The sequence below is a fragment of the Enoplosus armatus genome, chromosome 16, assembly GCF_043641665.1.
Source record: "Enoplosus armatus isolate fEnoArm2 chromosome 16, fEnoArm2.hap1, whole genome shotgun sequence".
Lineage (NCBI taxonomy): Eukaryota > Metazoa > Chordata > Actinopteri > Centrarchiformes > Enoplosidae > Enoplosus > Enoplosus armatus.
The window spans coordinates 9487246-9617098 of NC_092195.1; the positions used below are offsets into that span (position 1 = coordinate 9487246).

At 41.2% G+C, this 129853-nt stretch overlaps 9 protein-coding genes across 13 annotated transcripts; 5 read left to right on the top strand and 4 right to left on the bottom strand.

Annotated features, from left to right (window-relative positions):
• Positions 1 to 8309: 8309 nt before the first annotated feature.
• mrpl3 (mitochondrial ribosomal protein L3) lies at positions 8310 to 17373 on the bottom strand. 2 transcript variants are annotated; one of them, XM_070921848.1, is made up of 10 exons: positions 17207 to 17373; positions 15837 to 16018; positions 15657 to 15748; positions 14152 to 14250; positions 11861 to 11960; positions 11665 to 11725; positions 11313 to 11424; positions 11090 to 11167; positions 10842 to 10919; positions 8310 to 8594 (listed from the first exon to the last, which is right to left on the bottom strand). In XM_070921848.1, exons 1-10 carry the CDS (start codon positions 17278 to 17280, stop codon positions 8445 to 8447), a joined length of 1026 nt encoding a protein of 341 aa, XP_070777949.1. In that variant the 5' UTR covers positions 17281 to 17373; the 3' UTR covers positions 8310 to 8444. The 2 variants fall into 2 exon arrangements, with proteins under 2 accessions (XP_070777949.1, XP_070777948.1); XM_070921847.1 differs by having other exon boundaries at positions 15657 to 15744; positions 15833 to 16018; positions 17207 to 17371.
• A 2277-nt stretch (positions 17374 to 19650) lies between these two features.
• cpne4b (copine IVb) lies at positions 19651 to 35961 on the bottom strand. The gene is made up of 15 exons (XM_070922085.1): positions 35791 to 35961; positions 32709 to 32888; positions 29736 to 29807; positions 29446 to 29520; positions 28802 to 28885; positions 28611 to 28700; positions 26634 to 26732; positions 26271 to 26357; positions 25417 to 25476; positions 25171 to 25304; positions 24972 to 25026; positions 24691 to 24742; positions 23964 to 24097; positions 23314 to 23550; positions 19651 to 19782 (listed from the first exon to the last, which is right to left on the bottom strand). Exons 1-15 carry the CDS (start codon positions 35959 to 35961, stop codon positions 19651 to 19653), a joined length of 1662 nt encoding a protein of 553 aa, XP_070778186.1.
• A 5236-nt stretch (positions 35962 to 41197) lies between these two features.
• On the top strand, positions 41198 to 49228 carry dync1li1 (dynein, cytoplasmic 1, light intermediate chain 1). The gene is made up of 13 exons (XM_070921577.1): positions 41198 to 41301; positions 41553 to 41626; positions 43164 to 43280; positions 43417 to 43647; positions 43903 to 44057; positions 44292 to 44385; positions 44976 to 45111; positions 45232 to 45343; positions 45621 to 45680; positions 45814 to 45858; positions 45953 to 46040; positions 46150 to 46272; positions 47810 to 49228. The coding sequence occupies exons 1-13, from the start codon at positions 41198 to 41200 to the stop codon at positions 47926 to 47928; spliced, it is 1458 nt and encodes a 485-aa protein (XP_070777678.1). The 3' UTR covers positions 47929 to 49228.
• Positions 49229 to 51792: 2564 nt separating this feature from the next.
• LOC139298515 (catenin beta-1-like) lies at positions 51793 to 60705 on the top strand. The gene is made up of 17 exons (XM_070921158.1): positions 51793 to 51914; positions 52924 to 52973; positions 53556 to 53765; positions 53867 to 54117; positions 54272 to 54510; positions 56326 to 56527; positions 56637 to 56781; positions 56989 to 57092; positions 57287 to 57421; positions 57602 to 57805; positions 57937 to 58095; positions 58172 to 58291; positions 58461 to 58611; positions 58719 to 58840; positions 59094 to 59154; positions 59448 to 59643; positions 59752 to 60705. The coding sequence occupies exons 2-16, from the start codon at positions 52961 to 52963 to the stop codon at positions 59636 to 59638; spliced, it is 2307 nt and encodes a 768-aa protein (XP_070777259.1). The 5' UTR covers positions 51793 to 51914; positions 52924 to 52960; the 3' UTR covers positions 59639 to 59643; positions 59752 to 60705.
• Positions 60706 to 64325: 3620 nt separating this feature from the next.
• On the bottom strand, positions 64326 to 65436 carry LOC139298511 (forkhead box protein I1-ema-like). Its single transcript, XM_070921150.1, has 3 exons — positions 65281 to 65436; positions 65075 to 65170; positions 64326 to 64973 (listed from the first exon to the last, which is right to left on the bottom strand). Exons 1-3 carry the CDS (start codon positions 65434 to 65436, stop codon positions 64326 to 64328), a joined length of 900 nt encoding a protein of 299 aa, XP_070777251.1.
• A 3136-nt stretch (positions 65437 to 68572) lies between these two features.
• On the top strand, positions 68573 to 69688 carry LOC139298556 (forkhead box protein I1-ema). Its single transcript, XM_070921204.1, has 3 exons — positions 68573 to 68728; positions 68844 to 68939; positions 69041 to 69688. The coding sequence occupies exons 1-3, from the start codon at positions 68573 to 68575 to the stop codon at positions 69686 to 69688; spliced, it is 900 nt and encodes a 299-aa protein (XP_070777305.1).
• Positions 69689 to 79810: 10122 nt separating this feature from the next.
• On the top strand, positions 79811 to 93425 carry ndrg1a (N-myc downstream regulated 1a). Of its 3 annotated transcripts, XM_070921955.1 has the most exons (16): positions 79811 to 79946; positions 83920 to 83994; positions 84786 to 84821; positions 87060 to 87165; positions 87503 to 87623; positions 87955 to 88017; positions 88116 to 88176; positions 88805 to 88891; positions 89013 to 89069; positions 89198 to 89301; positions 89493 to 89549; positions 89661 to 89712; positions 90113 to 90160; positions 90660 to 90695; positions 91025 to 91076; positions 91855 to 93425. In XM_070921955.1, the coding sequence occupies exons 2-16, from the start codon at positions 83938 to 83940 to the stop codon at positions 92112 to 92114; spliced, it is 1197 nt and encodes a 398-aa protein (XP_070778056.1). In that variant the 5' UTR covers positions 79811 to 79946; positions 83920 to 83937; the 3' UTR covers positions 92115 to 93425. The 3 variants fall into 3 exon arrangements, with proteins under 3 accessions (XP_070778056.1, XP_070778059.1, XP_070778057.1); XM_070921958.1 differs by lacking the exons at positions 79811 to 79946; positions 83920 to 83994; positions 84786 to 84821 and adding an exon at positions 86547 to 86600 and having other exon boundaries at positions 91855 to 91910; positions 91986 to 93425; XM_070921956.1 differs by lacking the exons at positions 79811 to 79946; positions 83920 to 83994; positions 84786 to 84821 and adding an exon at positions 86547 to 86600.
• On the bottom strand, positions 93035 to 100400 carry ccn4a (cellular communication network factor 4a). 2 transcript variants are annotated; one of them, XM_070921960.1, is made up of 6 exons: positions 100161 to 100400; positions 96981 to 97269; positions 95698 to 95952; positions 95617 to 95624; positions 94352 to 94531; positions 93035 to 94247 (listed from the first exon to the last, which is right to left on the bottom strand). In XM_070921960.1, exons 1-6 carry the CDS (start codon positions 100206 to 100208, stop codon positions 93948 to 93950), a joined length of 1080 nt encoding a protein of 359 aa, XP_070778061.1. In that variant the 5' UTR covers positions 100209 to 100400; the 3' UTR covers positions 93035 to 93947. The 2 variants fall into 2 exon arrangements, with proteins under 2 accessions (XP_070778061.1, XP_070778060.1); XM_070921959.1 differs by lacking the exon at positions 95617 to 95624 and having other exon boundaries at positions 94352 to 94545.
• Positions 100401 to 116066: 15666 nt separating this feature from the next.
• On the top strand, positions 116067 to 120537 carry sla1a (Src like adaptor 1a). The gene is made up of 8 exons (XM_070921806.1): positions 116067 to 116173; positions 116669 to 116749; positions 117139 to 117238; positions 117442 to 117528; positions 117797 to 117900; positions 118558 to 118689; positions 119167 to 119296; positions 119895 to 120537. Exons 2-8 carry the CDS (start codon positions 116677 to 116679, stop codon positions 120097 to 120099), a joined length of 831 nt encoding a protein of 276 aa, XP_070777907.1. The 5' UTR covers positions 116067 to 116173; positions 116669 to 116676; the 3' UTR covers positions 120100 to 120537.
• Positions 120538 to 129853: the final 9316 nt, after the last annotated feature.

A 129853-nucleotide genomic window follows, 5' to 3' on the forward strand; every position in this document is an offset into this window, starting at 1 on the left:
GTTTGGATTGTGAAAAAGAGGCACTACTTGTTTAAAATCTTTTTTATAGTGCAACAGACAGAATATCTTTTCATCCAGGCAAGTCTTTGAAGATTTTGAAAATACCTTCAGAACAGCAGAAAGTGTTGTTAAATGACCTTAAAAACCCATAAAATATAGATTTTTACCTTTTATGTTGTGATTTCTTTTCTCAAAGGAGAGCACAAGTGATTTACAGAGCAGACATGTATGCTGCAGCAGAAAAAACAAATGCAATTCAATTCAGTTGGACTTTGAAACATGACAGATAAAACACACTCACCAACTGATACTGACTAAACAAGACTGAATTTATTCGGTCAGTATTCATGCGATTCAGACAGAGAAACTGGAGAACGTGTTATTCCCTTTGAACTCCTTTATATGCTTGTGTTGTTACTGTATAATTCATAATGTGAGGGGCAGTGCTTCTATCCTCTTTGGTGTTCAGGACGTGGATCTGCTCTTCTCTATCAGCAGGCACTTCTGTTTCTTTGGGCAATTCAAATTAAACATCCAACATATTTCCCACAATGTAACCTCCTCCTCCGCGATGGTTAACAGCTATAGGCTGCAGTGGCTCTGCTCTTTTGTTCTGGGACTTTTTCTTGAATAAAAAGCACCTTGTCGTTCCAGAATGATCAGGTGAAGGTGAAGTTATCCTTCCTGCAGTTCTCATTCATCAGAAATAGGCCATGTTGACATGAAAAGAGTAATTGACAGGTTTTAAAGTGGCGTGTCTGTATCTCTCTGTGACACTCAGTGGCTCTGAAGAGCTTTCCTGTCCTGCTCCACCTACAAGTGCTTACAGTGTGTCCTCTGTGTGTCCTCAGTATGTCCTCAATTGTCAGGGGTTTTTAGCTGTTGAAGATTCGGGAAATGCCCCAGCATTTTTTCTACAAGGACATGGAAAAGGTCAGTGGTCTTCATAAAGTTTGATTTTGGAGTGACCCTGAAACTAAAATAGTTTAACTTGGAAATATAATAATTATTATTAATAATAATAATATAATAATAATAATAATAATTAAAGAAGAAAAAGTGAACCTACAAAATGAACCTACACATATTAAAAGAATCACAAAAACACACTTAAAAGAGTATGAAATTAGTTGCGATACATGAGAAATAAAATACTGCTTCTACTGCCCTGATCTCCACAGGTTCAGCAGATCATTACAAAAGATGAATGGTTTGAAATACAGCAAAAGTATAGAAGGTACCACATTCTTGCTGCCAGTAATATATGCAGTCCCTACAAATCCAGCGCCACATTTAAGTGTCTGTCTGCAAACCCAGGCCCTATTATCTTAGCAGGGTGTACGTTAGGGGGTCAGTCTAGTGGTGATTTCTCTGCATGACGTGATTAGAGTGCACGTCAAAGGATTAATCAGAGATCTTTGTTCACTATCGAGGTTTTGTCCTATGAGGAGGTCACTTGTCACAGATCACAGCCAGATAGTACAGTACAGCAGTACAGTCTTCTCGGACTTGGTCTGACCGATAAAATATTTAGAACAAAGGTGAGATCATCAACAAAAATGTCCATGAAAAACACATTTAATGCCTTAAACTTTGCTTACCTTTATTATTAATGTGCAGGGTTTCATGGGTCATGTTCACATGCCCTTTTGTGATCAACTGAGCTGAGGGATTTGTTATAGATCTTTTCTGTCCTCATACTGTTTTCCTCTGTGTGTGTGTGTGTGTGTGTGTGTGTGTGTGTGTGTGTGTGTGTGTGTGTATGTGCAGCTCCTGTATGAACCACTGAGCGGCAGCGTTGCCCCACAGGTCCGGCGTGCACTGCTACAGTAGATACAGATACTGTAAGACCCGCTGGCACTTTTAAACTGCTGATCTGCATCTTCATTAGTATTCACTCTGTCGACTGAGGGAATGTGTGCTGATTCAACATGATGCTGTGATAATTGATATTGTTATCATGTAGATATCTGGATGATATCTGATGATCTCAGGCGTATTTAAAGCTTTGCAGGGGAGGAGACGAGGGCTGGGATAGAGTGCACAGGTGTGTGTGTGTGTGTGTGTGTGTGTGTGTGTGTGTGTGTGTGCGGGATGGATAATATGTGATCTATGGTTAATGCTGTGCTGGATTGATGCGATGATATGTCTGCATATTGTATATATAGATTGTATGTGTGTGTGAACTACTTGAGTGCATTGCCTCTTGGCAGCTTCATTACTGCCTCTTTAAGTGAGGCTATAAAGTATTCTTGCTGACCCAAAACAGATGTAATTTTCTCTCACTTGCTCCCACTCTGCCCTCCCTTCTGTCTGTAATATACCCCCCCCCCCCCCCCCCCCCCCCCCCCCACACACACACACACACACACACACACACACACACTCATATCTCCTGAGATGCCTTCATAGCAGATGAAGGTTTTTATAATTAGCTGAATACCCACACAGTGCAGTGAATTCACTTGCATTTTCACACAAAAACCCAATTCGACTTTTAATCATTTTTGACAAAGCTTTGATTCATCAGTTTGTTTACTTTCAGCAGCAAAGAAAAGGTGTTGCCTAATGTGAAATACAGACTATAATAAGAATCTTGATAGTCAGAGTTAATCTGTTGTTCACCCTCAATAGATACTTTAACTCTATACTTGTTTATATTTGGTTTTCAAGTTTTAAAACGATGCTTTTTAACGTATTTTACTCTCCACTATATTAAGAGACCCCCCCTTCTCACTGTCTGTCTCCATCACTCTTTGTGTTGTTGCTTTTGTGTCCGCTCCTCTCCGTGAGGCTAAATGGCTTTCTATTCAGGAGTGAGAAATGTCATCACTTTAAGGTGCGTGCGTGGGTGTGTTCAAGAGACGAGCGTGTGCTTTTTGAGAAACGACATTGTAAAGGGTCACGTCAGCCACATCACAAAAAAAGATATCTTCCCACTTACAAACTGATATCTTGTCAAGCAAATGGTTTTTATCTGTCTGGATTTGGTCAAATGTTATTTTTTGACGCTTTGAGCAACACCTGTTCATCTCCTTTGTATCAGAGTTGTGACAGAAGTCTGGGCAGCACATACTTCTGGATCTGCATACCTAGACACCACTATGTTTTGTATATTTGTGGGATTTAGGTGAACTGTCCACACACATTCAGATAATGTCACAAATGAACCTGGTCAAAGGTCAGACAGGAGGATGAGTTAACTCCTCTCGAAATCAACCCTCACTTCTTCCTTCGGTCTCGTCTTCCTCGTTCTCTCTCCTGCGTCTCTACCTTTTTGCTGATGTCATTTTGTTTTTCACCTGCGGTAACGTCCCTCTCTCTTTACCCCCCTCCGTCCGCCTCCTCCCTTGGGTTCCATATTGATTCACTTGACATCCCGTGGTCACATTCTTGTGGCGAAGGTTTCCGGCTGAAAACCGCTGACATTTACCTCCCAGTCACAACACGGCTCATTTAAACCCCACAAAATAGTGTGCACTTTTACAGGACATGCTGATGCTGTGAACATTAAAGGGTGATTGCAGACATTTTGAACTTCTAATGGTGTAATGACCCACTCGGCTATATCTGAGAAGTGTGAGTCAAAGATTGCATTTAGCAAACATCTAAATATAACTGTGAACATGTTGGTTGACCTTTGATCCTAAACTTTCCCTTCTTGTTTTTTTCTACTATTCTCATGCCAACTCTACTTTTTCTTTCAATCCATTGGTCCTTGTTACCATGGAGATGTCTGTGATCCAAGGTGGGCTTCAATTGAGGGGAAAGAGTGAACCACAGAAAGAGACAATGAAAGGACTGCTTTTGTAAGGTCAAATAAGTAGAGGCACACACACACACGCACGCACGCACGCACGCACGCACACACACACTCATGAGACGCAGGTGTGCACAATTGGGAGGAACATATCTGAGGGCAGGATAGGAACACATGTGGAGAGGAAGGTGGGGACCCAAAGGCTGCACCCTGCTCTCACCCGGTGGTGCTGGAAGGAAGGAACCCAAATTTACCAACAAGGGTGGGAGGCATCACACACACACACACACACACACACACACACACACACACACACACTCATGAGACGCAGGTGTGCACAATTGGGAGGGGCTGGCCACAGCAGGACCACCAGCAGTGAGGCTTAGAGGGATGCGCAGCGATAGCCGTGCATTTGGAATTACTAGGAGGGCTCTTCTCTCTCTTTCCCCGTTTAGTGCTGAAAATGCCTCTTACTAGAATTAAATTACAACAAACATAAATACAAATATCTATATTTAGGACTCACTTACTCTCCGTCAAGCTGTGAAGAAATGTATGTACATAATTTAAGGATTTGAGTCACTTTTCTCTCCGAAAAAAATGTGCCATGACAGAAACAAAACATTATGCAAATGCAGTGCAAGGGCTTGAGTCAGAACAATCAATTCACAAGTTGCTCTATTATAAACTTCAAATGTCATTCAGGCGCATCTGTTTGCAGACTGTGATTGTGTTCAGTCTAATAGAAATAACTTAATGTTCTCTTTCTGGTGAAAAGATTAATATGTTTTATTCCTCATGTTAATTGACTCAAGAGCTTATATAAACACTTTTTAATATCATTGCCTACTGATACTGAAGTCAGTGTGAAATTGCATTAACATCCTCTCATTTCCCTCTTCTCTCGTTTAGTGACTCGCTCCCGTCACTGTTCAACTGGCTGTCTGACTGAGGGAGTTAATGTGCTCAAGAGCCAGCTGTCCCTCAAATAACACACTCAATAATTCATATTGCAAGGAACACACAAACACACACATGCTGATCTGTGTGTGTGTGTGTGTTGAGACGCAGGTCAGTACAACACTTTTTGTGTTAACTCGGCAAGGAAGTAGCAACATAAGTGCTGACGAGTCTTCGCTGCAGAATCTTTGCTTGCTTAAGAGGCAATAAAATAATGTGTGTGTGTGAGAGAGACATAGAGGCAGTCACAGCAGGTGTGTGTGGAAAGCAATAGGAGAGAGGCTGTGTATATGTGTGTATATATGTGTGTGTGTGTGCATGTGTGTATGTCCTCTTTACTAATGGAAATCAGATCTCTCATGTGTTGAGCCAGCAGAAGCAGAGCAGTAGATCCATCATGTCAGACTGGGGTCAAACTCGCAGGCCGACCTTCACTCAGAGACTCCAAGTAATTTCCCCAAAACATTTAGATTCAGCCAAAACTTGGCCGGCTCTTTAATCAGCGAATGCAAATGCATTTAGGGATCACCTATCAGACAGTTTGACAGACTCGAAAAAGGGGGTTGGTGAGAGCACTTCAAGTGTGCCGCCATACGGAGGCTTGCTGGCTTTAAATTGTTTCTTGCTCCCAATGCTCAACGATTCCTTTGCTGCTTTTCAGGTGTTTTGGGTCATGTTGATTCTCAAGTCAAGTCCTAGTCATGACAAAAGTCGTTGCAAGTCAACACTATTTGGCGATGTTTTTCTTTAAAAGCTGTGTTGTTTTTTTTTACATTTGTCCTTGTGAAAAACACTCGATCAGTTGATCATCTGAAAATTAATTTGCAAATATTTTGAATTTTGATCAAAATTATCAAATTAAGTAATTATTTTTTGAGAAAAATAGTCACAATTCTCTGGATCCAACCTCTCACGCGTGAAACAACAAACCCCACAGTTGAGCCCCGCCCACTTCAGACCAATGGGGCTGTCGCTCTGTCATGAGCTTAGCTGCGGTTTAAGGTTTAAGTTGGGTTTAAACCTGTGCTGTCTGGATCAAAGTCACACTATCACTTAAACCACATGGCTGTGTCCTCAGTAGCTGCGGTTTAAACTGCACCTGTGGGTTAGTCTGAACCAGCTGCACATAAACTCCTGTAGAGGTCACTGTATCTGAGGTTTAACTTAAACCTGCTGCAGACAAGGTTTAACTGAGGTTTAAGGTCATAAAGTTCAGTATGAGGACAGATTTATACAACTCATTTCATTAATTTCTAAAATTGCAAATATTTTACCATGTTCTTTTGAAGGGAACACTATGATCAAGTGTCAAACTTATATCATTATGCGAAGGTTTCGTTTTGTCTTCAATTCATTTTGGATACCCGAAACAGGATCACTGATTATCTGACAAACATAACAACCAGTTGTTAATTAATGCAAGACCAGTTCCTGCAAGGAGGACGTACAAGTATATATGTTCCATCAAGATGAGGTTTTCAGATAGGGTAAGACTTCAGGGAGATAGCTTCTCACTGAATGTGATTCATTCACTTTAAGTGCTCCCACCAATCCCCTTCATCAAGTCTTCAGATCAGCATCAAGGGTGAGAATCGTGCACACAGCTTCACTTGTGGTGTAATCGCATCACTCGTATTAATGTGAACAACAGTGGAGACATTGCAGAACACAATACAGATCATGATAACACCAGTAAGAGCACAGCAGCACAGACAAAATGGTAATGATATTTCCATTGCCTCAGTGCCGGCTGGGAGCCATCACACATGACCACTCCCAATGTGCTACATGATGTTGAGGCTCTCTAACACACCTGCGACGGGCGACTCAGACATCCAGTTTAGCTGCAGTGCAGCTGCACCTGTGTTCGTTCTGACAGAGAAAAATGTTGCCGTTTAAAAAAACACAACTAAGGTAGTCGGATGCTAAGTGACCCCAGTGAGAGCAGGAAGAAAACAGAAAATCTCTCGTGTGAAATAATCAAAACTTTGGCAGAACATTCTTAAGACTCCAAGAAGCTAATTGCAAAAACAGGTTTTCAGGGTCTTTAAGTGATCTCCAGTCTACATCTCTCCTGTGTACAGTTTGCTCAGCTGAAGTCTGGAAGTGAGATTCATGCAGGTAAATGTGAAGGTCAGGTAAAATGTTTTGGCCTTATTAGTGTTTGAAAGCACTGTAGTGGGCTGAACCAGTGGTTCCAGTCTAGCAATTGATATCAAAGCACATTTATTGATCCCTCTAAATACATTGAATTCATTCACATTTTCAGACGCAGGTCATTAGTTCATCGGGTGGATTACTATGTTGAAAACTGACTAACCTACTGGTCTTTTAACACACACACACACCAGGCTGGACTTCATCGTCTACTCTTTCTGCTCTGCTGCTTTAACAGGCAGCCCCCCCCCCCCCATGCTCTGCTCTCCTCTCGTCCACCCCCACAAGAGCCTGATGATGTGCAGGCTCCACAGAGCAGGACTTTCAAACGATATCATTACCATTTCAAAGAACCTGCTGCTGCCTTATGGACCTACAAGCTGTGGCATGTTATATGGAGCAGGACGTTGTTTGCCACAAACTGAATCATCACCTTACATCTTATTTTTATCTAAACGACAGCCAAATACTGCTATGCATTTCTGAGTCTGCCGCTTGTGTGTTGCTTCAATTAGGAAAATGGCATCAATGCTGTGTGTGTGAGTGTGTATCCACAGTTGTTGCAGGGTATCCTGTGAGGCATCACTGCTTGTCGGTGTTTCAAACAAAGGCCTGTTTTCTCTGCTGTCAATTACATGGCAGATATAGAGCAGAAACCAACAGAGAGGGGGGTCTGAATCACACGCAGGCCTCTGAGGATACATTTCCACTAAACAAGAGTTGAACACTTTGGAGAACATGATTATCATTTGATTATTTATTGCCCAAGAAGGCGAGGAGGGGTCCACGCATGGCAGGAGGGGATCTGTCAGGCCCCCAGCTTGAGGTTTTCTCATTTAAATACTGCTAAACACACACACACACACACACACAGACAGACTTAAGCGCCCAGCAGTTCCTTCTGCAACATTAATGTCCTCATTTATCCTCTTATGCACAAATGTCAGCCTTTGTCAGCCTCCATCCCTGCCTTTCTGCCCCTTCAGTCGCCCTCCACACCTTCAGCAACTCATCTCTCCCACCCGCTTGTTTCTACTCTTTTGTTTGCTTCCTTGCCTTCTACCCCATTCATTCCTCCATCCCTACCTATATACTCTTTCCCTCCTCTGTCTGTATTCCCCTCACTCTTTCTCCCTGCTTTCTGCAACTCATTGTATGCAGCCCCCCCCCCCCCCCCCTCCTCCTCCTTGCTCCTATCCTGTGTCCTGCATAGATATTGCACATTTCTCGACAATATCTGCCTCTCTTGTTTGGTTTCATTGTCTTTTTTTGTTCCTCTCTCTCTCTTACTGCTTGGGGATCCTCTGGTGACATCATCACTCCTACAGTTACCATGGTTTCGGGGGAAAGGGGCTGTAATAACTGTTTGGATCAAACAGACAAGCTCGGTGCTGTTGTACCGTACACAAAATAACGACAGGGGCTCAAGACATTCAAAGGAATTACTCTTTATTACAGGATCCAGACATAGTTTGTGGGTTTAGGTGAAAACGTGACACGTATGTGTGTGTGTGTGTGTGTGTGTGTGTGTGTGTGTGTGTGTGTGTGTGTGTGTGTGTGTGTGTGGTCAGGTCAGCGTTAATGATGGCTCTGTGTGAATGAACAAGTTGTCGTCATACAGGTCTTCATCCAGGTCGCCTTCCTCTTCGGTGAAGTAGGTAGGAAAAGGAGGGTTGAGCAGGGTGGAGCTCCGGGTTGGCAGTATGGAATCTCTTAGCTGAACACACAAACATACACACTGTGAGGACACTGTTGTCTTACTTAGATCTGAAAAAATTAAGTGACAGAAAATGTGTTCCTAGTTACTAACAGCTCTGACAATTTCCAGTTTGTCAAATATGAGGATTTATTGCTTTTCTGTGTTTGATTTCATTCTAATTAGAATATATTTGGGTTTTGGACTGTTGGCAGAACAAAACAAATGCTTTGGAAATGTCACCTTGAGCACTGGAAAATGTGTTAAAGGCATTTGCTACTATTTTCTTAAGGCTTAAATAAGCAGTTCTCAACCTTTTTCTCTCATGTCGCCCTTTAGAGGGAGAAAAACGTTAGAATCCTTAAGATTTTCATGAGACAAACCCCTATCTCTGCTTGGCATTAGGCATTCAATGTTTTTACATTGAGCAATTACCTCTCCATACAGGAGTTTTTATTGGTAGTGGCGGACTCTGCCATTCCTTCGCTGAATTCAGATAAACACAAAGGATTCACAGGAAAACAAGGGATCCATGTAATTCAGCACACTTTTGTCTCATTGATATCAGCCTCACTAATTTACTGTTCACTCTCTTCACATCGTAAATGAAACTGCTGCTGCTGCTGCTGCTGCTTCACATTAAAAGTGTTAAACTGGCAAAACATGGGGTGGCTTTAATTGTGAAGCAGCCACAGGAAACAGAATGTATTTGTATTTGAGTTTAGCGCAGACCACGATCGTTCATCAAAAATGTGTCTGCAAAATAATTCATTTTCAGCATTTTTGGTCAACGGATCATCTTTGGTATTTGCAAATGAGTTCTGGAACAAGAAGGAGCAGCCACAGTGAGCTGTAAATTGACAGTCTGCACATTGGGTTATCAAAAAATAAAATGCACTGTCCCTTACTGAATCAATACAGGGCGTGATGTGCATGGCACGAAATGCTTCCAGCAGACAGACGTGTTTATTATCTGATGTTTTAATCCTTAATACAACTGATGCAACTGTGCTTTACTCTTACTGACTCTTTATTTCCTTTACATTCATGTTGAGAGTAGCAGAGGACTTTGAAATTGATGCATAAAAAGCACAAATTGGTGCATAAAAATTCAACAGGATGCAGGAAATTAAGTGTCTGACACTCATAATCTCATTGGGGAGGACCCCAAGACCCCCCGCTTGATTTGTGGTCTGTGCCCTTCAGCCGTGTGCAGCATGAAATCAGATCGTGTTTGCAATTATTATTGACTGACTCTTTATTCGAACAACCCTGAGCTGCTCTTCTGTTGTATTTCTGACAAAGTAGCTGCTCCAGGAGTGTTTGCAGCAAACCGCACTTGACGTTACCGTAACCACAGGTGTCACCAATCAACCAAGATTAAAATCTTAAGGATTACAACTTTAATTTTATCAATCATTAACAATATTGGGGAAACTACTAATAAAACAAGCCAAATGAAATGTTATTAAAACAAACAAAAGATATTTAGGATAGCAAGATCAGTGTTTGTATGGTGTTCCATATGAACCTCAGGAGCCCTCGACCCCATGTGTGAGAACCACTGGTCTAAATCATTAGTCAGTCAACCGGGAAAAAACAAACAAAAAAAACAAACAGATTAATCAATAATGAAAATTACTGTTAGTTGCATCTGTAGTCTTAATTATAATCAATAAAAGCTGTTACTAATTTCCATGGGGACATTTGGGATACACAGAATAATAAAAACAAACGATGCCCGGCAAATGAACAAACATTATTAACCTACATGTGTACCCTTTAGGGTAATATAATCTGAAGTGAATTCAGGTGTGTGTGTGTAAAACGGCTGAGCTGGGTGAAATGCAATGCACATTTGTATTCATTATCACTTGTCTGCAAAACAAATAAGAGGCTGTGTGTGTGTGTGTCTGCGCGCGCGCGCACACACACACACGGCGAACACAACATGCTGAGTATGGAGATGGATGCTGTGGATATTACTAACATCATTGAGGTGCACGCTCCCATTCCTCCACAAAATACACACAAACACACACACACACACACACACACACACACACACACACACACACACACACACACACACACACACACACACACAGCTGAACCAGCGCAGTGTCAATGAAGATAGATCACACTGTCTTGCAGGTGTGACAGCGTTTTACAGGTGCAAGGTCACTTGTCTTTGTCAGAACACTAAGCATGCTGGGGTTGACCTTAGACTTCACTCTTCACTCTGAGTGTGTGTATGATTATTTTTACCTTCAGTAAGCAGTTCCTGTGGCCGGGGACAGAGCCGTTAACATACAGCACATTATACTTGGTATTGACCCTCCATATCTGGAAGAGAGAGAGACGGAGAGGAGGCAGATGAGAGAATATTGAACTGAAATTGCAGTCAAGGACAAACAAGTTCAAAACCACACCTGTATGTGTGTGTGTGTGTGTGTGTGTGTGTGTGTGTGTGTGTGTGTGTGTGTGTGTGTGTCTGTTCTTGTGAGTGTGTGTACCTTCAGTCCATAGGCTGTGACGTAGATGTTGCCCATCTTGCCGGGCATCTTTTTCCCTTTGAAAACTTTGGCTGGATCCTAGACGCAGATGAGAAACGACACACACGCTCACATTATTATGTGGATTATAGGAAGCCAACTGTTCATGTCTGGCTTGCATGAGAATCTAACACAGTACGTGTGTGTGTGTGTGTGTGTGTGTGTGTGTGTTTGTGTGTCCTACCCCTCCAGGTCCAGAAGCTCCTGGTCTGCGATGAGTTTTGGTTTGGCCGTGGGTGGCGGGCTGACCTTTGAACCCATATCGCTTCATTACGCCTTGAAAACCCTTACCGATGCTACACACAAACACAAGAAAATGAATGTTTGCACACTCATATTTTCAGATTACATTTATTGTTGACTTGCTGCCTCAGAGGATAATGATATAGACAGATAGGTTTGCACTTTCTTGCAAAGTCAACAGCTGGTCCATCTTCAAAACATGCTGCTGGAGTTGAGAGAGGGCAAGAAGTAGGAAGGGAATCCAAGAGGGGAGAACGCTAGCGAGGAGGGAAAGCTGGCAGAGCAGAACTTACGATTTGGCTGTGACGTCCACATATTGGCCTGGACGGAAATGTGCTGCATACAGAGGAGTGCCTGAACACACCACAAACACGATTACGTTACAAAATGTTAAGAAAACTTGCTCTGCTGGCCACCATAAGATGAGTGACATGGACAGTGTTGTGAATGAAAATCGCTTTAATTGTAAGCTAATAGATGTGTGTATACCTGGCTTGATGAGGGCGTTGTCTGTGATTTTAAATGTGGTGACTTTCTGTTTGGGAGGCACTCCTGCATTCCTGAACATCTCCATTTCCGTTTCAGACCTCTGTCAGTCAGAGTGATGGAAAGAGAGAAAAATATGACGATGAAAGGAGGGAAATAAAGCGGTGAAACAAGTACGAGCAGTGAGCAGCAGTTGGACTTTGGCATTTTAAAATTAACCGTGGGCCTGTTATGACTGTATGGGAGCCAAACACACACACACACACACACACACTTGGCAGTGAGCGTCTCTGACATTTGCTTTCACTCAGCTCGCTCTCATCTCAGCCCCTCCAGTCACTCTAAACACTCTCTCTCCCCTTCTGTTGACTGAAAATCAGTCTGCCAAAGCTTCACACTCCGACAAACTCTGCCTTAGACTGGAGAGTAATGTGGCTGTGTGAGAGGGATTCAAAAACAGCTCCACATTCGACAAGTGAAACCCTGACACCGGCCCATCAAGTGTCTATCAAGACCCAATGAATAAATTACACCTTGATTTATTCTTTCTTGCTCTTTTGTTTCTTAGCTTAAAAAGATGGCTGTCACATTTAAAAGGTACAACCCCCCCCCCCCCCCATACATACTAACAGGTGATTTTCTTAAAAATAACTTCTTTAAAGCTGTCGACCCTTTTTGAGAATGTAGTATAGGTTCAGAGTGAGCTGAAGAGGCAGTGTTGCTGTCTGTCCCCTCAGGTTTCAGTGTTTGTGTTATAGAGTTCTGATATGCAGTCTGAGGCAGTGATGGGACCTTAAAGTTTATTACAAGCATGAAAGACACTTTTCAAATGTGTATGTGCCTGTCAATGTTAGACAGGGACATAGCAACAATGAAATCTATTGGATCCCATTTATTTAGACACCTAAGATGAAATATTGTCACTAATGGTTAGTGGGTGAGTATAATTTCCTGACTATGCGTCTGTATTCATAAAAGGTCTTAGAACTGGGAGGCCTGATATGAGCTCAATGCGACAGGGAAATGACAAAATTCAGTTATGTCTCTATAAAGCTGCCACAATGATTTGATTTTTTTGCATGATTATGAAATGTGGCGATGGCTACAGCTGAAATGAGCTAAAATGTGTTATGGCTGACGAGATGTGGCGGCTCTGCAGGTATTAAAAGCATATTGACTGGTATGATGAGATATTATATTCCCAAACATTATAATTTAGTACAAATTCAACAGTTCAACAAGTGATCAGTTTCAGCCTCATTTATGATTCATGTAACTACTATTAAATGTTAAGTAATAGTCTAAAATGTTGAGATTCTTTATCAGATGGCCTATTTAATACATCATTTATTTTTCAACTAAAAGGTACATTGCATTTTTTTGTAAAAATGTTGCCATCGCTCAGCCCTTATGTAAACACACAACACAGCTTTGCAGAAGCAAATAAAAAGTCTTTGCGAAAGTTGAAAAAAACTATGTGAATTATTGTTTTTAAAGTCGAGTAATGTTGGCAATTCCTCAAGCAATTGAAAGGCAAAAATGCATAATTATATTACATTTTCTGTGGCGGGACAGCTGCTGATTATAAACACTGCTGAAATATAACTGAACACAAAAATGTTTTTTCATTACATTTAATATTTTCAGAGAAACCTTTCCACCTCATTTAAAAACATTTTGTTTGGCTTAAAGCAAGACTATGTAACTTTTGAGAGAAATAATAAAACTTTTTTGAAAAGGTGAATTCAGAAGCAATTACATTGAATTCTCTCAGGGGTTTCTTGCTCCAGCTGTAGTTGGTCTGGTAGGACCACTATGACCAGCTTATGGTGGCTAATGTTAGTGGATATAAAAACAGTAGTTCAGCATTTACCATTTATCCTATAACTATCACCAGAAGCCGTAGTGGCTGCTGTTCAGCAAAAGTTACAGTCTCACTTAAAGTCCAAATTTGCTATTTGCGCTCCACCTAATTACACGGGTACTTAGATGAAGACCAAGCTTCTTTTTTTTTTAGGTGCAGATTCAGTTGATAATTGTCGGTAAGTTCATAACTACTAGCGACCCCTTTCACATTGTCATTTGATACATTGTTCTTCTAAAAAAAATTTATTATAGCAGCTTTAATGAAAATTGAGCCTGAAAAACTGGATCATCTGTTGACAGCACATAACAGCACTTAACAGACATTTTCTAGGTGATATCATAAAACGTCAACACATCCAATTTCACAGCTACAGTAAAAACCTTACTCGTGTATTTTTTATGATACTGGTTTAATAGCTATTTCTTACGTGGAATGGTGATACGTTTTTCCCTCCTACCAGAAGGGCGGCGCTGTGTCCATCATATTCTTCCTTGGACAGGTACTTTATAACATGGCAGTCTTGCACCTGAAAAACCAAAACAGAGGCTGGATTAACAATAGTCAGATCAATAGTCTGATTGACTGATCCCTAACCCCTGACTGTGCCACCTGTTTCCTCCTGACCTACAACATAAACAAATGTGAAATTAGATGAAAGTCCCAGGTAAAACATTTTCATATGGGGCCATTGGGTAACTCGCACAATCTGACACTTTCTAAATTTTAGCCAAATACAATAGGAGGCAGTCTTTCCGTTATATACATTTTGCAGCCTGCCGCTGCTTCAGAATTTTGCAATTACACGACTCTGCTCCACTGAACAAAAACAAACGGCCGTCCGCTCTCTCTTCACTTTGAGGATGAGCAACTGGAACAGTGTCAATCACTCACAAAGTCATGACAACCAAATAAACAACAGTGTGAGTACAGCATTTTCTCCTCAGGCAGAGACAAACAGGGCAGAGTGTAGTCAGACTGGCCATCGGTAGCATGCTACAGTAAAGTTTAGAAATGTTAAGCATGAATGGTTATGATTAATGACAAGTTAGAACTTAGCATTAACACATTTGAGACTAACCACCCAGGCATTGTGCAATACATGATACATTCACAAAATCAGAAGAGGAGGAAAGAAGAGGAAAATATAGTCAAAAGTCAAAATGTCTTTTTACAAAGCAACAATAAAACCTGTACTGTATTTATTCACTGCATCATGACGTACTTTCAGTTTCAGATAAAACAAGTACCAGAATGCCAAAGTGGTGGGAGTACTTTCACCCTGAGTAAGTAAATTTAAATGTTCTGGTTTTCTTCTACCGCAGGCCGTGCCTGTATCAGCAGAAAAAAAAATTCTAAATGTAACAAAAGTGAATCAGCAGATGAGGAGAGACATTTCTGTATGGCCTTGAATCTGATATTAAGTGGAGGTGATGACAAAATTTTAAAATTGTCTGACTGTTAACATTGACATCTTACTGAAAACAAAATAGGAGTTTGTTATGCTACCCACTACAGTATGCCATTATCAACAAAGAGCAACACACAGTATGCGAGTGAACACACACGGCCACAGTTTGCTTTCAATTTACTTCACTGACAGATTAGTCAATGAGATTAAAACGTGAGCTGAATAAACCTGACATCAACTATCTCCTATTTACACCTTGCTGGAGGGGAGGAATAGCTTCCTAAGGAACACTGAGGCTTTTTCAATGCACGATCAAGGCCTGCAAGTGTTCGATATTTGCTGTTCTTCCCCCACACTCTACAGAACAATCCAATTTATTTGACTTCTTTTCTGACCTGCTGGTCATTTCGTTATGGACGACAATCATAAACACACGTTATCATTCCTGACTGCCTGCAGTGGTTTTGATGCCAAGCTGAGGCACAACAGAAAACGCACCAGGTGTGTGTGTGTCTGTGTGGTACCTGTAACATGGTGACGACATGTCTTTCTCCTGTTTTTGTCCAGATAGGAGCCATCCCCAACTTCATGGCTACTAACCCAACTCTTCGACTACCTGGGTAGAGATGAAAAGACGGTTTAAGTGTGAGCTAACGGGAAAAGAATTAATGATGTACACAGCTCTCACTAGTCATGACACCTACCCTCTTTCCACTCATGTTGCTGCCAGGGCTCATCCTTGAGTGGGTTGAGCTTTTCAGCTGTTTGACTCCTGTATTCCTCTGCCATGCTTTTCTTCATGTACTCCTGGCTCTCCTCTGTGAGGTGTTCCTCAAACCACGTTGTGGTCTTTACTGTCCTAACACAACCTACCAAATGGGCAGGACTGCAAGGACAAAAAATCAGGGAATCAGGTGCAGTTATTTACCAGGAAGATCATCACTTACGTCCAGAGTTAGATTAATAATGGGCAGATACATACTCATAACTGTGTCCAATCAATACAAGAGTACCATGTAGAACACACGCATATGTACTTATTTATTTTAACTAACTAGCCCTGTCAATTCATGTTCCAAAATATTTTCCAATTGACTTTTTTTGTAAATAAAATGCCAGAAAATAATAAATATGCCACTTGCTAGTTATGAGGATAGCTTATTTTGTCAGATAAACAGCCCCAAACTCAAACATATTCAGTTTACAATAATACCAAACAGAGCTAAGCAGCAAATTTTCACATTTGAGAAGTTGACTTGAATTAAATGACTAATTAATTTTGATAAATTAATTAAACAACTAATTATCCAAATTGCAGGTCCTTAACTTTCTGAGGATCATCATTCCAGCGCTAATTTATGTATTCACTGAATAACACATGACATTTGCTTTGCTGCTTCCGATCTGTGTCATTTCAAGTTTGCTAAGTTGAACATGTGTCATTACTTATCAGTCACTGCAGTGTCCTTACTGATGAGCAACAAGCAGGTCCACACATTCACACGGACAGTTTGGGCATTTTAAGTGTATAAATGTCACAGCTGAATGACGAGTCAAGAGAAATAAAAAGTTACACAGGACTGAATGAACCCTGGTGGCAAAGTCTGCCCACGACTCTGCTTGCAGATGGCTGTAAACACATTACTCATTTGTTACTGTGCTGATTGGGACTGTGGAGTGGCTCATCAGTTTTGTTTTGTCCATAAGTATTTTGTGTGGAAAATACTTGGTGTTTCCTTAACCTTTAAGCTATGCCAAATAATAAAACCAAAAATCTAGAGAAACCATAGGAAATATTTGCAATTAAATGGTAAGATAAGTTAGCTATTAACTCACTACATCACTAAGAAGCATTGGCAGTTCAGCTAGCTTTGACGTTACTGTCTAATAAGAAAATAATAATAATAACATTCCCAAATGTATTTGCAAATAACAGGCGTGGCTGAAAACAGCACGAACAGTTATTAATCTGCAACACTGTATCGCCATTTTAACACAGTTTAGATAAGCTAACGTTACATGCTAAAGTAAACTTCGGTTACATTAGTACAAATAGCCAGTTAGCATTAGCCACCTTTCAGCTGCTGCTCGGAGAGAAATGAGTCGAGTTCCCCGCTGTAGAAGAATCCGACAGCTCCACGCTGCCATTGTGCTCTTTAATATGTACACTTGAACATAAATATAAAAAACTACACATAAACTAGAAGGTCATATGGTCTCACAACATATGCGCAACCATGCCTTCGGTTTCGTCCTGTTCTAAATGTCACCCTGGCTACTTCCGGTACGGGACCAAAACAGTTCCGCAACACTGAGGCTCATGCCAACGGTTCCGCACAACCACTAGTTATAATTTTTAGCAATTAAATTCAGTATTATGTTTGCATATTTATATAAAACGTAATGTTGTTGACGGCTTAATACAAATAACCAAACAAAAACGACAATTCATGTTGAGTTTCAAAGTTCATTATTGACCTTGGAAAAAGCAATTGACAAAATGTAGTAGTTCTGGAGCTTTTCAATCATATTAGCTTTTAATGGAGATTTCAATCATATTAGAATCAGAAATAGGTTTATTCTTTGTCAACAGATGGAGTTTCCGCAGTTGTCATGGAAATGTTAATGTTTAAATTCCAATTTCTGAGCAAGACAGCACGATAAATGTATTTTAATTTCGCATCCCATCGATTCGGGGCTTTCTGGCTTTCTGATGGCCTCCCGAATTATATACTGTCTAACGTCTGAAACTGTTTTTCTATTATTATCATTATTGCCTCATTGTCGCATTTATTTGTATTAAACATAACAATTATAGCTTGAGAGAATGATGTTTTTATAATACAACAGAGTACAATAGAATAGGATAGAAAGTATCGTACAGTTTGCTCATTTTAAGTGGTGCCTCCCAGCCTTTATGCAGCTTTATACAGCTGATCCTCTCAGTCTCTGTCAGTATAACTCTTCTGATGTGGATGGTCTCTGAAACAGATATCAGGACGCTCATGTGTTGAATACTGATCTAACAGTCAGAGACTGAGGCACGTATGGAGTGTACTCTCAGGACAGCACAACTTTGGTTCACCCTAATTAACAATATGGAGATAAGTGAAATAATGTATTCTTGCATTTTAATGTCGGCCTGGGAGACGTGGAAAGAGTGACAGCGAGATGTTGTGGATGGAGGTGTCTGTGAGCCGACAGTGTCGTTTGTGTTGTGTGGCAGTTTGAAGTATCGTGGAGTGCTGCTTCATTCAGCACCGAGGCAGGGCTGTCCGTGAGAGAGAGAGAGAGAAGCGTGATATCTAACCTCAGTGGAGGTCTGCATATACAAATTGTCTGCATATTTAGTGGCAAACAGAAAGACAGAAGCTCACAGGGCCGAGAAAAATAAATCAACAAACAGGCAGCCACCTGCTCTGTCTTTGTTATTCTAGATTATACCGCCACACAGCACACACACAAAGTTGTTTTCGACACTGAGGGTATTACATTGTTTTACATTAATTCCTTGGAGACTTGACCTTCGTTTGGCCATAATCACGACATGCCAAACCCCAATTCTAACCTTTACTAAAAACGAAGTCTTAATCTAAAATGTAATGGTTTACAGTGCAAACATCTTCATGTCCCCACAGTGTGATTAACACAAGCACACATTCACACAAAGATCAGATCACACTATATTGATAAAAACAAAATGTCTTTATTATAATCAACATGCAGAATACAGAAAAAAAACAGTTTTCAGCTCACAGATGAGTGTCTACCACAGACGCTTTGCTATCCTTCCAAAACTCTTTACAATGTAAGAAGGTTATTAAGAAATTATTACAATTATTGTGTTGTTCATTTCCTTTTTAGCAAAATCTCAAACAAATCTGTAGAAAAGAACCCAAAACGCCCAAGACAACCCCAAATGTCACTCAAATGACAGAGATACTTTATTTCATAACTAGCAAGAGGCTAGTGGAGATTGGATATTAGCAGGAGCTGAATTATGCATGCATTTATGCAGTACACTAACAGGGATGCTACCATTCCCATAAATAACATTTGCAATGCTAATTCTAATCATTTCTGGCTATGCAATCACATGTTTTGACTTTTCTACGCTCAGATCTTTTGGTCTTTACTTGCTAGTTATCTAAATAAGGTAGGAGTGTCATTTCTTTGGGTGGGCTATAGTCTGAGTCTGCATGCTGGTTCAGAAGACTGTTCTTATTTCTATAAACATCTTTCAGATATACAGTAGATAGTAATAATTTCCCAGGTGACGCCATTGTGGCCAAAACATGCAATAGTCATCAATGGAGTAGTTCAAATTATTTCACCAGAACAAGCTAATTCTCTGAGCTAGACTACAGTATGTAGTATGTGTACATGTTTGTTTGTGTGTGTATATTTGATTGTGCTTTTGCATGTGTATATGTATTATACAGTACATAAAGTATATATATATGATATATATATGTGTGTGTATGTGTATTTGGGTGTATGTTTGCATGTATTCCATTGTCAGGGGCTGAAGGTTCTTGTGGACTCGTAGTCTGACATACACTTGGGTTTGATGCCTTTAGCGTTGTAGTAATCCACCACCTGGTTAGGGACTTCAGCCAAAACACTCTTAGCCAGTGCGGCTGGGGAGGCCTGGACACACAGAGACAGATAGAGAGAGGGAGGAGGAGAGAGGTCACAAATACACACACATCACCAGCCATGCGTGATTCTAGGATGCCAGAATTTACTGTTGAGCCTGATGCTGTCAAAGGTCCAGACCAGTAAGACTGATGTGATCAGACAAGCTTATTTGACAATCCCAAAACATCCCTGCTTTCACCTTTTTGTCCTCTAGTACCATAGGCAGGTTGGTTTCTATGTATGTGCTCAAGCAGAAAAATGCATCAGAGCCTGTCTATTCATGAAAGAAAACAATGCATGAAAGCACACTCTTTAAAGGTAAAAGATCACGTACATTAAATCATGGTTCAGTTTATACTGTATGACTTAACAATGGAAAGTAGTCCAGTTGAGTTTGTTCCAATTTGCTCTATGGATTTTGCTGTTATTTGAAAAATTCCAACACCAATTAAGGGTTGGTTGACAAAGGCATATTTTCCTAGCGGGAACTATTGCAGCCAAAAGAAATGTCATTTTCTGTTGGAAACCTCCAGACTGAATTACAAAAACCCACTTTTTTTTTACATTATTGATCGGAGCTATTAGTAGCCAGGATGCATATTGTACAACTGAGACCATTCTAGATTTGTCGTAATCATCTCAGTTGAGCATTTATTATTATTTATTATATTCTGATCTATTAAGTTCTCTAGATTTCAGCAAAAACTCAGATGGGTTTTGGGGTTATGGGAGGGGAGTTGGTGGTTCAGCACTGGGACAATTATTTTTGTACTCCTATGTGTCTGTATAAAACTTTTCTCCTGTTAGCTTTTTTGTCATACACATGCAAAAAATATATAAAATACAGCTGGTCACAAGAAAACCTTTAAAAATTGCTTTCAAAATTGCATTGTTTTCAAGTTAAAAAAGACAGAATTTTTTTCATTAGTTCATAAAAGGTTCAATGTTTTGTTCCATCAAAGGACTTGAGGAGTGATGATGAATGTACTGAATAAATTATGCTCCTTTTAAATGTACAGTAAATGTTTAAAATATTCAGAAATGCGGAAAAACTAAAATAAACTAAAATATTCAGTACTGAAAAAAGGAAAATGCATACATTAACACACACACACACACACACACACATAATTACGCACACACAGGCTCAGCCACTTGTCTGCATGGACACACATGCTCCCACACCGCACACACTTCCGAATCCTCAAAGTCAGAGTGTCTGTCGTACTCCGTCTCACATAATTCCCAGAGACAATGCATCATCAAAGTGCACCCACCCCAACCCCCCCTCCTCTCATTTCCACCCTCCCTCCTGCTCTCTCTCCTCTGCTCCTATCTACCTGTTATCCCCCACTCTGCCTGTCACACAGCAGCTCCGTCCTGCTAATCCCTTCTGAAAAGAAACGACAGAGCAGAAAATCACCTCTCCACCTCTGTCACACACTCCCTCGCTCCCTTTTGTCTTTAGCTCCGGTCTCCTGTTGACTCCCCTCCAACACCACCACCGGGCGCTGTCTCTCTCCCTCCACCTTCCTCTTCGGTTTCTTCCAGATGTATTCTTCACTTCTCTCTCACTGTCTCTCTATCTCTATCTACTTTTGGATAAACCATATCTTCTTTCGTCTCCCTCCTACATTTGCTGAGCCCCCCCCCCCCCTCTTTCCCTTTGGCTGGGATGTAATTGGTTGATTTCTCAACCTGTCACAGACCAAACTCACCATAACAGACCCAGCCAAACAGACCCTGTCAAAGCCGGGCAAAATGAATGCCACCAGTGCCATACACACACACACACACACACACACACACACACACAAGCACACACACACACACACACACACACACACACACACAGTGAGCAGATAGCTGATGTGTTTTGACGAGCACACCAAGCATATTACGCCCACACGCTCACACTCGTAACTCCCTGAATACAGCACTTCTTACCACCCACCCATCACACACACACACACACACACACACACACACACACAGATAGATAGAGCCACTGTTGAAGTAGAACTTTTTAAATGCAGTTGCACTTGGAGCAGACCAAACGACGGGGTTGTCAGTGTTCTTATCTTATAACTCGGCCTGAACCTCTTCAGGTTTTGAGTAACGGCAAAAAATAAGTATAAAACAGCGAGTACTGAAATCTGTCAGCGTTTGAAAATTGGAATCAGATGCTTGGTCTGATTTCTTAGTCTTGTTTATTTTGGACACATATTTCCACATATTTCCTCTAAATCATGGGTCAGCAATTAATTTCAATTTCTTTCACCGTGTTCACTGGGGAGCCAATGTTTTACAGGCATGGTGGAAACACAATATGTTTTGTTTTCTTTATTTCTTATACAGTAGTTAATTTAAGACTAAAATTGATGCATTGATTTGTTTTAGGATTGTGTCCAACGGCAGATGTCATTTTTCCCATTAGTAAGTAGGGACTAACAGAGTCACAGCAGCTTAAATTGATACTCATTTGGCAAAAAAATGACTCATATATGTGATATGTATGTTCTGTGTTGCAATAGAGACTAAAGAAAACAGTGAGCTGCTTGATTTATGGTTGAATAAAAATGCTGCTGTTGTCTTAAAAATAAGCACTTCAGCATGCCATTTCTGTTCAAGTGCCACCTAATTGTGTTTGTGAGACACAAAGCTGTTATGGTCAAATAGGGCCTATAGGCTACAGCCATGGGATTAAAAAAAAGCAGAGTAGAGAAGGTCATAAAGTCAGCAAACTGACTCAGTAATAGCAACATCTATCAAAAGTTTACTAACATTGGCTAACATTAGCTACCATAAGCTACTGGTCATACCAGACCAAGTAGGGCAGATCTGGTTGGTTTATAAGATGTAATTTTAGCGATTCTTCTGCTTGTCTTCATGTGGGGGCATTGATTATTATTGGAGGTTATGACACCATATTTATTGGTATTTACATGACCCTTGTGTTTACGTTGTTATCTGCAGTAGATTTGCAAAAACCCATGTGTAAGTTTTGATGTGAATTATAAAAGTGAAAACTTAAGCTTTTGATATGGGGCCAAATATTTTTGCAAGCAGGTTTGTAGAAAAGTGAAGATAGCATCGATTGTACAGTACAGAACCTCAGATGTTGTTCTGGGAACAGTGTTGAAAGCTCTACAGCGATACTTAGTCTGATTTTTTGCGGCCCTGATGTGAAATTTCTTAATGTTTCATGACAAGATACTCTTTTATGACCTCACATTTCGTATGCCCTTTAATGTGGTAACTCAGCTTGAGAAAGCTCTACGGTTTTGGTATCCACACTGGCTGTGAAGAAGTAGCAACACAAGGTACAAAAATAGCTGAAAAACTGCATCTCGTGCAAAAATCCATTCTGCTGCTTTCTTATATAGTGCCTCATTTGTGTATGTCTTGATGTTGCCTGACCTCCCTGGAGAATTAGTCACATTTTCTGCCTGGAATGTACTTCTCAAAGCTCTATGACTTTTTCATATATTCAAGACTTCTATCCCTCGCCCTTTTCCCCTCCTCCCAACTGCAACCCACGTGTTTGAAGTCCTTGAAGGGGACGAACTGGACGATGTCGCGGAGGACGGGCTCGCCCTTTGGTGAACGCAGGATCCCGTCGTCCCCGTCCAATATCTGCATGTCTGTGAAGTCTGCGTTGCCCACGCCGACAATAATGACGGACATGGGCAGGTGGGAGGCGTGCACGATGGCCTCCCGCGTGTCCGCCATGTCAGTGATGACGCCGTCTGTCAGGATCAGCAGGATGAAGTATTCCTGGTGGGAGGGGAGACATTTGTGGGTGGATGGGAGAAGGATGTGGGGAGGGAGGAATAGATGTTCGATGAATTTTATGTTTTAAAAGTGGCTTCTTGTCAGGGGCTCATTTGAATAAAACTCATTCTAATCCACTAGAGAACCAGAGAGAAGCGAGGGGGGGGGGGGGCATTAAGGCAGAGAGGAATTTGTGCTCTAAAATTTATGACTAGAATTAAATTAAAATCAATCACTTCTCCACTCTTTTCTCTTTTAGCTCTTCTGTTTCCCATCTTTTACCTCCTCTGATGTCCCACTTTTTTGTCTTTTCATTGCTGTTTGTCTTCCCCTTATCTCCCCGTGTGCCAGTGCAAACACCAATAGTCACAACAACAGGAACAAAATGGTCCAGACTTTCTCATTCTCTCTCTCACCATGGCCTCTTTGGTGTGCATCTCCTCGGAGGCAGACGAAGCCACTTTCTGGATGATTGGGGCGATGTTGGTGGGCCCGTACAGCTGGATCTTGGGGAGGCAATTCTGGTAAGCCTCCACCACACCTTGGATCCCTGCAACACACACACAAATACAGGTTATTTTGCTGCTTGTTTATTTGTCTGCACTGACCTCGCCTAGTCAAAGTTCTTGTACTTGTAAAAGTATCTACTAAAATAAATGTGATTTCACTCCAAGGTGACTGTGCATTTTTCAAAAAGCATTCCCATATAGTCCATACAAACACAAGCTGACACACACACACACACACACACACACACACACACACACACACACCTTCACGGCAGGAATGCAGCTATGTGGGGAGAAGAGCGCAAAAGCCCATTTCACACATACAGATTAGTGTTGTTTTTCTCTGTATCTTAGAGCCTGAAATACTTCCTGCAGCATAGTGACAAATCTCCCAGCTGCATGTCTTTAAGTGTGTGTGCATGCCTGTGTGTATTTGTGTGTGTGTGAGAGAGGAAGAAACAGAGGGTGGGGACAGATATAGAGGGAGAAATATGGGACTGACAGCGAGGGAGAGATGAGAGGCGTGCAGCAGTGATACTACAGGACTGTTTTGGTCCTGTGATGTATGAATGTGAAAGTCTCCGTGAGTTAACAAGTCAAGTGTGTGTGTGTGTGTCTTTGTTTGATAGCTCACCAGCACATTCAGGATTGTCCTCATCAAAATTCACGGCAAAATCATGGGAAACCTACATGTGGGGCCGAGAACACAAAGCCTTTTACCGTCACATTAAACCATACCTTCGTACCGCACAACATGTTCAATCTAATTTACAGGTTGACAGATGCATTCTCTTTTCATGTTGATCAAAAGCAAGCTGTGCCTCCTGAAAGAGATCTACACAAGTAGCCAGAACTCCCCCTGCTACTGCAAACACACACACACACACACACACAGATACACATCGAACGTCCTACCTTGAAGTCAGGTGGTATCAGTGCTCCAAAACCAAACGCAGGGAACATTTTATCACTGGAGAAAGAGAGAGACATGCAATTCATTGAAAAAGATGGAGACAGGGACAGAGGGAAGGGCAAATAAGGGACAAAAGCTTTATATGATAAACATCATACATGTCAACATTAGCTAAATGATGATTGATGCAGTGGCGCCCACCTGTCATAGTCTTGGCAGATCTCCCCTACAGCCACCAGCGCTTTGAGGTACTCGTTGGGCTGGTAGGGGTGGATATAGTGGAGGGAGCAACTGTTTCTGGGATCCCCATTGGACGCTGTGAAGTCTATGGCCACCTGGCACAGAAACAGACACACACACATACGCTCACACAGCATGAGTGGGAGCACGGACAGATAATGACATAATGCTATTAACCCTGAGGAGATTATATGTGATAAAACTTACTGTGAACTGAATTTGGCAGCCTCCCATGATGTAATCCAGGAAGGAATACATTTTGATGATCTGTCAGGGGAAATGTTGAAATTTAGGCCATGACATGGATTCAAGATCAGATATGATAAAAGCTGAATGAGGTGGATGTAGCTGTGGTGAGGTTAGTTAACACAATATTAACAATCAATTGTTTTTGTCACGTCAACATTTACTGGTTCCAGCTTTTCAAATATGCGCATTTGCTGCTTGTTTTATTTCACTGTATTTAAAACATTTGGTTTTGGATTGTAGGTTGGACAAAACAGGCAAATTGAATACGTCATCTTGGGCTCTGGGAAATGTGAGATGGGTATCACTGTTATCTGTCATTTAAACAGTAAACAAAGAAGTGAGAGATTAAAGGCACCCTGTGGAGTCTTTTGACCACTGGTAGCGCTATGGAGCAATGATTTTTTAATGAGTGGGCTGCGCCTAAGGATGCACACGCATGCAAACTTGCGGGTGATGCGACACACATGCCTTCCACTGGTTTCACACTATCCCATTAACTAACAGGCAGTGGTGGAAAATGCACTAAGAAGCGTAGAAATGTGCCAATAAAGGCAGGGAAGAGACTGCTAGCAGGCAAACATGGATGTCATCAAGGCATTTTTAAACACATTTTAAAAAGATAGACTTTGATAGACTTCAATTAAACACTGAATATAAACATACCTTTGGTTTGTATATAAGAAAGCTCCACAGGGCAACTTTAATCACTAATGAATAAATCATTATTTGCAACCCTACTTAACCTGTGAGACTCAAACATTACAGGCTTGCAGGAAATAGAAGGATATGAGACTTATATTAAGTTACTTCACCTTACAGTGGTTGAGAATGACAACACCAGAGTTTCTGTAATTCTTCTTCTTGACCTGGTATTTAGGGTTGATGCACTCCCATTGAATCTAAGCAAACACACACACATTACGAGGAGGGTAATCAAACGTACAGAACAACCACAAATTTATTGATTTGGACGTTTTGTTGGTCCTCCTATGTTAGTGCATGTTTACAGAAGCATATGTGTGGTGATGTTTCCAGTAAAATATGTCTTTACAGCTTTTTGTAATGTATAATATTGGAATCTTTCTACGCATATACATTTTGGGGCAGTATTTAAGATATAAAAGTACATTTGTGGTGAGTTAGTGTGCAGTTGTTCTCCATTTGTGTGTGCTTACCTGTTTGCCCTCCTGCTCTGCTCTCACCTCCTTAAAGGTGGTCTGAAACTCTCCAATGAAGTCGTGTTTTCCATTAGAGTCCCAGTCCCAGACTGTGCACTGAAACAGACACAAAGAGACACACATTCATTCAGTCAGAGCGCAGCTGCAACACCTAAACACACGCACACACACACGCACACACTTGCACTCATGGCATGCAGGGAAATGCCATGCTGAATGATTGATAAGGTGGTGTTGGTGGGGGGGCAATGGAGCGGTGAAATATTAATCTGAGGATGCTGAGAGGGACGTGGCTTAAGAGACAGTTTTATTTGTGTGTGTGTGTGTGTGTGTGTGTGTGTTTAGGCATAATAGCTTGTTTCTCTCAAAGGAGCTACTAGACAAGAAAAATGTCCCCAATCACCAGTGAAAAGTGCGGGTCAGTGGGCCAAGGCTGAGCACATCATAAAGAAACAATCCTGTCATTTACAAAGATGACAAAAGGCACCAATATCGGCACTGTCCCGCCAAGTTTGTACAATCAATAACATTCAATAAAGTTGGTCAATAGAGACACACGTTGACACCTAGAGAGACCTTTTGCAAAAGTTTAATGGCTGTGAATGAGTCATTTTTCTGTCAAGCTTTGTGACCTTCATGCCTGAGGTCACCCCAACATCTAGCGATCAGAACCAACCCAACAACGCTTGATTAAAAACAACGACCGGCAGTAATCCCCTTATTTCCTGTCTCCCACTTAAGCTGCCAAGTGCCTGCACCTGAAGTGTGCGTGCCTTTTTTGTCTCTGTATGTGTGATCATTTGTGGATTGTATGTGTGTCTGCGTTTTTTGACAGTAATGTTTGTGTGTGAGGGAGCAAGCGCTCGCTTTTGCAGCCTTGCCTCCACTTCAAGTTGCTGAGAGCTGTGCGAGAGAGTAATGAAAAAATGAAGAACCGCTGTTCCATTTGCTGAATACGAACTGTTGGATGGAGAGGGAGAGCGAGAAAGACCAACAGAAGGGACGGAAAGAAAAGTACAGAGGTGGAGAAACAGATAAGGAATATACAAAGCGAGAGATAGACGGACTCTGCAGAGGAGGGTTATGCATTTATGCATTGGTCAGTTAAGAGCCCAGTGAAAAGGAAGCACTGGTGTGAATAGAAATCTCTGCCCTGCCATTTCTCACTATAGCTCTGATGCTTCAAACAGGTAGCCCTGGAAACCATAGCCGATGGCGTGCATGCGTGTGTGTGTCTGTGTGTGTGTCTGTGTGTGTGTGTGTGTGTGTGTGTGTGTGTGACAGAGAGAGTCTGTGAGCCCTTTCTCCTGCTGTCAGGAGCCATGCAGAGTTAAGACGCTTCTGAATATTTAATGAACAAGCTCATGTTTATTCATGAGACAGAATAACTGTTCGGAGCTGATGTGCGGTCACCACTTTTGCACACATGCACACGCACACACACGCATCTATTCTGGCAAGTAAAGGTGAGAGTTTAGGACGACCACTAAGCTCTTTCACACCCGTCTGGCTCTTTAAATAACACAGTGACTTCAGGAAAGGCAGCACATGACCTGAACTCAACTCATGACTCCGAGAAGAAAATGGAAGGAGATGATTGAGACCTCTTTGTGACTTGCTCACGTGGTTTGGTTCAGTTATATACTTGTGGGTATGTTGCACTTTGGCAACATTTGTGTTTTACAAATCTCATCATTTGTATGCTGCATAAAAAAAACACCTTGCAAAGAAACACCTGCAGGCCTTCAGGTGTTGTTTGGCCTCTTGCTCTAAATGTGCTTTGTGTATCCCTGGAGGAAATTAAATAATGAAGGGAGCTGAGGTCAAGGTTTTTGCATGCTCAGATTGTTGCAGATTATCATTTAAAGCCACTGGTTTGATTGGTTTGATATAGTAAACATGCATATATGATATCAAAGTTGAAAAATGATGTTGCCATGACCTGCAAAAAAGTAGTTACAGTTGCAGACTCACCTTTAGCTCCCTGTCTTGGTCACCACTGCAGAGTGTGTTCAGGGACACTTTGAAGGATTTCCAAACTGGGCTCAGGTTGTTCATGACCGTCTGCCACGGAAAGTGCACAAAGTGTCAATGTTTTTGTTAATCACAGGGATGAGGCAATATTTAATACATCTATATGTGTGTTTGGGTGTGCATGTAATTACCTCGGTTCTGTGTACGAGCGACTCAGTCCCATCATCATTTATTCTGAAAATCTCCAGGAAAGGGTCTGACTTGCTGAAGAAATCCTTCAGAGGGAAAATATGTGTGTAAGGCATTGCCCCAGAACTGCCTTTGATCACCATAAATCATTCATACACTAACAGAATCATTATTTCTCTACATTTTTCTCCCTTTCTTCTTTGTTTCTTCCACCCATCCTTTTCCTGCCCTCTCAAATTTATCCGCCCCTCCCCTGCTTTCTTCCATCTTTCCCCTAAGGCACAACTTGTTTGGATTAGTCATCCATGGCCGTGCGTGTGTGTGCGTGTGGAGGCTGAAAATTAATATAGTTATCTGTGTGTGTGTGGTCGGGTGGGCGCGATGGGGGTGAGTTATTGGACAAGAGGGGGTGGGCCCACCTATCTCAGCAGGCCTCCTCTAGAGCCAGATTGTACTTCTGTGTATTGTGTGTGAGTTGCTTCACCACTAAATCCCACAGCCCTCCACCCACATATTTCTTCACACACACACCTGCCTGACAGCGCACACACACAAACTCCTATCTCTGAACATTAATTCCTATCATATCTAAAGGAAAAGCACACATTTTCAATGTTTTTGAAAGCGCTCACACGATCGCACAAACCTTGTCGTCCAGCTTACGAGCACTGAAGGAGAGTTCAACGTAATCGTCATTACCAGACAACTCCTCCGCTGTCACCTTTACAGGGAGTAGAGAAAAGGGGAAGAAGAGGAGGAGGTGGAGGCAGAGAGGTAGAAGAAGGAGGTGAGAGAAAATGAGATGGAAATGAGGAACAGAACAGATTGAACGGGCAACATCATCAAATTAATTATCTTCAGAGTGTCTGAGTGCAAGAGGTGGTGCGTGTGTGATTTGTGCATGTGTGTGGGCTGACTTTGGAAACAGTGTCATACCGTTATGGAAGACTTTCCAGCAGTGTTCCCCTGTTTGAGTAGAGCTTTGATCAGTTTCCTCTGAGAGACGATCTGAAACAAACAGAAACACAGACACCAAATCAGCTTACATATTCCAGTGTTTCCCCTCAGAGGGACAGCTTGCCCTGTCTAGTGTCACCCGGTGTCACCAATGTTAGCATACAACTGCCTACTTACACATGCAGCGGACATAAAGCAGCATCGTGGAGTCACCTTTCTCCCTACCTGTCAGATGTAATTTTCTGTGGTGCTATATCCCTGGTGTTGATCTGCCAGCTCCTCAACTCTTTTTCACCTATTACTGCCATACAAGCTGTAAGTCACTGCTTAGGGTTACATTGGGTACATTGGGCGTAAACCACACGGACAGAGGAACCAAAACAATGAGCTAAAGGTACCTGGAAGCTGCAAAAAGCTCCAAAGCGAGTTGCACTGTTCTCAGTGGGATCTGCAGTAGTAGCAATGATTTCAAATTACAGGGAGACATTTGATTCAATGGAAATCAAAGTGCACAGATCCAGTTTGATTTTAAAATGAAATATCATTATAAGGAAAACTGAGGAAACATTCCTTGCCTCCAACTTTTTCTAAACCTGCAATCTTTTATTTTTTTGGCCACTTGGGGGCAGCAGAAGCAAACTTGTAAACACAATGCTGACATATTACTTTTAAGTTAATAATTACACATCCAGCAAATTCATTTGGAGTTGTGTTTCTGGCCACCTAATGAAGGTAAGTCAAATATTCACTCTCTTTTCACTCTGTTTTTGGCCTGAGAAAAATATCTGGCTCTGTAGCGGCTAAATACTTAAATATGTTCACCGGCTACTCAAAACAAAAAGTTGAAAGACACAATATAGCTGTGTAGAGCTGAGGGGAACTGCCACCATACATGCGAAACACTCATACAATTTCAATGTAATGTTTCTGTTATTCGTCTCTATTTTCACAATGTGGATTTCTATTAACAGATCCAGTGCCGGCCCTAGCCATTTTGGTGCCCCCCCCCCCCCCCCCCCCCCCCGCGCGCGCATACACGGCAAACATTATAACATTAATAACAACAGCCGTATGACAGACCTTAAAGGTTTAATTGTTGATCAAACACACAACTAGCACACACTATAAAATATAAATAAGAATAAAATAATAATTAAATTAAATAACATCAATAAAACAGGGTCATTTTTAATGTTAGAAAAGACGACATACCTCTATACTGCGACCTCATTTCTGCCTCCTCTTTTCTTCTTTTTCTGAAAGCTGACCCTGAGGGCTTTGACGGCCTTTTCATGACGGTAATTGTCTCAAAAAATTGACTTCGTCAAACTGCTGCCTGAGATGCGCACTGATAAGTCGCCCCCTCCCCCTCTGCCCTCTCCCACCTTGTACGATGCAGGTCAGTTTCAGGCCAGGTCAAACCAATAATGACAAACAACGGGGAGGGGGGCGGGTGTTGTTGGGTTTTTTTTCAGTATTTGTTCATTTTTTATTTTCAAGGCAGAGCACGAGGAAAGGGCGCCTGTCGGGGGCTCTAAATTATAACTATTATTTATTTTATTTTATTTGTTGTTTTCATTTTTTTTTTTCTGAAGGCTTGGAGCGGCGCCCCCTCCGGCAGGTGGCGCCCTAGGCGACCGCCTAGTTCGCCTATGCCCAGAGCCGGCCCTGAACAGATCAGTTACTATCGCTTACTGAAAGCTCTCATTCATGCCTCTGGTGCTTTCATATTGCACTGGTATACTGCTGTAGACCCAGACAAAATGTTGGCAGCGTGTTATCCCATTTCAGCAAACCTCTCCGGCTCTCGCCTTCAAAATCCTCTTTTTCCATGTCAATTATCTCAGTTCTCCCAACTATTGTAAATCCACCAGCTTTATGTTGCTGATAGCGTCTCTGACAATGAGAAGTGGAAGCAAACACTGTAGTACTTTTTGGTCCTTTCTGCTTTTTCTTTATTTCCTCCTACTCAGTGTGACTTAGCTGGTAATTTCCTGAAATCAACGTACTCAACTTGTTAATGAGTACTGAAGCAATTACAATTGTCTTGTTAAACAATCTTGGATATTCATGAAGCCCATAAATATAGCAAATCTTTAAATATTGATTACAACTACATCATTAAGAGGGCTAACAACACCATTGAGTGAGAAACAAGGCCATAAGCATTAGCATATGCAAATATAATTGCTTTGAAAACATAGTTTAAAGCAACCTCAGGACTTTACATAACTATGGACTCAAGGACAACGGAAGCTCAGTGTAAATGCAGATAGTGACAACAGCCGACCTCAAGTCAAAACATCACATTAGGATTCCATCCACGACTGAAGTTGGCCTCTCTAATCTTAAAGTTGCTCTCGCCCCCTAATTAAAGTATACATTACCTGATATATACGTGTAATATCCCAACCATCAATACACTTTACGAAGGATTATACACTGCAGTCTGTAATTGTTACACTCTAAGCGTGCAGGCTGCGTTTAAGGATGCATAGGTCTGACACAGACTGGCATGCTCTACACTGGTAAACATAACTCCTACTGTATGTGATATACTGGTTAGTGCCGGTTGCAAGTGCACTCACTGATGCACATAAAATGCACTCCTGTACAAGCATGCTCTCATCATACGGCCCTCTGGTTCTCGTGGTCAACTCACTCTAACATGTGTTCAGAAGTGCACCATATATGAACTCCAAACTTCACTCACACGCACCACTTAGCTTGTGCAGTGACCTACCTAACATGCTGTTTCATATTCAGTATACGTCTGACTTCTCAGAGATGTCTGTTTTATTGAAGAGTTGAGGCAGACAGTAACAGCAAAGAGTGCAACATGCAACAGTATTTATTAGCCACACATAAAATGATGTGATTACAGTAAGAAAACTGCTAAAGCTTCAGGAAGAACAATGTTTTTTTCTGTAATCTGTCAAAAGACACACCGACCTGTCCCAAGGTGCACTCCATGGCTCCCAGGAAGTCAGCATCACGGAGGCCATTGTTGCCAGAGCTGATGTCATGAAGTTCAAAGCGGAGCCTCTGGACCTCCTCAAAGTAGTAATCCACCAGGAAGATCTTGGAGAAGACTGGGCTGCTACTGCTACGAATCACCTCTGTACGGTCCACCTGCGAACACACACGGGCATACACATGCACAGAGGTAGGAGTGCATGAACACACACACACACACACACACACACACACACACACACACACACCTCCAAGTTAACCCGGGTACGTCTGATGAATTTTTGGGAATCTAAAATCTTTCAATTTTCTCAAAGATCCCAGGGCTGAGTTTTGCCACAATAAATAGGAAAGCATCTGGTGGGTGGAATTACAAATAATAAAATAATAAAACTATTTTGTCAAATTGATTTACAAATTCCATTATTTATTTCTGTATCTGTATCATGTCCAATTAAATATAAATTAATTGTTCTATAACGTCATTTATTTCTTGACATATTAATGTATTAATTTGTAAACTCTCTTATTAATCATTGTTTTATTGCCCAATTAAATATGAATTAATTAACTACTTTATAACCATTTGTTTCATACTTCTTGGTCAAAACATCTAATAACAAACAACTAAACCTTATATTATTCTTGTGTTAAACAAACTTTAGAAATTAACATTTTTATATAAGTTTGTATATTTTTAATGGTTATGTGAAAGTAAAGTTTCATAAAACTGTTGTTGTTATTGTTAGCAGTTTCACTTTAAATTGAGGTTTGGGTTTTTCAACGTCTTTTCAAAGTGGACTGAAGTATGAAGATTTCATTCAACATCCAACACACTGCCACTGAGCATTGATTGTGAACCTCAGAAGACTTTTCAGCATAGCAGCAATTACCACAAATAGCCATTACCACATTGTTTACACATATCAACTTGAGAACTGGGAATATGGATTTTTTTTTATGGCTAAAATCACACAACAACTCGGAGAAGCGAGTAGAGTTGCAGCATTGATCTCACATTTTCTTCCCTCTAACAGCCTGACACAGAAAGGAATAGAAAGCCAAACAAAAAGAGTCACAAAAAAGTCTGTCTCAGAACTGCCAGCAAAACCTATCCAACACCAGCAGCAGCGACTGGGTCACTTTCATTGCTGATAACCCTTTGGCACACACACACACACACACACACAAACATGCAGACACAAAAGTGAATGGCACACCAGCAGACTCAAAACACACAGACACACACAAACACAAACAGATTTGGCCTTTTTCTGACACTTACCTCAATAGGCTGGCATCTCATTAAAGCAAAAAGAATCATGAACACATAAACACACACGCACACACACACACACACACACACACACTCAGTGGCTTGAACACTCTCTCTCAACAATTATCCAATTAAGAGACTCTGAATCTGATGGGCAGTGATAACATTTGTCCATTCCCACACTCCCACAAAGGGGCTTAATGTAACACATACTACAAATTCTTTCTCTCTCCTTCCTTTCTTTCACACACACACACACACACACACACACACACACACACACACACACACACACACACACACACACCAGTATGCTGCACAAAGTAGCTTTTTGTGGAGTCTCCAAAGACAGAGTAATGCTGCGCTACTTTCTGAGCACTTGATCTTGAGCCCCTGTGGAAATAGAGTGTGTGTGTGTGTGTGTGTGTGTGTGTGTGTGTGTGTGTGTGTGTGTGTGTGTGTGTGTGTGTGTGCGCGTGTGTGCGTGTGTGTTTGTGTGTGCGTGTGTGTAGTGTTGAGCTCATGTTTGTGTAAATGATGTGGATGTGGAGTGGGTCACTGTAGCGCTGTATGTGTAACGCGTGGGTGTGCGTATCTACATATTTAAAAGGAAGACAGTGCACTCAGCATATGTCTTCTGTCTTTCCCAGAAACAAGGGAGAGAGAGGAGAAACATAGAGGAAGACCCACTTCTTCTTCACATTCCTCAAGATTCATCTTCTCCCTCATGCTGTGTTCTTGCAAAGTTCAGCTAATATATGTGCTACTGCCACCAGTGGGACTTCAATGGGAATAAGAGGTTTCTTAAAGCAGGAGATTTGATTTGAAGTCCCTGAAAGAGCAGGTTGGGCCTTGGAGGTGAAAGGAGAGGAAGTGGAACACTTAGTAGCAGAAAGCGACATCAGTTTTCCATTTCTCTTCCATTTTCAAGTGCTAAACTTTTAATGTACTAATCTATTCTTGGAAGATGCTGTCTCCATCTATTTGAGACATTTCATTAAAATAAAATGGCCAATCATTCCAGGAAAACGAAGTTTGGTGCTCTCATTATTTTATAACAATAACTTGTTTTGGAGAGAATGACAAAAGCATTTGGATAGATAAATACAATCTATCCACAAAAGTTATTATTTCTTTTGCCTTTCCGTGACAATTAGCATCCATAATTTATAAGAACCAAACACAACCCGCAATTTAGTTGTGAGAAGGTTAGCGATACAATCACAGCTCCACACGATAGGTCCTTGATTACACACAAGCATTTAGCCAAACATGAATTCAGTGATGTGTGTGAATAATTACAAGTGTCTACAGAGAAATTTATAAAGAAGCCTCTGCAACAGAAGCCTGAAGAACAGATGAAGACACTTAATGTTCCCAGTCCGACTGGAACATTAGGTCAAGGACAAATAGTGTAGATTATGAAAAAAAATTTGAATAGCTACAATAAAGTCACCTCGACAACATTTCTTTTCACTGAAACTGAAAGTTGGATCAACTTTGCAGTAGAACACCTTACATAGCTCAAAGAAAAATTGTTTGTGAAAGGGTTCACAGTTGTAATAACGTTATATCACTGGGGGATTGTTGGAAAATGTTTATCAATGCCAATAAGTTCTATGTGCTGTTCTATGGACTCTATGGACTGCCACTGCAAAGAAAATAAAGATGTTTAAATGGGAGCTCTGATGTGACCATTATACTTTCATTTTCATTTTATGAAACAGTCTCTCCAAACTGGAGACACACTCGCCCCACCCCCTTCATCCCACCCCCTTACCGTACCTCAAACCACTGCCCGTGCGACTGCATCTTCAGCACCACGCAAGGGTCGGGTTTGGAGAGAGCGTCGCGGTCCGAGATCCCCCTGCAGGCTACTCTCAGCTCCACTTTGGTCAGGCATGGAGAGCTGATGAAGCCCAGCGTGGCCTCTGCAGACTCGTAGATGTTACTCATGCTGGACACACAACCACACACTGAAAGGAGAAGGAGAGAGGACAGAAGAAAGGCTTACTTTGTAGACAGACAGACAGACAGATAGATAGATAGATAGATAGATAGATAGATAGATAAAAAATCCAATGCACTGCAGTAGATTTGAACTTGCTTTGATGTGAGCCGACGCAGTGGCCCTGACTAAGCAGACAGCACTCAAGCTGTTCAAGGTCAGGACTCTGAAGCCACCGAATATCAGACAAGGTCCCCAAATACACACAAATGCTCTCATACTGTACAGTATAAACGCAAACACGGACAGTGTGTGCATTTGCACATGTCAATGCGAACATGCATCCGGATGTATGTATACATCCTGTATACCGATCAGCACAAACAAACACAAGTGCACACACACACACGCACACACAAATACAATGTGCTTTGCTGAGTAACCAGAACAAATCGCCGGGTTTCTCCTCAGGTTTCCAAAGAGTGTATAGTGTTCACGGTCCCTAAATAGAATACTGTCAAGCATCTAATCGCTGTGACACAGACGTTTCCCCCCATGATGATGTGAAATGTGTGAAAACTGTTAATCGCGAAATGAGCTTAAATAACATTTTACAGTAAAGCTGCAAGAAAATGACCCATCATCGCAGTACACGCTGAAATATCCGCAGCTTTTTGTTAGCTCAAGGTAAGAGTAAAGCCTTGCTAATTCTTCTAAATGACACATTTATTTTAATCCAGGAAATGTGTAGGCAGAGCTTTTTTATATAGCAATGATGGTCAACATCACATACGCACGGCAATAACTTTTGATGTGTTACAAGGGACTCTCTTGATCTTAAAGGTCTTATACATCCATCAACCATCCACACGGGTGTTTGCGATTATTCTGCTTAATTAGACCTGGGGCTGTGTGGGCCGACTCAGCTTGATTGACACCTTCCTCACTCTCCTTTTAGTTTTGTTGCACCTATTTGAGTGAAACAACCTACATCTGTGTAGTTATTAATGGTGCATGGACTCTTACTTAATGTCATTCCCAGTATAACTCCACCAACCCGACCAGAGATCTAATCATCCAGAAGTCCTGACAACACCTTGCAGAGAGTTAGATGAGAAGATTGATACTATTCTCATGTCTGTATGTTAAATATGAAGCTACGGCCAGGAGACGATAAGCTTAGTTTAGCATAAAGACTGGAAACAGAGGTAGAAAAAACCCTGCCTACCAGCACCTTTAAAGCTCATTCATTTACGCATTATATCTCAGTCATCTATTTCGTACAAAAACCGTTGAGTGAGCTTTAGGTGGATTTGGTTACCTTTAGACAAAGCCAGGCTAGCTGTTCCCCCATTTCCAGTCTTTATGGTAAGCTAAGCTAACCATCTACAGGCTGTATCTTCATATTTAAAGGCAACATATGACAGTGGAATCGATCTTCTCATCGGAAAAAAAAACTGTTACAGCTGTGCACTTAAAAAGGCATCGTAGCATCATCCATAATACTTCAATAACCTCCCAGCATGTGCTCTTTACCCAAAGCCTACAATCCAGTTGACACTTACTTAAACCAAGCTGTAAATGTATTACTATTACATTAGAAACACTGCATTGCATGTATAATTAATCTCAAAATGCACGGATCCATTTTCCCTGCCCATAATGCACATGGAGAACTGGGCTGAAACCTTGGGTAGCCTCAAGTCCAGTTAGGCCAAACTAAAGGATAACCGCTGGTCTGATGTGCTAGATGGTACCATCTGAATATTAATGCAGCGGTCTAGTAGTATCATCCTTAGGGAGCGGAGCTCTTGAAACTGGGTCTGACTCTGACCTGAATGTCTCTCTCTCTCTCTGTCTTCCATAATTCATACTCCGTGTGTGTTGGATGGTGGTGATTATTTTTAGCTGAGCACACTGAATGGGCTGTATACAGAGTACAGGGAAACGGACATGGACCGAGCGCGGGGCAGGGGTGTGACATACAGCGGACCTGTGTGTATGTGGCATGTAGTCAGTTGTGTTTCCGTATGTGTGGTGGTACATTTCTGCGTGTGTGTGTGTGTGCAGGAAGCAGCAGATGCCTGTCTGTTCCGGTTGACAGCAGATGACACTGATAGTGACGGAGGTTTCTACAGCTACTGTATAGGCTACTGCCTTCACAGTACAGCAACGGATCAGCTGTCACATGTGTTGCACATTGCCAGAGGTGACAATGAATTTTCATATCACACTTCATCACAGGATATTGCGATAGCTTCTTGGGGGGAAAAAGTCCCAAACAGTGGGTTTTATTGAGGCTGACAACTGCTTTATATTGATATTTATGTACTGTAATATCAACAAAATGCACTGGTTTTAGGGTCTGTACTTTGACTAAATTTGACAGCATTTTATTTAGAATCACAAGAGTACGTTTAAAACAAGAAATATGACTGCAGATAATAGCAATGTTGCACTGTATTACTGTTGATAAAAGCAACCACCACTAACAAAAAAGTGAAAATTGCAGAAGGAGAGATGGAGCGCTTTATAACAAAGTGGTTTGTGTACTCTGAAATTGGTGTGTAAATCAAAATAATGCCCAAACAAAACACCAGAATAGTAATGATTGATTGTCGGGGGCGGCGTAAGATCACTTAAAATCATTCCAAGGCTCCTCGCTGTCAGCTCTTATTCTCCACACTGTGGCACTCAATCATCGCAGAGCACAATTGCCTTGACCCTTGACTGTGTGTGTATGTGTGTAATCATGTATATGTGAGTGTGACCATTCACCTTCACATGTTCATGTGTGTAAAGTGGCTGTGACAGATATGACATTACTGATTTAGCCACAGGAAGGTCCATGACACTCAAGTACACTATAATAGCTCAGTCACATATTGATTATCAGACAAAGACAAGTGACATCGCTATCCAGGAATCGCACAAGCAGCATAGGCTAAAGAACTATGTGGCATGTTATGCAAACCTATGGAATATTAATCATGACAGGTGATAGCAATGTGCTCAGCTGAAAGAGTGGACACATAAAAGGCGGCTGGGTCTGAGAAAAGACAGAGAGGAGTATCAGAAGTGAAGCAGTCTGGTGTTGCGAACTCGCAGCGTTATTAGAGCTGACAGAGAGAGGGAACCGGAGAGAGTGAGGGAGACAGAGGTTGTGAGAAGGGGGATTAGAGAGATGGAGTGAGAGAAAAAACTGGAGAAAGGCAGGCAAGTGAGAGTGAATGAAGCAGAGGGGAGAGAGGGAACAGAGAGAGGGACAGAGAACGAAGCGGATCTTCCCCTCTCAGAGGGCTTATCTTGTCTTATAGCACTCCAGACGAATAAAATTAAAGCAGAGGCTTTCAAAGAGTAGCCTACAAGGTATTTTCCAGTATTTTCTCAAAGAAAGAATCTCTCAAGTCACTGTGCATTTGTATCGAATAGTATCTTCTTGCCTGATAGTAAAAATTATGGTTTTATGGTCTATTTTATTCTACAGAATAATGAATGCACCCACAAAGTCACACAAGCTGTTAAACAATAAATATGAAGCAGATTTCTTACAGCTGTATCAGGCTATAAACATATGTCATCATATATGCTTTTCACTTACAGCACAATACTGTAAAAATGCAACAATGCAGAATGTTTGAAATAGCCTATACTGTACAGCTCTTATGCAGCGGGTAAGACATGCACCATCCGGGCTGCTCCTGTCTCCTGCAGAGAGAAAACTCACCTCAACGACCTGGAGAAAAGATCCGAGCGGAGCCGAGGAACTTCACCGCCGTTTACTTGACAATCACGGATACCTCACCGTCTCCGGACCCATCTCCCTCTCCTCACTCTCTTTGTCTATATGTTTTCCTCAACACCCTACACTGCAGAGCTCGGCCGGTTTGGCGCTGACAGCCAAACAGAGCTGCTTTCTAATTCCCACAGGGCGAGCACGGTGAGGATGCGCTCCGTGCGCCTGGGTTTACTCTGGGTGAAAGATGGGGAGGAGGAGGAGGACGGTGCGCCACTTAACAGGAGTTTGTAATCCGCTGGCTCCATCGGGGGCCGCAGAGAGCGCACCGTACCCAGGGACCAGCGGCCGTAAAGCACAGTGCATGAGCGCCATCTCGTGGTTGTTACAGTGAACTGACACTTCTGAAATGTGATTTTCCGGTTCTCAGCTTTGATTGGCTGCGATGCGCTCCAGCGGTTTTATAATAGGCGATGACCGCACACCTGAGCCACTTGGTAGTTAATTTAAAGTTCACGCTGTGCCCACCAGATTCATTGCTTCAGATGAATTTAAAAAGTTTCGACACAGAGTATGAGGCGATTTTGCAGCTGAAGTAAGCAGGGAAAAATCGAAATATTCAGAAAATAGGTCCAATAGGTGCTCTTACTGGCTTATCAATCACATATAAAGTACTTGAAATTGCACCAACATGTATGAAAGGTGCTATATAAATAAATATCGATTGTTTTTTTTATCTGGGCTGAACGTTCACTGGCTTCTAATAACATTCAAAACCGAATGGGTGTATTTTACTTGGCTATACGATCTATATCTAGTCTAAATCTGCTCTAAAACCACTGGTGCTCTTTATCTCAACTTACGATCACAACTAATAGAGTCTATGCATAATAGGCCATTTGAAGGGCATCTAATTCATGGTATTACAGCTTTGTCTCTATCCTGTGGGCTTAGGCCCGATGCCATATTATTCAGAAATCAAGGCATTGATTTAAGAGGCAACAATTTTAAGAGGCTATTTTGTCTGAAACAGATTTGTGTGGCTCGATGAAAGCCAATTTATCCTGATCATTTATTCTGATAAATCGGCCACGACAAGCATACACTGTGGCAAAATATTGTATAATAGCCTATAAACGTCATAAAGCCTCGGCTTTGTATCACCAGGCTATTTGGTTCATTATTTATGCAGGCTATCAGTCCCAATTTACACAAACATTACATAAAATGCTAATAGGCGACATTAATTTCCCCTATAGCCTCTTTATCGCATATTTATTTTTGACATAAATAGTATACTCATTTGTAAGCTCTCTTCTTGTACATAACTTGGTGTGTATGCGGTCCAGATCTGTCACTTTGCGGATGAGATCATTTCGTGTCTGGAGCAGGGACCCTAGCTTTGTGCGGGCGGACCACGCCCCGGTCCCGGCGTGCGGTGCACCAGGCTAGGTTAGCACACAGCTGCTACATCCGGGCGCTCTGCTAGGTTTACAAACCCTGCGAAGATGGCGACTACAGGGAGGAGTGCATTATTATCCTCCACGTCAACTGGACCTAAGAGCACACTGGAGAACTCCAACCCAGAGGAGGATGACGGACAGGACTTGTGGTGGGCGACATATTATTTAACATGGGTTAATATGAGCAGGGTTTGTGGGCGCAGAGGGTCCATTGTGCTGGGAGGAGGATGGTTTGACAGCTAGTTTGCTAACGAGGCTAGCTAGCATCAGCACCAGACTGACTGGGCTCTGGTGACACAGCAGCACTAGCTCGCCTTAGCTACTCGCTGTCAGTCGTTGTTTGTTAATGAATGAACGAGCCTTGTTCGGCAGTATTGTAACGGGGATGTTCTGTCTGCAGGTCCACCATCCTGAGTGAAGTGTCAACCCATTCAAGATCAAAGCTACCGTCTGGGAAAAATGTCCTGGTCATGGGTGGGTATCTGTGTATGTCTGCAGTCTCCGGGCTAGCCAATGGGCATCGTTAGCTTGAATAGCCAAGGAGCTGGTGATCATCTCTTTCTGGTATACTTAATACTGCTCGATAGCTAAGCTAGCTTGCTCTGGACCGATGGTGCTTTTGTGTTCAAGCCTGGTAGCGGCTGCGTCGGCTAGCAGAGAGAGACAGGTGTATTTTACTGAGCGCCTACACAGACACACGGGCTCTGGGGTGCGCGCACTCACACACACACTACCTCATCATCTTATGAGGGAGAGTCGGGCTGCTTAGAAACACTGCAAGTCATTCTAGCATTCAGTGATGCTAGTAGCAGCTAGGTGGAGATGATGCTGAGGGGACAAGACAAATCATCAGCCTGTGTGTTTTTTTTAACGGGGCCACGCGGCTTTATGTGACTGGAGCAGACACGGTGCCTCCCTGTCTCGCTCGGTCCTCGTGTCCCGCTGCTGGTCACACACACAAACGCACACTTTACACAGCAGCCTGCTACCCATTCCAGCTAATCAGCGAGTTGGTTACCGATGTATAGCGTAGCTGTAAAGCCATTTGTCTGTTATGCTATCCATGACAACATCAGCCAGCGCTGCTGTGTGATGCATTGAGTCCCCCTGTCGGTTTAAGTCCATATGGCATAGTGCAAGAATGGATGCAGCCTTGACCTTACAACACATAATAACAGTGACATGCTGTTAACAATACTGCCAGGACAAATGCAGTCCACTGTCAGTACATATACATTATATGAGAGCTGTTGATCCTTCATGAAAACTGCATACATAATCTACACAATTAAGATGTGAGGCTCTAGTGGAGGAGGTTGGATTGTTTACAGTATATGTGTACTACACATCTATTTTTGTAGAGCTGAAATAATTAGTTGATTAATCAATTAAGTGATTGACAGAAAATACATCTGCAACTATTACTCATCAATTAATCGTTTAAGTAATTTTCTAGAAAAAATGCTAAACATCGCGAAGTTCCAGCTTCTCAATTGTCCCTATGTGACAGTAAACTGAACATCTTTGGGTTTCAAGATGTCACATTGGGCTTTAGGAAATTGTGGTGGGCAAATGTCACGATTGTCCTGGCATTTTATAGACCAAATGATTAATAAATTAATCAAGAAAGTAATGTGCAGGTTAATCGATAATGAAAATGATCGTTGGTTGGAGCCCTATATTTGTGCTTTTTTTTTTTTTGCAATCCTACCACATACTATCCAAAATATCTATTAACCCTGTAGTTCTTAACCCTGCAGTGTGTAGGATGCATGGACAAACAGTGCACCTTCGGCAGTGGTGTGGTGTGTTGGCCGGCCTCAGTTAGTTTGCCACTTGCCGTGCTTTTGCCACATTTAAATTCTTGCTCACTCTTATTCAAACTGAAAGCATGTATGTCCCATTTTATGTACTTAACTGCAATATTATTATAATTATAGCAATGGATGCTGGCATGGACGAGTCTACTACCTATAATTCTGTTATTTACTGATTTTGTGTGTGTGTTTAGGTGAGGTGGGTTCGGGGAAGACCACCTTGGTTGCAAAGCTACAGGGGATTGAAGAGTACATGAAAGGGCGTGGCCTGGAATACCTTTACTTCAGTGTCCATGACGATGACATTGATGGTAATCAGCAACCTGCTTGCATTTCATAGACCAATAAATGGCTGATGTTCTTTTTTTCACTACAGTAATCAGTAATTCAGCAGTGTGGTTATATAGGAGTGTGCATTTACCTTAATCTGTGTGTGTGATTGTTTAGACCACACGAGGTGTAATGCCTGGGTGTTAGACGGAGACCTTTACCACAAAGGTCTGCAGGGAGTAGCTGTGCCAGTGGACTCGATCGGCAACACTTTGCTGCTGATAACGCTTGACATGTCGCGACCATGGAACGCCCTGGACTCTCTTCAGAAGTGGGCCGCCGTCGCTAGGGAACACATCGACAAACTCCGGGTCGCCCCGGAAACACTGCGGGAGCTGGAGCACAGACGTGAGTCATGCCAACAGCAGTAGATAAAGTTTAAAGCAAAGTATACTTCAGTGTTTCTTCATGGAAATGCAGTATGAAAGTTCTTAGATGAGGAGCCTCCTCTCTTGTCTTAGGTGGCCCAGCTATACATATAAAGTCACATGTTTAAAATTGTAACCCCTGTCAGGTCTTATTACTTGCTTATCATTGTTTGTGTACGTTAATGTTCGTTAATGTAATGTTTGTGTGTATGTGTGTATGTGTGTGTGTGTGTAGTTGTAAAACAGTTCCAGGAGTACACAGAGCCAGGTAGTGGGGAGGATGGCACTCCACAGAGGAGGAGTGAAGATGAGGAGAGCGTGCTGCTGCCGTTAGGAGACAACACACTCACACACAACCTGGGAATACCAGTGGTGGTGGTCTGCACCAAGGTACACACACACACACACACTGCAGGCTTATAAACATAGCTTATGTGTGAAACATAAGCTTTATTACTTTACTCACTCCCATTACTTTTACCGTAAATTTGGACTTATGAAACTTGTGGAAAAGTCATTGTTTAATAATTTCCAAATAGAAATGTCTGAAGTCTTTTATATTTTTTGCATTGCATCTACTTACACCTATTCACCTCTGTGTGACACCTGCCTATCTGTCCTCAGTGTGACGCTATCAGCACATTGGAGAAGGAGCACGACTACAGAGACGAACACCTGGACTTCATCCAGTCTCACATCAGACGTTTCTGTCTGCAGTGTATCCTTCACAAACGTTGTCTCTGCCCTTGGCTGCTGGGAACTAAAAGTTGCACAAACAAAAGATTTGATAGCGTCAGAAAACAATGAAAGTATTGATCAGTACAGTATACGCAGGGGTTTTAATGGGGCTGCTGATCAATACCACTGACTCTGCAACTTTCTTGTCAGATCCTGAGATTTAAGGCATTCATTCACATTTTTGGCTCTCCTAACATTCAGCTGTTAAGTGATGAAGGATGGTGATGCAGCTGAATGGCCGGCATTACAAGCCACTCAAGTTCCTTGTTCTCAAGCTCCCAGCAGTGTTGTTATTGTGGTATTTTGGCCTCCGTAAGCTGTATCTGAACTGTTGTTGTTGTTATTGCTTTGTTGCAAAGAGAGTTCGATAAAAGTCATAGATTACTGCCTGAAATTGTTTGTTTTTCAGAATCTTTGCTCCTGTCAAAAACAGTATCCAGTTGCTGTAGTTCTTCTGTGTACTCGTAGCAATTCCCTGAATCTCCTTTTCTATAGTGCTGCTGTTATTAAGAGATGTAGTTGTTGTTTTTGTCACTGTGGTTTTCAAAATATCCTTGACTGCCATGTCAGATGGGGCATCTCTGGTTTATACATCGGTAAAGGAGATGAAAAACCTGGACATCCTGTACAAATATCTGGTCCACAGACTCTATGGCTTTCCCTTCCACTGCCCGGCACAAGTGGTGGAGAGAGATGCCGTCTTCATGTAAGCCTGTGTGTGTGTGTGTGTGTGTGTGTGTGTGTGTGTGTGTGTGTGTGTGTGCATATGTACTAGGACTGTGGGGCAACCTGTATTTGGTTTGTAACACTTCCTCTGCTCTATCAGTCCATCAGGTTGGGACAATGAGAAGAAGATTGCCATACTTCACGAGAACTTCCAGACAGTAAAAGCAGAAGACAGCTTTGAGGACGTAGTAGTCAAGCCACCAGTCAGAAAGGTACAGGCTCCCAGTAAAAAAACGGCTAGCTTGTAAAGATCCTCTTAAGCAAGCTAAGCTTACAGGGCAACAGATTGATTACTGGTGTAATATCATGACCTATCAATATCATTACCTTCTACATCATTTTTCACAGCCAATGTACTAAGCTTTACTCAATATCCCTGCTGGGATCATGAGAGTTTTATCCAATCTAATTTATTAGCTGTTGAAGAACTGTAAACAACGACTGAAAGCAAAAAAAAAATGATTCATATTTTTTCTTGCTTGTCACCAGATTGTACATGAAAAGGAGATTCAGGCAGAAGATGACCAAGTGTTTCTGGTAAAACTGCAGGTCAGAGAACATTTCCGATAATGCCAGTTGGTTTGCTGCTTGTGGATACTCCAATTAAATCTGACTTTAGGGTCCTGATATGTCAATGCAATACTAATTGGAGTGAGTATGCATATTGTGCTCTAATTTGCAGTCGCTGCTCGCCAAACAGCCCGCTGTGACAGCAGGCCGACCAGTGGTGAGTGCTCCTTTTTTTTCTAGTTTTGGCTGATGAGATAAAGGAAACCTCTTCAGTGTCCCATATGTGTGAAATATCCTGTTGTTGTTCACAGGACACCACCAGCAGAGCACCCACTGGTTCCCCCAGGACGAGTAACCGCTCCGCAGCGGCCAACGTAGCAAACGCTATGCCACAGTCGGGTACATCATCGATGCATTTCATCGCTGCACATAGCCACCCATGACCATTGCTCTGTCAGTGCATGTTTTTGTGTGTTTGGTTTTGAACTCTAATCCCTGTGTGCTACAGGTCAGACCAGTGAGGGTGTGTTGGCCAACTTCTTCAACAGTCTACTGACAAAGAAAGCTGGGACAGGGGGGCCTGGGACGCCAGGCGGCGGTAACAACACTCCAGGAACAGTACGCAAGTCAGGTGAGAATTGGAGGTTGTTACAATGCTCAGTTTTTGTTGGATAGGAAAAAACGTGATAATTTAATCAGATTTAATGCCATTTTCGGTCACTCCTCATCAATCAGCTTCTTTTTGGTTTTCGCCTCCCATCTGCCATCCTTCCATTTACTCACTTCTTCCCTCTCCTGTCCTCTCCTCCAAACATGAACATAACACATGGTAAAGAGCATGATGAAAGGGTCTGAGTGCATCTGCCAACCACACAAACAAACATCATCACTATGTCTGTCTGTAGCTCTTTGTGACTGTCTTCTCATTCTTAACTATGCTCATAGTCTCTAAATCTCACTGTTAACATAATTCATAATGTGTGTATGTGTATGCGCACTAGTCAGAGGATGCTGGCCACGTTAAGGTGTGTGTGAGAGAGATATTCCTCATTTATTATTGCTTGTGTGATGTCATTGTTCATTCTCAGAAGCATCCCTATATTTCCTTTGACCCCTTCCCTCCCCTGAGCCTACAACTCTCCAGCATCCAAAGAGGAGCAATGCCGAGATCCTGTATCACCTACGTACTTCTTTTATATATGTATAATTTTTTATGTATATTATGTTAATGTTTATTTACATAATGTTTACTTAGATTTCGATTTTATGAATGTTTTTGTTAAATCAGGAACTGTCCCATCTTAGAACGTAAGTTGTGGTTCAGGAGAAGATCCCATGGCTGTTGAATTACTTTTATGTATCAGAATAGGTGTATTGATTTCATATTAGTTGCGAGATCCAGAGCTATATAAAAATCACCAACAGAAAGGCCAATATTTCTCAGAGCTGCACTTTTCACTTATTTGGTTGGGGAAAAAGGTGCCAGGATCGTTTCATTTGATCGACTGATTTCCCCTCCTAACACCTTGTCTCCATTCTGCTCCTCTACATTTTTTTGGCATGTTGCATTGCATTTCTCATAACTAACATCTGCCACAAACATTGCACATGATTCTAACTAAGGCTGGACAATGTGGAGAAAAAATATGTTTGAGATCTATTTTCCTGAATGTTAACAAATTGTTTCATACTTTCTAAATACCATGGTTATGATATTAATAAACAAACTAATCCATTCAACAAAGTAAAGTCAAACTATTTTACCACCTCTCTATCACAGTATGCACTCCTCTGCTAAGTAACTTTTGAAAGATGGCAGCAGTAGTCTTGCAGCTCAGTGAGACCACTGAAACCAGACCAGTCTTCTGAAATTTTAGCGTTGGATTGAATTGACGAAATTGACAAATTGAAGATACTAAAACAATGGTAATATTATCACAAATAATACTATTGCGAATGTTTCACTAGTATTATATATTTCACCCAGCTTTTATTTTAAACATGTGTAATTGCCTTTGTGCTGATTGCATTTTGCCTTAACCACTCAGAGCTGTGAAAATGCACTGTTTATTGCACTGACTAAAATGCTTGTTTGACTATTTGGTTGTTTTTGCTGTGGTTTAGTACTAATTTGTATGTTTGCATGTATCTACCCACACTTGATGCAGGTTCGAAACTGGGCCTTGGCGATGTACAGGCGGAGCTGGATCGCATATCCAGCCGGGAGACGGACTCGGACTTGCCCAATGCCAACGACAGCCCTGCCACCGATGGCCAGGACACATGAAGACCAATGCACGCTTCACCCTGCTCCCCCCCCCTTCCCCTCCACCTCGGTCATCATCCATCTCCTTTGTTCTTCCTCCCTCCGCTCTCACCTTTCACTCCATCACAAAGATGCAGGCAGAAAAAAGGGATATAGGGGGAAAGAAGGGGTGGACACACAGTTCTCCCTCCCCATTGTCTTTCACTTTCTCCTCAAGGAGAAGAACTCACCCCTACCCCTTTTCCCACACCTCCCCCCCCCCCCCCCCCCCCTCTCTCTCTCTCTTCTCTTCCTGGCTGTTACGCTGAGGGTGGGTATTTGTCACTGTTACATACAAGACTGTCTGTTACATGAGAGTAAAAGGGTATGGGGGAACAATGGCAGTTGGGATGATAAGAAGTGAGAGGCGGGTTGAAAAAGATTGATTGAAAGAATGAAAGCGAGGGTGTTTTATCCATCCATTTCTTGTGATGGTACAGTTAGTGTTTTTACTGTAGGAACTGCTGAAGGGCGCATGTTGAAGAAACTGCACTTAGGTAGCCTAGGGATGATTGAGTGACTGTGTGTTTAATGTACGTGGGGCAAGTCACGCTTGGCCAGAGGAAGAGATTGAGAACAAAAAAATAATGCCTAAAACACAATTACAAAACGGTCTTGTTTTTTTAAGATGAAGGGACAAACATACCAGTATTTGTGCGTGTGCGTGTGCTTGTGAGAGAGTGAGGAAGATAGAGGAAATTAAGGAAGTTACTTCAACCTAGACCTGTATGTTGAGAGATTTTTGGCTGTTTGCATTTCAACCAAAAGGCAAAAAACATTACTATGCTCTTACACTACAAGCTCTTAAAACAGTGCGTACACTATTATTACAGCAGCCCTGTCTGCTAGACTACACAAACCAAACATGACAACAAAAAAAAAAACCTTCAGAATCAGTTCACACTCAAGCACTAGTCCTGTGTAGAAGGCACCTAAGGTCCATCATGGCACCCAGTTGTACAATTGGCCAAACTTCCCCTTGTGGTACATACTGCTCAAACCTGTAGATAACAGACAGTGCACTGAAAAGGGAGGGCGGTAGAGGGTAGTAGGGGGTGGGTAGTTGAGCTTTTCTTGTACAGAAAGAAGCACTAGTGATTCAGTTCCATAGTTACTGCGGGTGCGGGTGAGGGTGATGGGTGGGCAACGGGGTCAGAACAAGGGAGGTTCTCACCAAGAATGTACAGTCATTGTCTCGCTGATTGGTCCTGTTATTTCAGAGCTCTGTGTTGGCGTTTGTATAATCAGATCTGTTAATCAGTCAAATAAAAGGTGTATTTATTCGGATTCATCCACCTGGCTTCCCTTTGTTTTGTTTTTTTAATAGTCATCCCTCCTCTCCTCACTCTGAATACAAGTTATATTTTGTGATAGGGAATTGTTACCAAGGACAAAAGCTGCTTACAGTTGAGGTTCCTTCAATGAGATTGCTAGGCTTGAGCCGTGTTGGTAAACATTCACCTGCTGAAGTGAAATTAGGAATTTTCTTATATTCAAAGAATGAAATGATGGGAAATAATTTAGAAAATGTCCAAATGGCAGAAAATGGACATATGAGTGGCTGAAATATAACAAGCAGTCATAGGCACTACTGTTTTTTTTCTCTGCAGTGTTCTTCCTTAGGTGGGAACAAAAGGGTAATGTATATACATTTTTAGTTGAGCCTTGGATGTATTGATTCAATTAAACTGCCATTTTAGAGGCCATTAAGTGTTTTTCAGTCAGTGTTGGTGAGGGCCTACTTACTAGCCTCAAAAATAACTGTCAAATCTATGATAAGGTATTGAACTTTATTTGTCCTGAGGGAAATTGTTGGGCAGCAGTTGCAGTACAAAGTATGAAAGAGTAAATGTATTGCATTATAAGTGTTTTTTGTTATTTTGTCCACCCTGTGTAGGCACTATAGCTGCTGCTGTCTAGTCGATTCTGATCTCTAACCGCCCTAAAGGGGGGCTGGACTAATTTATATTATTTATGTACAGTATATTTATATAATCCTTCGCTGTCTTGTATCTGAATCATTTCTCTTGATAGCTCCATAAGAATGCTGTTTATGGTCTACTTACTCTAAAGCATCACTCTGCATGTATTTTCATGAGCTCTAAGCAGATACAAACGATACATTTCCGATCATTTTCATGATGAAACTGGAATGACATAATCTCAAACCTACTGCGCACTTGCATGACGCAAGGAATAAAAGGACTAATTTTGCCAAATAAATGAATATCCTTTTAGGAACGGGTCTGCATTTCTATTTCATAAATAAATCTGGGTATTTGATATGTTGGATAAGAAGTGGGCTTTATATTGTCTTTTCTATTTACCATGCTGTATTTGTCATTACTCAGGTAAATGAAATCCACTTACTCCTCTCTCCACCACAGTTGGAGACAGTGGAGCTTCATATACTTTTATTTCGAGGGTTTGATGTAAGTCCCACATACTGAAAAAAAAGTGGAAAATAATGAAAATCCATAAGCAGTCTCTGAAATAAATGTCATCACCTTTTGATAGATTCATTTTGAGCAGTTTATGAAAAAATATAGTGCCGCACTTCGATTTGCTCTGGTAGCATGTGGTCTATCTTATTACTGTCCTCACTCTGATATTATTTATATCTCTTGCAGACGTGACTGAATTTATTAACCTACTACACATTTCGGTCATTCTTTGAGAGATGTTATGAATACAAAATGTTCCAGTTGATTATTGTGGTATAATAAATGATCATAAGTTTCCTTTTCCATTTCCTGTGGAAACACCAACATGCTCCCCAATGACACTTTGGACTTTGACCTTTTCTAGTCTATTGCACGTGTCAGACACATGAACATGCACTATACTATGTGTGACACTTTCTCTTTTGATTGTTTTTATTTAATATGAATTCATTTTCTTTTCATATAGCTATACTAATAAGTCAAATCAAGGTTAACTGTAGTTGTTGCAATGCTTGTGTGTATGTAATGCTAAGAAGCTGAAGTAGATGCATTTAAATGGATGTTAGATATCAGACTGTTGTAACGCTGACATGTACATTGCAATTTGATTATGGCTAGCCTACAAATAATTGCCCAAAATGGAAATCATACATAAAAACATGTATACAACTAGCCTAGCTATAACCTAGTATGAGCAGTCACGACAAAAACAACTATGGAGACAAATTATCAAATGCCATTTAAACCACAGCACAGTATAATTTTATTGTGGCCATGTTTGTTTGCTTACAATCAATGCTTTGTTTTTAAGATGGGCAGTTTATGTAGGATCAAGTTATATGTCATGGGATCAAATTATGGGTTACTACAGAAAACTGAAATTCAATCATGACACTCTACAGCTACCTAAATGGTTTAGTTTTTTGGGGTATGTTTTTTTCTTCTTCATTGAACTACTGCAGTTTATCATTTGCAAAATAAGTCCCAATTGGACTGTGCAATTAATGACTTTATTGAATAAGACGAATGAGTGATATCGCTCTGTTAGGGCAAATGTTTGTGTCTCTGAGTTGACTGCATGTTAATTAAGCCCCTCTACCATATCACAGCAGCTCATGAATCACATTCCATTCTAATGAATGCACCTCGCCCTCCCCACCACTACAGCAACAGCAAGTCACACATCTTTCATTTACGAGGGTGAAAAATCTCAAAACAGAAATTCCCGACTGCTCTTAACATGAAAAAGTCAATATCTGGTAATAACTGTAAAATTATAGTTTCCATGCTAAAACTTTATTTAAAATGACGCCCTATTTTTTCGAGTGCGGCAGAATACTGTATTTTCTCCTTCGCCATCTTGATGTTCGATCGCACAGGCGGAAGCAACATCTTCGGCGGAGCAACAGCGGGTGTGGTTCGGACTTCTACGGGTGGTTCACCTAGCAGCCCTTTTCCTATTTTCAGCCAAGAGAAAGGAGAAAATTTTCCTGGCAAGAACCACGGAGGAGCCGCTCGACTCTGGTAAAGATAGTATGTTACTACATCTATTACACAACGGTTTTACAGCGCGTCAATGTTTGCTTCACCAAAGAAAATCATCTTTGGCCAGGGAGGGGGCTCCGGTGGGGTTTTCTGATTTGGCTGGCAGCACAGCAGGTTTTGTACGGTGGCGCTTGGATCTACTTTTCATACGTCCTGGTTAGCCAGCTAAGCTAATCAAAGCAGAATTAAACATTTGGAGGGTTCGCTTGAGAGTCATCATTCCAATGCCAAACTGATTTGTAACAATAATGACCTCTACTACTGGTTGCGTCTCAGGACAAGTCTCAATAATTTAGACAGTGTGGATCAAGCCCTAAACAGTGTTTGTTTATGTTAGCTAGTTAGCTAACTAGCGGAGGGGTTAGCTAGGCACGTTAGGTTAGCTTAGCAAGCTTTCAAGGTAAGCTAGCCAACCTGTTAGCTAACAGTGGTGGCTAATACATGCTAGCGCTTCGGTCTTGAATTATGTGTCTCTAAAATAGGTTTGGTGATTGATGCTGCGTACACAGTTATCTGGGGTTAGGAGTTTTTGTTTTTGTTAGGCAGCTTGTTAGTCTCGGAGTTAGACCCACCATGAGAGGAGGAGTCATGGAAGTGATTGCGGGGCGGAGGGGGTAGTTTCTCTCATTGGAAACCCAAGCTGCGAGGTCGGAACTTGGCCGTGGTAGGGGGAGGGGGAGAAATATGCCTTTGATGTTCTTTGCCGCTGAATGGTGAATTGTGTTCATGCTGGCCTGGAAATACCCACCGCTTTGCTCTCTCGGCTGGAGGTGGAGGCTCGGCATTTCCCCTCATAGCTACGTTAGCAAGCCAAACAAGAGTCTGAATCAGAGGGAGTTGGCACAGGTAGCGCAGAAGACAGCGGTTTTATTATTGAGACCACGTAGGAGAAACGCATAAACATTACGATTAGGTTTGGCAAACAAGAGCTCCAGGTTGAGTGCGAGTTGTCTTATTTTCCCCCGTGTGCTTATTACCTTTTACACAGACATATCTGCTGTGCGGGCTGAGGGCAGACAAGAACAATGGCTACCCAGTGTAAGTATGAAAAAAAACTTACTTTCATATAAATTAGTTTTTTCTCTGATATGAACACGGTCATTCATGTTTCTAATGTTCATAGGTAACAGTTTCTCTGTACATAAACACATTAAATACTAAAAGCCTTGAGGCACTGTGGAAATTGGAAAAATGGGAGCTAGGTGAGCACATGTCACAGTTAGTTATAATTCGTCTTTTGTTAGATTTGAGCTCAGAAAAAAATTGTAAGAGGAATTTGATTTACATACTTTAATATAATCATTACCGAGGGTCTCAGGCATAGAGGAACACAACTTTTCTTTTGCTTTGCGTTCTGTTCCGTTTGCTTAAACCGTTTGGATTTTCTGTGTCCCTCTTTATTTTCCGGATGATTAACTTCCACCTCTTTTAATTCCTACATCTCCCAGCTGCATTAACTCAAGATTACAAATATTATTATATAACGGAAACCTTTTAAGATCACTCTTAAAAAATACTCTTGGCTTATAGTGAGAAACTAAGTATCTAAATTAATGAAGTAAAGATTATCCTTATCTTAATCTCTTTCTTTGTGTTTCACCTTTTTGCCCATTTGTGTAGCTGATTTGATGGAGTTGGACATGGCAATGGGAGACAGCAAGGCTGCAGTGAGCCAGTGGCAGCAGCAGTCCTACCTGGATTCAGGCATTCAGTCTGGAGTCACCACCACAGCACCATCTCTGAGCGGCAAGGGAAACCCTGATGCTGATGAGGATGATCCAAGTCTCTACGACTGGGAGTTCAACCAGCCCTTCACTCCTGAGGCTACAGGTATACAAGATGCTGATATATAATATATCATGATGTTTGCTACTATAGCAATGACACATTTCTATCTCGTGATATTAATCGTCATTTTGCATTACTTTCAGACATTGAGGGGTATGCCATGACCCGGGCCCAGCGTGTGCGTGCTGCCATGTTCCCCGAGACCTTGGAGGAGGGCATCCAGATCCCACCTACCCAGCTGGATGCTGCCCACCCAACGGCAGTGCAGCGCCTTGCAGAGCCCTCTCAGATGCTGAAGCATGCTGTGGTCAACCTCATTAACTATCAAGATGATGCTGAGCTGGCCACTCGTGCCATTCCTGAGCTGACCAAACTCCTCAACGATGAGGACCAGGTACGTGTACAAATGAGTGAATTATCACATGAACACACTTAAACCCCAAAATAGTACTGGCTTAGTAACATGTGGTATCTTGTAAGTTATTAGCAATGCAGTTTACATCCCTTCCAAGACCATGCGTCCCTAACAAACATCACCTTTATCCTAGGTTGTTGTGAATAAAGCAGCTGTAATGGTGCATCAGTTGTCAAAGAAGGAGGCATCACGCCACGCCCTGATGCGCTCCCCACAAATGGTTTCGGCTGTTGTTCGTGCCATGCAAAACACTGGTGATGTGGAGACAGCTCGCTGCTCTGCTGGCACCTTGCACAACCTTTCCCACCATCGTGAGGGGCTCCTTGCAATCTTCAAGTCTGGAGGCATCCCTGCCCTGGTCAAGATGCTGGGGTAGGAAACTGGAGAAATTGTGGTTCTCTTTATTGGATATGTGGTTGTTGTTGCTTTTTTAGCAGAGGAATCTGATGGCAGTCAATGGTTTTGCTGAGTTGTTTTAGATTACCTTGCAGCTCAAATTTTGGTTGGCACACAATACTGCACTTTATCAATGAGTGGTTGCTCATAAGGCAGGCCCTAATACTATTTTACGGGATTTGGCTATTGACTACAAATTGGCAAGACATGTTCGTTGAAGGCTTAAATATGTCAAGCAGGCTGCAACATCAATCACAGAGGCTGATACAACAATGACACAAATAAACTAAAATGTGTTCACATTTGTGTGTCTCGCACACTCCCTCGCTCCCCCCTTTTCTCTTTCTCTACACTTTGGGTGAAGGCTGGACACAATTTAAAAATGCAACAATGTGCTCTGCTGCAACAGCTATGAGACTGTCAATCATGATTAAGCAAATGAGTCAACTGCAAACGGTTATAGCTTTCACCAAGCATTAGCCTAGATAGCCAACCATCGCGTGCACAGAAGTACATCTTAACACAATCATAACAAACCTTCATCACTTTTCTTTGATGTGAGAAAAGCACTATGACAAGTAGTGGCTATATTCTCAAATAACCAACTCCTAATCTTCACCAACCAGCGACACTCCCAAAGTACAGAATACTCCACAATCTGACAAATTTGAAACTGTTAAAATGTCTTTGTTTCTTACTTTACTCTTTGTATTCTCCATGAAAAGCCAAAGCCCACAGACAGAACAGTTAGCTGTCTGACAAGTTGCGACCTGTTGGATGTCTCCTGTGTGTTTGAATTTGCACCTGGAATCACATTACCACACTTTGAACGCAGGATGGAACAGTAGCATGAGAGTGGATGATGAACTGCATGATTTTATTGGACTACAAAAAGTGATCACCATAATCTTTTTAAGTGTAGTGATGGTTTACATTATAAAGTCACTCTCCATCAAATTTGCAATGAATGAGTTTCTTTGTTGAGGTTTTAGTGCTTAAATTTTAGTGTTAATTGTTCCTTGAATTTGGGATTATTAGGGCAGATGGGGACAGAGTATGGCAAAAATGTGTCATACTGGTACAGTGCTCCAAAGTACCAGCGGTAATTTGCAGATGTCTGTACAGTAGTTGAGAGAAGCAGGTAAGATCAGCAAGTCATTATTTGAGGACAACATGCTTTCCTGTGGCGATATGCTGTTGCCAAGTTTCATTGTTGGTCTTAAATGTCACGTGGCACTTTTCAAGAATTCCTGATGAACAGAAAAAAGATAACAATAGCTTTTTTTGTTACCAACAGTGAAACGTAGCTGACAGCACACAGCACAAGAATCATTAAAAATGTGTATCTGTGATATCTTTTTTTTTTTTTTTTTTTTTTTTTTTTACTTTGTTCAAAATATGTATGAATTTTCTGCATTATGTGCTGGAGCTATAGCTTAACAATTTAGGTTAAAAAAAATGTAACAACAAAATTTAAGAACTGAAAATAAGCTGAAGTGCAACTCAGGTTTTGCCCAATGGATTGCCACCAGACACAAAGCTCTCCTGAGAAAAGTATAGTTTTATGTTTTATCCCGACCCTGCGACCTTCTGCGCTCATTATTTACCATCAAAAAAATGTAGGATGTGTAAGCCTGCTGAGCCTAGTCTTGGTGGATCCTGATTATGTCTTGTCATTATGCTCGATTAATTATTTTCTGTGACAGCTGTGTGTATTTGTAACTGATAAGCTACTTTTTAAAAGGTGGATTTGACTCTTGACTGACTTTTTTTATTTGTATATTTTTCCAGCTCACCAGTGGACAGTGTGTTGTTCTACGCCATCACCACACTCCACAACCTGTTGTTGCATCAGGAAGGGGCAAAGATGGCGGTGCGCTTGGCTGGAGGGCTCCAGAAGATGGTGGCCCTGTTGTCTAATACCAATGTCAAGTTCCTGGCAATCACTACCGACTGCCTGCAGATCCTGGCATATGGCAACCAGGAAAGCAAGGTATTGGAACATCAACTTATTCATGCATGTATTTACAGTCATTCATTTGTAAAGTCACACCATGTGGCTGGCAGCAGTTAGTAGCAAGTCTAACATGTCTTTGTTTTAGCTGATCATTCTGGCCAGCGGTGGACCCCAGGCACTGGTCAACATCATGAGGACCTTCACATATGAGAAACTGCTGTGGACCACAAGCAGAGTGCTCAAGGTGCTCTCTGTTTGCTCAAGCAACAAGCCTGCCATCGTAGAGGCTGGTACGTACATACTCATGGGACAGAAATGGAACAAACACAATACAATACAGTGAAAAATACATAAATATGTTTTGGTCTAACTCATTGCAGTACAACTGTGGCTGTTATTACACGTTTCAGATACATTTTGTAGTTGGGGTTTGCTACTTAAGTGAAAGTCCTGTGATGTAATAAATTTGTTTGTTGTACTTGGGCTTGTGGTTGTAGGAGGCATGCAGGCCTTGGGGCTTCATTTGACAGACCCCAGCCAGCGTCTGGTCCAGAACTGCCTCTGGACTCTGAGGAATCTTTCAGATGCTGCCACTAAACAAGTATGACCCACTCTCAGTAGTCACAAAAGCTAACTTCTTATGAGCCCCATGTTCAATTAAGTACTACTGCTCAGTAATTAAAGTATTAAATGTTCACAGTATGTAACATTTTTTTTATTATTTAAAATGCATTCATTCCTCTCCACTCCTTTTGTGTCTTCTGTCCCTTCCAACCGATCCTCTGCTCTCTCCAGGAGGGAATGGAGGGTCTCCTGGGGACCCTGGTCCAGCTGCTGGGCAGTGATGACATCAATGTAGTGACATGTGCTGCTGGCATCCTCTCCAACCTGACCTGCAACAACTATAGTAACAAACTCATGGTCTGCCAGGTACGTATTATACACACAGCCTTTTGGAAATGTATCTTTGAGTCTAAGAAACCAAGACGTTATCAACCATTGAAGATTATTATGCACATAAACTGTGCGTTCTGATTTAAATTCTGTGTCTGCTGTCTTAGTTTTTTGATGTAATTATATGTAGTCCACTGATTGATCTCATCATGTTAGGTTGGAGGCATTGAGGCTCTGGTGCGAACAGTGCTTAGGGCTGGCGACAGAGAGGACATCACAGAGCCAGCAGTCTGTGCCCTGCGCCACCTGACCTCCCGCCACCAGGATGCTGAGATGGCCCAGAATGCTGTGCGCCTTCATTATGGCCTGCCTGTGGTGGTCAAACTCCTCCACCCTCCATCCCACTGGCCCCTAATCAAGGTTGTTAGCATCTCACTTTCTCCACACCTGCATTTTTCCCAGACTAACAACATTATTTCAACCTTGCATAAAATTGATTAACAGGATTTAATTCCAACTACCTAAAATCTGTTTAATGTCCCCCTATCTAGGCCACAGTTGGTCTAATCCGCAACCTGGCTCTTTGCCCAGCTAACCACAGTGCTCTGCGGGAGCAGGGAGCCATCCCCCGACTGGTCCAACTGCTCGTCAGGGCTCACCAGGATACCCAGAGGCGCACCAGCATGGGAGGCAACCAGCAGCAGTTTGTGGTGTGTAACCAAGCCAACAACCCCTCAAGCTTTCTTTATTTGAACATTTATAATTATATGTGTATTGTGTATACAGGAGGGTGTGCGTATGGAGGAAATAGTGGAAGGCTGCACAGGAGCTCTGCACATCCTGGCCCGGGACGTCCACAACAGAATTGTCATCAGAGGGCTCAACACCATTCCACTCTTTGTCCAGGTGAACCTAAACCCTCATTGTGAAGTCTTACTGTGGAGACTACTGTGTTGGAAATGCCAAATCTGTTTCTCTCCCTCACTCTGTTATTTTTCCACTACATGCATGTTACAGACTCTCTTTTGTCTTTATCGCATATCTAATCTTACTCTCTGTGGTTCATCGTCTCCAGTTGCTGTATTCTCCAGTAGAGAACATCCAGCGTGTGGCAGCAGGTGTGCTGTGTGAACTGGCTCAGGACAAGGAAGCAGCTGAGGCAATCGAGGCCGAAGGAGCCACGGCACCCCTCACTGAGCTGCTGCATTCCCGTAATGAGGGCGTTGGTAAGTATACATGCACATATACAGCCTGTACACACTGTTCTGATTGTCAGTGTACTTGTGTATACTCGGTGTACTTGACTAATGTTGCTATGCATTGTCTCCTGTAGCAACCTATGCTGCAGCCGTCCTGTTCCGCATGTCTGAGGACAAACCTCAGGACTACAAGAAACGTCTGTCAGTGGAGCTGACCAGCTCTTTGTTCAGAACTGAGCCTATGGCCTGGAACGAGGTACACACTTGCATGCATGCACAGCGGCATACACACGTAAATGAGTAATCAAACAAACTATGGTCAAGTACAACACACTTCTTAGCAGATTTTGAGTGTGTAGTGTCTTCACAATGAACAACAATGTCAGTATTTTATGGTACATACTGTGTCAAATTAGTAATGTACTCTAAAATTGGGACAAAGACATCCACTCCTCCACGTAGGCTGGCACATGTCAAGCTTTACTCATCACCGTTTTGCCTTTTTATAGACTGGAGACCTGGGACTGGATATGGGAGCTCAGGGAGACCCTCTGGCTTACAGGCAGGATGGTGAGTGCTTGTTTTATCTCCAATGAAATCCCAACTCTGTTTCTCACCTTATTTCATCCTTTGCGGTTCATGCAATTTGATCTTTAAATGTATGTCGTTTTGTGGTTTCTGTTTATTGATGGAGTAATACATACTGTAATGAATGCTTTGTGACAAAACAGCTGTATTTCTTCATAGATATATATTGATACGATGCATTTGTTGAGAATAAAACAAAATCCATCGTAGACTACCTGTGCGATTAGAACCTTTTGCACCAATTTAATAAGGTTTATTTCCTTTTTGCCTTTCAGATGGAGCCTACCGGGCCTACCCAGCAGCCTACGGCCAGGACTCCCTTTTGGACCCCATGATGGAAGGTGCTGACTACCATACTGACACTCTGCCCGACCTGGGCCACCACACTGATCCGTTGCCAGACCTTGGCCACACCCAGGACCTGATGGACAGCAACCAGCTGGCCTGGTTTGACACCGACCTGTAGGATTGGTAAGACAGACTTCCACAGAAAAACTTCACTTGTTCACAATAAAAGCAGTATATGATTCTAAATAGCAACACATTGATTGAAAATGTTGTGTGTGTGCTCTTTTGCAGTGGTATTCTGATAGAACCTGCGTTGTGATTGGCCTGTATTGTCTGAATCAGCATTATGATTGGCCTGTAGAGTGGTTGAAGGTAAAGAGAGGAATATGGGGTCTTGGAAAGTGCCTGACATAAGAAAACAAAGAAGATGGTTGCCACGGGAATGTTCAAGCAAGTTGAAAGTGTGGGGGGGGGGGGGTGTTAAAGTATCAGAGATGTGGAATCACACAATGGAGGTCTTGGAGCAGGTTACCTAAATGGATGAGTGCACATGAGGTGGATCTTAAAAGTTTGAAACACATATGTTTTAGCCTTGCCTGTATTCTTATCAGTTTTTTGTTTCTATTTTTCTTATTCTATTTTTTTATTTCTTTTTGTATTACTCATTCTCTGTTATGGTACTGACCCAGCTTGCCTTCGCACTAGCCATCTTCATTTTCTCTTCAATGCTAATCATTTGTAATTCTTTTTTTTAAAACGTATATTACATGTAGTGTTAAGTTATAGTGATATTATACAATGTTCCTTTGGTTTATGGCCGAATGTGTAGAACACTAATAATCAGTTGAATTGTACTCTGACTTAAAGTGTAACATTGTGTAGTTTTTTTTTATAATCTCAAAAATGGAGAATTATGCATTCTTAATATGTGCTTGTTTAAGCATAAATATGTCAGTGTCACAAATGTTCTAAAGAGGGATATGGGTGAAATTGAGGGTGGGTCGGGGATAAATCTAGAGACAAGTGTTTTATATACAGTATCACTGGTAGGTTAACAACTATTTTGTATGCTATCATTGGATGTCTGATAGAAAAGTCTTTAACGCTATCATTGGTGGTCTAATAAAACCCAGTTTTATGTGCTATCAAGGGTAGCTAGGTTGATGAACCAGTTGTAGTCCTGCTGTGCTTATTTTGGAGACGAGGTTATGACACGGCTGAACAATAAAATGGCATTTTATTTCATTTAGTCTCTGTCCTGTGTCTTTTGTCCATCAATATGATGCAATGGTTCACTTTTTTTGATAGGCCATTTTTGCCACTCAACTTAAAGTCAATATCCTCAGCACTCAAATGCAGACATCAGTTGCATACTCAAACAAAATATCATAGCTGCAATACAAGTTTAAAATGAGGCAGAAGCACAACAGATACTAGGAACTGATCTGAGGATATTGAAATGTGGGCATGACCATGTCAATTAAAATGTCACTGAAGTATTTCCACTAATGTATTGAAGTTGCTGCGCTTCTGTTCACAGGGAGATCAATGGTAAGGGTTGAAAGTTATGTAAGGGAGAGCTGGGAACTGTGCCCTCTGTATTTAGTATTGGTGATATAGCTATAAGAACTTGAATCAGTGATCAAATGGTAATTAATTTAGACGTCCAGTTCTGAAATGAAACCTATAAAGCTGTGAGGACTGTTAGAAAAGATCAGACAAAATCATAAAGACCAGCCATCTTAACAAAATTGTAGGGTTCCCAGCAGTGAGAACATCTTTACCTCTACAGTTAATCACACTCTTAATTAAATCTCTTGAGCTTCATCACTACTGTTAACTCCAGTAGTGTGTTGTGTCCTGAGCCTCACCAGCTCCCAGAATCTCAGAGATACACAAAGATGGTTTTTGGGATATAGAAGGAACATCTGACATTAAGCAGAAAGGAAACATCCAATAAAGTTATTTTCATTGAGGATTTCACCAGCATTATATACATCCAAAAGATGTTGGAGCGCAGTTTAGTGCACAAATACAAAGTACAATTCACCTAAAAGCAAACTCATCCCAGTCAGAATCTCAATGAAAACTCTTGATGTCACTTAAGACATTTTATTTTGCACCTCCAGTCACTGAAGACTGTTCTGAATGTGGATTACAAGATTATTGTAAGTCAGGAGAAAAGGTCAATACTGTGGTCAAGGTCCCTGTAGTGCTGTTGAGTGTTTCAGAAACATTTAAGCTAAAGGTACTTGACTTGTTCAATGGATGTAGACTCGACAGACTCAGTTAAAGCTTTTCCTTCCTCAAAGGAGCGTTCACATTTATTCATAAACTAAGGTCAAATATAAGGTGTTGGACTACTATCAAAAGATATCCAGACATTGTGAACCTACATTTTTAACATTAGGCTTACGCTCTTGTACAAGTTAAACTGAGTGCGATGGCAAATAAAATCAAATATTCAGATTGCTGACACTCCAAACAGTTGGGAGCAGGAGTCATGGCTGCAGAGCTTCAAAGATATATCAGTGCTTGTATGAGAATGAGGGCAAGCCAAGACATGTTCAAGAAAAAGTTTGAAGTGTTTTATGAGAGAATTAAGGAAGAAAGGACAGAAGTTCACGTTTCAATAAGATTTCCATGGTATGGTGGAAGGTGGAAGGAAGAAGAGTTTTCCTTTCAGTGTACGTTTTTTTTTTTTTATATCTGTTATTAGATGTAAAGGAAATCCATGATCTGTCAAATAGGCCTACAGTTGGATAAACCAAATCTGCACCATAAATTTTTTTTAAACCATTTAGATTTCTCCCAATTTATCTTTATTAACCCAACATATTAGTCTGTTTCAGCGATGTGTCCACAGTTACAGATAGAAATTATTTCATGCATTTATTCCTTTAAAATCCACATGCTAAAAAAAGAGGTGTTGTTAAGGTGAAGCCTCTCACAGCCTCTTTGGAAGTGATCTACCACTGCAGGCCCTGAAAACCGGCCTTTAAGATCAATAGGACATTAGAGTGTGTAAAGTGTGTATTCCATGCTAATGAGGACCTTTTCATGAGTGAACGAGGTCTGAATCCTCAGGTGGGTTCATCTACATGATAATAGATCTTGTCCAGTGGGCCACCTGGATGTTTCATGGTTTAGTGAATGTTAATTGTTTGTGTATGATCCATATGTCTACAGATTTAAATGAAACACTGTGAGCCTTGGAGCTTCGAACCAGCAGGATTCAACAACCCATGACAGCCATAGCTCATTGGACTGAGTTTACTTTTCCCTCTTTCATGTTTCTGTTGTAGTCTTTCATCTGTCATATAATAATATAATATTAATATGTTAATAGTCAGTTATCATCTGAGGCAACTATTTTCTCCCTTCACTCATGCCATGATGAGTGAATATTTTAATTTCTGATGTACTGAAATTAAATGAATAATTGTGTAAATATCAGTAATGGAGGTGGACCTTATGTACAAATTGAATTCTTTATATCTACAATTAACTGTTAAATTTGCCACAAAAAGGACTGAGAAGTTCGGGGCTCAGCTGCCTCTGTTTGTTCCAGCCAGCAGCTCTCAGCAGCGTCTGTTCAGGAAGAGCACCACCTACCTGGCTAAGATCGCTGTCGTCCTCCAAGACGCTCCAGACAAGATGCTCACTTTTACTCAGGTAAGACAGAGTCAAGACATGTGCTCTAACCATCTTTAAGAAAACTGCCACATGAAACACAAACTGTCATTTTAAAACCTTTAATTTAATTTCAACTTGATGTTTTGTAGTTGATGGACAGACTGACCCCATTAATATCTGAAGACAGAAAGTCTGTTGAGAACAACATCAGAGTTTGTTTATCAGCCATCAAATGTTTTGTCACTGTGTGTCAGTGAAATGCTGCTGCTGTCTGGTCACTCTGAGCTCAGATGAGGTGAAAATCATTGGAATGTTGCCAAAAATGTCCACTTAAAAACTTGCATTGTTCTTGCTAAATCACCCTCACTCCAGTGTCACCTCTTGATTGCAGCTGTTGTCTGTGATGGTGATTTCTTTGTGGAAGAACAAGCTGATTTTTGCATCTACTAAATATGTATTAAGTTTCCTCTGAAGCAAAAATAAACTGGAATGTAGTGAGGTGCAAACATTTCCACTTAGACCTACAGGTCTGTTATGAAATATATCAGTTGTTCTCAATGATTACACACATGAGGGAGATTTTGTTTTAATCATTTTTGTGATTAGTCTGAACTGCTTGCTTCTGCTTCCTGAATGTGAACAGTTACACAAAATGATGAAAATGCTGTTAAGGCCTTATAATAATATACATTAGCATTGCATATTATCCTCAGTATAAAATCAACATTTGGTGTGTGATGTCCAACCTTTGTGTGGTGTTGACAATGATTTCAACAGAAAACAAAAATCATTTCTCTGCTAAAGTTATACAATATAAAATATATTTTTCGTTTCATGTTTAAATTGTGCAAATGTGCCTGGTGATAACAACCTTCTGCCATGTTCACTGAAATATTTGCCAAAGAGCTGTGTGGACGGTTGTTAGATAACTCAATTGTTAAAGCTTTTTCATTTAGCATTTGTAATATTTTCCACTTATTTCATTCTCTCTCCTTCTGAGGATAATGAAAAATGTCATCTGTGTTCACATTGTATTGTTTCTTTCCTTAGTCAGTCTGGTAATAAATGATTCATTTGCATCACTTGGTGTTTTATCAAGGGAGTGTGGGTTTGTTTGCAGGTTTTTTTGCACTGTTACTGGAACAAAACAACACAAAATTCACTTGTTTTTACGTTTTATTGAAAACATGAAGTGCTCCAGAAAGCTGGTACGTCAGGTACCAAACACATTACAGCCAGAAACAGAGAGCATCATGGGTAAATGATGGTACAGAGTAAGTGATGTAACTGCTGTGTGGGCTGGTGAAATAAGGAGCAGCGCTGGCTCTTGTGTAGACAGGGAGTGAGGGCTCAGTGCACACATGCATCCTCTTGATGGGCTTAGCGGCTCCATTAGCAGTGAGTCCATGGTGTGTGCTGCCCCCTGTTGAGCAGACAGGGAAACTTCCAGCTGAAGCTTGAAGGAGGAGATGCTCCTCAGCGTCCCAGCTGAAGCTCCTCTTTGTCCCAACTGTGTGTCCGTGCGTGGAGCGAGGCTGCTGCTCCACTCTGAGCGGCACACTGGACAGAGGAGAAGCTCTGGAGGCCCGAGCAGAGGGACTGTCTCTCTTCAGGAGGGATTCGATGGAGAAAGGACTGCTGAACTTCACCTCACATCTGATCTGAACGGCTTTGGAGGCCGCAGGTTCAGGAGAGTGGAGAGCTGAGCGGTGCTCTGGCGGTCTGCTCGTGTTCTCCGTTTCCACTTTGGAGGCCAACTCAGGGAAGAGCTGCAGGATTCCTTTGAAGTGACGACGCACCATCTTTGCCGTGATCTGACTGGAGTCCAGTTTCCAGTAGTTTCTCTTACTGTCCAGTGAATCTGGGACCACTGGGATCTGAAAAATACAACACAGGGTTTTTAGACACAGAGGTTGAGTTGTTCCTTTAATAAAACAATGAATACGTTGAAATGAAAACTTTTGGAATGGAAACTTACCTTGACAAAACATTTGTTGGCTGATAAACAAACTCTGATGTTGTTCTCAACAGATTTTCTGTCTTCAGATATTAATGGTGTCAGTCTGTCCATCAACTACAAAACATCAAGTTGAAATTAAATTAAAGGTTTTAAAATGACAGTTTGTGTTTCACGTGGCAGTTTTCTTAAAGATGGTTAGAGCACATGTCTGGACTCTGTCTTACCTGAGTAAAAGTGAGCATCTTGTCTGGAGCGTCTTGGAGGACGACAGCGATCTTAGCCAGGTAGGTGGTGCTCTTCCTGAACAGACGCTGCTGAGAGCTGCTGGCTGGAACAAAGAGAGGCAGCTGAGCCCCGAACTTCTCAGTCCTGTTCTGCATGTTGTTTGTTGGAGAGTCAGAGGAGTCAAGTCTCACGCACAGAGTAGTGTGACCACAAGCTCACTGAGTGCAGATGTGGACCTGAAGTGTTCAGCTGTGGATATAAGTCCTGTTGGGACAATAGGACACCAGAGGGTGTGCACTGCAGGTTAATGAGGGCCTTTTGATAAGTAGATGAGCCATTAGTGTTGGAGGCGGAGCCAGTGATCACAGAAATAGTAGATTTCTTAGCATTAATCAACATGCCTATATGGATGCTCAGAGACTTTGTTCACATTTTTCCAATTATTCCCTAAAAACTAAATAACACAAATACCAAAGTTGTTGCAAATGCACTGTTATATATTCTATTCACACTCAAAGGTTTTAAGTATTACTGTATGTAACATTTAAGGTGATTCATGTGAATATGTTTTTTTAAGAACTTTACAATGATCTTGAAATTAAACTTTTTTTAACCGTTCTCCATCTCTTGCTTTTTGTATTGTATTGTATTGTATTGTACTGAATACACTCTCTGAATACATTTTAAATACCTACATGAATACATACATACACAAAGTTTGGAATTGTTTCTGTGCTCATGATGTTCCTTTTTGTTATTTGTTTTAAGAAGAAAAATATGTATTTATAAAAATGGAAATTTTAGGTTTCAATCACAGAAGTGTCTTTTCAAGATTAGGAGGACTTAAAACAGACTCACATCACAGACAGACTCTGTATCCCCACATGGCTTCATGTGTACAGACACATTAACACGCCTTCTTCAGAAAAAGGGTTAATAAGAGGGTAATTTGTTTCAGACAAGTTAAGATGACTGGCTGGGCAAGATGTTGGGCATTTTTTATCAAATATGAAATCATAAGATCAGTATAAGCTTTTATTTAATATATCAAGCAATACTTTGACTTTCTCTTACATTTTGAGGTGAGATGATTTAAAGAATACATAATAAATATTTAGCAGATTACGCTGGCGTGCTTTTGTCCTTCATAAACAAGTAAATCACTCTCGCAGACAAAGGCTGGAAAGAAAGAGGTGACAATCACTGGAATGTAACCATTTAAATGGGTGATTAAAACAAACACAATGGATTTGACTGGAACGTAACTGGAAAAGTCTTTAGTCACATCTGAGCTTCATTTAATTCAACTGACTGAACAAAGCATTGGAGCGTTTCACTAACACACAATAAACACGTATTAAATGATTCCAGAAGACAATGCAATCTGATTTATTTTATTTCTACATGAATTATGTCTTAAAATGTTCAAACAAACAACTCTAATTGGATTGAGATGTTATATTTTAGAATCAAAGTCAGCATCTGTATTTTATCAACTTTATAATTGTTCTGGAATGAAAATGTCTCAAGAAAACTCAATGTCTATCTCTTCATTATTAAATGAATAACTACCTTAAACTTAAAATGTCAATGAATGATTTGCTTCTGTGGTGGTCTTATTTTATCCTAATAGATTGTTGTTTGGCTGCTGATTCACTTCACTTTACAAGGCATGTGGTCATTTCTGAGGGGAATAGCTATTATAATGGAACATCAGGTCTTTTTTCAGCTGAAGTTCAGGAGCAAGACCACACCTCAAACACACCTCATTCCTGTCATAAGTCTTTAAATGCCCTCCTGCCCTGCACGCCCGTTCCTTTACGTTTTCCATGCCCCACCCTGCCTCCCTCTGTTCTGCCTCTCCTCTATCGTCTCTCATAGGGTCCCCTGGGGGGGGGGTGCCAAGCTTAGGAGCAATGGTAGATCCTTCACCCGCCAGTCACTACTCATACATTTCATATTCAATAAACAATAGGTATTCATCAAACTAGACATACAATATGTTCTTAGACCACCTTCCTCAGTAAAACCTGGAACCCCCTAAGATCTGGATTGACCCATTCCAGGTTCAGCATTGTTTATCCAGATACCTTCCGAAACCTGCTTCATGGAACAGACCCCAGAGCAGCTGAGTGGATCAGCTTCAATCACAGACAAGTGAAATCAGCTGGTCTGGTGTCAAACCTGCAGCCTCGCAGCCCTCCGTCATCAGAGTCAAGTTCCAAACTTGTTTTTGCACAAAGCATTCAGCACATTAATGTGTTGATGCATCTGAATGAGGATCACTGATGTAAATGACCTCCATCATTATGTGGGACAAAAGCCAACAGGTTTGACTTTAAAGGAGTAATGAGTGACGCGCAAACTGCTGGAATGTGATTAGATTGCTCACTGGAATGTCAGTGTCACTCAGCTGTGTGTTGTGTATCATCAGAACAGGCTCAAAAACTACACGTTTGCACTGTCTCTAGAAATAAGGTTGAACACAATGTAAGATGGAACCTTTAAGGTTCAAGTTTTTGAGATAATTGCTGAAGTTAGAATTTCCACAGTGACACAAACTGAAGCAGGAACAACACACACCTGCAGATAGTTGAGAATCAGCTGAAGTTTGTCTGCTGCCATGAAAACAACTTCAATGCCAGGACTGCACTGACCGAGATGGACCTGCATGTCACCAAAACAACTTTAGAGTGAGTTTACTTTTAAGATTATTCTAAAGTTAACTATTGAAATATATCCTAAAACTGATGTATTGTTTGTTTAAATAATGTGTAGCTTCACAGTACAATAGTATTTTTTTGTATAGTAGTTTGTTGATCTACTGTGGCTTGGATTGTACTTCATTTGTACATTGCTTTGAATAAAAGCCTCTTCCAATGTAATCAGTTTTATTATGTATATTGTATGTTTCTTTGAATGAGGCTTCAAAACTGTATGCCCTCAGATGGTCTCTAATTAATAACTGTTTCTAATATTTGTGTTTGTGATGTTAGACTTACATTGCCTTTTAAAGTTGGTCAGACTCTTGGAGCAGCCATATAGACATGCTGATGAACTTTTGGAAATCTACTATTTCTGTGATCACTGGCTCCGCCTCCAACACTAATGACTCATCTATTTATCAAAAGGCCCTCATTAACCTGCAGTGCACACCCTCTGATGTCCTATTGTCCCAACAGGACTTATATCCACAGCTGAACACTTCAGGTCCACATCTGCACTCAGTGAGCTTGTGGTCACACTACTCTGTGCGTGAGACTTGACTCCTCTGACTCTCCAACAAACAACATGCAGAACAGGACTGAGAAGTTCGGGGCTCAGCTGCCTCTCTTTGTTCCAGCCAGCAGCTCTCAGCAGCGTCTGTTCAGGAAGAGCACCACCTACCTGGCTAAGATCGCTGTCGTCCTCCAAGACGCTCCAGACAAGATGCTCACTTTTACTCAGGTAAGACAGAGTCCAGACATGTGCTCTAACCATCTTTAAGAAAACTGCCACATGAAACACAAACTGTCATTTTAAAACCTTTAATTTAATGTAATTTCAATTTGATGTTTTGTAGTTGATGGACAGACTGACCCCATTAATATCTGAAGACAGAAAATCTGTTGAGAACAACATCAGAGTTTGTTTATCAACCAACAAATGTTTTGTCAAGGTAAGTTTCCATTCCAAAAGTTTTCATTTCAACGTATTCATTGTTTTATTAAAGGAACAACTCAACCTCTGTGTCTAAAAACCCTGTGTTGTATTTTTCAGATCCCAGTGGTCCCAGATTCACTGGACAGTAAGAGAAACTACTGGAAACTGGACTCCAGTCAGATCACGGCAAAGATGGTGCGTCGTCACTTCAAAGGAATCCTGCAGCTCTTCCCTGAGTTGGCCTCCAAAGTGGAAACGGAGAACACGAGCAGACCGCCAGAGCACCGCTCAGCTCTCCACTCTCCTGAACCTGCAGCCTCCAAAGCCGTTCAGATCAGATGTGAGGTGAAGTTCAGCAGTCCTTTCTCCATCGAATCCCTCCTGAAGAGAGACAGTCCCTCTGCTCGGGCCTCCAGAGCTTCTCCTCTGTCCAGTGTGCCGCTCAGAGTGGAGCAGCAGCCTCGCTCCACGCACGGACACACAGTTGGGACAAAGAGGAGCTTCAGCTGGGACGCTGAGGAGCATCTCCTCCTTCAAGCTTCAGCTGGAAGTTTCCCCGTCTGCTCAACAGGGGGCAGCACACACCATGGACTCACTGCTAATGGAGCCGCTAAGCCCATCAAGAGGATGCATGTGTGCACTGAGCCCTCACTCCCCGTCTACACAAGAGCCAGCGCTGCTCCTTATTTCACCAGCCCACACAGCAGTTACATCACTTACTCTGTACCATCATTTACCCATGATGCTCTCTGTTTTCGTTTGTAGAAATATTTTTTCCTACTTCCAAACTGCACTTTTATATGTGTTATGTTTTTGCGTGGAAAGTATCCTTCAGAGATTTTTTTTCTTTAAAAATCAGACACACATTTCAAATCCCACAAGACCTATAAATGGTCTCATGTGTCTCAATGTATTCGACATAATTCTTCTTTGTGGCTTTACTTTCTTGGTAGATAAACAACCGTTAAAAGTAAACACTTCTACTTAGTCTCAGTGAGATAAAAGACTTGAACTATCTTGTTCAACAGATTAGTGGTGTGTAATATAGTTACTAGGACATTTTTTACATTGTTTTTGTGTTTGAGGTCAGCATCTGACCACAGGAGGGCAGCATGGTATATCAAAGTTTAGCTTGAAATACAATAATTTTCTACACACTCCCTTGTATCAAACTCAAAATGATTAAATTAGTTTTTTCTGCCCCTTGTACTTTCGTCCAACATTTTATGCTATGTTTAATATGATTTTGTCAAACGTTTTCATTACTAGATTGTCTATTTATAGTTCATCCATAATCTCACTTGACAATCTGGGTCATGCCATGTCATGGGTGTAAAGAGACTGACTACAACATCTAATGGTGTACATCAGGATCACACGCACCAAAAGCTACAAACCATACTAACCATGCAAGTTGGTTGCAGTTGTTAAAAGGAACATTTGAACTTTAAACTATGTTCCCTGAGTCTGCAGTCACCCTATTTAGCGGGTGACATAATACTGAGTTGACTGACCACCGTGACAAGGTTAAATTGTGCAAATATGTAGTAGATGAAATCTGTTTGCTTTTCTATTTGAAGCACATCTGCACCACAGGGCACATTGTCTGAACCATAACCTACTTAATCCATCTGAACGCTTTCAGTACAATTCACTTTGAAAGTCACTTGTCTACTAATAGACATTTCATAAGGATTATTCAGGATTTTGTGGAGGCAAGCAGAAAGTTCTCCTTTTTAGCAAGAAAAGTGTGTAGTGAAGGTCAAATGTCTATTAACTAAATGTGACGGCTGCTGGATGGGTTTGCAAAGTAACTTTGTAAAACGCTGTTGCTCAGTACACAATGCATTAAGCTGCTTCAAACACAGTTTGTTAGTTCAGCCATGTCAGATACAGTCAGGATACAAAGGCATCAGGCATTATGAAAATAAACATACGCTAACTTCTGCTTGCCCAGTGGCTTTTTATATGCTGTACTGACAAACTCTACTGGACGAGGGAACGGGAGTGTCTCACTCTCTGTCACCACATCTTGCCTTTAGGCCACAGGGAAGTTATGAACAAAGGCAAGACTAGTGGTAATTCACTCAACACAATATGTTTGAACTTCACAAACAGGTTTGGTGGCAAGTAGTAAGTAAACAGTGTACAAGTGCCAGGGATTACCTGTGATGCCAAAGCCAGGAACACACAAGAAGACTTTTAAAATCCTGTCAGACTGAAGAATGCACACACAGTTTTATCAAGTTTACATCTATATTCTGGGATATGTTGTCCAGCAAGTCGGACCACAGGACCACAAAGTGTCTCCAATTCTTCTGATTCCAAGCATAGAAATCAAACATTTGATAATAGGCATTAAATCATAAAGTGTGTTCCCAGTTTTGAAATGGTTTTCAGTTCAGAAGAGATTGGGTTTTTATTTCCATCATCATGCAGCACTTTTGAGTCATCAAGCAAATATCTCAAAATATCTGAGGTCAAATTTAGGTGTCAATTCTTATCTATTTTATCCCCCACAGCCCTTATCAAGGTCAGGAATTTCTTGCAGATAACATCAGAGCATGTGAGTCTTGTAGTCGAAGGCAAACTGAGAGACGTCTGTCATGAGAAGAGAACTTGGCCGAACAGAGGGCAAGGAAAAGGAGTTGGGTGAGCTCAGCATTTGGCACCGTAGGCCCACGACATACTTCCACCCTGTGGGATTACTGGTGGACGACCTAGATTGCGATGCAGCCCTCCTGCCCTCCATCTTTTTTTCCCCCTCCCTCCCTCCGCGGACTGGTCAACAGAGATTACACTCAGAGAGCAGAGCCTGGCAGTAAGACAGAATGGCTGAGCATGTGACTGACTGAGTGACACACTGAGGGACGGGAGACAAAAAAACACTTCTCTTTCCTTTTCTTCACTGCTTCTCATTTTCCTCTCCTCTTCTTTATTCCTTATGCCTTGCAGTCCTGTCCCGGGATGAAAAAAGCCTCAGCCAGACACAGCAACTGCTTTGTTATGTATGTTTACGAGCCCCCGATTTGACAAGAAGTGTTGAGAAAATGATACCAGGCGATTGAGCTGCCAAGATTTCCTTTAATTGCACAATCAGAGGAAACTGGAGCTTGTCTGTCTGTCTGTCTGTCTACTGTTAAGGATTAACTTCAGTTGCTGGTTTGTATTTACTGATTGAGTAAACTGGTTCAAGCATTAATCCCCCTGAACACTGTATTGTGCCGAGGATCCTCACATGTTGAACAGGCCAGTACTGCTTCGGATGTCACAGATTTCCTGTGTGTGTTTTTTATGTTACTCTATTTTCTATTCTCAAAAATCCTTAACCCAAAAATCTAACCTTAGCCTTAGAGAATTGACCCAATTAAACACATTTAATTGTTTTGATGCTGTTATTTTGATGATTTGTTTCAGTAATAAAGTTTCTGTTGCACTAAGATTTGCCTGGTTGACTTTAACCCTCGCCTCCCAGCATGACCTATTGTATGAGCGCGTGTGTGTTTGTGTGTGTGTGCAGGTTAATCTCTAGACAGTTGCTCTGAAGCTTGTTTACATGTAGGCCAGGAGACACCATGGTCACCTGCTGCATTGAGGACAAATGCACTAAAATTAACCCTAAAACTTCAATTTCCTCCCGTCTGACAATGGAGTCTCTCGAGTAATGACAAAAACATCTTACTTTCACTATTACTAAATGTCTCATGCTTTGTACTGTTGTAGAAAATACTACAGTTTTATCCGTTGGCTTACTGTAAAACAAAAGCAAGTTCATACACCTTTGTGAATAGAGTAGGAATATAACAGTAACATCCAGTGGTGGAGTATTCAGATCCTTTACTCAAGTAAAAGTAGCATTACGACAACACAAAGATACTCAATTACAAGTAAAAGTTCTGCAGTTAAAATATTAGCAAGGCAATATTATATATAATTATATAATATATATAATTTTCCCTCTTAAATTTGGAGTAGACGTATAAAGTAACACAAATTGAAATACTTCAAAATTGTATCTTTCAGTAACGTACTTAGTTACTTTACACCACTGGTAACACTACCAGGAATACAAATACCATGAAGTAAGTTTATTGTAAAACCAGGAATCCTGCCAACAGGAGTCAACTACTAAACGTGTGTTGTGTTGATTTTTCTTAAAGGTAGTAGATTATAAAATCTTTGCCTGAAACACAGCACATCGGCTGACTGAACTCCCTGTTTTCGTGCCGTAATGTTCTGAGTACTGGAGGTGTCCTAAAGGTGTGACACTCCACTTAAGAGGATAAACAAGCACCACGTTGTTGACGTCCGTTCACAACAAACAACAATCGGGGCAGTCACGTCGCGCTCGTCTTCCTCGTCCCGGTAACGCCCTGAACCGCCTACAGCAGATCCTGTCATCCTGAAACTACTGTATCATCTTTACAGCCTGTTCATTCAGCCGGCGGAGCCGTGCTGCGTTCATGGGCTGCACATAGAAACGAGATGTCACAGATTCAGCTCTGTTTTTGTTGGAGCTGTTGTTTTATTTTGAAGGCTAGTTAAACAAAGTGAAAACAATCTACATGTGAATACAAATAAACACTTTATAAAGTTAAACGCATAGGATTTTGGACTAAATCCTGTGGCAGTATATACTTTTTATGTTTAGCATAATAATATATTCCCTCCGTTGTCCATTATATCTGGCCCATCAACATCACATTTGTCCATCAGAAATGTACAAAATTTCCTTTACTTTTACTTTTACTTGTAATGGTGCATTTTAACAGTGGAAGTGCTCCTTTTTCTTAAGTAAAACATTGGAATAATTCTTCCACCACTGTCCTTTTCATACTTCTGAATTGTGATGTCTAATCAGAGAAGCAATATTTACAACAGCCCCTGAAGGCAGCATTATGCACAATGAATAAGCCCTTGTTAACTTTGAAAGTCCTTTGAAAAGTGCTGGTGAGTTGATCTAAAACTATTTCATTTCTCTTTTCATCTTCAAATATCAAATTATACATTATAGGACATTTAGTCTTTTATCTTACTTTGATGCATCAAAATAAAACAGAGAAGGCTTATTAAGAGTCATCTTGTGAAGTTTGCTGATGACACCACCATTATTGGCCAGAGTACAAATAATAATGAGACTTCATATAGGGAGGAAATCAACAGTCAGAGAAGTTTCAAGTTCCTGGGAATCAGCATCACAAAGATCTCACATCTCCACAATGGTTAAGAAAGCTCAGCAACGGTTGTACGTCTTACGGAAACTTCATTCAATGATCATTAAATGTACCCTTGAACGACTGAGTGACCTTTGATTTACAACAGTGATATTGTGGGATTATATTACCTGCTGTTGAAGACTGTGTTGTTTGTTTATCCTCACTATAAGGTTGATAAGGAATAATTAACAGCTGGGCTATCTGGGTCACCAACTAATTCTTCATCAACTATTAACAACAACTCAGGCAATGAAGTGAGCAACACAATATCACAGTGCTCCAATTTTGTGCCCAACTTTCCCCAAAACAAACTGTCAATCATTGAAAAGATGGTACAGTGTGGTGCTGTGGAGTTAATCAACTGCAAGTTTTCCTTGGCCGTGAATGAATCTGTAAGTTTGAGGACACGGGGCCAGTCAAAACATCCTTCACACACACACACACACACACACACATACATATACACACACACACACAGGACCATACAATTGTCTCCTTCCAAAGGCCCACCTGTCCTCTGTATAACCCCTCAGATATATTTTAAAGTAACAGTTAAGACATTTTGGGAAATATGTTAATTTGCTTTAATACCAAGAGTTAGATGAGAACATCAATACTACTCTCATATGTGTGAGTTGAATACTTGGGTACAGCCAACAGCTAGTTAGCTTAGCATAAAGACTTAAAACAGGGGGAAACAGCTAGCTCTCTCCCTGGCTCTGTCCGAAGGTGAGCTTTAAAGTTGCTGGGAAGTGGATTTTTTTCACCTTCAGACATGTTACCTTTATTTCTGCTGATGAACCTCATCCACAGCATACCATCATCCCTTATATCTATTTCATCCAACCAATTATCCAAACAGCTGTGTCCACTGTTTACATATAAACCCTGTTGTTCCACAGTACATCAACTAAGTTTCCTCTGTGGAGGATGAGTGAAACCCCACCTGCGACACAGCAGGGCCGGTTATCACAGTTTACCCTCTGTATGTCACAGGACACAGACAGCTTTAATACATCCAGGAAGAGGCCCATGACCAGGATTACGTTTTCTGATTTCACTATTAGACTCCAATAATCCCAATCATCTTGATAGGAACTGAATGAAACTGTGGATTGAATGTCCACTCAATATTCCACAGAGTTCATATCTCTATAGTTAAGTTTGAATCTAACACAGTGCAATCTCACCCGCCTGCTAACATCCTGTCCTCCTGACCTCACATATTTTCCTCAGGAATCAAAACAGAGGCTGGTTAGGTGCAGTTTCCACTTTAGTAACCGGTCCAACTTTATCTGCGCATGCTGCTGCTGGAGTGTGTTGCTCATGCCAGGTCTAAATGCAGAAAAATGACTTTGTGATTAGGTGGGATTTCCACATGCATGAAAAAGTAACATATATGGAAGGTAAGCAGGTTTAATGTCACAGGCACAATTAAACAATAGCATCAAGTTGTTGCCAATGTAACCAATTGAATTTTCATCTTATCTGTATTCAGCTTAGCGATTCCTGGGTAGCACCAATGCCAGGCCTGCACACAGCTACAGCAGAGTAGTACAGATCTACACATGGCACTGTGTAAAAACCCACTGAGAGTGCTACTCCAGCTTTGTTCTGGTGTGTCATCAGTACCCACTGTGCCTTGGCGTGTTTACCGCGTCTAAAATTGGTGCTGGTGATAAAGATATTAGCGCTGCAATGGAGAACTTGATGAACAGTGACTGTGGCTCTGGAGGAATTAGGTTAGCTCACGCTTTGTTTATCTTCTTTTCTTATGCAACACAGAATGCGCTCAGTCATTCATATTATATAGGGTACAGTCTGGACCTGCTTGACACCAGAGTTAACATCTGTTATGACTTTGCGTTATATAAATACAATTGAATTGAAATGAATTTAATTTATTCAACCACCATCCCCTTTGTGTTCATTTGCATAGCTGGATGGCAACTATCCCCTTTTTTCATAATGATTCACTGAATCTTGGATTGACATTAAAGGGCAACTATGCATTTCAAACTGTCACTTGAATACATTGTACACAATCATTTTTATTCGGTTAGACAGTGTGAATACTTGTCTTGTGCCTTTGCCTTTTTTCAGAAAAGACAGAAGGTTGTTCATGCCTTTTTATCATAAGGTTTGTAATAATTAGACAGACTAGTTTGTCTCGCTGCTTTGAGAACAGGTCAGCTGACTGCCAGTGTGTTTGTGTGACTACCACTTTTATTAAAACAACAAGTCTGACAAACAGCTTTGATAACAATTAAGAAGACTGATTTATTTTCTTTATCATGGTTTACACATTTTCCATATCTGCATTAGACAGGAGTTAACACTGGTGTGTTCTTATCTTGTGGATGTCCAGTCAGTTTAACCTCTGCCCACAGGAGCTCACAGACCAAACAATGTTATTAAGACTTTACTGTTTAATGGTGACTGTTATACATAAGTAACATGTACCCAGCCTGGCAAGTCACTCAGTAACAACCTTATCAACATCAAGAGAAACAAGGGCAGTCTTATCATAGCAGTTACTGCACCTTATTGAGTTTATCAATATAGAATATAGGCTGAGCTGAAAGCTTTGTTTGTCTTTTGACCTATGATAAGGTGCAATAATTACATGCTGCGTTAAGTCATAAAACACCTGGGTGCTGGCTGCTAGGGAGTAAAAAGATCTCATTCTAGGATAGAAAACCACAAAATACACTAACATGCCGAAGTGGTTTACAATAATTATTATCTGTGAAAGGAAGAAGATATATCTGTTAAGCTAAGCATAAATAAATTAGACGTGACAGAAAACATAGGATTTATATTTGACACATTTTCTTTAGTTATTGAAGGACATTTTGGGACATATGCTTCTATACTTTCTTGCTGAAAGTTGGGTGAAAAGATCAATACTATTCTCAAATCTGTCTGTTAAATCTGAAGCTGGAGGCAGGAGATTTTTAGCTAGCTATAAAAAGGGGAAACAGCTAACCTGGCTTTTACCTTGATTTTTGTGTTAGGTGTTTTTTTTTTTTACTTCAAGTAAAAGCCAATCTAGCTGTTTCCCCCTATTTCCCGTATTTATGCTAAGCTAAGCTAACCAAATGCTTGCTGTATCTTCATATTTAACAGACAGACATGAGAGTGGAAACAAGAAACAAAAGAAACAAAACTGGGCCACAGACTGCTTGTAATCATTTATCTGGACACCACAGGTAACCTTAGAGAGTAACTTTTCAACTTCTTTGTTAATTTTACAAAAAGTTTGTAAAGATCTACTACTGAGACAAGCAGACACTTTAAATGCCAAAACATTAATGTTGTCTTGCTTTTCACTGAAAACACAATACCGGCATACCTTTCTGCGTTTGTCACAAACTTACATCACCTTACTGGCCTTTTTAATACCTGACTGCATCCACACTTCATGTCATGTGTGTTTGAGTCACCCTTTCTTGTTAAAAGCCTGTTGCATCACTGTGGCCATGACTGGTTGAATCTTCCTTAGAGGAGGGTCACACAAAGACTCTGGGATGGGCGTGTGTATTGAATAAAGGTGAAGAACAAGCAGATGTCAGGAAACAGCCCATAATCATGTTATATTTAATGTAAACACATTTGCTGTACAGTATTCAGCAGTAGTTAGTGGAATGGACTAGCTTTGACCTTCATTGATGTCTTTTATTATCTGCTCTGTTTGCAGTGAACAGCAGTACATTGCGGTCATGGACTTAGAGATCAAACACACTTCAACTGGGTGACCCCTGACTGGCACACAGCAGAGGGACGTGCTACTGGTGGATGTACAGTATAGACCTACTGTATTAGTGGGAGAGGCAAAAGGAGAAGACGTAGAGAGAAACAAGACCGATGAACGACGGAAAAATCTATCTAATTTGCTCTAATGTCCTTTTAAGATTTCAATATTCAAAAGTTATACAGTATATTCCTGTTTTAGTCATTCTGTTTAAGACAGACCTTACATGCCGCGTCCGTGGCCAGCTGCTCCCACAAACTCTGCAATCAGTGGGGTGAAAGTCCACTGGTTTTTATCAAGCATTGAGACACTCTGCGACCCACATATGCTGCACTAAATCTCTACCAGTTGGCAAGCGTACAAATGCAGTCTTTATTTCACAATTATAGCTGGACAGGAACTGAAGAGTCCAACGCGTGAACTCATTCACACACACACGTGGATGCTCACCATGTAGTGTTTGTATTAATGGCCAGATATGTAAGCATATTTCTGTTTGACTTCTGTCCATCAGTATTGCTCTCCACGTTTTGCAAAGACATTAGCATAGTGGTTATATTTTCCCCCTCCAATGCGCCTATTGTCCGATTTGTTCCTATCAAGGGCCTCACATTACAAGTCAACAGTGCGGCTATTGTATCTCGACAAGGACCTTTCACACACTCATTGCCAATACTAGCACTTATTGGCAGATTCACAGTGTAACGGTCAGAATCTTGCAGGTGTGGAAATTTCCATGCAGAGCCCTGCACTGTAGCACATGCTTAGTAAGTGAAACAAATGGATCGGGAATCACAAACAGCATGCTTAGGAGATGCCGAGGCATGCATTTATATACACAAACCTCAGCACTCTGATTACATGTGCTGTGTGCTGTTAAAAGGTGACAAAACACAAGAGGCCATTCAACACCGGGATCATTTCAGATTAGATATCTATTTGAAGTCACTTGTAAAGGGGATTGTTGCAGATAACATGTCTTTCATGCTTTCCCTCAAAGTAACATCTGTGCAGCAGCTCACGCAGGAGCAAACTGTCTCTGTTGTGGTATTGATTATTGCATCTGTAGGACAAGCTAACTTTGATTAGACAATAGCAGTGTGCTATCAAGGAAAAGCGGTTTGATCGAAGAAGAGGGAAGGGCTTCCCTTTGTACAGACTTATCTCCGCTTGGCTTCAAATCAAGGCTGCAGGCCTGGCTGCATTCCTGGCCCCTCTGCCTCATACAGCATACGCAGCCAAACCCATCTTAAAAAATGTCAGCTGTTGGGATTGCAAGAGTGTAAAAACACCATTGTGACTGTAAATTAGAATTATAGTTTACAGTAGGCATAGACTGATGTAAAAAAAGACATGCCAAGATTCCTGTCCACACCCTGTCAGTTCATAGCGGAGAGAAGGAGCTCTGTTATACCCAAGTAATTACCACCTAACCATGAAAGTAAACTCATCAAATGAGTCACATCAGAAGGTGTAATGATAGCACAGTGTCACACAAAGGGGTGTTACAGAATAATGACATTTGATACACCTCACTTCAAACTGTTGTGTCAGCACCCGTCTGAAAAAAACAACTACCACACCCCATAGTAAATATTACTAAAAACTAGAAAGAACATGATAAAATACCATAAAAGTCACTGTGAATCCACTATTAAGCGCCACAGGCAGTTTGGTAACACTGTGAGAGTATTATTATCATTATTATATCATACAAATCGACCGTGGATTTATCTTTTCACCCATGAGTCGCTGTTCACAGCTTCCTCAACATGCAACCGCTGGTAAGAGTCACGCTGCGATATCAGTCCCGCAGCTGCTGTTGCCCAATAGAGAGAGCGGCGGGGGAAAGTGGGCCGGGCTGCACCCCCCCAAGGCTTTATAAAATTCCCTCATACATCCGCCTTGCGCCGCAAGTTATAAACAAAGCAACGCTTCTGTCACTGCAACCATTTGCGCTGCTTGAAAAGAGAAAAGAAAGAAAAAAAAAGTTTTGTGGACTTTTTTTGGGGGGGAGTGTTCATCTCAGGACAATCAGAAGTTAAACCAACAGGTAGGTCTCTGCTTCAAATAACTAACTCACTTTATTGTTTTCATTATTTAGTAAGGAACTAGGCGCCTACTTTGCAGATGTTTGCATGTTTCCCAGCATGTCTGACCACGTTGTTATTTCTGTTTGCAACTCCGCTGAAACACAATTTTATGACAAAGGATACTGTTTCAGTTCATACCTCAGAAACATGTTCCAAGTTCTTTTCGACCAGAAATATAGAATATCATATAATATTAAAGGCCAACGCACAGAGCCAAACATTTGACATGTATTTCAGAGTTTGTTTGCGCACATTAAGGGCATGCAAAACATGCCTCATGACATGTGCGCATACTTTTTGCGTTTTGATATGTTTTTGTATATTTCAAAAACTTAGTTTTTACAGTAAGGTGGGGAATCCCTGTGTGTGGCATGCAAACAGGCAGAGGGATGTGATCATAGAGAAACATGCTTTTCACACGTGACACGAGAAACACACGCACACAGAAACAGGAAGCTTTTAAGACAAATGTTGCAAATATTGTGGGAGCAATAATTTCATAACAAATCCTTTTTGATTTCTAGCCTTGATATTAAGAAAACAAAAACATGCATGAGGGTGGGGACGGGGTGGAGCTTGCAACTGGTTAAATCAAAATATGAGAATTCTTGTTTATCAAGTTAATGAACTTCATGGCAATCTGCCAAAATGTAAAGCATATCCTCCATTGTTTGCTATGACCAAGCTGCTACACTGCATCTTGACCTGTTTTCAGGCTGTGTTTAGTTTTCCAGCTAATTCTAAGGTTGAGATATGAAGCGAGATCCAGTCTTCAATCCGGTCTGCAAGATGATGGACCTGATCTCAGAGGGTCTGTTGAGCTGTTGTAATACAGGAGGATACATCTCACAATAAACAGCAGCAGCTGCTTGAACCAGTGATGGTGTCAGTGGTTGTTTTTGAGTGGTGATCCCCTGAAAGCACCCTGACCCCTATTCACTAACTTGCTGTCGCAATGGAGACCCCCACCCCACATTTTGATATCTTTTACTATCTGAAAATGTAGGTCTGTGTCAGCTTAGTCCAGCAGGCCTGCTGCCGCTCTGCTGATATTTCAGAACCAGGGATTTGACAGATTAAGCGAGTTCCCAAAGATTAGGGAAGCAATCATTGTTTCTGCAGATGGATGCCGCGGGCTTGTGGATTTAAAACTATATGGTGGAAGGATGGCCTGGCCTTGATTCTGGCTCCCTAGAATTGAGGCTCGCTGGCCAAATCTAATCAGTACATATGGTTCTCTGTCGCTCGCTCAGTGAACAGAAACAGAGTTTGAGCTCATGCTGTTTTGTAACTTGGATGTTCTGGCTTAAAGTAGTGTGTCGTATCTCTGGATTTACTGTGGAAAACAAGCACTCATGGGTTATGTAGGCCTGCATCTGTGTTGTTGTTGTTGTTGTTGTTTTCCCTCTGAAGCTCAAACCACATTATCTCGCTGTCAAGTGAAAACATTGGATTTTCAAAAAGTCTGCTTTTCAGGAATCAACACATAAAACCTAATCATGAGAATTATGGTTATAGTGAAAGCTTAAAAGAGTAATGGATTATCAGTTGAATATAAGAGCAGAATAATATAGTCTTGTAAAGGCTTTATTGCAGCGTATAAACACATGATCACAAGAAATAGTGACACCGTACCGGCCAGTATTTCACAGAAAAGTATAGAGTTTGTATTCTTTTTTATGCAGCTGATTTCAAGCTGCACATTTTGGGTCATCTCGAGCCTATATCCTCCCCCTGTTTCCTGTTCATAATTGCATAACACAGTCTCACTTCTTCCAGGCCAAAGCTGTTTCACTGAATGGTTTGTTTTCTTCCCCACAGCCTGACATTTTCTAAAAAAAAAAAAAAGAAAAAAAAAAAAACACACACAAAAGTTTCAGTCAGGAATATGCATGTAGGAACTGGTTTGACTTGGAAAACAATGACAATGTGCGGCTGTTGCCAGTGACACCAAGCCAGTTTGGAGTGAAGCCAGTTTAAAGAAAGCCCCCTGCTGCAGCAGCAACATAAAAATCCCTGTGAGAAAAAGATTCCCTGTGAAAACACGTGTATTTTAAATGTAGCAATGTTTTTTCCATGCCAATCATTTGACATGCATGACTCTACATCTATGAAATTGATTTGACAAATCATTACATAAGAAATGTCCAGATGGCAGCACTCATGTCTCATTGCTTGGGATGAGCATCCTGTGGGGTTAAACTAACACACACCCCTGCCTCCTCTTCTCTCGGCCAGGTGAAACATTAGCTCAGCAAGGCGAACGGTTCGAGGCACACCGCTGGTGTAAACAGCAGGTGACCTAGTTGTCACAGCCTGCTGCCCAGCCAGGCTCTCTCTCTGCTGCCAGCCTGCTAACAGGTGGGATTGGTGGCCAAGTACAGAGGAAGTCTGCACTCTGTTTGTTAATGAGCTCTCTGGGCTGGTTTTACGTCGCTGTGTTTGCAAATAGGCTTGAAAATAGGCTTAGAGGATTCCCCCATGTTGATGCATGAACTGATTTTTTTCCCGTTTTCTAATCTGAAACGGCCTGAGTTGTTTCATGCCTTCTCTTCTCTTCTCTTCTCTTCTCTTCTCTTCTCTTCTCACATGGCTGTGGAATCTCAACGGGGGCTGATTTCTTGTCCTCTTCAACAAAGCTCCTGCAGTGTGATGGCGGCCATGTTTTGGAAGGCCTCAGCAGAAAAATGAACCTGTTGTTTGATACTCCTCTTCCTCTGTGCTATTGTGAGATCTGGCTGGGTCCGGTCTCTGTTCTCCCAGTGAGAGGAGCATGTGTGTACGTGTGTGTTTGTGTGTGTCCAGGGCGTATTCTGCAGTCCTCTCCACATTTGAAATGTAATGAATCACTTCCTCTAAAAGACCACCTCGCTCCGACGGCCACGCTGCAGTCCTGCAGGTTGATGGTGATTAGTTTTCTGCTGTGGCTGTATACAAAGACAGAAAGACAGAGAGCACAAAGCAGATGGAAGGAGCAAACATAGCGACTGCAACCAAGCAGAAACCAAGACAAACAGAGAAAAGTGACAGAATGCACAGCACCAGAAAGCCAGCAGAGGGATGAATAGAGGCTGGAATGTATTGGTGGGAACCAGAGTGTCCGCTGCTTCCTGTATATGTATGTTTGTGTGTGTGTATCTGTGTGTGGGTCAGTGAGCAGGGGGGAGAGGAGGGCAGGGCCCTGGCTCTCAGGAGCCACTGGTGCCAGTGGACAAAGAGCCCTCTTGACTGGCTAATTTGATTTGCATGCAGAGCCGCAGCCTGCCCGCTCTCCTCCAACACAGCATCAGGATCCACAGCACAAGCTGACGCCTGGCTTCTCTTCACACTCCACCCTTTCTTTTCTTTCTTTTTCTCCCTACCTTTCTTAGTCTCTTTTTGTTTGTCTCTCCCTCTCTTCTTCTTCCTCCTGAATCTTTCTCGTTGGTGCTCTTTTTTGAAATGTGCTCCCAGTCTTGAAACTGTTATCAGGGACTGTCTGCTTCAGTTTTCAGTTCCATGGGTGTCTCCCTGCATGTCTCCTCATCGCTCCGTCTCTGTGTCTCTGCTGTGGGCGGTTCACAGGTGTGGCCCATTATGTGGTCCGCATGTTCACAGCACCAGTCTCTGCATGTTCCTGTGTCTGTACACCAGTGTGTGTGTATGTGAGTGTGATCATGTCTGTAGCAGTCTCTTTTTATTCGCTTTGTGTAGAAACATGCCCACCCCAAAGTTCACACAATCTGTCATTTTATTGTCTGCAAAGTACCAACCTTTGCCACACCTTTTTAACATTGTAGTTCATCGAAAAGACATTTCGTAGAATTTGGGAAAGCCAAACATTCTGCCAGACCTTTTTCCCACACATTATCCAAACACGTCTTTATTTCGCAACCTCTGAAACACAGGTTGAACCAGTCACTCACTAACTATTCTGATCTCTCTACCTGCCAGGCTCTGCAGCTCTTGGAAATGGATGAAATCCAGGTTGTTGAGTCCAAACCCCTGCTGGTTGACAGGGAACTGCCGGTATGTATTCTGAACAGAGCCAAGTCAAATAGTGTCAAATCAGTCTCAGAAATGTGTTTTGACCTGCTCAAGTACTGAATCGCTCACATTTATACCTGACAATTTGCTTGTGTGGTTCAGTAGTAAACCTGTAGTTTAAATCGATGATGCTGCTTATGAGAATGAATGAATGAATGTCACAGGTGACGTTCACACAAAAATGATTTTAAATTACTTTCTGAATAACCTCCCTAACATTTCTGACATTGTTCTGTCAAAAAATCTGAGCCATCAAAGTAACATAACACATATTTTGAGGATTAATTATTTTGGTAATTAAAAATAATAATTTCCTCATCAAAAATGAAAAACTAAAGTGTTTTCCAATCATGTCCATATGAGCCATAAGATGAATACATGAATGTCTGAATTATAGCTTACAAAATGCTGAGATCTCATCTTCTCCGATACTGTACATTTCTGATGTTCTTCCAAAATGTTTTTTTACCAGATTAGAATGGACCTACCTAAGTTTGTGTGAAAATGTCTGTGCACCACTCTGAGGGTAGTTTGCTGTAGACCTTTGCCCTAATCACCCTACCCATCACTTATAACACTGAGTTGTACAAAGACTGCTGTTCAATCATTGATCATCTGTCCTTTGTCACTATTATTATACTCATGTGACAGAGGTCATATGGATGTGAAAATACATTCAGTGACAGGATGATGCCCTCAGAATTAGATTATAGCATGTTGCGCTGTAATTGCATTAGTTCTGTATTTTCATGACTCTGTTCTTTCCTTTGCAGGGCCTGAGAGAGGCTGTGCAGCAGCTCGTTATCAAGGTATGTTTGCAAAACAACACAAGAAATAAGATCCAGCATTTATTATTCCCACCAGTAGTAAACCTAGCTTTATTAGTTGAAGCTTGTGTTGACAGACGATGGTTGTATACACTGACGGTTTTATTCTATATCTTTATTATTTTAGCTTTGTCTGGTACCATCTAGTGGTTGATAAAAAGAAATTCTCATCTATCTTGGTGATGAGCTTTCATCCGCTGTGATTTTATTAGGACTGAAATCTAATTGGGCCTCCACTGATTCAGTCAGCTACTGAAAGTGATGAAACACTCTTTGGACTGGATTTGTAAGATAACACAACACGCTACAGTGCATCAACCCTTTCACCTTCCTCCCCAGCACATTGACACACTCACACAGTTTGGTTAGTACATAGAGTGCTGTTGCGTCTGGGGGGTCTCTCAGCACCTTTTACAGCACTCAGACCCTCACAGTCCAGAACATGTTTTCAAGCAAAATACGTTGTTGATCTTAAAGGTGGTGTCGGTATGAAGTGCACATTCCCCTCATAATAAAATGTATTGACCATTACCTCAAACATAATGGCTCCAGTCTGTGAGGTCAGAGTGTGTGAGGTAATGGGTCTTCTGGTCTCTGTTGTGGCTAAGATTACAACAATTAGTGACAGAGGATTAGTTGAGGGTGACAATATTGAGGGTGTACTCCTGACATTGATAGTAAATGCATACACACAAACACTGGCACGCAAATGCATCGCCTTTCTCCCCTTTGAGTTTCATAAATGCACATACACATTGCATTCGCAAACCATTGCAGGATTATCTGGCCTGTGTCGCCTACGTGCTTGCAGTTTGTCCTGTAGAGGTGGAGGGTGGGTGGAGCGAGGTGAATCCTTAGGTGTTTACGTGTACATTACGTCCAGTAAATAGGTTACGCGCCTTCTTGGATGTTCCTCCAGAGCCGATTCCATGCAGTCAAAGCTGGTTTGAAAACTACCCAATAGGTCGTCTTGTACGTTGTCCTAGACCTGCAGGTCAGGTCACTATGGGGCAGATCTGTGTTTGTTTGTTTTTTATGATTCAAGCCACGCAAAAACAGTTTGATTTCAAAATATAGAAAATATAGAAATTTATGGCTGTATGCAAACATTTGTTTCTCTAATAACATTGTTTAGACAGGAAGTTGCCCTCAAGAGTGTGTATCTCATTTTGGAATAAATTCCTCAAATACACACTTACCAGGACGATTTCACCTTGAAATAAAATTTACATTATTTATGAAATTTTGGGCAATATTTGTAATTGCAAACAACTTCATTATATAAGTTGTTGTTTAGCTCGTTGTAGCCATGAGAGACAGCTCACTGCTAAACGTAAGATTTTAGTTTCAGTCACTGAATAATAACTGCTGTCTTACCCTCTCTCATTCATTCAACATGTTTTCCCACTGATCACACACCCATACTTACTCATGTCAACTCAGTAGCCAATGCCCCTCTGTCTGACATTGGTTGATCCAATTTAGGGATCTCTTCATCTAGAGTTAGCTTGTTTTGACCAGCCTGCAAGGCACCATGGGAGGCCAGGAGCTTAGGCCAACTGGTAAGCAGCGGGGGTATAAAACGCAGCTCTCAGAGCAGGGCTAAACTACTTCAGAGGCTTACCAACATTTGGACCTATAGCTCAAGGAGCCACTGCGACTGCACTTTTTCAGTAGCAAGCAGCATTGAACTCCTCTCCTGCAAAAATGGTTCTGGAAGATTCTGATGTGGAAATGATTGTCGCTGAGATTGAAGTCAGCGTGAGTACATTAAAGGCTTTATTGAAAGGTTTGCGCTGAGTAGTTTCCAGTGGATCTGTTGGATTGCGCAGCCTGCTGTTGGAATCGTTGAACAGGTGTCAGCGCTGAATAGAGAATAGTTTAATATTTTTTATCTTATGGCTTCATGGAAGGAACGGACAAGACGACAAACTTTTAAATGGTTTACATTTTTATGCCGTTAAGAGTATTTCTACCACAAGATGAGGCATGATACATTTTGTGAACGCATCATTGCAAACTGAAATGCAAGAATGAAGATCCTGTGGTTAATTGCGATGGTAGTGGTGGTAAATGTACTTAGGTTTGACATTTCACTCCATTGGATACCGTGTTGAGTTGCAACATTTTAATCTGAATTCCTTGATATGTTTGCTTTGTTCAATTGTTTTTTAATCTACAAATGTTATGCTAACTTTGGTCTTTTGTTTGCACCTATAGGAGCATGATGTGGAGACTCCTCATGGACGAATCCACTGCACAATGAAGGGGGTTCCCAAGGGTGACAGGCCAGTCATCCTCACCATCCATGACATTGGACTGAATCGTAAGCCTGGCTTCTTATTCAGCTCCACCTAAACACCGAAACATCTGTTGTTGTGGCTAAAGCCTGGGGTGTTTTGAATTACCGTACCACATGGGATCAGATTAGGTTCACCAAGCTAACTTTATATTGTTAAGTCTATTACATTACAGTATCTACTCTTCCAAGCTTACTGACCGATTTTTATGACTGTGTCAAATCTTGCAAGACGATGAGGCACAACACCTACATGTTATACAAAAACAAATCCTGCAAGTCTCACACTCATTCTCTGTTTACTTGAGGTTGTTTCTGCTTATCCACCAAGGATCACTTATCCACCTCCGCCTCGTTTTTTCAGACAAAACCTGCTGGAACACGCTCTTCAACCATGAGGACATGTCAGAGATAATGCAGCACTTTGCTGTGTGTCACGTTGATGCCCCTGGGCAGCATGAGGGAGCTAACACCTTTTCCACTGGGTGAGCCAAACACACATCTAGTCACTAACACACACAGAGCCTCTAATGTATGTCAGGCAGTCTGTGACCTTTAACTCGGCAGGTAGATCACTGCGGATGTACTTAAGACGACCTAATTTGACATGTGTTTTCTGGGGAGAGGTGTTTAACTTGTTCAGCCTAATCTCTGCTTTGATGGTGGGACTTTGCCTCATGTTAATGCTACCTGAACATGATATGGAAACAGATAGTGAAACACAGGTGGCTATTACAAGCTGATATCAACAACAAGGAGAAATATAGACCAGTGATTAGGTAGTGGTTATTATAAAATACGTTCTTTGTTTTCCAGATATGAGTACCCATCTATGGACCAACTCTCTGAGACCCTCCCACTGGTGTTGAAGCACTTTGGGTAAGTTGAGCTGCAGTTTCCAACTAACTGTTCCCACTCAAATTTAAGATTTTTTCTAACCTGTTGTTCTAACAGTATCCGTATGTGTTTGACCGTAGGCTGAAGAGTGTTATTGGAATGGGCATCGGAGCCGGGGCCTACATTCTGACCAGATTTGCTGTAGGTTTCCCCCTTTGACTCTCAATCAGGCTTAATAATTATGCATTTTAATCATTTTAGGATTAGTAGAGCCAGCTAATGTATTTCTTCTTTTTTGCTGATTTTGGCAATATAACGCTGCTTATTGCTTGAGCCTGCTGAGCCATAAAAGCCTCAGGAATGTTCCAGATCAGCTTAACACTAACACTGTGCTCAGTAGGAAGTCTCATTCTGTTGACACAAGGCTGACAGAGATACAACTTTTAACTCCTTGCTGCAGCCTCCTTTGTAATAAAATCAAGTGTGCATCATTGCGCTACATATTTTTTTATTTAAAATGTATTTTACCAGGAAAGCCTCTTTGACATGAAAGTCTATCCTGGCCAGGATAAGCAGCAATAACAATGAGTTACAGACAGGTAACACAGAATCCGAATGCAATAATAAAATCATGAAAACAACATAATAAAAATAACTGAGACTAATCCTAAACATGCCTTAATGAGACTAACACATTAAGATTTTAAAATAACCCCCAAATATTTGGCGGTCTGAACCCAGTTTTTGCACTTATATTTAGCTAAATGCAGCATTGTAATAAATGTAATAACTGTAATAAATCACACATTTCATGTTGTGTGTGTTTTAGCTGGACTACCCAAACATGGTAGAGGGCCTGTTGCTCATTAACATCAACCCGTGTGCTGAGGGATGGATGGACTGGGCTGCACACAAGGTAACACACAAACAAAACCACATTGATAGCTAACTGGAAACTGGGAATTTTGGACTGGTAGAACTAACCAAGAGATTAGCCCTGCGTTAAAGCTAAATGTAGTTTTTATGTCTAATTTCAGATCAGCGGCTGGGCTCATGCCGTGCCTGACTTGATCATCACCCACCTCTTTGGAAAGGTACAAATTCAAATTCTCTTTGCTTTTCTTATGATTTCTTTTAACCTAAATCTCACTACACTGGTTTCACACTTTCCAGGTCTTAAGGTCTCAGTGAGTTAAACAGATTTTGTGTTTGGTCACCACAGGAGGAGATCCACAACAACCACGACCTGATCGGAACATACCGCCACCACATCCTGAACGACATGAACCAGTTTAACCTGCATCTCTTTGTCAAGGCCTACGAAAGGTAAAGGAAAACACATAAAAATCAGTCGACCTGTTGCTTTCACAGGTAGAGGAGTGAAGTTTTAACTAGGCATTCCAGGGATAGAAATAGAAATACATAAGTAAAGTACAGCACTAAGGTGCAACAGGTTTTTAAATTTTAACTTTTAATTTACAAAAATTGGAATTTGCAACATATGTCTCTCTTTATAGTCGGAGGGATCTGGAAATTGAGAGGCCAGTCCCTGGAAGCAGTGTCAGAACCCTCAAGTAAGTTGTCATCAAGTAACAATCAAACATCACCGGCATTATTATATTGAATATAGTATTTTACCAACGCTGATTTGTAATTGAATGTGTTTTTTCCTCGTCCCACTCCAGGTGCCCTTCTCTGCTGGTGGTTGGCGACAGCTCCCCTGCTGTGGAGGCTGTGGTGAGTTGAGGCGTTCACACAGCCATTAAAAACAAGGCTCTGATGCTAATGACTAGACTTCCCACCACCGATAACCCAGCTAACTCGTGCTGGACGTGTTTTCCATTCACTCCAGTCACCTGTTAAGCCCAAGAGATATGCAAGATTAAATGCTTAAGGACAACAGTTTAACATGACTTAGGCAAGAACAAAGTTGGGAACAGAAATCAAGTGATGCAGAGTAGTTTAAATCTGTTAAAGGTAAGAGACTTGTGTGACTGTTACTGCTTTTAGCTCAGGGAGGCGCCCCAAATTCCCATTTATTAGCCATAACCAGTATTTATGCATTCAACCTGCAAAATATGATCACTAATCACACAAGATTCTCTTCTGAATAGATGTGTTTTATTTGTACCCACAGGTTGAGTGCAACACCAAGCTGGACCCAACAAAGACTACCCTGCTGAAGGTAAAGACCTTCTTCTCCCTCTGTCCTGCCAACCCCGCCCCCCCCCCCCCACCTCCTGTCTCATATCCTCATTCAGATTATAATAGCCTTGATGGAAATGCATCGGCTGATAAGATTCCAGTGGCTCAGCACTTACTTGGTGACATATTAACCAGGGGTAGGAAGGCTGTATGCGTCCTCATGCATACGCACGTCACCTCCGAGGGCACAATCTGCCGTAGCTGACCTACTTGTGTTGGCCCATGGCAACCTTTTATGATCCACAACTGAAACCAATGGGCTGTTAGCGCTAAAATGGGTGCCATTCATTGCGGTTAACTGTTTAGGGTCTAGAGGAACACTGATTGGAGGTAGTGGGGACAAGGTGTTTGGCGTGTTCAAAATGGGACACGTAGAGTGTAATGGGGGGTAACGGCATGTGTCCACTGCTGTGCAAATGTACAAGTGCCAACATACTAAATGCTAATGGCCTCTCTTGTGTTTTCCCTCCTCTCCCCAGATGGCTGACTGCGGAGGCATGCCCCAGGTTGACCAGGTGTGTATGTCCGTGTTTGCGAGAGACACTGTGAATGTGGTAGAGTAGGATGGACAGGGCTGGATAATCGGCGCAGGAGGGTCAGGTGGACGGGTGGATGGCATAAGAAGGTTACTCTTAAGAGCATTAGCAAGTAGCAGACATGAACCACAGTTGTCAGGTTGTAATCCTCCACCCTGCGCAGCACCTGCTCATAGCAGCTGTCATACCTCAGACCCTGAGCAGAGAGCTGCTGGATGAGAGATTGAGCCTGTCAATGTTGTGTAAACAAGTGTGCTAATTAATGACAAGAGGACTAATTATCTCCCTCCTTGTTTTCTTCTCTGCAGCCTGGCAAACTGACAGAAGCTTTCAAGTACTTTATTCAGGGCATGGGATACAGTAAGTATGCAAGACATGCAGTATTTTTTACTTTGACGACCTGCACTTCTCAGAAATGTTGAGGTTAAATTTGCCACTACGAACTATCAGACAGTTACATACAAAAATATTTGTTTTCTGCCACCTTGTGGTGAGATGAAGCTCTTTGGCCTCACAGTGGTCCTCCTCACCCCTTGGTGTTAGTTAATAAATGACTCATGTGCTCACTGGGGTGTAACTCAGCAAAAGGTGAACTGCACATGTTTATTGTACTACAGAGTACACAGAGAACAATAGAGAAATAAGTATTCATATCCTTTATCCTCAGCATTCAAAACTATACTTAAGAAAAGGCACTTAGGTATTATCAGTGAAATCTACTTAAATTATAAAAGTAAAAATACCCACTATTCAGGTAAAATGGCCTGTGTCTCACACACACACACATTTTAATGTTGTAGTTGGTTGAGGTGGAACTGATTCTTATAATATAATAATAACAATAAATTGTGTTTTGTATGCTCATTATTGATTTTTAAAATCTTAATCTGCAAAGTTACGAGTAACTATATCTCTCAGATGTATGTAGTGGAGTATAAAGTACAATATTCCCCTCTTAAATGTTGTGGAGTAGAGGTATAGCGTAACATGAAATTAAAATACTCAAGTAAAATACAAGTACCTCAGAAATGTACTTGAGTAAATGTACTTAGTTTCTCTCCCCCACTGGCTCACAGTAGCACTAGAAACAGTCAAAACAGTGCATTACTGTTTCTAAATCCTCCTCCTCTCCCCTCAGTGCCCTCTGCCAGCATGACCCGCCTGGTCCGCTCCCGCACTGCCTCCGGCTCCAGCGTCACCTCCTTCGACGGCAACCGCTCCCGCTCCCACACCAGTGAGGGAACCCGCTCCCGCTCGCACACCAACGAGGGCAGCCGCAGCCGCAGCCACACGGCCGAGAACCAGCGCGGCCGCTCCCACACAGACGGCTCCATGGACGGCACGGCCAACAGCAACGTGGACCAAGCCGTGCCCAAGTCCACCGAAGTGTCCTGCTAGGTGAACCCCCACTCTCCAGACACCCCGAACCTCTCAAAGTCCCTTCGGTTTGTGCTGCGCTGCCTCTAACTGACACACAGACACACACATTCCTACGCACACACACACCGATGTGGAGAGGGAAAGTAAGATAGCATACCGGGGATTGTAAAAAACGCACAATGGACACTCACCTGTAGGCTATTCAGTGCAGCTGAGATGCCCCAATTTGAAAAAATGATGTCTTTTGAGTGGGAGGACAGGGTCAAGTATATACCTGTTTTGTCATTCTGAGGGACTCAAACATATCTGAAAAGAAAATGCTCCTGAGCTCCTTGGTCAGCTGAGTGTGTAGTTAGGGGCAACGCAGCATCTGGGGACACCGAAGCAGAGCATGTGGAGACAGCTGTGGCTACGAGTACACCAGCTTGTACATGTATCTTTCATAATATCTCATACATATAAAAAATGTTTTAATTTCCATTTCTGCATTCCTTCACCCTGTTTTTATCCATTTTTACCATATTGACACAGCTTTCTCAAATATACCTGACTGTAAATTCTGTTCTCACTGTAATTGTTTGATCATTTTTTCTTTATTTTCCATGTTTGACGTGTTGTCGTTTGAACGTAGGAGCAGATTTGTAGATGTGGTGAGAGAATAGGGGTGGCACTTGGATAAATAAAAATGGCAGTTTTCATAAATCCCTATTTAACTTTGAAAATTAAGGGACTTCAAGTATATCATGTATATACAGCAAATAATATTATTTCATCTTGCCAATGTTTTTTCAAAACATTCTCTGTTATTTTACCAATTACACATCCGTTTACTGGTGAACATTTCTTCAGGAATCAAATGATCATTTTGAATACATTCCAATGAGACTGTACGCTTCGTCATTAATCCAAACACATTCTGAATCACAAATTCAAAAGCTTTTACATCGTATGCTTTATTAATGGATCATGGCTTCAGACAAAAAGGTATTTTTCTTTTTTTATATAATGATTTCTATGCAATCAAGCACAATGGAACAAAGATGTGCCATGGAATTGTTCACTTTTTAGATGTGATGCTCCTATGTGGTTGTGGATTTATGGGTGAGTGAAGTGATAGGTCCACATGTTAACATGAGGATAGCCATAGAACTTACCTGACACCTTCTACTCCTGTATTTTACTTGCACTACAGCAACGTTTTGCTTTGTAGAACACATACACAGCTTTGTAAAGATGCGATGCACAACCGTCTAATGCTGTAGAAAAGCATTAAAATGACATAACAGTTTGTATTTATTAAAAAAATGACAATAAAAAACTTGTAACTGACCTTCCCTGATCCTGTCATTATTGCATATTTGAACATGTCCTAAAATAAGGCTTTGTCTTTGGCATCTCCATCATCCATTTCTGCCTTTTTAACATTCATTATAAAGTAAATTTCATGAAATATAAAAGGAAAATATACACAGTAAAGCCTTATTATCTAAGTTGACTTGTGAGTTTAAAGACAGACATTGTTTGACTGTTCTTGAAGAACATTACATGTGTTATCACATATGAAATAAGCTACATAAATAAATTAAGCCTTCAAAATGTCACACACTCATAGGATGTTTCATTGTTTCATTCGCAAAGCAGTTCCTCAAATATTTCTGAAAGACACATCATGCTTTATGAATCCATTCTGGAGACACATATATATTTCATATTTACAGATTTTTCCAATAGGAAAAAGACCATAAGAAAATCCCTTGTACATAATCATTACAAATACAAAACACTGCATAAGAAGAAGAAGCCAGGAGAACGTCAGAACGTCCCACAGGCAGGGAGCATGATTGACGGCTGTTAGTTCACAACTTCTGGGTAACCATAGTAACTCTCCAGCTCGGCAAAGATGTCATTGGGGTTTTTGCAGCTGAGGTTGCAGAAGCAGGCCTGGACCCACATCATCTTCCAGGTAAATCCTGTCCCGTTAGGACACTCGAAATCCACGTCGATGGTTTTGGACTTGTAGGGGATGCAGCAGCGCTCGTCCGTGCAGACGCCGCAGTATTTGGGCCTATACGGCTTCTTGCTGGTGCAGCCAGAGATGGTGAGGTTTGAGGGCAGTTCTTCTCTGTAGATGTTCAGACATTTCTTTCCCGGCTGATGGAGGAAGGGTGTAGAAAGATGTAAAGTGTGGCAACCTTTTTAACATCCAGTAGTTTTATCATGCAATCACTGTTTAAGATATAAAACAGAATTACTACCTTGATGTGTTTGGTGATGTCGACCTCACAGGGCCGCAGGTTGCAAAGGCGAGACTCTTTGACCAGCTCACACTGCTCGTTGGCGTTAGAGATCCTCATGGACAGGCCGCGGCCACAGGTCTTTGAGCAGGGACTCCATGAGGTAGTCTGGGTAATGCAGTTCTTGTGCCAGCTCCTGGTCTCAGCAGGGGAAGCTGGATCAACATAGAGAAGTGGGGTCAATAGATCATGTCTACAACCAGTTGATTCACACTGATACATCTTGTATTATTTAAAACCTTCAGTCATGCCAACCTATAACTGAACAAAATACAGAACTAACGCATGAAATGACGTAAAAGATATCAACATAATGATTTAAACTGACAACAAAGAAAAGTCAAAAGCCCTGGAAACTGTTTCAAACTTCTGCTGTCTCTGTTTTTAATCTAAATCTTTAGGTTGTGTTTGCCTGGGTGGTAATCTGGATCTGATTAGTGTCCTTTTGCAACACAAAGAGATCTTCGTTCACATTATTCCCTCCGCTGCGCTGCTGCACTAAATGACTGGAAACTGGACACGACCCAAAAACAGTGTGAGGGCTTCCACAGGAAAGGATTGGTCTGTCCCTGCACACACACCCACACACACACACACACACACACACACACACACACCCAAACCTCACGATCCTCCGGGACTACAGCCTGTTCTCAAACACAGCTGCAGCTATGTTATCAAATCCAATCATATTCATCCACTATTGAAAAACTAAATATAAACTCTTACTTCTATAAAATATTAATTGAAAATCAGCACTTATTTATTATCAGAATTTATTATCCAAAGAGTTGAAACCATATGAAGCCAAAAGAGGCCATAGAAGAGTTCTGACCTCTTACAACCTTTTGTGTTTTGACATGTAGAATACATTCAGCTGTACAAGTAACTATATCCTCCCGATCACAGGAATCTGTGACTGGGAATCTAAGACCTAGTTTACATAAGCACACTTATAAAGCAATAACACTGTCAGAATAATGAAGAGTCCCTAAAAGCCCAGTGTTTAAAAAATAATAATAATATTCCACAGTATTTCCTCATTTTTGTGTTCTCTTACAATACTTGAAGCATTCCCTTTGATTTAACTTGCCCTGATGTTTTCAGACTGTGTTGTATTTCACTGAGCTGGAAGGAAATTAGGGGATTTGGCAGTGCTATTGGGAATTATAAAAAAAAAAATTCAAGGAGAGTTTGCAAGATAAAGCCCAACTTCACCAAGCAGCAGGATATACTGCCCCCTCTCGAGTATATATATATATATATATATATGTATATATATATACAGTATATCCAAGGCATCCTACCCTCTACTGCATGTCGCGGCGCCGTCTTGCGCCCTCTTTTGGGTTCATCACAGATCCACTGCTCGCAGCACTGTCCCCGGACTTTGACCCGGCGTGGGGTTTGGCACCACACCCGTGGAGGCTGGGACTCTGTGCACAGCGCCACACAGCCGATGGCACCGTTCACACACACACACTGGTATTTACAGCTGGGCTTGAAGCTCTGCCCGTTACGGTAGATCACACCATCATGCTCACAGCCTGTTCCCACCATGTCTGACAGAGAGGAAGGACATGTTATAGATACATGCAGGGCAAACTGCAAACACTTGGAAGCTATATTAATGTCTTTTCATTTATAATCCAGATAGTTATGAATGAAAATATTCTTAGAGGTAAAAATCTGTGACATTGTAGGATAAATTACATTCTGGTTTAACACTTTCTGTTGCAGGCTGATATCACACAATAACAATCAAAACCTCAAACCAGTTAATGAAACTTTTTCCATTAGCTATTGGACAAACATCAGTGACAGATAAACCTTTCTTCACCAGTTTGTGTGGAGTAAATAAAAACCTGTGTAGTAACAGAACAGACAGAAAAGAACTTCACCTACAAAAACTTAACTGCATCCACAAAAATGACAAGATGCTCTAAATGATCATATATAAAATACATGAAAATAAAACAGATGTATTGAATTACTGCTTTAAACATATTGTATTATGATCACATTATTGCAGCTTGAACAACAAACTTTTTTTCCACACGTGACTATATTGTAATGTACATGTGAAACATCTGGAACGTCTAAATACGATTTAAGCATCATTTTGGGCTATGGTTAGGGCTAAGTCTGTAGCAAGTGACACTTGATAAGAATATTATTAATACCTGGATATTATTTCCCATGTGTAAACCCCCCCAAGATATGGGCTTTTGATGTCAACAAGTCAACACTTCCTTATATGGTTTATAATATGATCCACATCACATTTGTGGACATGCAACTGGTGTCACTGTATCTGTGTAAAAATGCCTCAAGCAACTACAGACTAAAATAAACCAAACTCAGAGAAGGTGAAAGAGTGCATGCTGCATGTGGTATCAAGCAGACAACATTAAAATGCATCAATATTCTGGTCAAGTGACCCCTGTGTTGTTAACACCTGCTCCACTCAAATCCAGCCTGGTTCCTTGCAGTCTCTGCTGCAGTGTGGACAGTGAACCTAAAATACCACATCACAAAACTGTGTGAAAACCGCTGTTTGTTTTGTCGGGTTTTGGTGAGCGACACTTACATGCACACACTCCTTTTTCGTACCTAGGCTTGTCCGAGCTGTAGTCACAGTACAGTCCCTTGTGGTAGTCGCATGTGTCTGCCTCGTTGCACACCTCGCCCACCTGCCGGGCGCAGGTCTTGCAGCAGTCGCAGCCGTCCATGAGGAGGCTCACGCCCGGCGGACAGGCAGGGGTGACCCTGGGACACTCGCAGGGCCACTTGCAGTACTGCGTCCGGTTGTACAGGTCCGCAGCTGGGGATGTGACGGCTGTGGCAGGCGGCATGGCAGTGGAATTCTGGGAGTAGGCCTGGAGAGAGGAACGAGGACAAAATAAGCCTAAAAGACATGCTCAACAACGACTTTCTTAAAAATAAATACAGTTTAAAAATGATATGCAGTTTTCATCTGTAATCATTTCACTGAAACAGTTTTGGTTCACAGAATTGCCTTCTCATTAAGCAATTAATTAATCTCTGTACCATCATGAATGAACCTTCATTACATTGAACTACAATACTGGCTTTGTCCACACAAAGTCACAGGCTTCAGTGACTGCTCTTTCTCTGTGTTTGTGCAAAAACAAAATACCATCCTTTATTACATGAAAGGTATTTGACCCCCTGTGGCGAGGCAATATTCTTAAAATCCTTCATCCTGAATTCTTTCATATCCAGCCCTCTTTGGTAACACATCTGCTTCACTGACATTGGTGAAATGCATCCCGTCACGCTGTGCAATAAATCAAATAAGACCATAAAAATGAATTAAACACCCAGCGGAGATAATCTTGTTAAATCAATGACAGCGTCTAGTCTTGTATGTGTTTAACACTCTGGAAGTGTTACATCATCATATTTAAAATCTGCAACTGTGCTGAGTAGCTACAAAATCCTGCCAATGAACCTTAATCAACGTCTCCCCCCTCAGTGTGTTTTGACTCTTACAAGCTGCTCTGTGAAGCCAAGGTCACACAGTAAAGAGCTCTGCAGCTCTTAAAAGCAGATGTTCACACTGAAACAGGCCACATGAGCCACATTAACAGCCTAGCACTTGGAGGTTAGTTTTGGACAGTGGATGCACGAGTCTCAGCACAGGAAATGTTCTGACAACAACAAATACTTCTTACAGGCCAAAATTAAGTTCTGTTCAGTTTTGAGAACACGGTGTGCTTGAGACAAAGCCAGCAGATGTTTTCTGAGGCCGCCGTACAGTGAGTGAGATTTGCCTCTTATGGAAAGAGAAGTTGCATTACATTTCTGCTGCAAATACTCCGTTTGGGGGCGAAAGTGCAGAATATGTCAACTTTCATGCAACTCACTCAAGTAAAGATAAAATCACGACGGATCTTTATGATTAAAACGCACTGAAGCTGCAGCAGACAACAGGGAGGTGAACAATGCGTCTGGCGTCTAATATTGTATGTATACTCATAAATCATAATATCACCCACATGGTGGGAACAGCAGAGCACTTTTATTAAGCAGCTCCTGATCCGTGAAAGAATCACATACACACACATACGCATGCACACTTAATCTGCAATAAACTGTGAATAAACACGCTTAATCATCTCACGCCAGCCGTAGCCTATGTCATTTCCCTGAGGTGGTTCTCGGCACTTCAGTGGAATTACGGTCATATTAATAACTGCTGTGCACAGTGTTGAAAGCTAATGCAGATAAATTAGTTTTAGTCACGGCCGTGCCACTAAGCCATTTCTCTGACGAGTTCATTTAGCCCGCAGATATCAGGTTAATTTATAGAGAAGAGAGAAAAAAAACAATGAAAAACACAGCGCCAAACCTGTCCGTCACTCCAACAAAGAAAGGAGGGGGGGGGGGGGGCTTCATAAGCTAATTATGAAAACATGGGATCAAGTCTAATGCAATCATCATCCTGAAATCGTTCGTCTTTGCCGACTAAATTCAGCATGATTTTATTTTCAAAGTATTTAATCACTCTCAGGAGAGTAACAGAGCACTAAATGAATTAGAGAAACAGAAATTTAAGAAAACTTGAGCAAGACTACGTTGATTTTTTTTTTTTTTTTTTTTTACAAATTTCGTCCTCTCTGACCTCAAACAGCTGTCATGTTTTAGTGATGGCCGATGAAAACGGTATTTTCTCTGTTGTGAGAAGTGACAAGGACCGATGACCCTCCTTCCCTCCCGTCAGCGTCTGGTCAGACCAGCTGACCTCTGATCTGTGCACAGGCACGACAGGACAAACCCTTCCTCAGGGAAGTGGAACACTTTCTTTCAAAAAATGCCAGGGGGCAATGGAAAAACTGTCACTCTTATAGTTTTCTTAAATTTCCCTCCAAACGCTGGGACATTTAAGAGAGGCAACATGGCTTTGAACTGTTTAAAACGTGTTCATACTTTAAAAGATGCTATGAAAGCAAGAAGAACGTGATCAATTGCATTACTACATTACATTATCAGATACAATGAAAATATAACATCCCATATGATATAATGTATTAATATGACCGAATTTTAATATTCAGCATTGGAGGTATATTTATATATTTATAACTGTGGGAATAGGGGACACAGGAAATCATTAATGAAGCCCTTTAAAAAAGCTGTTCCTTACATAACCACGAGGTGGCACTAAAACATAACAAAAGATGGAAAGTGAAGCCGCAGTGAGGCAACTGGCATCTCACACACTGCAGGTTTAACTCCGGGATGACTGTTGACCCAAGAAAAGGACTTCCCCTCAGAGATATCAGAGACATTTAGAGGGAATAACGGGGTTCAGGTCTATTCAATACCCTGTCAAGAAAACTTTCCACAGTCAGTCAGCACTGACTTATCTTTAGGGGCCACATCTACAGATAACCAATGGAGCAATAATGGAAACCCTATAATACGTGGAAGTGATATCTAGAAGAGGAAAAACAGCTAATAAAAACAAGTTCATGATAAGGTCACTTTGGATTCATACTTAAACATTGACCAGTTGTTCCTGCAGGGATAGAAACTCATTCGTTCGTCAAGTACTACAGGGTCCCTGTAGGTCCCTGTAGGTCCCTATAGGACGTTTGTAGTAGCTTTTCGTGGGACACTGACACTATTAAATGGGCGATAGAGATACATCTTTTCAGAATCATATTAATGCATCCTGAAAGTGAGTTTAGTATGCATCATGCACATTAACAAGATTTCTTTTTAAATCTGCCCTCCATCCCACCTGTTGAATCCCGGCTGCTGTTAGAATCCACAACAGGAGCCAACTCATCACTGGTGCGGAACTGCAAATGCATTGAATCCAGAATTAGTCCCGTTTCAAACGCTCAACCCGCCGCTCCCCGCAGGTGTGCTACATCCTCGTCCCGTCGCTGTCATCTCCGCGGCACCTCTGTCTGCGTCCGGACCGGGGCTGACAGCCTGTTAAAGAGTCCGGGCTGACGTAAGGTCTGAAAGGACGAGCCCCGCATACTTCTGACAGGGGACGGTCTCTTCTCTTTCCCTCCGCTCCACTCTCACCCGATCCTCCTCCTCGGAGCTCTGGCAGCTCCGGTCCTTTGGGCGTGTCTGGAAACCCAGAGACACTCAGGGCCAGACAGAGGTCCCTCTGACACTTAGTGAGTTTCTGCTGCTTCATTTAAGATTAAAGGACAGGTCCAGATTTTAAGAGTCTATCTTAAAACAACACACACGCCAATATGTACATTAGAATAGTTATTGGTTGCTTTAATACTCCCTCCTCTCCATGCTGGCCCTCAGAGATCCTTTCCCGACTTCAATGTAAGTGATGAGGGACAGAATAGACAGTCCTCATTCTGTGCAAAAATACATTCAAAAATCATGCTAATATGAGGCTATGTATTTTCTAAAGTTACTTCCCCGATTACAGCAACCGATAACTCTTTAAACGTACAGTACATGTGGGCACACTTAGTGTGTGCACTGGATGCACATCTGCACATCTGCACCTCTTACAGACCACCATTTATGTCACAGTGGGCTTCATTGCGGCCCGATGGTCTATGTGATATAACTGTAAAATCAGAGCCAGAGAAGCTACTTCTTCAACTTTGTTTACTGTGCTTGTATTCAGCATCTTAGTGTCTGCTTGTTGCTTTCATGAGTATTGTTGATTTGGGATCGTTACTCTCCAGTCGAGCCCCAAAGAGTCGCTGGTGTTTCATTTAACAGCATCTCACCTCATCTGACCTGATCTTTTCGCACTTCTACCTCAGCTGTATAGCTGTCCTAAGAATTGTCTCAAGCTGCACGCAATTTGTTGAAACGATGGTTTGCTTTTAAAAGAAGTGAATAAATATACCCTGCAGGTTACCTACCTCCTACCTACAGAGCCTATTTTAAGGCCGGGGCTGTGTCTGGCCCACAGATGTTCAGTTTAAATCAATGAGGTCATCTATCTCAAAGTCTGCTACTTTGCTTTCCTTTCATTTTCCTGGAAATTTGAATGTTTCTCTTTCAGATGACGCAGACGAGGGCCAAAAGAATTCCACTTTACGCTGCCATTCGACCATATGGAAAATATATTTTATTTCAGTTGTACTGGACGTCTCCTGTCACTGGTCTGCTGATGAAAATATCACTGAAAACTCTGAGAATTAGGCACCGTAGGCAACAGAGAGAGAGCGAGAGAGAGAGAGAGAGGGAAAGAGTGACAGATGAGAAATGAGCACTTTGTGAAGGAGCAAGGTGCCCCGGGTCTGAACCCCTATTATTTACAGGCAGTCCTCTTATCCCTGTCAGAGAGCTGTCAGCTTCTGAGCTGATCTGAGCAGCGCTGCTCTCTCCGCTCTGACCGGGACGACCCGACCCCTCCACAGCACAATGTACCCACTTTCTCTGTCTCTGCTGTCTTTCTCTCACTTCAATCCATTTCCATCCACCTCAGTTCAGTTCATTGATGTATTTGTTACATTTTTATCCTATGTAACTTATCTGTGTCATCTGAGATTTAGTATATTTTCTCTACATTTGATTCTTTTGTTGATGTTGGGTTTTTAAATTATTCCAAAAGTAAGAGTTTCTATTGTAATGGTTTTGATGATTTCCCATGCCTGCAAAATAGGAACCCTCTGGGACTAAATGTAGAAATCTCACATAAACCTCTTGTTTAGTGCAGTTAAGACTGCATCCGTTTTCAAATTTTATCCTACTCTGTGCAGTCTAAGGATTCATTAATGTTATTTGATTCCTTTTTCCATAGTTGATCGACCTCTTTAATGATTCCCTGTGTATACAATACTAATTTGTGATGTACTATTAATACAGTATTATCTTGACTCAGGCTTGGATGTGTGTGCATCTTCAGTTTCAGTAAGAAGCCTGTTTTTTCCTGAGTTTGTTTGAGTCATCTGTACCTGAGAAAGAGCCTGTGTTTCAGTTGCACAAAATACACAAAAAATACCACTCATTACTTTGGGTGTGTCATTACTAGTGATCTGGGTACTACTACTACTTTTATTCCCAAATATATCAGAGGTGGATGTGCACATGAAAAAAAACAAGCTAAAATTGAAAACATTTGTTATTTTGTAAGAGGCTAAAATGAAAAACAAACAAATGAAGACAGACAGACAGACAGATAAATAACCGTCAGATGAGCAGTAACAAATAATTTTAAAGGCTGCGCATTTTGAGACAACCAGAAATTAAAAAAAACTTGAAAGGGAGGTCTTCTGTGATTCATTTATGGAGATTTGTTTGCACTTTCTCAGTCTGCCTCTTTCCTCTTTTGTTTCTCTACTTGTCTGTCACAAACTGGCTCTTGCGCACACCAAAGGCCTTTCCGTCCTCCACTGAAACAATGCAGAGACGGGAAAGGAAACCACAGGTGGTATCAGTCATGCTTGTGTCAGCATCTGTCCTCCATTTTCTGGTCTGATACGATAGCGGTAGTTAACTGCGAAACTTTACATGGACCTACAGTATGCATCATTAGGTGACGTCAATCAAAGCACAGCTGCATGCCAACTCGTCTGTGTTCTTCACGTGTCAGTTGAAGTGCATTCGGTCAAAATATCTAATGAAAGCCAGGTCTGAGGCAACTGCTTTGCCTTCGCATGAAGTGGATATAGTTTGTCAGCTGACTTGAATTCAGGGTGTTTAATGATTCAGTCAACATTTAAAGTTGAAGGGCGTTTAAGGGAAAGGCTTAACAGAGGGTGAGAGCAGAAACAAAGAGCACTAGTAAATGAATTCATGAATTCATTTAGTCTGAAAATAATACTTTGACATAATACACTAATTCGCTTTCTTGCCAAAAGTTAGATGAGAAGATTAATACCACTCATGTCTGTCCACAAAATATGAAGCTAAAGCTAGCAGGCAGTTAGCTTAGCTTAGCATAAAGCCTGGAAACGGGGAAACAGCTAGCGTGGCTCTATCCAAAAGGTAACGAAAGCCTCCTACAGCACCTCTAAAGCTAACTACTGTAATTAACACGTACATCTTGTTTATTTAATCCATACATTAACTATTTCCTGAAGTCTTGTCGTCACAATGAGGTTGCCAGGTAACCCAGGTAATCCGCACATGCACATGGGATCAAACATGAGGTCAACAGTGCTAGTCACTGATCCACTGTGTCACCCTATATTAGCATGTGCACCCCTGGACACAAACACCCCGTGTGCTGAGCATTATCTGTTCCATGAGAGTGAAGGAGCCAGCAAAGCACTCCAGGTATAAAAGTGTGATAGATGGCCTGATTACGGGAGCCGACCATCTATGACTCAAGGCTTGCATAGCTGGTCAAACTGAAAATCCCCTCATTAAAATCCTCTCAACTCACAGAGAAGCCTTGAAGTCAAACCGTGTTTTGGAAATCTTCGAGCTTCAAAGTCAAGTGGAGTCGGTAATCCTCCTTAGAATGGGAGAATGAATTTACAACACCTTGAGGCGACCAAAATCTGCTGAGGTGATACATAAAAAAAAGTTCTTTCACAGCACACCACGAGTGTGGGAACATTTTCTGAACATCACATCACTCCTCTGCAGCTAGTTCCCTCATAATAGACTTCCTAAAACAGCAGAGTGTGTTTTCTCTGCAGCTGGAAATAGCTCTTGAAAGATCAGAAAATTGAGTCTTGCTGCAAATAATACTAAACGCTAACAAAATCCGCCTGCAAGCACCTCTAATGCTCAATAATTAACACTTTATATCTCATTATAACTCAACGTGTCAGTTTTATACTTCAGGTTTTGTTCAGTTTAAAAAGACAACATGTTAAGCTTAAGAGATGCTGTTAGGCATCTCTTAAGCTTACCTCAGACAGATTAGCTGTTTCCAGTCTGTACGTTACTAAGCTAACTGGTTGCTGGCTATAGCTTCATATTTACCGTACAGACATGAGCATAGCCATCTTCACAAAGTGTATTTGCGTGTTTCCCCAAATCTTAAAGTATTCCTTTAAACTTGATTGAACTTTGTGAGCCATATGTACTTAAACTATATGAGTGGCTTGTTTGTTTGTGTGTGTGTGTGTGTAACTGAGAAAGGGCATGGCAGGCTGTGCTCAGACCAGTCCAGTAATTATACTGTCTTTATATAGCTGTGGTTTAAGACTCATGGACTGAGGAAAACATCTGCTGGGCTGCACAGATTTAAAAATCCTATGTGAACTCAAAGCACATGAATAGTGAACGATTCCTCATGTAGCTCGCTGTGTTGTAGGCACTCGTTAACACGGTTTGCTTGCACTTAATACTGTATTATTAATGGATGTAATCCCATAACATTGTTGGCCTGGTAAAGCCAACAGCACACAGGTACAGTTCAAACAAAGGTAAGCTCAAAATAAAATCAGCTATTTAAACATTTGATTTATTAGATGAAATGCTCTCAGCATGTGTTTTATGACTAAGGTTGGGTGTACAATACACACCTTGTGAAAATATATATTAATAATTGATGCATTATTCCTCTGACAGCTTGCACAACTTTGTAAATGATTCTCCACCTTTAGCAAATCACAGTTCTTGAGGAGAGAGATGTTTATATAAAAATCAAGTTTCCATTCATGCCTGTGTTTTTTGTTGTTAAGTGGAAAATCCGAACGTATCGTGCAAACATTTAGTCATGGCCCTGCCAAAAACAATTTCAGTTTCAGGTCCCTCAACCCTGCTCTGTATAATAGGCTTTGTATGAAAAGTAGTGTGTTATACACGTACACATTCAATTACTGTATGTGCTAATGCATGCTGACATTTCCACACAAAGTACACACACCAGGGGCTAAAAGCTGATTAATGATTTGTTTATGATTAAAATGATTTACACCAAAGGCTTTTAATGTCTATCATTATTCTTTCCGAGCAGCTTATTTCCACTGGCTGACCCAGCAAGACTAGATTTATAACTTTGGTGAAACATTTTTGTCTTTTTCTATTAAAGATCTGCTGTAATATCTCCTCTTTAGCTGTCTGCAGCTACCCAGCTAGACAACAGCAGATCCATCAGGATAGCATCAGTCAAACCAAATGGAAGTAAGACATTTAAGGATGCAATCTTTAGCCATATTTTTGTCTGGCTTGTGTCAGCTTTTGGTCTGCTCAAAAGCTGCTTGTATCACATTTTAAGGCACATTTGTCCAGACAGTCTCACTACAGTAGAAGTTAGCATGAAATCTGTTTCAGTTCATTTTTTTAAATTGTGAAATTTTGGTAATTTTTTTTTGATCATGATCAAAACCTACAGGGACACCAACACTAGGTGACGAAGGACTCACACAAGGTAAATACATAGTGTTTAAAGGAATATTTCAGTGTTGTGCTGAGTTTCATGTCAAAAATGCAACATCTGTGTGAATGTAGCTTTTTCTGTCCCGGTAACTTAAGTTGAAATTCCTCACCTCACGTCAGCCTTATCCTGTGATTTAAGTCCAGGCTCAGACATGCCTCGTGTGAATGTATTGCACATGCTGGTACTGTGCCAGCCTACAAGCATTGTACAGTATTATGGTGTGTGTGTGTGTGTGTGTGTGTGTGTGTGACAATGTCAGAAGATGTGCAATAGGACGCCAGTGCCTATGTGTATGTATGAACGTGTGTCTTGAACACAAACCTCTCCAAAGGTTGCGGTTCACATCTCATGAATTAAGGGGCAGCTGTAATGGAGCTTCTTGTCAGCTGCTAACACACTGCGCCTACACCGAGCTTTTGCGCCGCTTTGTTCCTTTGTTTTTCTTTTGGCAGGCGAGAGGTGACATGTAGACAAAGCAAGGGATTTAGGATGCTGCGAGATCCGAACTGTTCTCAAGATCATGACTTTTAACAAAAGCTGTCTTCTGGAGCCTCTGTGTGCAGGTCAACAATAAGCAGCCCAGTGAGGAGTATACGTTTCAGCTAAGTATGGCTTTGGCTGTAATTCAAACCAAACACCGGCTCGAGTTCCTTTTAGCTCCATGTAGACATTGACTTGTACGTTTCAAAAACACAAACATGTGACTGTTTTTGGACAGGTCTTGGTTATAAATGGCTGATTTGTTGAGGTTCTGGTATTTCTTGATTGCATGAGCCCAGCCCACTGTAGGAATGCTATGTCTTAGCGTGTTTATCCTGGCTGACCTGCTATCTCTAAAGGCCTAGCCCCAGGATATGTAATTTTGAAAAGCTTCTATTTGTAGTCAAGAATTGGCACAAGGTGCTTTCTGACTTACAGATGGGTACACAGCACAGAGATCAGATCTTTGCTGAGGCTTTTCAGCAGCTGTTTATCACGATCCCTCTGGATCCTGTGCATATCCAAATGACTGACGGGGCTAAACGACTTTGAGGCATTCTCAGGCTTTAATGCCAGATCTCTTACATCAGCAACTAATCCCCTCAGCATTCATGGAATCACTCATTGACAAATTGGCAAAAGCACAATCACCCTTGGATTTGCGGAGGGCTTGGGGTATAAATAACAGACCTTGGTTGGATGATCTGGGTGGCCTGGAGGTGGAATAGGGATGCAAAAGTTTGGAAATGTATAAAGGGTCAAGACCATGTAGGGCCTCATATGTGATAAGCAGTATCTTGAAATCTGTTCTATACTTAACAGGGAGTCAGTGAAGGGATGCAAGGATTGGTGTGATGTGGGATTGTGGTTTTGGTTAGCAGCCTGGCTGCAGCATTTTGCACGAGGTGCAGATGGAGCTGGGCTGCTTGGCTGAGACAGGAGAAAAGAGCATTGAAGTAGTCAAGGCATGAAAATATGAGGGTATGGATTAGTAATTGCATAGTGTATGTCTAATCTTTGAGGCTAGGCTTGAAAGGCTGAAAGAATCAGATGCACCATCAGCAGCACAAGGAAGAAAAAAGAAGAGGAAAAAAAGATTATGATCAGTGTGATGGTCCAGGCTGCCTTATCTGCTCCATCTGTTGAGAATGTCAAAAGGTTAAGGGGGAATCTCGGAGCCTTCGTGGCTTTTCTCAAAGTGAAGTGAAGTCGTAAACGGGATTTAGAGCTGAGCACATCCCTGGAGAACCCGACAGAGTGAAAACCGCACTTTAAATGTCTGTCTGGTTTACGCAACCGCAACTCCAAACCTGCAGGGACCAGTTGAAAGTGAGATGGCATGACAGGGTTTCCTTTTATGCCTTGCTCCATCTTCCTTGCCTTGCATATGTGTAAGAAGGCTGCAGAGCTGCCAGCAATCATCCCAGATAGTTCCAGTATTTTTCCTTTGACCTTTCCTGCTCTGTGAAGTTGGTAATGGGAGTGAGTGAGGGCCAGTTACACCCTGGGATGAAACACAACCTGCACACAGTAGACATCTCTTCAGTATTGTCTGCACTCGACCATGAAATATGTTCTTACACAGCAGTTAATAGCTAGACACTAAGTCAGTATATTGTTGTGACCCAGGATCAGATTCTCCTCAATGCATGTGGCTGCTGACAGGTGAAGCATGGCCTCACGTGTTTCCTGTTTTGTCCATACAAATTGTTCCAGTCAATACAAAGCCTTTGCTAATGAAAACACCTCATAGTTTGTATCAGTTTGACCTAACTTAAACAAAATAAAAAAAGATTTAACTAGTGAAAAGTTTGAGGGTAAAGTTGAAGAACACCACAGTAAATAAAATAAATGCAAATAAATAAAATACCACTTTTTGGTAGCAGAAATAGCTACGTACTGTAATCACCTTATCCTGGACTCTGATGAAGGGACGGGAGTTGGCGCCGGTCAGCTCTGGCTCGATACCTTGGACACAGATGACAAGGTGAATTCCAAAGTTAAAAACATCAGGTAGGAATGTCAGGAACGAGGGCAATGACAGGAATCACATTACACACATTCAGTGATGGCTACATTAGTGGATTGAACACCAGGAAGCATTTTCTCCCTCACAGAAATACAGAAAGGGAATATTGTTTTGCTTTATTATCATTAGTTAAATCATTTGTCAAACCTATCAAGCTTCAGTGTTTTGGTGAATAGATGTAATGCATAACTATCCAGTTTTTAGTGATCTAGAGTTTTTAAAGTTGTAAGCATCAGCAGAGAGAGTCAAAGGTCGTCCAGAATAACATCAGTGCACGTCCACGACTCGCTTGAACTTTGAAAACTTGGTGTCTGTTTCTTCCTGCACATTATAGCAGCTCCATAAGGATTTGCCATTTTGGTCAGATCTGTTTTTGTTATTATGCTGCATTAAGAAAAAAGTAAGTATGTGGTATTTGTGAAGGATAATTGAATATTTTAAAGAGATATTCAGACAGCAACTACTAGTATTTGAGGTCAACCCAAAGGCTAATAGTTCGAGTTATCCAATGTAACTTTTGCTAAACAGCTGCCAGAGACAATTACAGGATAACAGAAAGTGATAAAACATAATTTAACAATAGAACAAGCAGACTGTAGTCGTAAAGTCCACAAACTAACTCAGTAATGTCAGTTACATAGCGATATCTATCAAAGGTTTGCTAATATTAGCTGGCATTAGCCACCATATGCTACTGGTCATAGACCACATAAGGCTGTAGCAACAAAACCCCCGAGCGTGTTGAATTGAATTGAACGGTGTGTTTTTTTGCTTATGAATATGAATATGAACTTTTCATTTGTAAGGGGAGGATTGTGTTACTCATTCTTTCAAAGTTACAAAGTCTCACTTTAAAGAGAAAAGGAAATATGCTTTGACTGTTAAGTTGTGCCTACAAACTCTAAAAAAGACATTTATTTCACACATAGACGACCTCTGAGTCTTGCCAGCTGTATGCCCAGGATTACAGAGTGCATTTCAGTCTGCTCATGTCACACTAGTGTGTGTGACGTTGAGTTTTTCTCCACAGACATCCTGCATCCATAACATTATCTATATATTCTACTAAGACATCAAACTTAGACAGCCATGGTTACACAGTAAATTCAAGACTTGTTGGCAATTCCTTTTCACAGTTCCGTTGTGGATTGTTTCTCAGAAAAGTAATAAAGCAAATAAGCTGCCTTGGAGTGCCAGCAGGAGCTGAATGATTTTGAAAATCAGCCAGTGGAAAAATAACTTTAGAGTGTTTCCTTTATTATGTAACAGTTGCTTGGATTTACTTTTCCTGAAAAAGGTGCATCATCAGTTAGTCAGTGAAATAGTTCAATGTGTTTTTTAACTAAGCTGAATGAGTACAATATAATTCTATGTCAAAATGTTTTATTTAAGTTATCAAACTGAACAAATGGAACATTTTTACAAACATAACCCCTGAAAATATAACCTTCTGTCAAGTGAAGGCAGCTAACATGACATCTACATGGCATTATCTGCTCAGCACTGTGAATTATTACATTCCACACCGTATATCGCTCATCACGTTTCCAGTGTGCAAACACATGCTTACACCAAAGCTGACAACAGCAATGAGGTCTTTATCAGATCTGGCTCTGGGGGGGTTTTGGGATTTACATGTCTTAAAAACAGCAGTGTGCCTATATGTCTGTAGGGGGGTGGATGTACTTTCACAGGTGCACAGTGAAAACATGCATCATGAAAATAGCTTGCTGGCCTGTAATGACGGGGTAATAGATGATGACGCTACGATAAATGGTAAACTCCCATCTGAATCTCTGAAGAGAGCGACTGCGTCCACTGATGCAGACTCTCATTATGGGCTTGGCAGGGCTGGCTGGCAAGGTAACCGATAGTTATTCTGCTCTGGATGTGAAGGCTGGCATTATCATTGGTGTGTGTGCGTATATGCGTGCATGTGGAGGTGGGCGGGGCTGACAGAATACACAGGTGTGCCTCATGGAACCACTGATAACAGAGCTTGAATGACAGCCTGACATTAGGAACACTTTCCCTCTTTGCAGAGCACACCTTTGGGGGTTACACTGCAGGGAGACTTGTTAGCTTAATGGCTCAATTATTGCAAAACTGCACCTCATCCACTAATGGATGCATGATGTCAAATCTTTCCTGGAATAACCTTAGGCAACTAAGGCTTTGAGAATTAAAGGGGCTCTCCACAGAGTTTACACATCAAAGTCAGTCAGTTGGTATGGAGTTTGAAAGACCTGGACATTTACCAGGCACAGAGGGTCTAACAAACGATGCTGAGAGTTGCATTATAGGAAATATAGATTCACTGGAGCCCATATTCATACTCAAGACTAAAAGTCAGGATATCTCGGCCTGTATAAATTTTGACCATTCTTATAAAAATCTGTTTCTTGCAAGTTCCCCAACTTACGGAGGCACACTACTACCCATACAACTCATTTAAGCCCTCTTTTAGGAATTGCATTGTAAATGCACGTTTCTCTTATATTTACACTAATACTTACCATGGTTACCATGGTAACAGCAAGTGCAATTCAACACACAGCAAACTCCCTGAGCAACTGCTTTGTCAGATATACCACATAAGTGCAACTGGTGTATCTGTTTAGAGCGCAGCCAAACAAACTCATGTTATTTTAGTAGTTATTGGCGTGATTAGCCTTATTAGCTTAAGCGCTAACCGCTGTGACAAATACATTGCGTTTCCTGTGACTGCTTCACCATAAAAGCCAGTATTTTGCCAGTTGAATGCTGAAGAAGCAGCAGCAGTAGAAAATGTTTGGTCTGAATTAGCGGTACATTAATACAACTCTGATATGCCTGTGGGAGAGTGAACAGTAAACAGTGAGGCTAATATCGATGAGATAAAATTAACAGTAACACTGGACTATATGCTGAATAATTTTCTTATGCGTGTTAAGGCATCAAGTCCAGCACCAGAATAGCAAACTCCGCCACAAACAATTACAACTACTACATACTGAGTTAATTACAGGCTGTAAATACATTAAATGGCTATTGCTGAAAAAAGGCCAACCGTACATAGTATCAAAAATGGGTTTGATTGTTTGATTTCAGTACATGAGAAGAAAGAGTGGCATCACACTTCTGTGTTATTCATTACTGCAGCTTTTCTTCATGCAAGTTATTTTGCCAAGAGGGTCCAGCCACAGTTCTCTCCATTTTTAAGTGCCATCACATGTACCAGAACTGGATTTTTTTAATGGTGGTCGCGGTTCACAGTAATGTCAGTGATGTAATTCCTATGAGTAATATTTTCCGATACACAGCTGAAAAAAAAGCCATTAAGTCACGTCTCATTATTGCAGCAGACTGGAATGAATGTTTCAGGTCTGGAAAGGTTGTTGTTGTTGATCCAATGAGGAACTTTGCTTTTGCTTCCCTGCCAGAAAAGACTAAACAGAGGACAACTTTGCAGCCCTGTGCTCTCTCTCCTCACAAGCTCTGCTATAATGACACAGTAGTTTGCATGTACAGACTCAGATTTTTCTTAATGCAATTTCATCCAATTATGTTTCCATAAAATCACCAAAATGATTCTGCTGAAGTGTGCTCAGGGATAAAATGCCATGTTATTATAGTTATTCTGCATCATTAAATAAGCAAATAGAAATTACGCTGCTGCCGAAATTCATCTGAGGATTATATTTGTGAACGCTCGGAGGAATGCATTAATGGAGGGCTGATTACTGATGCTGTGGAGGATAAGATGCTCCAGATGCCTGAATGACCCACATACAGTGACCATGTTACATTAATGATTACAGGCTAACTGGTGGAGGATTTGGAGTCCTTTATATTAAGTATTTTTGGTCTGTGGATAAAACAGTGGCTGAAAAAGCTGCAGATACATACACATGCACATGTAGCCAACACACGCCCTGTCAATCCTGTGGTTTCGAGTCCGGTGGGGTCAGCCTTGCTTCTGTATTTAGAGACTGCTTATTACAGTGTGAGAACACAAAAACCACATAAGGACTAACTACCGGTGTCCGAGCACGTGGAATGTGTATTGTTTTTAGGAAAAGAGGAACTGTGGAAAGATTCATTATAACAACAATCACTTCTTGCTTCCACTCCTTGCCAAAGAGCCTTAAAGCCATATGAACACGTCTTGATTTAGACTTCCAGAAAAAATAAATTATAATGGGATTTCCTAACAGTCAGTAATTTTGTAATTTTAGACAGAGGGAGGGCGTGGAAGTCACTTCTCCTTAAAATGTTCAAACACATCCAGTCTCCTGCACACCAGCCACTGGCAACTGTAGCCAACGTCAGCCACAGACAGAGAGTATCTGCCCAGAAAAAAAGTGCTTACAAATCACTGACCATCTTCAAAGTTGGAGCTTCACTTCCCAAACACACAATCAATCACACAGACCTCTCTAGCAATTATCCATGTGAGGAAAAGTCTCTGACAGCTAAAGATCAACTTTGCAACCAGGCTAACACCTGCAAACACCTGCTACACTGCTTTTATGAGCATTTTGTGAATAAAGACATATGTTACAAGTGTCTTGACATGGACATGGATCTATAAAAAGGAGTTTGAATTCATGTTTTTACCAGTAATGGTAGTTTGTGGCAGTTTAATGCCCACTTATGATTTCATTTCTTCCTTTTTCTCAATGCACTAGCCTATAAGATATTATTCATGTCATTTTCCAAATAAACATCTGCCTGATCCAATTTCAGACAAAGCTTATTGATAAACACAATTTAGATGGGAAAGATTAATTACCTTAAATACTTGGGGAATATGTTTCTCATCCCGATGCAACAAAGAGTCCATTGAGCTGGAGGTCAGTGTGAATGGCCCCACTGGTTGAGTTTCACCTGTGTTATGTCTGCTAGTGACTCATTCAAACACACACACGGCCCTGGCACTGTCAGCGACAGGAGCCAGGACCTGAAGAGAAAAACAAAATCAAAAAGTTGTGTTGTCAAGGAGGAAAATATTCCAGAGTGAAGTAATAGCCTTGTATGCCTAAATACTGTTGTGTCAAATAGTTTTAAATCCTGTACCTTTTTTTCTATACTGTGTCCTCTGTATCGTTATCCCTCTGAAGTACTGTACAATTTTGGTACGTACACTTTACCTGAGTATTTCTGTTTTATGCTACTTAATACTTATACTCCACAACAGTTCAGTGAGAAATATTGCACTTTTTACTCCATTACATTTATCTGACTGCTATACACACAAAACCTACGATCCGCTTACAATGTATTGTTTAAATGAAACTACACAACAGTCGGTAAAGTAGTTAGAATTAGCTCCACCTCGACAAAGTATAAGGATTAAATGTTGGTTACACATGAATGCATCACTAATAATTAATGCAATAAGATAATATATAATAGTATTACACTGATAGGCGCCATTCTCTTGCATAATAAGCAACTTACTTCTGATACTTTCTGTACTAAGTATTTTTACAGTGTGGTATTGCTACTTTTTCTTAAGAACAAGATCTGAGTACATAATACATTTATTTCTTCTACCACTGTCATTTAGATATATTGATTATGACCTCCCCATCAGACTTATTCTTTACTTTGTTATATAGTGCATTGGTAATACAGAGTATACAGTACAGTATGTAATAGAAGTACTTGCACTAGCAGCGAGGTCCGCAGATTATCCAGAGTAAGAGGTATATTGTTTCTGGTAAGTAATGCAGCTGAACCAACCCCTTTAATAACCAGTTCACAAAAGCTTGTCTGCTGGAGCACACAGCTGTTGAGAGAAGCAAAGAAGATGGAGACATTTGCCTGTAATATGTCCACCAGTAAATACAAGTGAAATCTAATTTTAAACTTTCTGAAAGTGAATAAAACTGCCCACAGGAAATGTTGCACATTCTAGAAGACAAAACTGTGAGCTTTTTACACCGTCACCATACAAGCTACATGTTGACTTTGTATCTATTTTCATCTGAAGCTGATGAAGACTTCCTTCCTTCTTTGCAACAGTTAAGAGTCCTGGCATCTGACACCAGCCACCACCCACTTAGCTACAGCAGCTGCTTTTTTTTTTACAACCAGCAGAAAAACTGTTCGGTTCAGCCTAAAAAATGCAGATTAGCTGCAGTTCAGTTAAGACATGATGTGATGTACAATTCCTGTGTACTTCCTCTAAGGAATATTTATCTCTCAGAACTGAATCTCCTCCTCACACAGCAGGAAGCCAACAAAAGGAACTGCCAGCTCAGTTATTTCTCCAACTAATATCTGCCAAAAACTCAACAGTGACGCAGATATGAAAAGGGTTTACTGTATATGACATATATTTATCTACTATTAAAAATCACCAAAGGGCTTTAAGATAAGTTTACTTTAACAATGAGGCTGATCTCCTGCTCTTTGCTTTTACTGCATCACTGTCCCGCATTCAGAAAGGAAAGGTGGCAGAGAAAAGAGGCCTAACGGTCTGGAGCAGACTAATCCAGGTTTTAATATGGAAAAATACATGAGCGAAGTTGTCTTGAGAATAATAAAGTGTGGCACTGAGGAATATTCTTATGTAACCAGGAATCTGAGGCTTCAGATACACTCAATCTATCCTTATATAAGGGTTGAACTCGATTAATGGTAAACATGGTGTTACATTTGATATTTTGATTGACGTCTTCCGAGGGCGTATCAAAACATTTGTGCAAAAATACTGTGATTCAAATAAAAAACATCATATTTATGGAGCTGAGGTGAGAATCAGAACATGAACATATATAAATGTCATACAGACTGTGATGTGCTGTCTCGTAAGGTCATAGAGCCGAAATTCAATGGTTTGGGTTCCTTAATTTGGAACTTCAGCAATGTCATTATCTGATACTTTCAGACACCAGATAAACCCATGTTTAACACCAACACACTTCCAGTTTCCACTCTGCAGAGTGATAGATTCGTGAGAGATTCACTATGGTGATGATTTTTATGTGTCCGTATTTCTATGCAGATAACCACAGTGGTTACAATCTCTGGGTGTCTCACAAACATGAAAGATTTCCACTGGGCCAAACAAGCTAGTTTTCTGACTAAATATATTATTATCATATGTCTCTAAGCTAAGCTAAATATTTAGTGTACAGACATGCAAGTGGTATCAATCTTCTCATCTAACTCTTGACAAGAAAGCAAATACTTATTTACTAAGATTTTGAACTTTTCCTTGAATTATTTAGTCCATAAAATGTCAGAAAATAGTGAAAAATGTTTGTTACAATTTCCTAAAGCCCAAGATGCCATCTCCATCTTTATCTTGTTCTGTCCAACCAACAGTCCAAAACACAAAAATATAAAATTCAATATCACATAAGACAAAGAAAAGCATCAAATCTTTACAATGGAGAAGCTGGAACAAGGTAATGCTTGATATTTTTGCTTGATAAATTACTCAAATGATTAATCGATTATCAAAATATTTGATTCACTTTCTGTCAATTGAGTCATTTCAGTTGTAAATTTTTTATTTTAAAATAATGTCAATACTTTCCATATCAACAAAAACTGGCAGCAAACAGTCATAATATGATGATAATCTCTACTGGAACATTCCCAAGACAGAACATTGTGACATATAATTCACAGTCTAAAAACATCTAAATGAATTATGAATGTAAACAAAAAATAATAGTGCTTTCAGTTAACTCTAAATAAGTCTAGAGGGCTGTTGTGTAACCCCTTCTTTCATGACCTGTTTTGTGTGTTTCAACAACACTTTTGCTGGCCCTCTTCCTCATTTCATTACAGGAAGTGAGTTTGCAGTCAGATGCAATGCTGTTGCCACACTCTGACAGATCATTGCTGTAAACTCGTGTGAACATGGTACCTCTCTAGTACCAGACTGCTGCTGCCACCATGTCCTGTTTGGGCCATCATCTCTTCCAGCACGCTTGATGCCATCACAGCAGGTGAGCCACGAGTCCTACAGGTAGGTGTTTACATTTTACCACATCAACTGCTTCTGCTACGTACCGCTAAGTTTTTGTATCGATGAAAAATGCTATTTCTCCATACTGGTTGACTGAACACCGTGTGAAGTAACTTAAGACTACGCGACACATAGGCAGGATGTGTTGAAACGCATGTTTTTTTTATTATCATAATGTAAATTATGTAATATGACTTTGCAATTTTGGAACCGGTTTTTGCTATATATTAATTCAGTATCATTAATTAATGTTAGTTGTCAGTACGCAGAGCTAGGTAGTGCAATGGAAAATTGAGTGATAGCATCTTGCCTCAGCTTCCCCATTCTGCACAGAGTCTATCAGTTGTTCAATTGTCAGCTTATAGGAAGTTACAAACTTTGTGGTGCAGCAGCAGAGAGAAGTTTAGTGGTATAGAAAAAGATACAGGTAAGTACATGAGTGTAAAATTGTGAGGACTTGAGGAGTACATTCGCAGTATATCTGTCTCTCTTCAGGCTGGAGGATGGGGAATATGATGAGGGGTGTGAGTGCCAGGGACAAGGTCAACACAGACAACCTTGACAGCTCTCTAAAGGGTAAGATTGTAAAATAACATCATATTTTTTGTAGACTGCATAGTGAAAGCTTTCTCCGCTGCTGTCAGTAACAGCAGTCATGCACTTTGTACATTAAAAAGTGGTATATTTCCACGGATAGCATTTTGCACAATCCCTGCACACAGCACTGAAGCACACTGGTCTCCAGATATTATTTATTTGTATGTTACGATATGCTCAGCTATGTTAACAGTCTGATGGTATCAGAGATGTCATGATAAAGTAAGCTACACTCAAAAATAACAAAATGAACAGGCAATAGTTTCCAAGGTTTGGTCTTAGACATCTTTGGACTTTTCCAGAATCAAGATGTCTGTGTATCAGCATTCGGCTGTGTTTGTAAACGCTGTAAATATTGTTCTTGGCAGGTTTGGAAGACGACATGGTGGTGGTGCTTCAAGACTACCCATCTTGTGAAATCAGCCAGCCCATCTACAGGATGGGGGAGAAGCTCAGAGTTGTTGCTCAGTACGATCATGTTTTTGCATTTTTGATTAAAAACAATACAGTTTGCTGATCCAGACACACATTTGGTAGACAGAAGGTCTCAAATAGCTGTGAGGAAATAAAGTCTGGTTTTGTAACTTGATGCTCTAGGTTTGCAGTATAGAGAAGTGCTCACACAAAAAAGGTCAGTGGTTGATTCCTCTTTGCCTCTTTTTGGTGGCCAGGGAGGCTTACTGGTGGAGAGTCCGCTGTGTCCAAACAGGAAAGGAGAACTATATACCCAACAGCCATGTGGCAAAAGTGTACCATGGGTAAGTGAAAGTATACTGACACAATTCTCTGTTTGAACTTATTTTAAATTGATCACAGCAAACATTACCAAATGCATCTTTTTCCACTCCTCTATCTAAGATCTCTGTCTGTCTGAAGGAAGATAACAGGAGATGTTGGTCATGTGTTGTATGATACAGCTGTATGTGTTGATTTTAAGGTTATGTCTTTAATATGAATGGGATTTTACTGCTAAGGTTTTAAATGCAGCAAGTATTCAATGTGATCTGGTGTTTTTTGTTGTGTCAGTTGGCTGTTTGAGGGGGTGGAGAGGCAGAAGGCTGAGGAGCTGCTCTGTCTACCTGGGAACAGACTGGGCTCCTTCCTGGTGCGGGAGAGCGGCAGGGAGAGAGGTGAGTACATTTGCTACAAAAGTCCAAAAAAATCCCCACCGCCAACAAAAAAACAAACAACAAGGAAATCTCAGTACTGTACAGTAAATATGAAACCACAGCCAGCAGCTTGTTAGCTTAGCTTAGCACAAAGACTGGAAATAGGGGGAAACAGCTAGCCTGGTTTTGTCCAAAGGTAACAAAATAGGGACCAGGGACCTTCTGGAATTGCTGCTCCCAGCCAAAAGTCTGGGACATATCTTTTTTTTGGTATGGATTAAACAAACAACATATAATATGTTAATTAGTGATTTTTAGAGCCAGGCTAGCTGTTTCCAGTCTGTATGCTAAGCTAAGCTAGCAATATTTCTTTAAGGACGGGGAACTACCTGTAAGTGGATTCTCCCATGACAGATTCTGTGGGGTCATATTTTATTCTGAAACTTCTCTTTACTCATGATACAAAAGTGCACAGTGACTAAGCATGAGAAGAGATGAACATACAGTACAGGACTGACATTCATTTTACTTCTGCTTTTCCATTTTCAGTCTGCGTGGGTCAGTAGTTATTGATGTTCTTCTACTATTGTGTGCTTGTTTTCTAGAACAGAGCAGCCTGGTGTCAGGATTGAAAGCATATTGTTAAGAAGTGTACGGTTTGTGTCCTTATATCCTTAGGTCTGTATTCGCTCTCAGTGAAGCACAGGATCGTAAAGCACTATCGTATCTTCAGACTGGACAACAGCTGGTACTACATCTCCCCTCGCCTCACTTTCCAGTGCCTTGAAGATATGATCAATCACTACTCTGGTGGGTAGATGCACAAAAAAACATAGATACATAACTAAGCAGTAACACAGAGGTCTAAAAATAAACAAAAAGGAAAGAAACATCACAACATGTAGAGCCGTACATAAGCACACAAACAGACATATGCAATCGCACACACACATAAGCACTGAAAATAACTTAATATGCTCTTAATATAGAAGTGTTTCTTATCAGTGGGTGACTATTTATTTCCTGCTCTGACAGAACATATTTGGAACAAAACAGGAAATGAGATACATTATGCGTACTTGATAATGACCACTGGTGCGTACATAGTGAGACAAGTGCTAGCGTTATTCTATATGGACCCCCAACCCACCCCCTTCACATGTTTGGCGTGTGTGTTTGCCTGAGCAGTAGAGTGTGAGAGTGGTGAATGCAAATTATGCAACATAACATTTGTTCTGTGTTTGTTTGTAAGCTTGTGCTTTACTTCCCCTATTCTCGCCTTTTCAGACTTTGCAGATGGCCTATGTTGTGTGTTGACCTCCCCCTGTCTGTCAGGCACGACCCCGCCATTAGATGCAAATCCTGGAGCTCCACCTGTAGTCATGCGACGCAACTTTGACTGGAGGAAAGTAGACAGGTACAACAGAGGCTTGGTGATGGTATTAACCAGCTGTCAGCATGACAGTGCATAATGAAATTGACAGATAGTAGTAGTAGATAGTCATCTGTTCTCTTCTTCTGTCTGTCTAAATAACAAAGATCAGATGGAAGAATATAGACTACGGCTGCAACATTTATTGTTTTGTGTATAAAATGTTGGAAAATAGTGACAATTTGCATTTTAATTTTCCAGATCCCAATGTGATTTATTCGTTTTATATGGCCAACAGTCAAAAGATAGTCAAAGATATTGAATTTACTATCATATATGAGAAAGAAAAGCAGACAATCTTCAAACCGGAACCATGTTTGGCATTTTCTCTTGAAAAATATTGAAATATTAAGCTATTGTCAAAATAGTTGCTGATAAATTTTCTTTCAATTGGCAAATTAATTAATTATTTAACTATTTGTTATTGAGTAAAGATATTCAAGCAGATCTGCGGTAGATGGATTTGAGTGGTGGTTTAAAATCCAGGAGGTGACATACTGTACATCATTTTCATATTTTTTTCACAAATTGCAATACTAAGTTGCTCTGTTCTCATTTATTTTTTCATCTCCTTCCTTAACAGGAGACAGCTTGTCAGCACAGCGTCAGAAAGTGACAACATGGTGAGCTACGGAGTCAGGAACAGCATCGCTGCCTACTTGTCCTTTTCTGGGAGTCAACATGCTGCACAGATGAAAGGAGAGAGCAGGAAGAAAAAGAGTAAATCGGTTTATGCTATCCCTGACAGCGGCCTCACAAACACTGACTATGATGATGATGACTTCTAGAGACAGCAGTGGGGCTTAAAAGACTGGAATACCTTCAAGTGGAGGGCAGTAGAAGGCATCCTTCTCTGAAAACCACCACATTTCTGATGGTTTCAGCAGTGGGCTGCACTGAACTGACGTTTGTGTTAAGCATCCCAAACATCAAAGTGTGTTATAGTGTCTAATGTGACCACTTTGAAGTACTTTAACAATAACGCAAATTGCATAACCACTTATATGTTGTCTCAGCTAATGAGACAGGACTATATGGAGTTGAACTGGGCAATGGTGCAATTGAACTGTGATGTGTATTCTGCACATGAGCCGGAAAAACAAAACAACCTGGCATTATGATAGTGAAAAGGAAACTTGCATGCTATGGGTATTGTAATATTAACGTGTGTATGAGTATCAGTGGTTTTCAAACTATTTTCCTTTGTTCTTAATAAATGTTATATGGTAAAAATGCCACTATGACATATTTTCACCCTATTAAGTTGATATGGAAACGTATTAGCAAACAGTGGCAAATCCAGCAGATATGGAGCCGCATTAGCAATAATTTGGAGTCGTGTTTGTGTCCACCTGATAAGTCCAATATTCACTCTCCTTTTAGCTGTTTTTGGTCTCCACCTACTCTTGAGGGAAATATTCAATTCAATTCAATTCAATTCAATTTTATTTATATAGCGCCAAATCACAACAAAAGTCATCTCATGACACGTCAATGGTGTCGAATGCAGCACTAGGTCTAAGGTCTAACAAAACAGAGACAAAACAGTATAGAGACAAGTCCTTTGTCTGATGCAATTAAAAGGTCATTTGTAACTTTCACCAGTGCTGTCTCTGTGCTATGATGCGCTCTGAAACCTGACTGAAAGTCCTCAAGCAACTTATTGTCATGTAGAAAGTCACACAGCTGGTTGGCGACTGCTTTCTCCAGAATCTTGGAGAGAAAGGGAAGGTTAGATATACTGTAGGTCTATAGTTGGCTAAAACCTCTGGATCAAGAGTGGGCTTTTTAAGAAGAGGTTTAATTACAGCAATTTTAAAGGACTGTGGTACGTAGCCTGTTAATAAAGACAGATTGATCATGTCTAGTAAAGAAGTGCTGACTAAATGTAAAACCTCTTTAAGCAGCCAGGTTGGGATAGGGTCTAAGAGACAAGTTGATGGCTTAGATGAAGAAATGGTTTTAGTAATTTGGTGAAGGTAAATGGGAGAAAAGCAATCTAAATATACATCAGGTTTTACAGCTATTTCTGAGATTCCTGTGTTTGAAGGTAAGGTACCACCTGGAGACAGAAGGTGATCAATTCTGTCTCTGATAGTTAGAATTTTATCATTAAAGAAGCTCGTGAAGTCATTACTGCTGAGGGTTATAGGAATACATGGCTCCATAGAGCTGTGACTCTCTGTCAGACAGGCTACAGTGCTGAAGAGAAACCTGGGGTTGTTCTTGTTCTCTTCTATTAATGATCAGTAATAGGCTGCTCTGGCTTTACAGAGGGCCTTCCTATAAGTTCTAAGACTATCTTGCCAAATTAAACGTGATTCCTCCAGTTTGGTGGAGCGCCATTTCCTTTCAAGTTTCTGCACTGTTTGCTTTAATTTGCGGGTTTGGGTGTTATACCATGGAGCTGACTTTCTTTGTTTTATTATCTTCTTTTTAAGAGGGGCAATAGAGTCAAGTGTCAATCGCATTGAGCCTGCAGCAATTTGTTAGGGACTAAGGTTAGCATAGGAGACCTCAGTTGTATTGAGACATGGCATTGAATTAAATGCCGATGGAATCACTTCCTTAAATTTAGCTACAGCACTATCAGATAGATATCTGGTGTAGACTTTTTTTGCCTAATGGCGTGTAGTTCAGTAATAGGAATTCAAAAGTTATTAAATAATGGTCCAATAACAAAGGATTCTTTGGAAAGACAATTAGATGCTCAATTTCAAGTCCATATGTCGGAACCAGGTCAAGGGTGTGATTAAAACAGTGAGTGGGTTTCTGTACCCTCTGACAGAAGCCGGTCGAATCCAATAATGAGATAAACGCAGTACCAAGGCTGTCCTTATCAACGTCCACATGAATATTAAAATCACCTACGATAACGACTTTGTCTGTTTTAAGGACTAAACCTGATAAAAACTCTGAGAATTCAGATAAAAATTCAGAGTATGGACCTGGAGCGCGATAGACTATAACGAATAAAACTGGCTTCAGTGTTTTCCAGGTTGGGAGTGAAAGACTAAGAACAAGGCTTTCAAATGAGTTATAATCCAGTTCAGGTCTAGAGTTCATCAACAGGCTTGAGTCAAAAATGGCTGCAACTCCACCTCCCCGGCCGGTGAATCGAGGGATGTGAGTATTAGTATGACTGGGCGGAGTGGATTCATTCAGGCTGGCATATTCTTCATGACACAGCCAGGTTTCTGTCAGATACAGTAGATCAATATGATTATCTGATATTAACTCGTTTACTAATACAGCTTTAGATGACAGAGATCTGGTGTTTAACAGTCCACACTTGTTTTGGCCCATAGCAGTGGTGGTCTTAATTTTTATTAAGTTTTTATTAATGACTCCTCTCCTGTTTTTGATTGAATTAATTTAAGTGGTCGGGGGCCAGACACAGTCATTATGGGGTTTTGGGTGGGTAACTGCTCTAATGGAAGCGCAGAGAAGCATGTAGGACTGCGACTCTGCCTCCTGGTCTGGACTCTGGCTTTTTAGCTGCTAAATGCTCCCCTTTGTTCAGCAGCTGGTTGCTAACTTTGTCTGTTAGCCATTTGGTGCTGGGAAGGTAGTGTACAGTGGGATTATCAGAGCCTTTTCATTCAAAACAGTTTGGACATTACACAGAGCAGTGGGAGTGAACTAAAACAGTACAGATGCACACCAGAAAACCACAACAATGAATTAAAAGATGCTAAAACGCTCCGTAGAGCTCATGGGAACTGCAGAGATCTTCGTGGGTTTGTCACTATGAGCAACCCCTTTCACATTACATGTAGTCATTTGATCCATTGTTAATATAGAGGAAGTAGAACACGTAATCATTTGGAAAATTATAAACTTCAGTGATGGATTCAAAAATGATTCAGTAAGAAGAACACACATTCAGGTACTTGGGAAAATATAGTACTACAAGATCTCCGAATCTGAATCAATGGTCACGATCTAGTATTGTTCGCTTTGTCCGTGTGATTTGTCATCTTCCACTGTAGCACGACAGTAATTTCAAACATTTGTGAACCTTTTGCGCTTTTTGAACAGAATCCAGGGTTAAGAGCCACAGTGACTACAAAGAGCAGAAGTTCTGAGAGCTCCTCAATTCAAATTTCCTCGCAAACATCCGGCCAAACTGTTGATAGTTTTTAAACTTCCTCTGTTGAGCCGCGGCTATTCTTGCCAGTGAGATGGTCTCACTAATTTCACATGTTTACCATATGACCGGCTGACTGAACAACCGCTATGTGATAAAGATGATAAATAACAGCATATCTTTAATAAAGGCATGAAATGAATATAACATTTATCACAGCTACAGAAGTTAGAGTTATCTATGCCAGAAAAAACGAAAACCAAACTCACTTCTAACATTTTCATATTTCTGCTTGAGCAACTTCCTCTTCTGTATTTAAGAGCTTGACCTAAACATTTCTAACCACTAACCCCCAAGAACAGTCTGCGAAAACACATTGGGTCTGAATAAAGAGAGCAGCATGTGTCATTATTATACAGCTTTCTGCTCCAGGATGGTACATCTGAGTCAGAAGGTAAAACACGATAAATATGTCCAACAATGTGAGCCGAAGCATAGCAGAGTCAGTTAGTCAGTGAGGCAAAGTTCAAGCCAGCTACTTTTAGCTTCAATATAGTTGAAACAAGAGAGTTCTCTTTATAGTTTAAAACAGTGGTGTCTAACAAGTGGTTGCAAGACAAACATAAGGGGACATAAGAGAATTACCTGGGTAGGGAATAAAAAAATTAAATAATATTTTTCAATTTTTTCTAACTAATCTTGCTTTTTTGAAAAACAAAAAATATTTGCTCTGTGTCAAGGGGTCACAACTGAAAAATATTGGGAGGCGCTGGTAACATTTTCATCATCGCCAGTTACTATCAGTGGATGTGAAACTTCATGGTGTTCAATTGAATGGGAAGATTTATGGAAAACTCATGCTGCCTACGACCTGTTTCAGGTAGTTGTTGTACATCCCCAAAGTTGGCAACTCTGCCAATCTAGTTTATTGGTTTCATTCAGTTCATGAGCCAACTGTGTGTGACTAGTTAAGACGAGCTCAGCACTTCCTTCTCAGTTAAAAAGCAGGATCAAATGCTTAAGTTTCCTGGTTTTAAAGTCTCGTAAAATACCTGCAAGTAACCAATTGTGAGAGAAGTCAAGCAATGTGTGTGTGTTTGTGTGTGTGTGTGTGTGTGTGTGTGTGTGTGTGTGTGTGAGTGTGTGTGTGTTGAGTGGAACAATCAGTGATGCAGACACATACACATCTGGTAGCCTACTGCTGCACCATGCAGCGACTGCTGTCCAGTCAGCATTAGTCACTCCACACATCAGGCTGCCTCTCCAGACCATGTGGAACCAGTCTAGAAAAGACTAGAGAGGAAACCGATGGAAGATTGTGCTCCAAGTGAATTTGCTGTTCATTAATGATTATATAATTCATTGGCAGGTTTAGTCCGACGTGCGTTACATCTGGGGTGAAGCAAAGGGTGAAGTTCGAGATCTCTGAATCCAAATGAAGGCAAAGTTATGGAAAACATGTTTCATCAAAGGCAACTTATATATTCAAAATAAACTTAACTCTCTGACCGATCTGTTCATCCATATTCACATCAGTGAACATTCAACGAAAAACAACTCTTCCCTGAAGTCATGTGAGCGTTTACTGTAATACCAATGCAGATAAGAAAGACAATACTCCGTCACCCTGCCAATCATCACACATCTGTGTGTTTACATGGTGAAGACAAAAGGCTCTCAGTGGGATGAAGAGCGGAAGAATTACAGCTCAGAAAAACCAAACACCCGCACAGCGCGTGTTGTCTTATGACAAAACCCCCAGGCTCAAGATGACTTTATGTATGAAACAAAAGGGATCCTAAGTTGAGTCCCTTGTTCTCCATCTGAATTTTGTTTGATGTTACAGTGGATGTAAGCACCAAGGAAAACACCCGACCAATGCACTCTGGCCTTCGATTTCTTTTTTTCCTGAATGAAAACAAGAAGAGGAAGGAGAGTTGCGGCCCGTCCATGTCTCTGCCTGTAGGAAGGGGATCAAGGCATAGAGGATAAGTGAAGGAAATTAAGAAATGGAGGGAGATTCCTCTTCCTCCAGCCTGTTTTCTGTTAATCAGTTTCTTCTAATCTCGCCACATCCTCCCCTCTACCCCGAGGCCCAGCTGTCCAAACCTCTGACTTCACCACTCTGGCACTGGATACTCGCTGGTGAGCCGCAAAAAAAAGAAATCCAGAATAATGTTTGCTTTGCTCAATCGAAAACGCATTCTGTGCTTTCTCCCTTGTTAATTAAAACTGCTGTTGTCCTTCTCCATATTGTTGCCTTCATCACATGAAACTGAGGCTAATTCTTCAGGTGGAGATGTCTTGGAGATCATCTCAAAGAGCAGCTTTTTCTGCAGGGTTTTCAGACCAGCTTTAACATAAAATATGAGTTTATATTTCTCTTTGTAGAATCACATATTTAGTTTGGCAGAAAAACCCACACTATGAGCTATTTTACTTTCAGCTTATTTTGTCACAAAGTGATGTTCCACTCTAACTTTAACTCTGACCACTTCCTCCAGACATAGAATAGAAACGAGTCTAGATTTGTATCTCGCTCTCGCCCCAATATGGACACAAAAATAGTAGCAGCTAGATTTAAAGATAATAACGACATTTTACTGAGCAACAGAGAATTCGTTTATTACAAGTGATGGTAAAATCATCCTGGGAAAATCAACTAATTAAACTGAGACTGCTTTTGAAAATGTTCACCAAACCTGTAAAATAATCTCCTCCAAAGAGCACCGACAACAACACTGAGTGTTCGCTTCAGAGACAGCATGTCCGTTAGTGTTGAACCAAGGGCCTCAGCCAATACACACAACCATATCCAAGGCTGTCCAAGAGCTCGGGGAAAACAAACAAAAACCGAACTCTACAAAAAAACAAAGCTCCAAATGTCCACATCTTTGCCAGGGAATGGAGTGTTCTCATGTGACCGGCCAGGAGTCTGTGCTCCCATTCCTTAAGTCATTTCTCATATATAACACTGCGGCAGTGACGTTCATTGGGCTCATAAAGTCCTTTTTTCATCTTCTGTAACATAAAATAAAAGTGCAAATGAAAAATAGGCAGAGAAAACATTGTGACAATCGCTACACAACAGTAGCATGAGCATGCAGGGCTGCAGTAGACAGGTTTATACAATGACCATTTCTGCATAAGGAAACTTTTACTTTGCTTGTAACAGCTGCTTTATTAGCTGGACTTGAGTGATCTTGTTAATAGTTTGGTGTGTGAGGCATTTTCCATTGAGAGCGAACTAGCTCCGTTATAAAGTTGAACAATACAAGGACATTTTAACACCTTAATGAAATGCCGAGAAGCCTGTGGGCAAAAGCTGAGAGAATATTTTCGAAGAAAACAACCATTTGGATGTGGAAAGCTTCAGTCAGGGAGAAGCATAAATGAGTTTTTCTGGGAAGCAGTTGAAGGATAGACATTTGGAGAAAAAGGAACAACCTGGCTCCGCTGTCATTCAACCGCCAGCTGAGCTTGAGCTCAGAGCATCCTGCCTGCTGCTGCGCTACAAGCAAACATGAGAGGTGGAGACTTCCTCTTGGAGAAAAGTTCACTTTCCATGAGGTGATTTTCAAACAGTTTGCCACGTGGCTTCTTACAAATAATTAACACAAGCACCATGCAGGCACTTTCTAATTACAAATTAAATTGTTGGTAAACCTAAATAAGCCCAGTTGGTGACTTAATATATATGCATATATTCCTTTCAGTGTCTCGTAAAAAAGTCTTGTTAAATTTGACTGCTTTGGCAAGAGAAAACATGTGGTAAGAATCCAAAGCTGAAACCTCTTAATACCTGTAAATTATTCCTCGTGTGTGCATGTGCATTGGGCGTCTTACCTGGCAGAGTGCATGTTCTTTCCATGGCCCTCAGCTCCTGTTGAACCCCGTATGTCTCTAGAGAATGACAAGCAGGATGACAGCTGTGAACAAATTAGCGTCAGGAATGAGTCTGAAGCATTTTGTAGTCAGTGAAATGAAAGAAAAAAGGAGGGCAACAAAGATGGATGGGCACCAGGTCAAACTGTAGGCAAAAGATGGATGTGTCACTAAGCAGGAAAATAATACCTGATTGAGGTAACAAGGTCTGCTGGTGACTCACAATTATTGTAACATTCATTTTTCAACTAACTTGTGACTTCTCAGACTGGACATTAAAATGATTCAACAACACTTTGTTTGTATTCCTATAAAAGATACAGATTACCTTCACCAAGTACAAGATAAAAGTAGTGTCCCAAACTGGCAGTGAAACAAACCAGTTTGGACCACTTCCTCTTGTTTTCATACTTCAGTGATCAAAGTGAAATGACATCAATGTCGAGTGAAAACCTCACGTCTCTAAAAAAAATCACTTTTATGGGAACCAGGAGAGACTTGTTTGGCCACCAAACACTTTTGTGTTATAATGTTTTCACACAACTGTGATATATGAGCATTTGTGCTCTGGGAGGAGAGACGTCCCGCTCTGCTGCCAGGGACATCTAATCCCTTTCTCTCACACATGTACTGTAGACACACACTCATATCAAAAGAATACGGATATCTTTTTTAACTTTTTTTATCCTTTATCAGAAGCAGATGTCTTCGTTACTGACTCTGGTCATGCTCTCTGTCAATCGCTATGTTGCTCATGCAAACTACTATATCTTTAAGGAATAGTTTGACATTTTGGCTGTTTGTCTTATATCTAACTGACAGATATGCGAGTGGTATCAATCATCTCATATAATTCTCTGTCAGAAAGAGAAAGAGCATATTTCCCCAAATGTCAAACTATTCCTTTATGTCACAGTGGCATCTTTCTCTTCCCATCAGCATTGGGCCCACGTCATGACTTATTAGTACTACAAACCAGCAAAGGAGCAAAATGTTCAAGGGAAAATAACAACGCTTCACTGTTAAAGACATGTCTTGTTTCCATGGTAACAATAAATCCACTAGTAATAAAAGCAAGGCAAAGTCAAATGTTGCAATCACTTGCTCAACATTCAGTCCGACCTTTTCAGTTGTAATTCATTAGTTGTATCCTGTTCGATTTATTGCTGCCCCTGTGAAGGGAGGGTGCATGGCTTGATGTCAACAGTTCTGTGATGTTTCAACTGAAGGGACTGATCATAAAGTTGACTTATACGCACACACATTTTTCGGTGCCTCAGGCCTCGCTGCCTTTGGAGGGAGGCCAGAAATAACAGAGAAGCTCTGACATGATTGATTGCAACTTTGGCCGCTGATTACCACAGAGAAAGCTAATAATAACTTGACATGGGAGCAGCTTATCAAAGTGATGCCACTCCTCTGCAGACATGACATTTATAAACCAGATTCAAAGCAGCGGTTTAGGAGCTCCGGGGGTTTCTGTGCGGTTGCATGACAGCACACTGACTGATAGCATACTGACAACTTCATGATTTCCCATCTAAACTTTTTAAAGGGAGGGAAACATCTACTATGAAAACTGTCACCATGGCTGTGACACTGTAATCGTTGATCAGTCCACCAGGGCATTAGCTAAACTCTCACTGAAATCAAATTCTTATCCAGTGACACAAAAGCACATTTGACAGCCCTTCAAAAAGCGTTACCCTGAAATGACACAGTTCTTTGATTGAAACCCACTGTACACACCAGGGAAGGTTTTAAATGTGCATTTTGGCAGCATCTGACTTGATCGGTTAAATTGCAAAAGCAGGTGTGTGTGTGTGTGTGTGTGTGTGTGTGTGTGCCTTGATGCTTTCCAGGAAAAAGTTGGGCAGTATTTCTAACTGCAGCTCTATTTTCCTAGACATTTATTAAATGAGATACTGAAGTCGAGACTGGATTGCATGCAAGTCCCGTCCTAAACAATGAATTGCTGAAAGTGTTACTGATAGCTTGTTTGCGTGAATCACTTAGTAAAAAGACATTTTGCCTTCCTGGTAATAATTCTATCCATCTGCATCACAACACAGAAATATTTCATCTGTCTCTTTTTCTAAAAACACACGCAAAACAGTGTGCCACGAACCAGGAAATCCTCAATTCTATGGTGTGCAATTTTGCTTAGGTGAGTACAGTCCTACTAAGAAGAAGCCACTGGTTTTCTATAAGCCACGCAAGCATCAACCCCCTCTTCCCTTATCAGGCTCTCCTCTGGCACGTAGGACCAGCTGCAGAAAGAAGTTGGACAACTTCCATGTGGAGGGAGAGACTGCTGGAGCCAAAGAGACAAACAGCAGACCAGAGAAAAAGGAAGAAGAAGCTCGCTGCAGCAGTAGCTGACGTGGAGCTACGCGTGCATCACACACACACACAGACAGAAGCTTGTGCAGCTGGAGACACTCGAGATGCCTGTCTGACAGCCAGCTAGTGAACCTCGAAGTCGAGTCTCGCAGAGTGGGAGATTGAGCAATGTTTAATTCCAACAATAAGTAGTAAAGGGTTGAGAATGTACACAGACTGACAGA

What these genes read in the sequence shown, in the direction of transcription:
- mrpl3 (XM_070921848.1), bottom strand. Translation starts at nt 17,280, where the DNA reads ATGGCAGCGTGGAGCTGTCGGATTCTTCTACAGCGGGGAACTCGACTC. An exon ending in AAAACGTATCACCATTCCAC is followed by an intron (nt 11,961 to 14,151) that starts GTAAGAAATAGC and finishes TCTGACTGACAG; the next exon opens with AGGTCTGAAACGGAAATGGA. An exon ending in CAACGCCCTCATCAAGCCAG is followed by an intron (nt 11,726 to 11,860) that starts GTATACACACAT and finishes TGGTGTGTTCAG; the next exon opens with GCACTCCTCTGTATGCAGCA.
- cpne4b (XM_070922085.1), bottom strand. Translation starts at nt 35,961, where the DNA reads ATGAGTAACATCTACGAGTCTGCAGAGGCCACGCTGGGCTTCATCAGC. An exon ending in CTCGTAAGCTGGACGACAAG is followed by an intron (nt 28,886 to 29,445) that starts GTTTGTGCGATC and finishes TTCCCTCTGAAG; the next exon opens with GATTTCTTCAGCAAGTCAGA. An exon ending in CGCTCGTACACAGAACCGAG is followed by an intron (nt 28,701 to 28,801) that starts GTAATTACATGC and finishes TTTCCGTGGCAG; the next exon opens with ACGGTCATGAACAACCTGAG.
- dync1li1 (XM_070921577.1), top strand. Translation starts at nt 41,198, where the DNA reads ATGGCGACTACAGGGAGGAGTGCATTATTATCCTCCACGTCAACTGGA. An exon ending in GAAAAATGTCCTGGTCATGG is followed by an intron (nt 41,627 to 43,163) that starts GTGGGTATCTGT and finishes GTGTGTGTTTAG; the next exon opens with GTGAGGTGGGTTCGGGGAAG. An exon ending in GCGGGAGCTGGAGCACAGAC is followed by an intron (nt 43,648 to 43,902) that starts GTGAGTCATGCC and finishes GTGTGTGTGTAG; the next exon opens with TTGTAAAACAGTTCCAGGAG.
- LOC139298515 (XM_070921158.1), top strand. An exon ending in CCCACTGGCCCCTAATCAAG is followed by an intron (nt 57,806 to 57,936) that starts GTTGTTAGCATC and finishes CCCCCTATCTAG; the next exon opens with GCCACAGTTGGTCTAATCCG. An exon ending in CCATTCCACTCTTTGTCCAG is followed by an intron (nt 58,292 to 58,460) that starts GTGAACCTAAAC and finishes CATCGTCTCCAG; the next exon opens with TTGCTGTATTCTCCAGTAGA.
- LOC139298511 (XM_070921150.1), bottom strand. Translation starts at nt 65,436, where the DNA reads ATGCAGAACAGGACTGAGAAGTTCGGGGCTCAGCTGCCTCTCTTTGTT. An exon ending in AGATGCTCACTTTTACTCAG is followed by an intron (nt 65,171 to 65,280) that starts GTAAGACAGAGT and finishes GATGTTTTGTAG; the next exon opens with TTGATGGACAGACTGACACC. An exon ending in CCAACAAATGTTTTGTCAAG is followed by an intron (nt 64,974 to 65,074) that starts GTAAGTTTCCAT and finishes TGTATTTTTCAG; the next exon opens with ATCCCAGTGGTCCCAGATTC.
- LOC139298556 (XM_070921204.1), top strand. Translation starts at nt 68,573, where the DNA reads ATGCAGAACAGGACTGAGAAGTTCGGGGCTCAGCTGCCTCTCTTTGTT. An exon ending in AGATGCTCACTTTTACTCAG is followed by an intron (nt 68,729 to 68,843) that starts GTAAGACAGAGT and finishes GATGTTTTGTAG; the next exon opens with TTGATGGACAGACTGACCCC. An exon ending in CCAACAAATGTTTTGTCAAG is followed by an intron (nt 68,940 to 69,040) that starts GTAAGTTTCCAT and finishes TGTATTTTTCAG; the next exon opens with ATCCCAGTGGTCCCAGATTC.
- ndrg1a (XM_070921955.1), top strand. Translation starts at nt 83,938, where the DNA reads ATGGATGAAATCCAGGTTGTTGAGTCCAAACCCCTGCTGGTTGACAGG. An exon ending in CTGGTGTTGAAGCACTTTGG is followed by an intron (nt 88,018 to 88,115) that starts GTAAGTTGAGCT and finishes GTTTGACCGTAG; the next exon opens with GCTGAAGAGTGTTATTGGAA. An exon ending in ACATTCTGACCAGATTTGCT is followed by an intron (nt 88,177 to 88,804) that starts GTAGGTTTCCCC and finishes TGTGTGTTTTAG; the next exon opens with CTGGACTACCCAAACATGGT.
- ccn4a (XM_070921959.1), bottom strand. Translation starts at nt 100,208, where the DNA reads ATGAGTTGGCTCCTGTTGTGGATTCTAACAGCAGCCGGGATTCAACAG. An exon ending in CAGCAGCCGGGATTCAACAG is followed by an intron (nt 97,270 to 100,160) that starts GTGGGATGGAGG and finishes TCCTCTCTCCAG; the next exon opens with GCCTACTCCCAGAATTCCAC. An exon ending in ACATCACCAAACACATCAAG is followed by an intron (nt 94,248 to 94,351) that starts GTAGTAATTCTG and finishes TTCCTCCATCAG; the next exon opens with CCGGGAAAGAAATGTCTGAA.
- sla1a (XM_070921806.1), top strand. Translation starts at nt 116,677, where the DNA reads ATGGGGAATATGATGAGGGGTGTGAGTGCCAGGGACAAGGTCAACACA. An exon ending in AAGCTCAGAGTTGTTGCTCA is followed by an intron (nt 117,239 to 117,441) that starts GTACGATCATGT and finishes TTTGGTGGCCAG; the next exon opens with GGAGGCTTACTGGTGGAGAG. An exon ending in GACTGGAGGAAAGTAGACAG is followed by an intron (nt 119,297 to 119,894) that starts GTACAACAGAGG and finishes CTTCCTTAACAG; the next exon opens with GAGACAGCTTGTCAGCACAG.